The sequence below is a fragment of the Chenopodium album genome, chromosome 12 (assembly GCF_948465745.1).
Source record: "Chenopodium album chromosome 12, dcCheAlbu1.1, whole genome shotgun sequence".
Lineage (NCBI taxonomy): Eukaryota > Viridiplantae > Streptophyta > Magnoliopsida > Caryophyllales > Amaranthaceae > Chenopodium > Chenopodium album.
In genome coordinates, this window is record NC_137845.1 from 12,738,450 (window position 1) to 12,882,628 (window position 144,179).

Here is a 144,179-nt window from a genome sequence, read left to right on the forward strand (position 1 = left end):
GAAGAGAGGAGAAACAAGGATGCAAGATCTATTCAAGAGGAGAGAGAAAAAGAATTAGAGGAGAGAGAATGAGAGTGGGGGGCGTTGTTCAAGGAGGAAGAGAGGAGAGAGAAAAACTTAGTTGATGAAGATGAACATTCAAGAACTAGGGTATCAATTCATCATATCTGATGAATTGTTGATTTAATCAAACTCATTTAATTTGGTAGGTGGGGCAATGATTTAATTTTTGGTGGGAGTGGTTATATTAGTGGAATCAGATTAGCATTCTAATGTGATTTAACTATTTCTCTAAGTGAATGTTTAATTTTTAAAGTAAGGGTAATATTGACATTTTACCATAAAACACTTACTATAAGTGGAAATATTTGAAAAGGTTGCAACTAATAGGAAGCAACCAAAAATAGTAAAAGTTGCAAGTAATAATAAACGGAGGTAGTATATTGCTTGAGAGGGTGTGTTATATTTTACAAAATGCTTGGATGGTTTGTAAATAAGGGGGGTTCCTATTTACACATTTTAGAGAGTTCTTAACCTTTTCAAATGGAGGGGCCTACAAGCTAACCTCTTGGAAACTTCTTTACAATTCTCATGTACAAGACTCATATACTCCCTCCGTTTCTTATTTCTTGCAACATTTACTATTTTTGACTGCTTTACATTACTTGCAACAAGTTTGTTTTTCTTTCCTTTTATAGTAAGTTTTTTAAGTCGAATATACCATATTACCCTTATTATAACTTGATTAATGGCTAGATTCACACTAACCTAAAATTGATTAATCTCCTAATATCTTATAATCAATTAATCCTTTCCACCCAAATAATCAGATTTGGGAACAAATTATCTCTCCATTATCTTTCTCTCTCCTCCTCCCTCTCCCATTTCATCTTCTTCATCTCTAATATCTCATAATCAAATTCCATATCACCCTTTTAGTGGGTTCCAGATCTGGTTGTTGGTAGCTCGTTCATTGGTGGTAGTGGCTGTTGGTGGTGGTGGCTTTTGGTGGTTCGTTCGTCGGTGGTGGTGGCTTTTAGTGGTTTCGTGAGTGGTGGTTTCGTTCGTCAACCCACATCTGGCATGGTGGTTTTTGGTTGTTTCGTGGGTGGTGGTTCTGGGTGGTGAGAGTTCCAAAAGGTGGTGGTTTCGCTCGGTGGGTGGTGGTGGTTTCGTTCTAGGAAGAAGTGGTTCGTTGGTGGTGGTTCCAGGTTCTAGATTTGGGTTCGTTGGTGGTTTAGGCTGGTAGTGGTTCGTTTATGGGTCATGGGTGGTGGTTCTGGGTCGTAGTGATTTGTTGGTGGTGGTGGTTTGGGTTGTTTAATTGATTTGTTTTATTTTAATTAATTATTTACCCTCTCTTCTTTAATTACATCATTTACATACCCTTACTTTTCAATAATTATGCTTAATAAGTTTTGACTTGGGAACCGTGCTCCCCCCTTTGTTGCAAGAAATTAGAAAAGGAGGGAGTATAAAATATTTCGGAAAGTTCTACACAATCTAGCATTTCGGATGTGTACAAGAGTTTCTTTGAAAGCCTAGAACTTTTAGGAAGTTTCCTGATCTTTGATATACAATTTGGGCATTTTCGGGCTCCTTATTGAAAATTCGAATTCACCTTGATGTTCATTGACCGAAAACGATGGACCTCAAGCTTGGACTCATTTGGACTTTGTTCGAGCCCAAACAACCCATCTATTATTATGTTATTGTCAATGGAGTTTTCACTGGTTCACTACATATAGAATAAAGCTTTATAGGGGGAAGAACTCCACTAGCGATCTCCCTAGCCACAAATGTTACTTAGTGCCCAGTCGACTACATGACACTAGACTTGGACACCTGATTATTAGGTAGGGTAGCCCAATGATAATAGAGATGGGCCAAGCTTAAAGGGCCCTTAATGGAGATAGCTTTTAATGGAGAAGGCCTGGGTAGGGTTGATATAAGGCCAAAGTGTTTATCCAATTTAATACATAAAGAAAATAGATAATATGAAAAAAGTAAAAACTACTTAGATATTTTCGTATTCATGTATATCAATCAATAACATAATACTAAAACAGACACCAGGAATGACACGTGTCGTTTCCTGGTGCTGTATTTTCCCTCTAAAATGTTTTTTCTTCTTTATTATTTTTTTTTTTAAATTTTTTTGTCAAATCTTCTTAAACAATCTTCTAATATACCAACAAAGATATTTTTTTCAATATTTAGTTAACATATATATATATATATGTATATATATATATATATATATATATATATATATATATATATATATATATATATATATATATATATGTATATATATTCCATATTATTAATTTAATATCTTTTATACCTTGAGTATAAGGTAATTCATTATTATTGCCCAAATTATGTGTCAATCAAATTTTGTCAACTAATTAAATTGGAGGGGGGGGGGGGGGGGAGTGTTGTATCAGTAACCTGAATGTCTTTGTTCTAAGGTATAACTTTGGTAAAAAAAAAATCATGTTATTTTACGCGTATTATAAATGTTATGATTCTCTCTAATTTATTTATTTATTGTAAATTATTTTAGCTAACTAAAATTTGTAATTAAGAGAGTATTGCATGGTACAAAGACTACCAACCTTAGTGTCTTTGTTAAATTAAGAACCGGTATAAAACTAAGTAATTTTGTTTATATTGAAAGAAACTATAACTCTCTCTTTTGTGTAAATTATTTTATAATTTTTGAACTTTTCAAAGATTGTAAAATTCATAGTAAAATTTTGTTAAATCCGTGCATTGCACGTGATCTAATCTAGTTTAACAATGATTTTGTCTAACATATATGTTAATTAATAATTTGTTGGGCCTCCCATTATCAACCCGCATTAGCATAACCCGCTATTGACCCTATAAAATGTGACTCTTTTTGATCCGACCTATCCAATAACCAGGTTTACATGACGTTAGTGCCGCGTGGGACATGAGTCGTAACTAGAGATGACAATGGATCGAATTCGGATCGGACAAAGTTTTTGTAACTTTTGTATCCACTTTTAATACGTAGTATATATTTATTGTCTTAAAAGTACCATTCCTTTCTTAATTTCCATTGCTATCGTATATAAAAGATTATACAAATATATACAAGACAATGGCAGAAAATTACATTTATTTGAAAAAATTTACACACATTACAATTACATTGATAGAGAGTGAGGGATACATCAAGTGGTTAGAGCTTTCCTCCCGATTTCAGGAGATCCTGGGATCGATTCTCACCCCTATCACGTGGCTCTCTAAACACCAAAATAAAAAAAAAAACATCGATAGAACACTACGAGTAGTATGTAACAAGAACGTTTTAATGTTTTATGCTATAAGATGTCAAATTTTTTTAACTGTACCTATATTAAACATTTAAACATGATTTCCAATTTACGTCCACACTCCACACAGTATACTGTTGTCTGTTAGCAATTATGACAAAGATTGAATTCTATTTACCGGTTTAGTTTAAAGCGGACCAAATTGCTAATTTGCTAGCTCATCACTTGGCAGTTTTATCCTAAATAAAACGAACAATAATAAAGGACTTGTTTGACATTGTTATTTTATAAAAAAAATCAAAAATCAAAAATAAAAAAAAAAAAAGTTTTTCCACTTTTCTGTCGTCAGTTTTCAAAATTATCGTTATTTTAATAAATTTGACTAATTTTTATTTTATTATATGACATATATCATATGAGTTTTGTATAAAAAAAAAAAAAAAAAGGGAAACCACAGTGATGTCAAACAGACCCTAAGTTAGTGGTTTTGTCCGAGATAAAACCAACAATTCAACCAAAAACGATCATTGTACTTTTTACTAAGCCGCTAATTGAATTAGCAGTTACCTTAATTAGAAACCGCTAAAGGCTTGTTTGGCATTGATTTTGGTTTTCTGTTTTTTTAGAAAACAAAAAACCAAAAACAGGAAACAAGAAAAAGGTGTTACCACTTTTCTGTTGTCAGTTTTCAAAATTATCATGTTTTTAATAAGTTTGAATAATTTTTGATTCATTTTATGACATGTATCATATGATTTTGAAAAACAAAAAACCAAAAAACTAAAAACCACAATAATGCCAAACGAAAATTAGTTATTTTGTGTTGATGAACTAAATATAATATGTTAATATATCTTAATATATCTGGATGATGTGGATAATAAATTTGAAAGGGGCATAATTATTGAAATTAGAGTGAGCAAGCATTAAAATCAAACATTTTAACCATAGTACTCCGTAGTCCGTAATAGACAATTTAAGGAAATCAAGTATGAATTGACAATGGATTCTCATTATCAGCACGTTTATGTGCTTATATATATAACAATTGGTCTAACCTTTAAAGGATACAATATAACTAATTCTAAGAACAAATTAAATGACTAATTAAGAAGAATCAAATTTGTAATATTTATCAACAGAAAGAAGTACATCCCAAGTGCAACTAAGTCCTTTAGGAATAGTAACAAGATCTCCTGCTCCAAATTCAACATAATCTTCTGTTGTTGACCCTTTTTTGTAAACTCTAACTTTGCCTTTCACCATATAACATGTCTCTTCTGCATCAAATTTCAGCTGATACTTCCCAGGTGAACATGCCCATCTTGTATAAACAATGAACAAAAATAATTAGATGTGCCGAAGTTAGGACAATTTTCTCTCGAGACTGAAACCTAACTTATGTAAATAAATAAAATAAGAAAATTTAATACATTAAAACAAAACAATATCTTAGTGCGTTTAGATGTGGTGACTAGTAACTACAAGCAGAATGACGTGTGATTTTGTCATAAATTTCCGAAAATATATACAAGTACAAAACTTATTAAAAAGAGATGAGGTCAAAGGATCAAAGAGACATAAACTTACTTGGGCCAAGATTTAATGCCTAGCTCAGATAATTTTGATTCAGAGGGATTTTTTTCAACAATAATTCCAAAGCTTTCTAGGGAATCATCTGATTTGGACTGATTAGATGCCATAATAAATCCAACTTAGATTAAAGTTTTGATTTTTGTTTGAGAAGAAAGCTTATTTGGTTGATAAGATGAAGAAGAAAGAAGAGGAGTGATGGTGTAAGTGGGTGTAAAAGAGGTGTAATAGTCACACCATTAATATATGCTTGACTTTGGTAGTAGTTACATCCTACTTTTGTCCTTTTTCACATGGAGGATTATTAATTTTTGACCATGAATAATAATTTGCACCTAGTTTTTGAACATTGATGAATGATATAGACACGTAAATGAAATTCTAGAATATATTATTGCCCATTTTATAAATATCTATGGCATTTATATTGGGTCAAATGTTGACTATTTAGTGTGTTGATAAATAAAAATAAAAATTATATAGAAAAAGGTTTATTATTTCATTGAATATCAAATCAAATCAGATATCACGTGATTCTGACTCATAATTAAGGATACGACATTATTTCACAATTACTATATATAATTAATGATAAAGCGTTATAATTTGTCCTTTGACCATTCTTATGGTTGTATTGATATCCTACCAAATTTACAAAGTGGAATAATTTTACATGATAAACAAATTTTAGGCTATGAATCCATTTACAAAAAAAATATATCTTTTTTTTTCTTTAGCTTTAAAGACATGAAGGAAAAGAATGTAAATGAGATTCAATCTTATGTCTTGAAGACCAACACTTTAAGCAATTAAGCTTGATGATATCCATATATGTCCTCAATTACAATTATGTAGGGCATTTATTCATGTAAAATTTGACTTTTACTACCATTAAAAAGCATAACTTTGAACCTTTTTTTTTTTTTTTTTTTTTTTTTTTTTTTGAGAATTCCACTTTGACTTTTTGCTACCTATTTAAAATTTTATTTTATTTTACTACTACCAAAAAAAAAAAAGATTTTGCTATCACTTAACGGTTTCAATTAAGGTTTCGTTAGTGAGTGGTCATCCATTAATTTTTTTACCTCGTTTTGCATGCCGAAAATATTCTGTTAAGGTTTTAGGGGTCATTTTAGCCTAAGTTTCCATATTGAGCTCGAAATTGGCAAAACGTAAGTGTCTCGTTTTGCGTATCAGAAAATATATCGATTTGCGTACAAATATTCTTTTTGCCGCGAGATTTGCTCAGGTAAGGTTTTATGAGTCATTTTAATTATTATGAGTCCAAATTAAGCTTGGAATTGACAAAAAAATAACGCAAATGTCTCATTTTGCGTGTTCATTTAGATCAATCCCGAAATTCAATAATGTTGATTTAAACACACATAATGAGGTATTTACATAGAATATTTTTATTTAAACACGCAAATGCCTCGTTGCTTTAATCAATTAAAGCTAGTACTGACATAGTTTTCAATTTTATTTCTCAAAATTAATATACATAGTATGCTCCTCAAAATGAAATGTTTGGGGCCTTCAAAATTCATTTTATGAGTTTCACGGTATGTCAATGGTCTCCTTCCCATAGAAGAGATCAATGGTACCAACCGTTAAGGGTACCGAATCATTTAAATGTGTGATTCAATTTGTATTGTTATGCCCTAACCACTTTATTTCCCTTCCCTATCTACTTTATGTTATTGAGTAGTGATACACCACTACCAAGTATGGGCCCGTTGGGCCCATAATGGGGGCCAAAAATGTAATTTCGCGTATTACTTACCCATGTTGTAAAAATGTAGTCTCTCTCCTCTCAATAATAGTATTCAACACTATAATAACAGTATATAAATCAAGAATAATAGTATACAAACCAATAATAACAATATAGAAATTGATAATAAGTGAGCACCGACAAACAATTACCATCGTCAATTTCGACCAAACTCGGACAATTTCCGGCATAGAACTCTCCATTTTTAATGGCTAGAGCCATAAGTTTGTGTCTCTCGTTTTTGGGTTATGTTTTTTAGGTGGTTTTCGGTGATTTTTAACGGAGGTAGTTGCGTATTTTTGGATTTCGACCAAGATAGTAGCTGGTGGGGTAGGTCTCTTGCTGTCGAAGGTGGAGGTGTGGTGGGTTGAGGTTTAGCCGGCAATGGGAGCTATCCATGGAGGTGGGGAAAGGGTTTAAGGGAGGAAGAAGATGAAGAGGAAATGAAAGAGAAAAAAAATTTATATTGTGGTATTGGGTAGAAGGACCCATACCTAGGAGTGGGCTAGAGTTCCTCTTATGTAATTGGCTATTGGCGGTGCCTTTTTCAGCTCGTGAATATTCATGCCAAAGTTTGTTTGTTCAACATCCTCTTATATAGGGCTGTCAAACGTGTCGTGTCGTGTCGGGTTCGTGTTCGTGTCGATGTTAAACAAGTTGAAAAACCCTTGGCCCAAACCTAACCCGTTTATTAAATGGGTTGAAAACCCTTGACCCAAACCTAACCCGCTTATTAAACGGGTTACATGGGTAATCTTTTACCCATATAGTGTGTAGTAAACTAATTAATATTCAATTCAAAAATAAAAAAGACAAATATCATTAATTCAATAAAGATACTACAAGAATTTAAAGTTAAAAGTCTTAGCAAAAGATACCACGAGGGTTTAAAGCTAGTAGTTTTACCAACACAACTATACATCATAATTGTCTCAAATTAACCGTCAAATTAAATTTTAATTTATAAAAGATAAAAATTATAATTTTTCCACCTGAAAATTACTAAAATGTATAAATAATGTCAAGGTTATTTACAAAATTACAAGTTTTGAATAAAAAAATTCAAGATTTTTTACTACTTAATTAATAGATTAAGCGTGTCGAGTTCGGGTTAACAGGTTGTCGTTCAACCCACTTATATAATCGGCTTATGCGTGTTGGTTTCGGGTTGAAAATTTCAACCCAAACCTAACCCGTTTAATTTCGTGTCGGGTTCGTGTCGACCCAATTATGGGTCAAGAATTCTTGACCTAAACCGGCTTATTTTGTGTCGGGTTCGTGTCGAGTTGTCGTGTCGTGTCAGGTTTTGACAGCTCTACTCTTATGCATTCTCCAAGTTCAATGGAAAGTAGGATTCAATAATAGAATGTTGTATTCTATGTCGTATGTTCAAAGGCAATTGGTAAATTTTTCAACCCGACAAGATCAAGCATGGAAGAAGTCCCTTAATTTAATATATTCTCGTTGTAACAAAGGAGCTAGTAAGGCTCGTAGTTTGTAATACGGTTATATTTATTAAAAAAAAAAGAAAGGAATTTAGAAGGAAAAAAAATGTATTTGAAGTGACCTGCAATGCACACACTTCATAAAGAAATTCGTAACACCATATAATTATAAGTAGGCAAATTTGTCAAAAAAACCTTTTAAAAGGGTCATTTTGCGAAAAAAAACCTTTTAAAACCTTTCTGATTAAAAAAAACCACCACATTCATTTTTTTTTTTTTTGCGAGAGGAAACCTATTCCCCTAATTAACCTCTAATTAACTTAATTAAACTCTAAATTCTTCTAATTAACCTCTAACCCACCAAATTACTAAATAATTAGATTTAATTAATATATATATATTAATTAAATCTAATTATTTAGTAATATATATATATATATATATATATATAAACCACCACCCCCTCCTCCCTTCTCCCTTCCTCCCTCCCCTTACTCCTCCTTCCTCCTCCCATGGAATCAACCCCTCCCCTACCGGACCCGCTGTCCGGATCCCCCCACCTCCAGAGACCTCCTCCACCACTAGACGACCCTCCCTTTCCCCCTAATCACATCCCAACAACCATCTCCTTGATTTTGAAAAAACCTAGAAAAATGATTTAGGGGTTTTTAATTTTGTGCATCTTTCTTGCAATTGATACTTGTTTTGGCTTTGTTTAATTATGTATGCATGTGATGCTAGGGTGATTTAATTTAGAAACAAATTGGAATTGATTTGGACTTAATTTGAGCATGTTCGAGTATATAAGATCCAAAAATTCGAAGGAGGTGGTGGTTGCCAGCGGGGATAAGGGTGAAAGGGATGGTCCACCGACAGTGGAGGTAGGTCGTCTGAGGTGGGGGGATTTGGGCGGCGGGTCCGGTGGGTGAGGGGGTTGCTTCAAAGGGAGGGGAAAAGGGAGGAAGAAGGGGAAAGGTGATTTGTTGGTGGGTTTTTTTTTTTAATTTTTTTTATGTTAAATTAAATATAATTATTAAGTAATTGGGTGTGTTAGTGGTAATTAAGTTAATTAGAGGATAATTGAGAAAATAGGTTTTCTCTGGCAAAAAACAAAAATGAACGTGGTGATTTTTTTTAACCAAAAATCTTTTAAAAGGTTTTTCCTTTTTTTGCCAAATGGTGCTTTTAAAATGTTTTATTTTTATTTATTTATTTATTTTTTATTACAAATTTGCCTTATAAGTAAGCTGATCCCAGTGTCTGCTCTATAATTTCCCGCCTACCTTAAGATTATCACTTCCATTTTTCCCGCTATTCCCCCAAAAACCTCAGAAACCCTAAAAATGGGGCAAAAACACCAACAATCCACCGATTCAACTTCCGATTCCAAGAAGAAACGCCGAGTTGCAATCGCTCCAATCGGTAAGCTTAATCGCAGTTCTGTCTCCTTAATTTCCCCTCTTTTATCCGATACCATTTTTTGTAATTTTCACTAATTTTTTCTCTATTTTTTTTTTTAAATTCAAGATACTGGCGTTGAAGGAAATGAGTGCATTCAAATCTTCATGGGTATTTTTTTTTTTGTCTCCTTTTTGATAAATTTAGCTCCTTTTTTAATTTTTTTGAACTGGGTTTTCAGTCACTTTTATGAAATAAATTGTGTGAGGAGTTGAGTGGAAATGTAATACGGCTGCTACAGTGGCTTGAAATCGAGCTTTTTTGACGATATTCTAAGGAATTAGTTGTGTTATTTACCTAGTTAGGGCTTGGAATTGTGTTTTTGCTTATGAGAAATTTAGGCTTTGGAGGTTTTTTTAGGGTTTTAGAGAACAGTGTCTGTTAGTTACGGGTAATCTTCCTGATATCTTTACGCCATTGTGATGTGTTAGTCACTTTTGAGGAGTGTTGGAGTAAAATGAGAAGTTATCGTCTATTTTGTGGGCGTACCCCTTAGGTTGGAACTTTTGACTGAGAAAGACCCTAGAGGGTTGGATATGCACTCTGATCTTCTTTGTTGAGCTTTCGTATCAACAGTTGATGATAAGAGAGACTCTATAATGCGTGCTCTACAATTGCCTATTATTTTGGACTAGTGAGTGGATCTAAGCCTCGTGGTTATAGCCTCCAAAAACTTGAACTATTTACTTTGCTTTTAGGCTAGGTATTTTAAATCTCCGTCTCCGTATATGTACTTGGTTTCAAATTGAGATAAGTCTTAGTTAAAACACTTAATGAGTCTGAGGACACAATTTTTACCAATAGTGGGAGTGAAATCAGCACTTTTATGGCCTATAGCTATCGTACCAAAATAATTGTAGTGACAATTGCATGATCATGCTACTAATAAGAACTTATTTAAATAACTCAAAAAGATATTTCAGCCTCGAGAAACCAAAAGCACATTTGATTGTGTAGGTTGCTACCAAAATGACATGAGGCTAAAAAAAAAAAAAAAAAGAATGCCAACTCTATTTAGAAGAATGTTGAGTGTTTTTAGATGTGAATTAGCTTGTATTGTATGGTTATCTCTGTTTTTTTTTATTTTTTTCTTCTTTGTATTTGTATGGGCTGAAATGTTGTCTGGAGAATGCGTATTTTAAAACTTCCTGAATGGATTTTGGCTCATATGCATACTTAATAAAGAAGTCAAAAAGTTGACCAAATCTTTCTTTCTAAATTTTACAAACTATTCTGTCACTCTGTGTATTGATGATATGAACAGATTGATTGTGTCTTCTTGTTCCATTACGCCCTTTGCTCTAGATTCCCTATTTTTGCTCTCAAGATTACAAAATTTTAAAACATGGGTGCTGGTTTCCTATGCCTTTCACCTAGATGGGTAAAATGGTAAATTGTAATTGTCTTCCTCCTTTTTTGAGTAGGGAACATCCACATATCTTAAATCTAACTAGATCCAAACTCCTTTAGTAAGAAGAGCTTGCCATATCTCTTTATTTATGCTGATTAACTTATTTAAAAATTAGATTTGGAAGGCATGACTTTTAGAAGATGCTACTTTTGATTTATAGTGATTTTCCTCTTCTCTTGTATATGCCCTTAATCTATTGAAGTTTTTATCTGCAAATCAAATACATTGGAATCAATCTGTAAACTGCTATCACCCTGATGAAAAGGGTTTGGAAAAGGAGTTCATCCTTCTTCCTTTCCCCTTCTACTTAGGCTCTCTGTGCCTCTTTTGTCCTTTTAAACAAGTGATTTTTTCACCTACTGTTTGCTAGTATGCTTTAATAACTGTTGTATAATTGGTTGACCTTTCTTATGCTTCTTCATTTAGGTGCCAATCTCTCTTATGCCCTTTAGTTAGCTTCACATACTATGTCTTCCTAAGTGAATTAGATTCTTTTGATACTTTTGTCTGACATATAGGCATATAACACAACTAGAAGGTGTAATGTAGTCAACTTGAGGCCTCATTTTCTGGTTTTGCAGAAAGGGTCACATGTAATATAGTCGTAGAGTGTGTAAAGAGGAGTGTAGAAAGAATGATTGGAAGACTTTTGTTAATGATATTCACTGGAGTTTTGTACAGAGTTTTACTTGGTCTCTTTCTTTCTGTAAGAAAGAAGAATCTATTGATAAATTTCAGAAGCACTTTAGCTTATTTTTTATTAGGAAGAATGCCTTAGTTACATTACATGTTTAACCCTAAATTTAAAACCAGATTCACTGGATATGTATGTACTGACTATTATCTTCTAAAGATTGGAGATTTGGAGCATGATAGGTCATTATTCAAAAAGCAAATCATATACCCTTTATATTTTTGACTATAGCTGTATCTTAGTTTTGATTAGGAAATGGAAGCAATTAGAGAACAAACTTCTGGAATGTTAGGCCAGAAATAAGTCTGCAAATGAGGAATCCTCAGACGTAAAAATTGCCAAGTACTTCAATTGTCTAACTTAAAAAATATTGTCAACAACCGTCTTTGCCTGCAGTTTCTTTGGAAAACTTTGATGAAATCACAGCTGCGATTACTTACATTTATTGTATCTTCATTATCACTCACTGAAAGAATGAGATTTTTAAAAACTAATGAGAAGCTGGGTTACTGTAATTTAACAAAGCTTTGGAACTTTTCATCATATTTATGATAACATCTTTAACTGAATATTTTGATGTACTGTGTTGGACTATAAAAAGTTTAAAACACCAATTAGTTATTAATGGTGAGATTGGTGACATTTTTAGAATTTGAGACTTTTTATTATGAATACATACACTCTCTTATTCAGGATTTGTGAGTCTATGACATGCTTTGATTGAACTGGCTGTTTCCTTTGTTTTGTGAAATCTAGTTGGCAGCAAAGATGAGGCAGAAGCTGGGACTGGCTATCAGATTGATCCGCTTGATCTGAATCACTTTTTTGATGATGATGGGAAAATTTATGGTTACCAAGGTTTAAAGGTGAGAACTTTTAACCTTCACTTGGTTTAGCATTATTTGCAATGTTTTGCATTTTTTCTGATAAATTTTTGTACAACCTTTTATTGTAGATTACAATTTGGGTTAGCAGTGTGTCATTTCATGTGTATACTGATATCACTTTTGAGAGCTCATCTGATGTAAGTCCTGTAAAATCTTTTTAGTTAAACTAGGCTTTGAAATTCTTGTTGTAGCACATTTGAAATTTTATACTCTCTTATGTATCTTGGTTTGCTGTTGCTTTGCTTTGCTCATAGAGAGGGAAAGGCATCACAGACCTAAAAGCTGCTCTTCAGGTATTATTCACTGTATTTGTTGAGAAGCAATGGCACTTGTGTAACTATTTGGTTTAATAAGTTGATTCTTTTTCACAGGATATGTTTGCTGAAAATATTGTTGAGAAAAAGGATGACTTTTTTCAAACTTTCACAACAGAAAAGCATTACATCAGGTATCTATTAAGCAGCACTATTCATTTGCGTTGAATTATGGAAATCTTCTCCAAGACTGTTTTCTATTATTTGATTGGCAAATACAGTTCTATAATGGTCTATCATCTCATGTTGTTATGATCTCAGTTCAGTTGTCTCCAAGGGAGAAGTACTGGTTCAAAATACCGCTGATGGCAATGGTCATTCCCATGCAGATACTACTGATACACAGGTCCTTGTTCAAATTTCCCTATGTTTGCATAAAGGATTGGTTTGGTACACTTTTTGCATTTAGCGACTTTTAGCAGAATGTTTTGAACATATAACCATAAATAAGGACTAGAGTAGTCTCAATGCTGTTCACAATGTATGTGACTAATAAATGGTAAAAGCACAGGGGAGTTGGTAATGTGTACCGAGTTTTCAAACCAGGCCTTGGTAGGCAGGACTTGATTTGTACAATGTAACTAGGGTAATTAATGTTAGTATCTTCTTAAAGTTTTTTGGTTTTTTCGTGTAGCTCTCAGTCAATCCCATGTTTTTTTTAACACCTTTTGGATTCCCCCACTTGTCTCCAGTCAGATCCTATGTCTCATTGTAGTTGACGTGCATTTCCTTTATGCTGCCCTAACAGCCTTCTCAATGTTATATTAATATAATAATTTACCTTCTCTTAGGTTATTCGCTTTGTCATGGGTGACATGTCTGCTGGGCTTCTTTATAGCCGATTAGTGCCTCTTGTTCTTCTACTTGTCGATGGTAATTTCATATTTCGTCTTGTTCTGCTGTCTTTGTGAATTTTATTGATTCGATTTCTTATGTTGGAGTATAATCTGTTATGTTTGTATGGGCAACAGGTAGCAATCCTATTGATGTTACGGATTCTTGTTGGGAGATGTATGTCATTGTTCAGAAGATAGCTGACCCAGAGGGAGACCAGAGTAGATTGCTTGGTTTTGCAGCTGCTTATCGTTTTTACCATTACCCTGATACTTTACGGCTTCGACTTAGTCAGGTTTCCCTTTAATTTTGTACATCATTGACTGGCTAGACTAACTCAAATCTGCCAATACTGACTCAACATGTTATATTATTATCCCAGATACTTGTATTGCCTCCTTATCAACAGAAAGGGTATGGACGTCGCCTCTTGGAGATACTCAACAATGCTGCTATGTCTGAGGGTGTCTATGACTTGACAGTTGAAGAACCAGTGGATTCCTTACAACGTATTCGGTACTACATCGATGTACCACGCCTGCTCACTTGCAGTGCTGTGCAGTCTGCAGTTGATACTGCTGCTACACATCTTAAAGAAGCCAATTTGTCAAAGAGAACGCAGTCTTCTCAGCTCTTTCCACCATTAACAGCTGTTAATGAAGTGAGGAAGAGCTTAAAAATCAATAAGAAGCAATTTTTGAAATGCTGGGAGATTCTTCTGTATATTGCCCTTAATCCAGTTGACAAATACATGGAGAACTACAGGATCTTCGTCACAGATCAAGTGAAAGCTAGTGTGATTGGTAAGGATACAGGGACTAAAGGGAAGCAGGTAATCGATACCCCAAATGACTTTGGAGAAGATGCATTTGTTATGTACAAGCCTCAAGATTGTGAAGATGGTCATGTTGACGTTGATGTCCTTGATGAGGATCAAAAGAAACAGCAAGAGCAGCAGCTGCTTCAAATAGTTGATGAGAGGGTAAAAGAGATCCAATTGGTTGCTCAAAAGGTATCAACTCCTCAAGCATGAAGGTCTTATGTTCCTAGGTACTAAGTGAGTTTAAGGTGTTTGCTTTCCTCTGATTTAGCGAGACTGTGGCAGAGACATTTCTTCTTTTGTTCTCTCCTTTTAGTCAGCTGTATGATTGTACTAGATAGTCATTTTCAGTGATGTAGGATAATCTAGTTGTTTTACTTGTTTATACTAACATGAGAAGGGAGCATTTGTTTTCCTGCTGAGTCCATTGAGGGAAATCCTGACTTCTAGTGCATGAAAATTACATTTGAAGTTGAGTATTTTAGAAATTGAGTAAATTTTTGAGCTCACACTTTGTTCACTTCATTTAACTGGTTCAAATGTTATGCTCTATACACTTTGAGGGGGTTATTTGCCCATCAGTGAGATAAGTTTTGGGAAGTAGCATACATTTTGCAGCCCTTGTTATTATTACAGGTAGACCAACTCGTGTAGTAGTTAAGATAATTTTAAATATGATGGTAAGTCAATAGTCCAATTTGATACAGGGATGCAAAATAATGCAGTGTTTGTAGAAGGCATTGGTACATTACTCGCTAGATGTCAGCAAGAGTTTCCAGACGGATTCAAGCCACGGCAGAAAACTAACTAACTCAATTAACCGGAGTAGTAATAAATTGAGGGATTTATACCATCAAGTAAAAATTTGCTCCATAGATCATATAAGATGCTAAGTCTCATCCACAGGAAAGTGGTGCAATTACTTTTACCAATTCAGAAGTGAATTTTTTGAGGCATATTCAGAAGTGAATTTTCCCATCCAAAGTAATGATAATCGAAGTATGAAAACAGATTAACAGATGTTGAGCGATGATTCAGATATAGAAGTTTGCAAGAATATGGAAGCCTCCTAGCAAAAGTATTGGATTAGTGATGGATTCAACACCATTTGCAGATTGAGAACTAGAAGCTTTGCCACAATTGATTTTTACAGAATACAACACTACAAGAGCGAGCAGGTTCAGCTTGAACACACTAATTCGTACTTACGTCGTACTATACAAGGCGTTGCTTCTTTGTTATGCAGACTACAAGGCTTTTACAGTGCAAAGTAAAAACCTAAACTTCCTACAAGCATAGCTTCTTGGCAATAACATCAGTCTTAAACTCTTAATACAAGTACTGTGCTCTTTATTGATTAGATTTAATAACCATCTCAAAATTCCACTATGTTTGTGTTCATAAACTTTTGCATGAATATAATTATCATCAAACAGAAGGCAATGCCGAAAATCATGTTTTAAACATCCGGCAAGCAAGTATGTACAAACAAACGCAAAAATTCAAGGTATCATATCATCGAAATGATCAATGATAGTCAATCACAAGTTTGATTAGACCAATATAACCATTCTTTCCAATTTCAGTTCAATATCATAGCAAGGACTTTCATCAAACACTTGATATGCACATCACAAGCACATCAATTACCAATTTACTACCATCAAATTCTCATCAGATTGAACAATACATAGCATTAGAATACTCAATTAACAATCCTAACAACACCAAATTTTAAAAATTGATGACAAATTCACGGTACCCAGAAACCCTAACCCTAAAATCCAAACAACCCAGAAACCAAACTCACTCAAACTTCTTAACCATAGCAAGATCAGTAAGCATCTTCTCAATAGCTTCATCATCAAGATCCCTTCCTTTATCTTTAAGCGAAGGTACCATAGCAATGGCTTCTTCAACAGTTTCTGGGCAAAGATTACCAAGAACAGCGAGCTCGAATTCGGCTAATTGATGACGACTAAGAATCTCTCTAACCTGTCGAACAGCATCTGGGTTTTTGTAACGGCTAAATCGTTTAACATATTGCAGAGATTTCTCGAAAACTTGGGGCATCTGATTTAAGGGATCATCTGAAACTTGCTGTAATTGTTCTAATCTGTGTTCTAGAATCATGGCTACTTCTCCATTCATCAAACACTTAGCTTTGACGAAATCTTCGCCCAATTTAAGCTCTGATGCATTCTCTTCTTCTTCTCCTGACATTGTAGATTTGTGGAAAAAGAGGGAGATTTTCTGGGGTATGAGAGAGGGAAGAAGATGTTAGATGGGTTTTACATTATCTTTCTCTCAACCTTTGTATTTATAAGGGTAGTGGAGGCTTTTTATTTTATTTTATTTTATTTTATTTTTTTTTTTATTTTGTAAAGAGTGGAGTTTTTAACTTTATTAGGAGAGCCAACGCGCGCGATACGTGCAATATGGCTAGCCAATGTCTAAAAATTATATTGGCTTGTCTTTACACCTTTGGTATGTGGTTAATTTAGTTACATGTATAAATCATTTTAGTAGTTTGTAGTCTTGTACATTGTACATAATTACGAACATGAAATGATATATATATGAAATCTTAAGTACCTTTAAACTATTAAACTTAAGTGTAGTGAACCTTTAGAAAATATAGCAGGTTTGATGTTCGTCTGCTAGAGTATGAGAAACAACAAAGTATCTATAAAAATGTCTCGCCTCAATAGATCAAAATGTATGAAAACTGATATGCTACAATTTACATATAGTGTAGTAAGAACAACACATAGTGTGCATGTATAATATGAAACATTTAACACTGATCACATGTTCTTTCTTTGTGGTAAATTATACGAAGTATAAGAGTGAAGCGCATAAACCAAAAGTATCGTTTCACACTTGTAAATGAATTGAAGTAACAAATTTTTATTTATTGTAAACAAATAAAACAAATGGGTTATAAAATGAAATATGTAACTTCCAAATGCGCTTTGATTAAAATAATAAAATGACTTTTGGTTTCTTATCCCAAGCTTAGATCCAACATCATCGGCGTTGGCCACTAAGCTGTTGGATTTGGTAGTAAGAAAATTATAGTAGTTTTTGTCAAGAAACCACCTGCTTGTGAATTTGAACCTTCTAGAGGAGTGAGATCATATACTACCATATTTCGAAGAGATTATAGGCAGAATAAGATTCTCACTCATTGGCTTCCATATTCCTACAATACAATGAGCAGTTTCTATAATCACTATAATCTTACAGAATAAACAATTTCCATCAAATTTAGTAACCCACAACAAGGACCAAAATTAAAAATAATGTAGAATCGAAATGTCGCATTCATAATACTTCGTAATATTTATTAAGGTTAGCAAATCCTAGAATAATTAGTACTGTTGGAGTTCAGAAACAAATGTAATTTTTTTTTCTCCTGATTTTCTTTGTTATACGTAATAGTAGTTGCAATAGAGTTTATACTATCACTTAGAAAGTGAAGAGGTTGCTAACCTGGCCTTGAGCAACACTACTTTTTCCTTTACCGTCCTTTCCCTTTATTGGACTCAAAGCAGACACTTCTAAGCTTTTGAATTTGTAATCCTTGTCGGGTACTCCAACGTAAACAATCTGCTTCACATTGCCGTGCAACCTACTAAGCTCACGGCCAATTGAATTTGACGCATTTTGGTCCTCTTGTTTCGTGCAGCTTTCCAGCCAACCCCAACACTTCAATGATTGACAGGATAGTAAAAAAAAAGTAAGCAAAAATACACAGAGGCAGTATGCAATTGAAAGAATTTAGAATCATAATCATAAATTTTCGGAAATCGGTCACAATTTTAAAGTTCAATTTAATACGAAATTTTGGGAAAATTTTATAGGTTACAAAAGAAAACAAAATTACAACCTAAAAGTCGAATTAAACAAATTAATCAAGGTGGAAAGGAAAAAGCAAAATGCAATTTAATCACATACTTTCAGTTATAAGGTGAGGATGAATTCCGATGAGAAGCAAGCACCATTACGAAGGTGGAAAGACAAAATCAAAAGCAATCCTAAATTGATTGTACTAACAAGTGAAAATTGATTAACTATAAACCCAGATTGTAAAAATTGATGATAAAAAAAATTACCTGATCTCATAAACTTCTTCTTTGGAGGAGAGAAAGCTTGACAGGCGCTTTAATGAGAAACTAATAGTTTGGTTCAATAAGAGGACAGAGTGAGAGAGGAGAAGAAGAGAAAGACTGAAAGAGGCGTTTAGAAGGAAGAAAGAGGAAATCATAGCAGGAAAACGCATAGAGACAAACATAAGTGACAAGGTAAAGTCGTATCCCCTAATCAAAAATAATTACCTAATTCACTAACTAAAGTAGATAGGGAAGTAGGGTCGAATCCACAGGGAAACTAGTCTTTCTATTCCTAATTAATTAATAGCAATCTAAATTATTAGTAACAATTTGTTGTGATTTAAAGATTATACTACGAAGAATATAAGTAGGGAGAATAAAATAAGAGGAATCAATGAATTAAAGACCTAGGGCATAGGTTCACCAATAAATAATATTCCAGGGTAAAACATAATAACCAATCATTAATGCATCAATTAACCAGATAATAAAGGGCTTTCGCTACGTATTACAATGACAGAATTAATCTACCGGTATTAAATCTCATCTCTCGAATCTCGACTTAACCATTTATAGATTAACCTGCCTATTGAAACTAGACCTAAACATCAATTCTCATCTCTCGAATCTCGAATCAATATTGTCAAACTCATGCATAAAAGATCAGGCCTAATCTAGTCACAGAGCATTAAATCAATCAATAGGAAATTAATATAACATTGATAATTAACAACAATAAATTACCCCTTCATATTATTTATGGATCCCCCATAAACCCTAGAAAGAGAACTACTCACACATAATTAAATCTAAACTAATCAAAGCAATAAAATAAAACATGATAGAAGGAATAAAATAAATAACTGAGATTAAGAGAAAAGAAATCGTTACCAAAGTAATCAGAATAAAGAGTTGAGTAAACAACAAAGTATATAGTGTAGAGAGAGAAAATAAGCTTAAGTAGAGAGAGAAAATCTAAGAGAAAGAATTACAAAAGTAAAGAAAGAATAAGGAAGTGTAAAAAAGAATCCTAAACTTGCTTAACAAAAACATATTTATAATAAGCAAGAATCCTAAACTAAAACAAACTAAACGATGCTTAAAAGATCTATCAGAGACACGCGCCCGACCGGGCGCCACACCGCCCGACCAGGCGCGCCTTTTTGATCGGGCGAAGGGCTGCTGCGATATAAGTCTTCTTTGCCCGATCGGGCGCGCCATCGGGCGGACCATCGGGCGGACCTCCTTGGGCCGCTTGGACTCCTCGTTTAGGCTCGTAACTTGGCCCAAACCAAATATCCTCTTTGGGGCTTTAATCATTCGGTCCAAATGCCTCGTCTTCACACAAGTCGAGCCCTTATTCACCGGTTTGATTACTCTAACCGATCTTGGGCTACGAAAGATGGCCGTGCTCCTCCAATGCTCGTAGTTGCTCCATAAAATCCCGGGAAAGTACTCCAAAGGTGCAATTCCCTACAAAACTCAACCAAAACTACGAAAACACTAGAAAACACATATTAGTAATAAAAGTGGCTCCAAAGAGCCAAAAACACTACTAATAATGACCAAGGGACGGGGGTAAAATACTACATAAACTAGACATATCAGTAAGTAATTAACACTAATGGGGGTATATAGGTAAAATAACATTTTAAGGAGCATATATGTCCTAACACTGTTCATAAGAGTATTCTTCCACTTTTTATAACGTAGGGATGGAATTGATTTTGGTAATTTTTTTGTAGAATTACCCAATTGGTAGTACGGAGTATTTTTTTTTTTTTTGAGGGCGCCTAATTGGCAATTTGGTTTTAAGATATTCTTAACTTTCCGAACAAAAAAAAAAAAAGGATTATTAAGCTAAATTGATTTAGAATTTGAGATGGAAAGTTATTATATTCCCTCCGTGTGTTTTTTAAGTGTTCCACTTTAATTTTTGCACTATTCACGTATTACATTTCACATGCTTGGATAATATACAAAGTCAGATATTTTGGTTGTATTAATAAAACGATTCTACTCCTTAAATCCTTAATATGCAGTTTAGGGAGTGTATAAGTTGGGGTTTTATCATGGGGATGGCGCGCCGATAACTCCTTGTCATTTGTATTGGAGGGCGTGAATCGTTTTAAGATCAGTTGAAGGTTATCTGCGACTCACCCATCTAAGTTTCCAAATTATTTTTCCACTTTATTTCCAACAAACCCTTCCTCTTGGGTTTCACCATGCTCCTATTTTGTCATTTTTTTATATAAAAAGAGGAGCAAAGTAAAAGTGTAAAACCCTTGAATACTAAAACAATAGAACACAAATAACTAAACAAATATTTACAAAGCTGTCATATGATAAACAAATCTTGTTTATCAAAAAGAATAATCGAGGCTTTTCTTAACCAAAAAAATAAAAAAAAAACATGGCAGCCTCAAAAAGGCTTTGAGACTCGAATTTTGACTAATTGGATACCAATTTAGGGCAAGACAGCCCTAAATTTATCATCTACTCATATGTGTCTATGTGAATAATGTGATCAACGTAATATGTGTGTCAAATGACATGAGTTAAGTATAATAGTGGGTACTCAACTTTGCCAAAAGTTGCAAATAAGGGACTCAACTTTCAAAAGTGGCAATTTGGGTACTTAACTTTGGGAGAGTACTAATCGGAGGGAATATTCCGGCAAGTGACCTGTTGTAACCGGTTTCAACCGGTTTAAGCAATATTTTTTTTTTTTATTTTTGCTTATACTTCACTCTTATACTTCACTGAGTTCACTCCTTTTATCATTCATAACTTCCCCACACAATTAATCACTAAATCCTTATCAAAATTCTCCAAAACTTCACTTAAATCACCTCGCAAATACCAAATATACCCAGCAAAATTACTCCTAATAGTCCTAATTACAGTATGAGCATTTCGCCCGAGGTGAAAACTATGTGATTTTGACGAAAATATAGACTCAAATACAAGTTCAAAGAATCAACAACAAATCCTCCATAACAACACGGTCTTGAAATGGTAGGTAACTAGAACTCAACAACTTCTTCAACATTGATTTAGAGGTAATTTCAGTAAAGGGTTTTTCAATTGGAAGATGATGCAATGTCTACGAGTGAGTAGCGCTGGAGTTAGTGATGCTTAACAGAACACTGGTATGCTAAAACCCAGATATCAAATTTGTAAAGAAAGCATGTAAGATTAGATAAAGGCTGGAGTTGAGAAGGATTTTACCCAGATTTCTGAGCAAATTTGGTAAATTTGGCAAAAAAGAATAACCCACAATTAATTTGAACTAATCCTTGAATACAACATAACTTGTGGTATTTTATTTTATTTTATTTTATTTTATTTTATTATTTTATTTTATTTTTTTTAAATAAATGTGGTAAATTTTGCATTCAAGAATTAGTTATTTTGTAAAGCTAAAAAAAATTAATCTGAACTAATCCTTGTCATTATAATCTGAACTAATTCATGACATTGTAATTTATCATAGTTTGTTTTGATAGTATACCGAATTTTTTGAATCACATAAGTCAACTATTCATTAAAATCCTTTGTATAAAATAAATCTGATCTACCACAACTTCATCTTAGACTTCAAGGTATTTGAAAAAAAAAAAGAATTAGTTTTTTTTATATATATTTTTATTACAGCTAATAAAAAAATTAGTTTTTAAATTGCTTGTATAACCTGCTACAATAGGTAAAACAAGTTGAGTACAAAGTTTAGTACTCAATCTGCAACAAGTGAAAGATGAATACTCAATCTGCAACAAATAGCAAAGTTTAGTACCTAGTATTATACTTCACTCCAAATGACATTATGACAATGGAGTATCAACCCAATTTTATTATTGTTTTTTTTTGGAAAGAAGTACCAACACAATTTTGATAATCTGAAATTACAATTTTACCCCAATTTATAGAATAAAAAGACAAGTATAACCTCTCCTTAAGCATCAACAGTTTTTGGAGAAAGAAAGGTCATTTCAGTGAGAAGAACTGAAAACTGGCAACCAACCATGGATGCTCTTTTAGCATCTTACGGCGATTCAGACTCAGACTCAGACACAAACTCGTCAACACCAGTCTCAATTCCGCCCCAGAATCCGCCGCCGTCGCCATCGCCGTTGCCGCTTCCTCCGCCTCCACTATCTCTCCTCACCCCACCAAATTCTCTCCTTGGTAAGCAAACCCCTCCTTTTCTCTCACCCTCCAAACCATTCTACTCTTCCATGTATGCTGCTAATTCAAATTGGGTCGAATATAAAGTATGCCCACCAACTGTTTGATGTTTTGTTTGCTGTTCTTTTTTTTTAAGGTACAATTGATAACTTGCAAACGGGTCAACCCGCAAGGGCTCGGAGCTTTCCCCATGTAGAAGGCAACTATGCTGTACATGTTTACATCCCAGGTACACTCGATAACTTGCATATGATTCGCATTCGTAAATTTTGTGTATTATGTGTATTGATTGAATTGGTTGTGAATTGGGATGGTAAATGTTTGATACTGCATTGAAAGTTGAAACCTCTGTTTAGGATTACATGTATTTATAATAGAGTTGTTTTTTTTTTTTTTTTTTTTTTTTTTTTTTTTTTTTTTTTATGTGGGGTTGCCAATTTGCTGCATAATCGCCACAGAAGAATGCAAATTTTTCCCATACAATTCACCCTTTTTTCCCTGATAATCAGTGATGAGGGGTTGGAAGGGAGTGATAGATTCTTACTGGAGTATATTGGCTAAACATTTACAAGTTATGTGATACTTATATCTAATTGTGAATTGGTTGGAGATATGATTTATTCTTCATGAAATTGGTGAATTGTATGATAAAGTATGCTTGTTAATTTGATATATATGCACGAATTATAACACAGATGATGAGTATCTTGGACCATGTAAGGCTAACTTATTATAGCCACGAAATGCAAAAGGGACTTAAATATGTGAACGAATTTATTGTTGACATTGAAAGCTATGCTGAACATCTGTGTAATAAACTTGGTCACAACTCACAACTACATGAAAAGGAAAGTTCTCCTAGCCTTTGTTCATTTGCCACCTTTACCTAGGTTTGCTGAATTGCTTATCAAGTATGAGGATGTCTTAAATGATAATAAAACTTCGTTATAAAACTAAGTAAGAAAACTTTGTATTTAGAACTTAATAAAACTTTGTAATGAAGGAAAGTGGTTAGGAACTATCACTAACCTTAAGGTTGACCTTCTCTATATCAAAAGAGGATTTATGATTACTATTCTAAAAGAGAGCAATTTTGGGTGTTACATATCATATGTATGCTACCTTACCTTTGCTATTTTTGAAAGGTCATTTTAGTCCTAATCTTGTCATCATACAATTGCAAAGATGTGATTTATTTTAGATCTTTCACATTAAGCAAGAAGTGTGGATTGATGAAACAATTAATTTAGTCTTGTAATCCAAAGTTATAAAATTTTCAATGAGAGATTGTTTGAACTTTGTTGAAAAAGTTTGGGAATGTTTATTTGATAGTGGTGCGTTTTCTTTTTTCATCTGCTAAAATTAAGCATGTGAATTTGAGATGAATTATCTCTTGACATTAGTATAACTTTAAGCGGTTAACATAATTACATCGCCTTGTCATAATTTTGTTGGACACATATGCCACATCTTCTAATGGATAGTTGGACACATGTAGTTGGTTACTGATATGACCATGAAAAGAAAAGCAACCTAATCATGAAGTGTTAACAAATCCAATACTTCTGAACTCTGAGGGAAACTAAGTTCTTGAAATTAATTGAACTCAATTAGAAAATACTCATACATAATGCAAACTTTATGGTTACTTAAAAAAAAAGGGTTTGTGTTATTGTTTTGTTTGTATTTAAAATAACCTTCAAAGTCATGTCTTGGTTTCGTACTTATATGTTTGTCTTTGTAGTGTGCTAAACTTTCAGTCTCTTCTTCCCTTTCTCTTTAGGTCATTAATTTATTATGTTTACTCAGACTCATAATCTATTTCTGGACAGTTGACTACTTGACTTCATGTAGGGAATTTTGGTTCTGTAGCCTTGATGGGTTAAATGCAACACACCTTATTTTGCAGTAGCTGCCTTGGGGTTGGGCTGTAAACTAAGATTTCTGCATGTCTACGTGCTTGTGATTGTGATATTGTGGTTGGTTGCAGATGTAAAGGCATTTGATTAATCCAGGTTTAGTATTGTATAAAAGTTGGTGGAATTGAAAATCATAGAGCATAAAAAGGAGCCAGTTTGAAAGAATAGAAACCATAAGGAAGGAGATAATGGTACTTTTGGTTTCAAGATGGTTGTATAGAACAATTTGAGTGAGAGATAATATTAGCTCTATAATGTGAAGTAAAAATATTAGGCAGGAGGTAAACAATACTCACTCTGTTTTTTTTTTAGTGTTACACTTTGGCCGGCACATATATTTAGGTGATTAAATTGACTTTAAATAAGTTGTAAGTGGGGTAATTGGGGCATTAAAAAATTATAGGAAAAAATAGCGGAGCTAATATTTTATTGAAAAAGTAAGGGATGTGAGAGGGAAAGAAATAATAAAAAGTAGTAGTGGGTTTGAGTAGGGATTATGAGAAGAGAGAGATATAATATTAAAATGTAGTTGTTTGCCAACAATAAAAGGTGTAACACTTTTTTTTCTTTTTTAAAAAAAAAAAACCGTGTCTGGTAAGTGTAACCACTACAGCTCAAGTACACCCTAAATCTTGTTCTCAAAGGGGCTAAGTAAACCACATGATGTATGATTTTCAGCTTTCTCCTTTTGAAAGGCTGGGGCAGGTTGAACTAGTGTTTGTTTTGCTCCCTGTGTTTCCACCATAGACATATGTGGATGGTTCTTAACTGGGTGTATTAAATGGAAAGTATGCTTATGTTGCCTGCTTAGCCAGTGGTAGATTTTGTAAATTAGTAGTTAGGTATAAAATGAGAGTCATTGCTGTCTGAGGTCCTACATGCGAGTTATCTCATTGTTTTTTATAACTCTATATCTGCTTTTCTTTTTTGATAGTAACTACTGACACTCAATATAGAATAATTTCCTTGTAGTTTTTATACCACAACAAGCAAGGAAAGAGGCTTCCCAGTTTGTGAAAAAAATTTCATCAAATATTCCTGGTCTACATGTCATTGATGCTGACATCCCACTTGAAAAAATTTTAAATGATGATCAGAAGCTTGAGCACATTGCTTTAGGGAGAGAATTTCATATTAGTTTAGGAAGAACTGTCCCTATCAGGGTGCATCAAATAGATTCAATGGTCACCATGCTTCGACAAAAGTTGCAAATTCAGAAACGGTTAGCCTTTTGTTTCTTGTTTAGTGTTTTTTCATGCACAATAAGCATACATTGTTGTAATTGTCCTCTTGAGTTTGTGCATCTGATTTTTTTTGGGTCAGGTATTGGATTGATTTCAATAAATGGGAGGTCTTTGTCAATGACGATCATACGCGGGCCTTTCTTTCATTAGAAGTCACTACAGGAGGTTTGCCAGAGGTAACTTTTAACTGCTGTTTTGTAGTTTTTTTTTAAAAGGATGCTTATATCCTGTAACCCATTCCACCCTAAAGAATAATGTACACACAAAATTAGAGAAAGACAGCCAAAAAATTAAAAAATAAAACAGCAGTTAAAAGTTACCTCTGGCATAACTTTGGTATTCTATTCAGTAATTTAATATTATTCTTGGACAGAGGACTGAAAGGAGACAAGGAGTACTCGTTTAGATTACTCTTCCTAGTCTGTGGATTGTTTACTTTCCATCCTATCTTCCTTTTTGTTGTGGAGCCGTAGACTATATCTTTGTGGAACATATATTTTAGAAAGAATTTTCTTGATTGGTAATTTAGGGACTCATTATTTATTGTCTATCCTTCAGACTGTCTCCTTGACTGAGGCCCAGGACAGGAAGACTTGGACAATTGATACTTTGCGTTCTTCCACTGTCATTGTATCTGTTACCACGCTTAGAGGCTATTAAACTGCAGTATTTTTCATTTTCTTCTTTTGGTTGGATGGCCTAGGTAACGCATGAAAGTGTTTATGTGACTATCTAATTTTGTTCACTACCTTTGACAAGTTGTAGGTTCAGAGGTCTTACTAGCCTTTTTCTTTTCAGTTGTGTATTTAGTGGGGAGCAAATTCTTTTGTTTTTCCGTTTTAATATTAGGAGTTACCTTTGGCTGACTTGTTACTTTGTTAGTGTTATTTATTGCACTTTATCATTTGCTGCTTCATTGGATAAGTTTTGGTGTCTAGTTTGGGGAAGCTCAATGCTTGTGAGACTATATGGGTCTGGAAGCTTTGCAAGGCGTTTTATCATGTTTATCTTTAATTTGGATGGTGAAATCAATTGGTTTGCGTGGTGATATGATGACTTATCTATTAGTGGTGTCTAGTTTGGGGAAGCTCAATGCTTGTACAGGTCTGGAGAAAGCGTTTTCTCGTGTGTACCCTTTTTATCGTGGTGAAGTCAATTGGTTTTGTGTAGTGATGTGATGACTTATCTATGGAAGAGACGTATGCATTTGTTGGGATAAGGTGGGCTGGTCCACCTATTACTTAAATAATTTGCAGGGTCATTAATGTGAGTTTTGGGAGGTGTGTAGGGCTAGAATTTTGAGGCAGTATGCTTTCTTTGCCGATCTATTAGTGGTTTGGTTGGAATGAAATGGAAAGGTTCTAAAATCGTTTGTCCAGTCTAGCTGCTTTGTGGGATAGGTATTGATTTTCTTAGATTCATTTTGGTTCTTGTTCATGGGGTTGTCCCTAATCTAACTTGTTATTTAAAGGCTGTTTTGTTCTTTTTGCATGATGTCAATGGGCTTCTGGCTCCCCTCGTTAGGCCATTTTCATCTATCATTCAAAATTTTCTTACCTAAAACAAATAATGATTCAAGGACACATTTAGTGGATTTTGGAAAAGCCAGAATCCTTTAGCTGATGATAGGAATGAGGATTAATTCATCTAGTTCAAGTGATGGATTCTAGGATTTGGACAAGTGCCTGCTATGAACTGTGCAGAGTATGTAGCTTTTAGCTTTGATAATCAATTGATATAAAAGCCTGGTCTGGGATGCTATATGCCTATCTTCTTCTCTAGACAAAGAAATAGGATGCCAGGAAATTTATGAGCTGTGGTTAGAAGTTTGATGGAGATACGTATGATGCTTTGGATAAGTGGCCATAAAAGAAAGGATCGGCTGAGGAATGGTTTATTAGAAAGAAAAGGGTGAAATCTATAGAAACCAAGATGAGGGAGAATTGCCCAAGGTGGTTTGGCTATGTAAGATGGAGATTTTGGTAAGGACGCTTGAAGAGTGGTAAAAAGATGGGGATCGTGAGGGGTAGAGGAAGACCTAAGTAAACTTGGAGGAGGGTGATTGGAAGTGATATGAGCCTTTTGGGGATTGAGAAAATATTGTTGTTGGATAGAGCAGAGTGAAGGGAGAAAATCTATGCGGAGGACATGTCATGACTATAGATACGGAGTACATTTTTCTTTTACCTAAACTCATTGTGTTTTGCAAACTATACTTTCTTTTGTTAAGGTTTTCTCAAACTTTTTCCCCTGTTTTTACTGGCATGTTTTTCCTCTCATTATATCTCTCCCCTTGGCCCTCTTTATAAAAACTGTCAAATTTTATTTTTCTATCCTTTTTGTGGGTTTTCACTTTACATTACCCTCGTTTTTCACCCACTATGGGTTTTCTCGTTTTTTTCATCTAGTTGCTGTTGTGTTTGGCAGTTTAGAGGACATATGTCATCCTTTTAACAGTTTCTACGCGCTATTTAATCCTTTGAAAGATGCCCTAAGTTTGTCTATATGTCTATATACTTATGATTGAAAGTCAAATTCTTCTGTGCATTGTTTGAGCCATAGAAAACAAATATGGGGTGGCTTCAACTCCTCTCATTCTTCGGTTTGTAAACGATGAATTAATTATCTTAATCAACTTAGGATATGTACTACATTTCAAAAGACACAACATTGTTGTTTGTTGAAACTAAAATATATATTGATGTAATTCAATCGAGGATTTGATCTGTATTTTCCATTAGCTAGGTGCCTTTTCACATGATAGAGGCAGCGTTGACCTTGTCTTCATTGTTACAGATAACAAAGCAGATTCAAGCTGTTAACGAAGCCTACAGGCTCCACAATCTTCCTGAATTTTACAAGGTTTTTGACTCAATCAATGTTCATATTAAGTTTACAAGGCCTGATATGTGCAGTCTGAGGCTTTTTCTTAATTCATTTTCTTTTGATGGGCTACTGAGGCTGGATACGTATTTTGCAGGATCCTCGCCCTCATATATCATTAACATGGGCGTCTGGTGATACAAGTGATTTACTGCGAAGAGTAGTAGAAGAGGCAAAGAAACATTCTGATGGCAGGAGTTCATTACAGAAACGGGTTTTCACTGTTAAATTCAGTGGTATAGAGTGCAAAATAGGCAGTAAAACCTATAAAATCTGTAAATTGCCCGATGAATGAGAATTTTCAGCCTATTGGATGATCATGGGGCTCAGCATAGAGAGCACATGATCATGTTTTAAAGTTTAAATTGAAGCACATGATGTAGATCTTGTTTAGAAGTGCAGTTTCTCCAAGCCCTTTGTTATTATTGCATATTAGGTACTCAGTTACAAGAAATGATGGAAATGTGGCCTGATTGAGAGATTTGATTGCCAATGTTTAACATTAGAATATTTGATTAATTAATTATCTGTAAAAACGAATAGGAAATGCCAACTATTGGATGTTCAGATTGTCCATGAATTATTGAATACAATATTATGACTCCTCATACTTTAATATTTGATTTTATTTTTAAAAGAAAGAGATGTGTAAGATTCTAATATACTAGATGACAGATAATGAAGAGATTTTTAAATGCACGACAAGTTTAATGAGGGATAATTGAGTTCATTATGCAGGAAATATGACAGATGATTAAGAAATTTCTGAATACACGATGAGGTTGATGCTTGATGGCGCAGGATTCTTGCCGATAGATAAGGGCTTGTTTTTTTATTTTATTTTTATGTTATGGGAAAACATTAAAGCAACCTCTAATTTGCAATTATGTTACTTTCTTAGTAATTCAGACCCAAAAAAACCATCTATTTTGAACTGTAGCCATCTTGATTTGACCCGAAATCCTATCTGAAGTCAATTTGAAAAATATCCAACCTGACTTCATCAAATCCGATTCGAACATTCGAATTGACACCCCTCTCACCTAACATTTTTGTAATTTCCACAAAATTTGAAAATGACCATAACCATAAAAACACAGCTTTATAATGCTCACTACTCACTAGTCACTACTCCCACATTATTTATATACTACACATTTCTCAGTTCTCACGACTCTCAATTTTATTTTCACCACACAAACACAACACAAAAACTCAAAGCTCAATCAACTCTTCATCAATGGCGGATACTCAAGGCAAAGTCATCACATGCAAAGGTATTTTCTCTCTCTTCTCCTCCTTGCAATCCTGCAGAATTCATGCATTTCAATGGCTGAAAACGGTGTTGATCTCTGTAAATCAATTCTTCAGCGGCGGTGGCCTGGGAACCCAACAAACCTCTCACAATCGAAGATGTCGAGGTTGCGCCACCGCAAGCCGGCGAAGTTCGAATCAAAATTCTCTTCACTGCTCTTTGTCACACCGATGCTTACACTTGGAGTGGCAAGGTCTATTTTTTCTCTTTTTTGTTAATTTTGATTATCCATCAATTTAGGGTTTTTTTTGTTGATATATTGTAATTAGGAGTTTATTGATTATGCTGACGGATTTGGATTTTTCTCCAATTGAATATTGCATGGTTGGTGATTAATTTTTTAGGGTATTTTTTAATTATTTCAAAATTGGCGATGTTGGTTTTTAAAGTCTTGGCTTCTGATTAGAATATTCGAAACCTTTGTCCAATATGCTGCCTTCCCTGAATTGTAATGTATCACGATTCACGATGTATATTTTGACCTCTGTAAACCTTATTATTGTGGTTGCCAAATTTGCTTTGCAGTGGAAAAGTAGATCAAATTATAGTAGGAACTATGTTACTCACTCTAGGGATCAAAAATTAATTGTAAGGTGGATTAATAGAATAACTCATGGCTGCTTTAATGGAGTTTTCCCCTCTTTTTCTACCCCCTTTGTGCTAATACTTCTCGCTGGAATGTACTTGAAACCCAAGTAGTAGGGGATATCAATTGATGTTTTGCATGGAATTAGATGTCAATATATTTTGGAGTCTACTTGTAAGAAAACTTTGATTATATGGAATTGGTGGTTCAATGCAACCAAATGTTTTGAAAGTATAAGATGTATGGGCATCAATTTGTTGATATTTCATGATTTAGGACATTTAGTAACTTATGAGGGTCTTATATGAAATGTCTGATAGTTAAAAACTTAAAATACATTTATGGACTTTTGAGGGTTGGACTCCTGTAATTTGGGCTGCATAGTTATGGTTCTCACTATTGAAGAGTCATGTTTTGTTTGCAGAGTGCATAAAACTTAATTTGTAATAACATGGTGTTTGGTAATTCTAAATAAATTTATGGTGTCACAGGACCCTGAAGGTCTCTTCCCATGTATCCTTGGTCATGAAGCTGCAGGGTATGTGCTTTTACAAATTTGTGGATTTTTCTCAATCTTTCTTAAGTGGTTGTAACCCAATTTTGGCTGAATTTTTATCAATGCAGGATTGTGGAGAGTGTTGGTGAAGGTGTAACAGAAGTGAAGCCTGGAGACCATGTTATTCCATGCTATCAAGCTGAGTGCAGAGAGTGTAAATTCTGCAAGTCAGGGAAGACAAACCTCTGTGGAAAAATTCGGACAGCTACTGGAGCTGGAGTTATGATGAATGACCGCCAGAGTCGTTTTTCTGTCAAGGGGAAACCTATTTACCACTTCATGGGAACCTCGACATTTTCTCAATACACTGTTGTACATGATGTTAGTGTTGCAAAAATTGATCCACAAGCTCCTTTGGACAAAGTCTGCCTTCTTGGTTGTGGTGTATCTACTGGTAAAATGCTTTTATTATTTGCTAGTTACTATTAACTAGCATTACATGCTCTTTCTTGTTACATTTTAAATTTGATCTGTTGGTTGATGAGAGTTAGTCTTTTGTGTATCCCTTGACTTCATTTACATATATCTCTGTCACTATACAAATAACATTTTAAATTACTGTCTCATATTAGGTCAGAATTTAGAAGACAATTCTTGTTAATTGTAATTGTGATTATAATGTACACGTATTCCATAAGCTCCTGACTGAATTTAGAAGACATAAAAAGAATGTCTGAGTTTCACTTCTTAGCTATTTTAACAAAATTGTTTAGATATAAAAAGTTGCCAACAGTAGCAATTAGCAAGTTTAGCCAAATCCTAGCCTTCATTTGACTGAACATCATTAGATACAATTCTTTTCTTAAGGGGTTCTGTTATTTGTTATGATTTAGGATAGCTTTACCATTTGGCTATTTAATCCATTAGTTTTTCTGTTCACTAGGGATTGTTGCATTTAGGAATAAGGACCCAACAATGTGCTTTTGATGCTTATCTATATGGATTTTTCAGGACTTTATGCTGAAAATACTTGGTTATATGGCTTATACCTTGTTTTTTTGCCCCTCTCTCTTCTTGTGATGCTTGCTGCTATCTTTGTAATTGATGCTCTCTCTCTCTCTCTCTCTTCCCCAGACTTTTCCATATTAGAGGGGAAACATCGTTCTTAATATTATTGACATTTCTACAGGTCTTGGAGCTGTCTGGAACACTGCAAAGGTAGAGCCAGGGTCCAATGTTGCCATTTTTGGACTTGGAACTGTAGGCCTTGCTGTAAGTTTCCAGTGAACCTCTTTATGTTAATTCAAGTGAGTTTTGCTCTTTTCTAACTGATGAAGTGATGATCGGACTGGATACTGCATCAACAGGTTGCAGAGGGTGCTAAGGCTGCAGGTGCTTCACGGATCATTGGTGTTGATATTGATCCCAAGAAGTTTGATGTAGGTATTGTCTTCATTCTTTAGTCCAGAAGATTGTCATGTCTCATCCGTTATATTTGCGTGGCATTATCAACTCCGTTGCATATCTATTATCTAGTGGTGCTTTTACTCTGTGGGATTCCTTTCTGGTATAGGGGTAAATGATTACATTCTTAAATGAAATGATCTAAAATCATTTGATTGCTGCCATTGTGTCGTGACATTCCTATGTTTTCTTCTACACAAATTCGATGGACGTGTCAGTCCTCCCGTTATAGCCTTCTTTATTCCATTCGATAGAGGAAGGTCAAATGTTATATAATTTCATTCAATAGCTTCATTCTTTCAATAATTTTATGATGCGATTGCATGTCACTGAAAACAACTGATCTGAGTTCTATCTGTCTATCGGCTGGTAGCCTGGTACTTGATGTCTGAAACATGAAGAAATATCCTCTATTTTTCAGAAAATTTTGTCGGTTCTGTCTTTTAAAGACCTTTTCTCCACTACACTTGGAAGCAAAGCTAGGTATGGTAATTAAATTTTTGGATGATGTTGTAAATAGCTAATGGACAAAATAATTTTGCTTCTCTCCTGGAATTTGTTGTTCTGATGCTAATTTGGCGTTCTATTGTTTGGTCATGAGTGTGGGCTTTACTCTTTAGCCTTAACTCTTAAGGTATACTTAGCGGGTGTCAGCCTTGTTTCCCACTTCTAATCTAAAGGAAAGTTTGGAAGAGAGTACACAAGGTTGAATTGATTTTTGTATGGAGTGTATGCATTTCTCCCAGTAATTTGCTTTATTTCTAATTTTAGTCTGTTAATGACACTGTGCTGATTTATATTTCCAGAAAGATGTTTAGCAGTATCTGTGATCTTCTTAGACTTAAATTAAATTTTACTTGTGATGGATAGCTTTTTGAACATTCGTTTATTGTATATTGACCTTTTAATACAACCTGTGGTACCAAACTTAAAATTTTTTACATGGCTTTTTAAAATATACCTTGTGCAGATTTGTATTGCAACCTTTGTACAGTGTTAAGAATTATTAAGCTCATCTTTTAGATAACACTAATTCAAAATCTTCATCTTTTTCCCCCCAAATTCAACGTTGCAGCTAAGAATTTTGGAGTTACAGAGTTTGTGAATCCAAAGGATTATGACAAACCCATACAACAAGTGATCGTGGATCAAACTGATGGAGGAGTTGACTACAGCTTTGAATGCATTGGAAATGTTTCAGTGATGAGGGCTGCCTTGGAGTGTTGCCATAAAGTAAGTTTGCAGCTCGATTGTGTCTTATCTTTGCATGCCATCTACTCACAGGTATATAGATTGAAGATCTCTCTCATTTGCTTGGGAAAAAATTGTGCAGGGATGGGGAACATCTGTTATCGTGGGTGTTGCAGCCTCTGGTCAGGAGATTTCTACTCGTCCTTTCCAACTGGTCACTGGTCGTGTTTGGAAGGGAACAGCTTTTGGTGGTTTTAAGAGCCGATCTCAAGTACCGTGGCTTGTAGAGAAGTACCTAAAGAAGGTGAGTAAATAAATTTAACCAAGTACTTTATATTTTCACAAACCTATCAAAAGACAGAGCATTATTCCGATGTGAGACTTCTCAATACCTGTTCACATTTGCTTTTTTGTAGGAGATCAAGGTTGATGAGTACATAACTCATAGCTTGACCCTCACAGACATCAACAAGGCTTTTGATCTCATGCATGAAGGTGGTTGTCTCCGATGTGTGTTGGCAGCTCATGAATAAATTCAACGTTTTTATGTGGCATGGCTATGATTGTCTATGATTTCTACCCTAGATGTCGTATGTTTTTCTCGGTGATGTAAGAGATGAAACAGGGGGAATACAGTACATGTTGAACCCTTTTGAGGTATCTTTGCATCCTTTTTAAACGAATTTTCAGCACTTGATCATCAAAGCCTAAATATCAAGCAAGTTTGCATTGTTCAGCGCAATATATGCCAATTTATGCAATTGAATGTTTGAGCTTTTGGCAGCAGCTGCTGTAATGTATTTAACCCTTGATTAATGTGTTGATATCCTCGATCCAGAATTAGTTGTTACACCGTTGCATCAAAAGGTTCACTCCGTAAAATGATTTTATGAATTATTACAAAAGATTATGGACCCAATGTTTTGCTAGCTGAACAATCGAACATGCTGATGTCCTGTAACTTGTACTGTGTAATACGCATTACGTGATTGACTTCGTTGACTTGACTAATCAAACAAGTTAAAGTGCATCTGCCAAAAATTTGTTAACAGTTTGAACAAGTTTTTCCACTTGTTTATCTGTTTGTGACCAACTTTTTCTAAAATATGGCCAATCACATACCGGGTAGGCCAGATTAGTACCGATACGGGCATCAAATGATGGGGAAGTTTGATCCTATCCAAATTGGCTTTAGTAGCATAAGAAATTGATGGGTAATTGACATCAAACTTTACTTAAAATTAATTATGTAAAAATTCAATTTATAATTAAACGAATCTTGATAGGTTTAAGAAAATTCAAGTAAAATTCAATTGATAATTCAACTATTAATTATCAATTAAAGATAAAAATGTTATTCCACATAAAATCCATACTATCTACTGCATAACGCCATAGCGGGTAGCAAAACTTTTCTCTTCATGATGTTTAATAAAAGCATTTTATTTATTTATTTATTTATTTATTATTATTATTATTATTATTATTTTTTTTTTTTTTTTTTTTTGGGGTTGTATGTAATTGCACATTTGCGATAAGTTAATACAGAAAATATTGACATAATCTTACATTAGATTAAACTTTTATGATCAAATAATATTCCTTCAATATGAAATTTTAAAGAATTTACAAACTCAATGACTCGTGTGAATAACTAACTTTGTGACATCAACCAATTGTGAAAATGTCCTTTATGTGATTAGTTATTAATCTTAGAGTTTCTTCTAATTCAAATTGGAGTCGAATCACGTTAGTTCAAATCTTGTCCAATCATTATTGACAATATTAAAGGAAAAAAAAAAAAGTAAATAAATATCTTTACTTATGACGGTTGCATATGCCCATATTACCGTCTGAGTGCATTACATATTTCTGTTATAATCACGGATCATAATCGTAACAAACAACATCTATCTATATATATATAAACATTGCCCTCATTGAAACCTTTTTTCCAACACCCCCTATTTCTTGTTTTTTTGTGACCTCGCATTTATTGTCACCTCAATTTTTTACATATAAATACAAATTCAATTCAATTCTACTCAACATAATAACCAAAGAACCTTACCTTTTTTGAAAAAATAAAAAGATGGGAGAGTGGCGCTCTTTGCAACTTAAAGTTTTGTACGAAGTTTTAGGATGGGTTGCATTTGTTGCTTGGTCTATTAGTTTTTATCCTCAAGTTAACTTGAATTTTCGACGAAAAAGGTTTGTTTTTTATTGTTAAGATCTTTATTTGTATGTTACATTCGAGGTTTAACTAACAATACTCTCTCGTCTCTAAAATTTTTTATATGAATGTTAATTTGGCAGTGTGGTGGGACTAAATTTCGACTTTGTGATATTGAATTTGACGAAACACTCATCGTATTTGATATACAATGCGGTGCTCTTCTTTAGCGCGGCTGTTCAGGCTCAATATCGTCACAAGTATGGGTCTAACGAGGTTTGCATTCGTGTTCCCTCTTTTTATTCCTTTCTCCTGTAATTTTTTTAGTTCTTGGGGTTTATTGTATGATCTTGAACCAATACTCGTAACTCTAGCTACACAATAAACATAAAGACTCCTAGATCTATGTAGTTATGTCTCCATTAGTATGTCATATTAATGCAACTTATTGTAAATAAATTTATCTAACCTTCTAAAATATATCCTATTATAATTACATATACCGTAAATATAAATTCTAATATCAATATTCTATGATAACCATAGTTCTACAAAAGATTCTTGTTAGTCCGAGGAAACATTAAACATTTTTTTTTTTTGATTTTTTTTTTTGTCGTCACTATCTTTAATTTCACTGTCTTCCAAGTCATCTTAGGCCACTCACTTTGTCCCTGTTTTAGAATTCTTCTTACAAGTGGAGAGTAAATTTAGTCATAGACTTGTAATTTAAGATATGCCATTTTTATAGGTTCTAGCCTTAGGTGGTTGCATTCTTGTGTAAGACGGGTGTACAAGTGACATTCTGTAAGTTGTAACGAATTATATTAACATGGATTATTAATGACCTTGACGAGTTGGGTCATGACACTCATGAGGGGACCTAATGTGGATTTGATAAGAGTTGACTTTTGTCGCGGTCTTATTGTATACACCCATCTTATGTAATAATGTTAACCTTTGTTAATATTGTATACAGATGATACCAGTTGCTGCAAATGATGTTGCATTCTCTTCACATGCAGTCCTCTTGACTGCATTTACCCTCTTTCAGATTTTCATCTATGAGGTAAATGGCCGAAAAATTTAACTGTGATTTTTTTATCTACCCTTAAATCAAATTACTGATAGTATAACATCATTTGGTTTACATGCAGAGGAAAAATCAGAGATTTTCTAAAATTGCAATTGGGATTGTCTGCATCATATGGTTTTCTGCCGCGGTTTGTGTATTTGTAGGCATTCACAGACATTCATGGCTCTGGTTGATCAATGTTTTCAAGTAAGATGACAAGCTACTATGTTTTCATTTGTTTATAACTTTATTTTTTCAACATGCATATTTGTTTATTTTCCTTTAATGGTGTTATAACATGTACACATTCTATTATTTTGCAGCACTATTCAGGTTACTATGACAGTCATCAAATATGTGCCACAGGTCAGTATTTATGTACTTCTTTTGCAATTAATTATGATGTCGCGTTAATCCTTTGTTGGTTTATCAACTTACTAATGACTTGTGATATTGTTAAACTCTGTCTTGTACAATATCAATATAATTGTATTCAAATTTGAGTTTTTTTGAATATTAATGTTAATTGTAATCAATTATATGCAGGCTGTCATGAACTTTCGACTAAAAAGCACTGATGGTTTCAGCATTGGAAATATTTTACTTGATTTGCTGGGAGGTGTGACAAATTATGGTCAAATGGCTATGCAATCTATTGATCAGAGTAAGTCATTGAGTGTTTTGGTTTCGCGCCATGTACTGTCATTAGTCCTGATTGTTAAAATCTCTGTGGATTCGTATTAACTTTTAGTATGATCTTTTCTTGCAGAATCATGGGTTAATTTCTATGGAAATATAGGAAAAACTCTACTATCTTTGGTATGATCACTTCTTTTATTTTACTTTCTCAATTTCAGTACACCCTGATTAACATCCCACATAAGTATTCTGTTTTATAAAACTCGAATGGAGCATACAATCATTATTATCAACAATTGGAAAATATAAGCAGCTAAGTTAGTTAGAATTTGTGTGCATTTTATCTTAACTCTTTGTACCTAACTGATTTGTGACTGCACAGGTTTCGATCTTCTTCGACATTCTATTCATCATTCAACATTATGTACTCTACCCAGCAAGTAAAAAGAAGGAGAAGCTCCCTATTCAAGCCCCAAGTTCAGAAACAAGCTAAGCTAATTGTCATTATTTATCAAGTATACTTTAGCATTCAAACAAACTAAAGCAGACCTTTGTTTTAAGAGATTAGAGAAACAGTGCAGCTTTTGTATATATATATTTATATATCTCAATATATACTGTGAAATTTGCATAATTAGATGAATGATTTATTCATGATTAGCGATATAAATTCAAGTGTTATGAGTGTTAAGACAAACACATTAGCTGCTGGATCGGAGGTCTAATTGTAATCCATATAAACGGTTGTAATTGAATAAATAATGAGATTGTATGTTGTGCTATAAATAATGAGATTCATCCTATACACATGTCATTAACAATTAAAACCCTATTAAAAAAAAAAAAACCAATGTAACACCAGCTAAAATCACAAATATTAACGAATCCAATAATATGCTTCAATCCAGCCCCTAATCGAATATTTTTTTCATGGAGGATTCGAACCCCCACCACTGAGAGAGGTGGGGGGGGGGGGGGGGGGGGGGGGACTTATTATTATTAGTATTACATATAACCGTGTATATATATGTAATTTAGATTATTATCGGCCATTTTTAGGGTCCAAAAATCTGAGTTGAATGATTAAATTAAGATTTTGGAAAGACAATTAATTTTTACGACAAATAAAATTAAGGAAATTTTGGAATTTGGTACCTCTAAAATGGGGGGTGTTGAGTTTTGGTACCCATTTAAAACTTTTTTTTTATTTTGATACCCATCAAAGCGTAAAATTATAGGTTTTGGTACCTCCGTCCATATTCCGTTAGTGGGGCCCATTATCTAATTATTTAATAATTTAATTTATTAAAAAAAAAGAATTTTTTTTTAAAAAAAAAAAAAAAAACAGCCACTGCCACCCTTCCCCTGTGCCGGCTTCCGGCTGTTGGTGGCCGAATTCCCCGGGCACCGGCGCCGGCCACCCCACCCCCTTTCCCTCCTTCAATCTCAGCCATAAGGGCACATAACCCGTGTTTTCCCCTTCCCCGAAACCCTAGCGCAACCACCGCCTTCCCTCCCCCCCCTCATTCCTGGCCGTGGCGGCAGCTGCTGTGGTCGGGCTTCGTTCCTGGCCGCGGCGGCAGCTGCTTTGGCTAGGCTTCGTGCCTGGCCGCGGCGGCAGGCTGCTGTGGCTGGGCTTCGTTCCTGGTCGCCGCGGCAGGCTGCTGTGGCTGGGCTTCGTTCCTGGTCGCCGCGGCAGGCTGCTGTGGCTGGGTTTCGGCCTGGCCGCAGCGGCAGGCTGTTGTGATGGTTGCCGGCAGCCGCACAAGGAGGGAAAGAGAGGTGGCAGAGCCTCACTAACGGAAAACTTAATGGATCATGGACGGAGGTACCAAAACCTACAATTTTACACTTTGATGGGTATCAAAATAAAAAAAAAAATTTAAACGGGTACTAAAATTCAACACCCCCCATTTTCAAGGTACAAAATTCCAAAATTTCCTAAAATTAAATGGAAAGAAGCATACTGAAACTATTTCATTTTTTAAAACAAGTTGGTAACTCTTTTCCTCTATGAAAAGTAAGGCGAAGTTAAGGAAAGTATGATATTATTATCAATGAAGATCAAGGAGTGGAGGGAATGAGGATTGATCAATCTCTACATCTTCTCCGAGTGATCGGGTCTAATCCTCACCCCTAAACTAAAATAGGAGATTAGGAGGGCACCCATTGACCTTACCGTGTAAAACAAAAGCCCCTATTATCAATTACATACTTTTATAAACAATTTATTTTATTTTATTTTATTTTATTTTTTTATTTTATTTATTATTATTTTTTTACAACAGCAGATTACAAAAAAGAAAACAAACAAAAGTAAAACCTAAACTATAGTAACCTAGACGAGTAAAAGACATATGAAGCAACCTGCATTGGTTAGCAATTTGGTGAGCTTGGCTCACCTCGTCTCTATGAACTTTTAAGATAGCACATTGGTGAAAGGAGCCACCAATTTTACGGATTTCCTGAGCCGTCCAATTAGTCTCCATGGGGGTTAACTTTTCATTAGCCAAGGAATTTACTAACGACGTTGAGTCTGTAAAAATAGAGACCGAATGAAGACCCCGATTGGAGCTCCACTTTAGGGCTGAAAGGCAGGCAACAACTTCTGCATGATAGGCTGATTTTGCTAATCCAGAATTCCCCCCTACCCCTAATTCATCTTGGTCAAGAGTAGAGAAAGTCCACCATGTGCCATAGGATCCAGATTGCTTGTGCCAAGAAGCATCCACTCGGACCATAAGTATAGTAGGTTTGGCCCTGTAAGACTGGGAAAGGAATTTTTTACCCATCGAAACCTGTAGGAATCCAGGAGGTACTTGAAAATCTGTGTCATAGACCCTTAGGGTCCCAAGCTTACGAACATCTGGCTTCAAATAATTCTTAGGGAAATCACGTGCCAAATTAAAAAGGTCCTTGAGTAGCCATTATCCCCTTCGAAGACCCTTTTGTTTCACGTTGTCCAGAGAGACCAAAGAGTTGCAACCAAATTTTGAGCTCGATTTCTACGAACTCCATCCTGACTATAAAACAACATGATATAGGTTTGAATCCATTCCTGTAACGAAGTAGCTCCAGTTGGTTTTTTTACAGTCCGGAATGCAACAGTTATCCCAAGCATACCGCACTATAGAACAGTTCTGAAACAGGTGGTTAACATCTTCTAGGGTGTCACCACAATAGCCACACATTCCATCAACATGCATCCCTCTAACCAGAAGTTTTCCATTCATCGGAAGACCATTAATAGCCATTTTCCATAAGAAAATGTGCCATTTGGGAGGGATATCAAGGTGTCAGATAATTTTTAAAAAATCAAAAGTTTCCTTCCGATGAGAGGGCTCATAGCTCTCGTTAAGGCATGCAAGAAAGGCATAGCCAGACTTAACTGTATATTTACTCGAAGGGTGGGGATGCCAATAAAGAAAGTCTTTTTCTTCTTGCACAGGTAGGTCCATAGTGAAAATTAACTGAGCACTCTGCCAATCAAAGCGCTCCCTAACCAGACTGACATTCCAGGATCTAGAGGCCTGGTTAATAAGATAAAAAAACCGTCCATTTTGAACTTTGACGCAGATTCTTATTAGAGTTGACCAACGGAATAGAGCCATGCACCCAATTAGAGCTACTGGCCAAGACATTCCTTCTAGAACCAATCTTCCAAGCAAAGCCTTTCCTGACTTTAAGAGTGAGCTTATGCATATTCCGTCGGCCCTAAGAGACCGCAAAAGGGAGAGTTGATTGAGAGTTTCCTGAGCACAGTAGACAAGCAATGTCTTGTCTTAGCTTCCATGACATATTATGACATGGAACATTTCATATGAAGTGAAATTTTGAGCTAGTTTTTTTTTTCGGATTTTTCACCAAATGCTCCTGAGTTATTTTTTTCTTCATCATATATCCATGAATTTTTTCAAATTCACCATATACTCATGGCTTTCACAAAAATGTCATCAAATACCCAAATGACTAACGAACGTCAACTCCGTTAGTCATTAAGGCTAATTATGGCACATGACATATTCTAATTGGTTCATTTTTATTATTATTTTATTTGACAAAAAAAAAAAATTAAAAAAAAAAACCAAACCCCCATCCACTCTCCCCACCGCACCACCACCCCCATGCCAGCCCAAACCTTTGCCCCCACCCTCACTGGCGACCAACGTCTTCTCGGCACCGGCGGCCACCCTCCCTCTCCCTTTATCCCATGTCGTCGCCGCCTCTCTCCTTCCTAGAACAACCTTACCTCCACCTTAAAATCCCTCCCTCCACTCGAAAAATACCTCTTTCCCCTCCCGTCGCCGCCCAGCCGGCCCCCAAACCCCATCCCCTGCGCCGGCAAAGCTATCTCGTCCCTCCCATTACTATCTCCACTCAATTACCCCCCTTAAACCACCATCCCAAAACCCTAAAACCCCAAAATCGAAAATTCTAGGGTTCAAATTTATGATTTTGGGTTTTTGGGGTTTCGAGATGGTGGTTTAAGGGAAAGGGGGAGAGCGGTCCGAGGGATGACGTGCGACGCCAATTTTAGGGTAGGGAGCAGGCAGGGACAACGTCTGGCGTCGGCGCCGCCGCGCCGGAGTAGAGGAAGCGGAGATGCTCGTGTTAAAGGAGTGAGAAAGTATGTATGGGTTTTGGTAGTGTCGGAATTTGGTAGGGACGTTAGGTTGGGGTAGCCGATGGGGGAAGGACTGACGCCAGCGACGGGAGGGCGCTCACCGATCGCCGGCGAGGGGTTGGCCGTTGGTGGCAGAAGAAAAGGGAGGCTGATTGGTGGTTTTTTTTTAAAATTTTTTTTAATTATTATTTTAATGTTTTTTTAATTAATTTACTAATTTAATAAACACCAATCATATGCTGCCACGTGGAATAATTAGCTTTAATGACTAACGGAATTAATTGCCGTTAGTCATTAAGAGCATTTGGTGACAATTTTGTGAAACTCAAGTGTATATGGTGAATTTGAAGATTTTCATGGGTATATGATGAATAAAAAAAAAAAAAAAAAACTCATGGGCATTTGGTAAAAAATCCGGTTTTTTTTTTTTTTTTTTTTTTTTTTTTTTTTTTTTTTTTATAATTTTTTTTGAAAGTATTTTGAGCTAGTTTTAGTTAAAGTATAATTTTATTTATTTATTTAGGTAAAATTGGTATAAACCACCTTTTTTGTCCAACTTTTTTGAAAAAACCACCTTTTATGTTTTTTATTTACTAATCCACCTTTTAAGTACTTAAATTTTTGATTGCACCACCCCTATTTCAAATCTAACAGATTGTATCTCAACCATCCACTTCCAAATCATCAACCATAGCAAAACCTTCCCTTCCATCTCAACCATCACTTCAATTATCTCAATTTAGGGTTTGAGAATAAACAAATACTACAATTTAATTTTTGTAGCAAAATTAAGTTTGGTTTTTTAGAGCTTTACTCAATTTAGTCATGCATTTATATAGAGGGAAGGGTCAAATGTTTTTGGGGGTGAAAAAATACATGATTTAGGAGCAAAAAACACAAGTTGTGGGCCCCTTTGACGTCTTTGTTAAATTTTTCGTCAAAATTTGAAATAGGGGTGGTGCAATCAAGAATTTTGGTACTTAAAAGGTAGTTTAGTAAATAAAAAAACATAAAAGGTGGTTTTTTCAAAAAAGTTGGACAAAAAAGGTGGTTTTTTCAAAAAAGTTGGACAAAAAAGGTGGTATATACCAATTTTGCCATTTATTTATTTATTTTTATGTGTGATTGTAACTACTACATTCTGAAATGGTTAACAACAATGTGATTGTGTGATTAGCATTTTTTTTAAAGCATTATTTCTTTCTTTGTTCAAATAAAAAAAAAAAGCATTATTTCTTGCTTTTTGATTATTTAGTGATTTAATTTTGTCATTTGATATGGGAGCATTAAATTCATTAATTTTGGAAAACTTTGATAAGCAAGAAGTTAATTAATTCTTTCATAGATTGAAAATGGATGTTTTGGGAAAGTATCATGACAATATTTGCAAACTTTTTTCTTTTTATTTATTTATTATTTATTTATTTATTTTTTGTGGAAAACCCTATTTGCAACTTTATCAGGAGATGATGTATACTTTACTTTATGGAGTTATGGCATAATATTTAAGAAATTTTGATTTTTAATGCCACGAAAAAAAAAACACGGAAATAGTTTTTAATATTAAAAAAAAAAAGTTTATTCAACACCACCAAAAATTTTAAAAATTTAATTCTACCACCACTTAACGAATTCTTGGATGAAATCTGTTACACAATGTCTATGTATACTTTTGGAGCAATTACTTAATAATGTCAAACATTTTTTGAATTATACAAAAGTTAATTTTGGAGAAAGAAAAATCTACTTCAAAAGTCAATTAAGTTTTTTTTTTTTTTTTTTTTTTTTTTTTTTTTTTTTTTGTGTGTGTGTGTGGAAACCAAGTGATTAAGGTTATTAAAGTAATTTATCTGGTTCTTATAAAAGAATTTTTATGAAATTATTATTTTTTATTATAATTAAAGTTCATCATCAACGTATTCTTACAAAAATATCCCTCATCAAATAAAAGATTAATCATTGCCAATTGGGTACTTAGTCACTTACTAGCTCATTTGATATAAACTCATTTTCTTCCTTTTAGAAAACATAAAACTATCTTTTTCTTTACAAAATTACAACGTTTTTTTTTCAAAATTTTAAAAATTGTGCTGAAAGTTAATGATGGCATTAGAAGAATAATTCAAGACTTATGTTGAGAAGTTTCAAATTTTAATGAGAGTGATTAACAATAAGGAGCCATTGAATTAGATTCTAGAAGGTGAAATAAATGTGGGTTTTCAACGCTTGATGAAATAGCGATGGCCTTGGTATTCAAAATCATCTCATTCTCTCATTAATTTGTGTTTAAAGATAGGACGAATCTAAGTTCAAAACAATGGGTTAATTGACTCCACTTGTCTTTAACTAAAAATTATTTTTAAAAATATTTATAAAATGAAGAAATAATGATTTATTTAGCATTGAATTATTTAATATAAAAATAATAATACAAATAAAGAGTTGTAGCTCTATTGTTTTTTGTTTTTGTTTGTTTTTTTATTTCCGTTGCATTTTCTTTCTTAGTTTGTAATTTCTCTTTTTTTTTGAGGGTTGCCCCTCGGGTTCGACAAAAAAAAAATGCAAATTTTAAGTAAGGTATCAATACACATAATTATAAATGCTAATTATGTGCAATATAATATTTACGTAGTTACACATAATTTGTTATTTATAAATAATTTAACGTAATTTATTAATGCATAAATTTAAATCTTATTTGTTTTAATTTATTTTTATATCTTAATAACTAATTTTATTTCAACAATAATACCAGTGGATTACACAAGCTTAAGTTTATATATATTTAATATAAATATATTAGAGTTACTGGTTAATCATATAAACATAAAAAAAAAACATATATAAATTTAAGTAATGATTTACCAAACAAAATTGTACTCATAATTATTTTCTTAGCAAAATACATTGTTGTTTCTCAATAAATTATATTTGTTTTGTAAATAATTAGAAAAATGTATTTAAATGTTTTTTTTAAAATGATTTATATAAATAAATTTATTTTATTTGATTCAAAGTTAATTGTTTCTTTGGAAGGCATTCCGGATTTGATTCGCCGAATGTATGCGAACAATTATGTCATTTGAGACAGTTGGATTTTAATAAGTTTAATTAAGCTTTTTCTCATAAAATTTCCTCAAGAAATCTGTATTAGAGACTTCTGTAGTATCCAAGAACAAGACTTTTTGGCTGCATTTGAGTTGATTGATACAGAAAATTTAAAGGTAATTTCTTTATTTTCTTGTTTGATTTTTTTATTTTTATTTTTATTTTGTTTGATTATATTTTAATTTTGAATTAATGGTATTGTTTTTGTTTCGGTTTAGGTACTGAAGTTGGATAGTTGTCCAATGTTCAACGACAATGTTGGAGAGATTCTTTGTAAAAGGTCCTTTGAAATTCTTACTCTGCTATCATTGAAGAGGTCTACTCTGTCCTATATGGGCCGGAAGAATTTACTCTCAAGGATGAAAGGTCTTACATTTCTGAATTTGGGTAAGGGTGATTGTTTTTGACTTCCAGTAGCACCAACCTGCAAATTCTTAAGTTGAATGATTGTTAGTGAGTTTTTTTTTTCTTTTTTCTTTTTGTAGTAAGTTACTGTATTAGTGGTGCTAACTTACAGGGCAATTACTGATGAGGGTATTAAGCTAGTTTCAATAAAGTGTAGCAACTCAATCGAGTTTCAAGTTTCTGCAACTCGTCTTACATTCCGGGTCTATGTTGCATATTTTTGGGATGCAGAAATATTGTGAACTTTGATTTCAGCTTTCAGTCTGCTACCTGGTAGATAATCTTAGATTAATACGTAGTATTTTTTTGTTATAACAGCTCTGAGGCCATCGTGGCCGACGTTCACTGTGCTGGCGAGAGGTTGATTAAACTTAATCTCAATACTACTTTAACGGTAGGTTATCATACTACGAACGAATTGCAACGAACTGTGGGAATCTAAGATTCTTGGACTTGTCGTTTTGCGACAATTTGATTGACCAAGATTTGGGTATAATTGCTGACAAATGCCCTTCACTTGAAATGTTTATCATTCTAGGATGTAACCAGGTATGTTGATGCTTTGTTATTGTCGGATACTCCCTCCGTTACATATTACTCGCAACAAAAGAATATTTTATGTTTCATAAATAATATCCTTTTGTTGCGAGTAATTCGTAACGGAGGAATTATCTTGAGGCTAAAAGATTTTCATTATCATACAAATTTTGGGCAAAAGAAAATTTTAAATTAGTTGTATCACTTTTTTATTTCAGCAAATAATTTCTCGCTATATCTCTCCTACACGGACCCCATTTATTTTTTTCTCCCAACCTCTACTCCAAAAGTGGTGTACTTAATTACAAAACTAACAGAAGGATTGTTGTATTTGCAAGATTGCGCTAGCTGGTTTAGAGGCCATGCATCTGTCTTGTTTCCGGATTCGCAAATATGGATCCATACACGTATATTGCCCCAGCACGATCCAACTCTTTTAAGCTCGTTTTGTGCTCCGCATATTTCAAGCACAACTCCTTAACACTATCATCAAACATCCCCTTTTTAGCTATTGCATCCTCGAACATCTCCCTCGTCTTCGCAACTCCAAATATCTCAGCAGCTTTATAGGATCATCGTACACCTTTGCATCATCAAAATTACAAAATTTCGATTAATTACTAAATCAATTGCAAATTATATATTGAATTATACCATATTTACATCAACAAAGTTTAATCTCGATTATTTAATTCCAAAATCACAGCACTTACAACTAGAAACATAGGCGAAAGTTTTTAAAAAGAGTTGATTAAGCTCGTTGTTTTTATTATTTTAGGGCCTGTTCATATTTACTGAACTAAGCTGAACTGAACTGAACTGATTGGAGCTGAACTGAACTGAACTGAATTGAGCTGAAATGAATATTTTATGTGAGAGGGAAATTAAGAGCTGAACTGAACTGAACTGATTGGAACTGAACTGAACTGAACTGATTGAAACTGAACTGAACTGAAATTAAGTAAATATGAACAGGCCCTAAATTAAGTAAATACAACAAAGGAAATTAACGAAATTTTACTCTTTTACCACCTCCAAATAACCACTTATTGGTTTTTATCACCTTCATAATTTTTTTTTTATTTTACCACCACATAAAAATAAAAAAATAAAAAAAAAATTAAAGTTGGCTTTTACCACCAATCACCCCCAAATAATGGATTTCGTCCATAAATCAGTTAATGAGGTATACCATGTACATGTGTCACTATATTATTGGGTGTAAAAAAAGAAAAATAAAAAAAAAATAATAAAATCAAAACCATCCAAACCAAACACTATCGCCGACAACCCTTCTGCAGCCTCCATCACCGACCGGCTCCCAAGTGCCCACACAGCCGGTCCGTTTCCGGCAACCCCCTTCCCTTACCTTTCCGGCAGCCCCTCTTCCCCTCTGTTTCTGGCGGCCTCTCCTCCTCCCCTTCCCCTTCCTTTTTGTGACCACCGACCTCGCCTCCCCCTTCTCCTCCCTTTTCAGACCTCAAACTTCGATCCCCTTCCCCTTCCCCTTCCGACCCCCACCGAATTCCGACCCCAGCTCGCCCTAGCCCCTACACTGGATTCCGACCCCTTTTCTACCTATCGAATACTCCTAAAACCCTAGCTAGCCACCACCAAATTTCGATCTCCTCCCTAGCCACCACCTGATTCCGACACCCTCCCTAGCCACCACCAAATTCCGACCCCTCCTAGCCTCACAAGGTTAATTTCGTTCCCGATTGATTGGCATGGAAGATTGGGGGAGATGAAGAGGAAATGTCAAAAAGGTGGGCCTTGCTAACGGATTCCTAGACGAAATCCGTTAGTTGGTGGTAAAACCCAATTTTTGGAAATTTTGTTGGTGGTAAAATACAACTTTTTTTTTTTATGGAGTTGGTAAAAGTCAATAAGTGGTTTTTCATGGTGGTAAAAGTCAAAATTTCCTACAACAAATCATATTGAAATATATATAAATGATTGCAATTATAATGAATCGAAGGTAGTATGTTGTCCTATAAAAAATGAGCTTCATCCTATACATGTCATTTAACACCAACTAAAATCAAATACTAGTAATTCCATTGTAATATGCTTCAATCCAACCCCTAATTAAATAAATTTTCATGATCACCGAACAAAATTAAAACTATAAAAACATTGGACATGATAAATCAAATCAAAGTTTTTCTTCCAAGATCATAATTCATCAAGCTTGGAATTGTACACCAGGAGGATCATCTCCACCCATATAAGAAGACCATTTTTTGGTCGTCTCATCAAAATCTTCATTATAAGCAAATCCACCATGACTCGTAAGATCCATTCCATTCATCTCATCTTCCGAGGTAATCCTCAATAATCTCAATTTATGCAACACAAAAAACAAACTTCCCATTGTTACACTAACCCATGCACATATGGTCAAGATTTGTACTACATGGGCCGCCAAGAGCCGCCCCCCACCGCCCATTAGGAGGCCGTAGGAGGTGGCAGGGCGTGCCGGATACACTTCTTGGAGGTACTCTTTCTTGGCAAACAAGGCAGTGAAGATTATGCCCCATGTACCACACCCTCCGTGGAGTTGTAGGGCTTCTAAGGGATCGTCGTAGTTGAATTTTTCTGCTAGGATGTTGCATGTTATTAGGACTATGGCTGCAACCATTCCACATATGCAGGCTGCCCATGGGTCTACCACTGCACAACCACCTGTTATGGCGGCGAATCCTCCTAGTAGGCCGTTGCATACGTCGGTTACGTTCCAATGTCCTACTAGTATCCTGTGTAATAATAAGTCAATAATTAGGCAATGCGGAGGCTTGTACAAACTATAGCAGCTTGTTTCAAAAAAAAAAAAAAAAAAAAAAAAAAATATTATAGCAGCTTAATTTGTAATTAATACAAGGACATACTAACATATACTCCGTATTAATGATTAAAATAGTGTATTGAAAAATGTATATAAAGCAACCGAATAAAAATTAGGAAATCGACGGAGAAAACCAACACTAATTTATATGAAGAGATATGGTCCCAAAAACAAAGTGACTACTTGTATTTGTTACAAAGTTATCAAATACACCATATTACATTTGTGTTGAAATGTTCTAAACATATTCCGTTTTTGTCCATCCCTTTTATAATTCTCTTAACATAGCAATTTTATTCTATTTTTGACAAACTCCTTTTACTATTGTACTCTTCTCATCTCACAAGCAATATTTATCTCTTTCACTCACCTTCTTTTACTTAAATATCTTTTTCTTATATTCACCCACCTTTTTACCAATTTTCTTCTTGGACTTTATGAAATAGAAGTACAATGTTATAACTTATAAATGTTGATGACTAAACTACATTTTTTTTCATATACTTTGTACATTAGAAACAATTTAGACAATTCCCTCAAATTGTGAATAGTTATAACATTTAAACCTATACAAGTTAGTTGTCCAGCCTAATTGAAATATGCAAAATGCATCGATTTCATGCCTCAAATTAGGATATATAAGTGCTATACGCATGATATGTTACCTTATATAGGTTGATTGCCTAATCGTATTGAATATTCGGTATGATAATTCAAAAATATGCTCATATCATAATAATTTGGCATGAAATTCCCTTATTCTTGTAAATTTTATTTATGCACGAAACACAAGTCCAAAATAAAAACACCTCAAAATTTCAGAAAATTACCTTTTTCCAAACAAAGTAGTAAGGGCAGCCGTTGCACCCGCAAGAGTAGTAGTAACAGCAGTCCTCCCTACGGCACTCCACTGTCCATACACCGCCCCGCTTTCGCCGTACGCCTTGGCAATGGTCAAAAACGAACCCGGGTTAAACCCGTACCACCCGAACCACAACAAAAAAGTCCCTAATACAACCAATGAAGCATTATGTCCTTTAAGGGGCACCCCTTTACCTTTATGATCAAACCTTCCAATCCTCGGACCTTCAATAAACGCCCCCCAAAACCCGGCCACGGCTCCAACCAAGTGCACCACCCCTGACCCGGCAAAGTCGATAACCCCCGTCCCAAACAAGAGCTTCTCCGACGTTACGAAGGCGCTCCCCCACCCGTCATTAGACCAAAACCAATGCGCCACAAGGGGGTACACGAACCCCGTTAGTAGGCTCGAGTAGGCTAAGTAGGATACGAACTGAGTACGCTCCGCTATCGAGCCGGAAGTAATCCCTGCTGCAGCGATAGCGAAGCAGTACTGAAAAAGAAAGTAGTTATAATCATAAGATTGGTGAAAATCTGGCATTGACGCTAGCGCAAAGAAGCGGCTTCCTATGAAAGGGTTTGATGGGGAGCCGAAAGCGAAGGCGAAACCGAAGAGGTAGAAGAAAAGAGCACCGGTAGCGGCGTCGAGGACGTTGGTGAGGAGGATGTTCATGGTATTTTTAGCACGGACTGAGCCAGCGCAAAGCATGGCGAAGCCGAGTTGCATGGAGAAGACTAGGTAGGCTGAGAAAAGGAGGTAAACGGCGTTGATTGCGGTGGTTGCATCGGTTGTTAAGGCGGTGTTGGTGGTGAGTTGTTGGCAGATGTAGTCTGCTGCGGCGGAGGAGTTGAGGAGTGGGGTTAGGATGGTGGTGGAGCACCCGAGCGGCGTCGCCATTGCAAAAGCCGAGGTGGAGGAGGAGGAAGAGGAGGCGCAAGGATCTGGGAGTTGTTGGAGGGACTATAAATAGGTCAGATTATGTGGAATCATATATGAAGTGAATGTGTGGATTCTTGCCAACTCAAGATCAAGTGTTTTGGTTGAGAAATCTTTATTAGGAGTATATTACTATTTTTAGATGTTACGGAGTATATAACTTGAACGCGAGTGTTGACTATTGGTATGTGGTGCAACCGTAGTGCAACTTGTATAGTCGAATACTCCTATCGTTGTAGTATGAATATATAATAGGCTAACCAGTATCGGTCACATTAATCTATCAATTATATGATTTTGGGTCTAAAAAAGATATCATGGTTAATTGATATAAAGGTAATCTGATCTTATGTTGTGAATATTGATTTTTAAACATTATAAATAAAATAATTAATGACATTTAATCAAAAAGAAAAAAAAAAAAAAAAAAAAAGTAAATCCTAAGTTAACTTTGGCTAATATGGTTCCTTACATTGAAAATTATGTTAGTATTTTATTAAAATTTATAATTACAGTATATCTTAGATCATATAAAAATTGAAACTCAACAAACCAAGACAAGGAATAAAGTAATCGAGTTCAATGTAATATTTCTAAATTCTTATTAACTAAATCTACATTATACATCTACCACAACTTTAATATCCGCCTTTTTTTTTTGGTTCATAGAAATTTTATATAATTGCTTATTTAAATGTCTCAAATTCATATTATGAACAGGTGGCTCTCTTCTCTCTCCTCCTTCTTCTCTCCAAAACCCTAACCTCCATTGTTGAATTTTGAAGGGGCTTCCATCGGTTTTAATCGGTGGAAAGCCCCAATTCTTGTTTCTTTAAAGTTTTTTTAGGTTTATAATAATGCTTCTTCCTTTTAGGAGGAACTTTTCTCCCTCGAAAGAAAGGGTTTGCGATCTCCTCGAAAGAAAAGGGTTTTTCGACCTCCTTCGAAAGATCAGGTTTATCTCCTCTTTTCAGGGGAGAAATTTCTAGTTTTGAATCCATGATATTAGATCTAATGGATTGTTGTGAAATTATTTCATTAGTGAAAAAGTTATGAATATAGACAGATGAATCAGAAGGAAAACATCCCGACGACTACAAAGGATCGTTAGATTGTCTCTCCAATAAGGCTGTATTTTCCAGTAATATAAGCGGGAGATGTTTCACAGTGCAAGATCTACTCGACGATTGTAGTTTTATGAAGGAAAATTTTATTTAATTCAATATCTTATATATTTGTTAACGTCGAATCTATATTGTAGATGTCGTATGACTTTTAATTAATGAAATATTTTTGCTATTAAAAAAATAATAATTCATATTATGAATGATTTAAAAGTTGGGTGATAGACATAGTTACCGAAATTTGATTGTTAACAAAAATTGAAATAGACCAGGAGGCAAGGATGGCTTGTGATTCAATTGTACTTCCTCCGCTAAATATTAACTAGTATTTAGCCCGTGATATGCACGGGTTAAATGTTTTGCTAAAATGTTTATTAGTACGTATTCAATTGTACATTGAGAATGCTTTTCAGTTGGAAGTAAACTAAAATGTTGATGAATACAAAAATGGTATATAGTAGTAAAATAATGAAAGATTAGTAGTAAAAATAATGATGTTATTTCATATTTTCAATTTCTCATTTTTTCACGTAAAAAAGATACATGAAGTGATACTTAATGTAGACACCCAAATGTGTCTCCCCAAAACCAAACCCAGTGATAAATATCTTTCACGTCATTTGATTATCGAACAAAGTGAAAGTGTGAAAAGTCTAGTGATGTGGATGTTTTTTTATTAAAATATTTCTCTTTCTGTTTTCAAAAATATTTCTTCTCTTACTCTATTTATGAAAAATAGTCAGTCCAATTTGGTTTAGTCCATGGTAAGGGTCCAATAATAGTGTAGTTGGATTGGGCTTGAAAAGAGCTTTCCAATGATATATTATAAGCCCAATTCCGATAAATAATGAGGAAGTTATGGATTAAATTAAATTGGGCCTGAAATGATTTTTATTTGTGGCCCAATGATCTAGAGGAGGGCCTATTAATTATTATTCCTAAAGTTATTAGGATTGATTTTAATCTTCTAGAATATTTAGAAGGTTCCTTTTTAATTCTAATGGGATTAGGAGTGATAATTATATTTTAAAGAGTTTTATTTTGAATAAAATACGTGATTTGGCACAAATATGATTTTAATTTGATAAACACGGAATTCGCTGCTTAATCGTATCAAGAAGAGGATTCCGTACAAAAGCGCGTTTTATCTTTTAATTAACGCCAAACGACAAAGCCAGTCGCCTGGCGCTAACATCTGTCGCCTGGCGTTGGTCTTGTCGCCTGGCGCTGATGTCTGTCGCCTGGCGACAGATTCCAGTTTTATTTCGTATAGAACTTGAAGTATTTTCTTCGATCCCGTGCTATTTTTCTTATAAATAGGGGTCGTATTTCTCTGTTTTCAATCATTCATAATCAATCATCTCTCTTTCTTTGTAAAAAGCTAGAAGCTTTCTCTCTCTCTATTCTTTTTCTAAACCTTCCCTCTCTCAAAATTCCACATTCACAAGTTCTAGACACACCTAGCCAAGTTCGAAGTTGTTTTCGCCCTAGACGTGAAAGGTTTAATATTTTTGAGGGTTTGGTCCCAAATTCCTATTTCAATTATTTAAATTAATTGTTTGATTTTATTATTTTCCTTGAAGTTACTAACGTGTGTATTTTGTTATTAGAAAGAGGTACGAGACATCGAAGTAAGTACTTTAATTGCTTTATTGCTCTTTTAACATAGAAATAATGCTTAGAGTATTTTGTTGATTCCTAGTATCATGTTAGGATGTTTTATTGCTTCCTAGTATCATGTTTAGGGTTAACTAAAATTTCTAATATCATGCATGTTTTTATGATGCTTCCTATTTCTTTCCTAATATCATGTTAGTATCATGTTAGGGCTAAAGATTTGATTTTTAATGTTTAGTGACATGCTAGGGTTTGTTATTAATCTTGTTAGTATCATGCCTAGCATCTTGCTAATATTATTATGCTTTGAGATTGAGAATATTATTATTATGATGATGATTGTTTTTATGTTGCTTGATATATATTATTGTTATTGTTTGATCACGCCCTCTCTTACAGGACTAAAGGGAATTTGTACTTGTAATCACGCTTAATAAGATAATTAATAATCTTGTTTAGGTTAATATGATTATAATTCAAGTGATCGTCAATAATAGATTTGTTTGTGCATTATATTCAACCAACATAGATTAAACAGGTTTAGGATTAATCTATTGATTGTATGTTAGTCAGAAAGTACACATGAATATGAGAAGAATAAAGTACAGGCCTATTTAGGGCAGGTTCAATCTCTTTTAGGTTGGATTTGTACCTTCATCCCCGAACTTCCAGTCATGGTTCCAGACCTATTGGAGTTAACGATCTTCTGGATCGTTAAGGGGTGTAACCTTCACCCTGTGAACGGTTACCAAGTTCCTAAAACTTGTTGGTGACTCTTTTGCTCTAGCTTCCTTCCCTTTAGACGCCACCATACTTAAGTGTATGATCACAGTGGGGCTCAAGTGTGGGATGCTTGAAATATTCCCTACACTTAATAAGAAATAACTATCACCTACTCTATATAAGAAGTTGATAAAACTAACCAAGAGACGTGAGTGAACAATTATTTTTAAAAGAAACTAACTTCATTAGTTGTAGAAGATAATGACAAAATAAAAGTGATTCTTTAGTGAAATGACATACAATAAATGAAGGAATAAAAGATTATTGGAAAAAAATACAAATAAAAGTGTACCAATAAGAATAGGACACGTGGCAGCATATATTGTTTGCAAAAGTTCATATTATTAAATATTAGTATAGATTACAACAATTATTGTATTTGGATGCTAAGTATTAATTGCAACAAAAAAAAATAAAAAAAATAAAAATAAAAATTCCTTATTTAATAAGTTTTTTTATATCAAAATGACCAACATATCCTCACTTAAAAATTATTAACACATAATTAATATACACATAATTGCAAATCATTATAATCCTAATCTAACTTAATAAAATCATGATTATTTTGATAATTGACAACTAAAAAGTGAAAATATCTTTTTTGTTTCCTTTTTTTATTTTTAAAAAAATAATTGAAAACAAAAAACAATGTCAAACAAGCCATAAAATAGTGTATTTGAAAAGAAAAAAAAACCCCAATTTTAATTAGCGTTTTTACCAATAATTTTACAACATTGCTCCATAAAGATAAAATGTTTCATACGTTTACCAAGAAAATATGGCCATGTTTGGTAATTAGAGTTTTGACCATAAATGAGCTTATTTGACCTAGTTAGAGATTTGACTACATAAATCATCTAATTTGGTTATTTGGTAAAAGATTTTTTTTTAAATGAGCTGATTAAGGCGAATAAGCTAATTTGTAAAAAGCTAAAATATAGAGCTTTTTAGATTAACTTATTGAGTAATGGATGTCAAATAACAATTTTATCTTAAAATGTTACTCTAATTCACATTCTTGCCTACCTACCCACTTTCTTACCCTAGTAAGGGCCTATTCAGATTTAGTGAGCTGAACTGAACTGTTTATGAGAAAAGGAAATTAAGAACTAAATTGAACTGAACTGAAATTAAGCCGAAGAGAACATACCCTAAGTAAAAATAAATTGTCAGTGTCCTAAATTGTCATTTTATGTGTTCAGCTAACAAATAGTTACAATTAATATGCTAATTTTACTAAACAACTCTACATAATAAGCTCTTACCAATAAGCTAGTCAAACAAGCTAAACAGTTAATTAAAGTAGCTAATGTAACATGCAAGCATGCAACCAGCTCTTACCAATCAGCTAACCAATAATTACGAAACAAGGTTATAGTGTAGCTCTCGTTAATGTTTGCAAGGTTTTTTTAAAGGAAAAAGATATAAGAAGCTAAAAATAGAAAGAATTGACAATAAATAAATATTTATCACACCGATTTACTCGTGAATTGTCGATAAATTCTCAACTTAATACTAAAAAGGAAAAATTGATTCTAATAATCCCACATTTGGCCGGTTCACTGTTAATAATCCCACCTTTATAGGGCGTCTTCTTTTATTGGTCCTTTATGACCGGTAACCTGTACATTGGGTAATTTTTTTTTTTTTAATTTGAGTGACACATGTCACTATATAATTGGTAAAAAAAAAATCTAGTCAAAATTTTTTTTAAAAAAAAAAGATTTTTTTTAAAAACACCCAGCCAACCCCCAACAACCACCTCCCCAACCTCTGACAACCCTTCCCCCATCCCACCATCAAAACCCCCAATCCTACCGCCGGAACCCCTATTCCCACCCTCACGCGGCAAAAACTAGCCCTTGATTTCAATGAATTAGAAAAAAAAAAAAGTAAAATGAGAAAAACCTTCAAGAGCAAAAGAGATGGTTTGATATTGAATTGGGTAGGATTTATGGGGCTTTTCGGTAGTTAGAAGAACTTTTCGGCGGTGATAGAGGGTTTTTGGCGATTTTCGGGGTTTTCAAGGTGGTGGGTATGGTGGTTTCGGGGTTGGGATATATGGGTTAGGGGGTGATTTAGAAGATGGCTTTTGGTCGGTGAGGTTGTTTTTGATAATGGGGGGTTGCGGCCGGCCGTTTTAGGGGGATAAGAGTGGCGGCCGGCCGGTTATTAGTGGGGCTAGGTTGAGGCTAAGGGTTTCACGGTGGGTGGGGGTGGTTGGTGGGTTTTATTTTTATTATTTTTTTTTAGTTTTTAATTTTTTTTGTTTTTTCTTTTTCAACCAATTATAAAATGACACGTGGCATCGTAAATTATCAAAACCGGTTACTAACAGGTTAGGGACCAATATAAGAACATCCCTTATAAAAGGTGGGGGTTAAATAATAATCCAAAGGTGGAATTATTAATAGCGAATCGGTCAAAGATAGGATTATTAGGATCAATTTTTCCTACTAAAAAATGAATTACTCCATCCGTTCCTTTTTTACATTGCTGCTTTTTTGGGTATTTTAAAATTACAGTCCTACTATTATCCCTATTTTTCTGTTTTGTAATTTATGCTTTCTCGTTTTGTAATTAATGCTTTTTCTATTTTCTCACTCTTATTTTCAAAATCTATGTGCATCAATTTAGATGAATATGATTGTCCTTTTTTTTCCACCAAAAAATATTATTGGTCCTTTTTCTTTTTAAATGATTGATGACATGTGAAGCATTAAATATTATTCTATCTTTGTTTTATTCAAAGACATCAATTAATGTCTTGTAATTTATTTTATTGTTCTTTATTTTATTTTAAATTCCTTAATTCTCGTGTAATTTTACAAATAGAAATGTAAAAAAGGGACAGAGGGACTATATTAAATGCTTATATGCAGCCTATTTTACCCATTTTTACAACAGTAGAAAGTAAATAACCAAGAAAAAGAAAAAGACCATTTCTCAGATTCTCTCTCCTCATTTCTTCTCCGGCATTGCTGCTCCTTCGTCAATCTTTCATCAACTCTTCGGTATGCCTTTCTCTCAATTCTTCTCTACTTTTTTCTCATCAATCCCTTTCATCTTCGCAATCTTTTTCTTGAATTTTGTTGAATTTCCTATCCTTTTCTAAAATGTAATAAATATAATTTTATTGATACTTAATTTGTGTATGATCATAAATTGCTGTTATATTTTGATGCTTGATGCACATATTTATCATATTTTGTGGGAATTGACTTATATTCTTGAAATTTAACCATTTCTTGCTTCTTTGCTGTTTCTATCTCACTATAAAGGGGTGAAATTATTCTAAATTTTACTATTTTATTGTTTGAAAATCCATTGATTTCAATGGAAATTGTTGGTATGTATGAATTAGCATACTCTGATTATTGAACCTGATTAATATTATACTTCTGTCCAAACAAAATTGTGGGGTATTTTTAACTATTATATTGTTTGACAATTTTCATTCTTGAAATATTTCCATTTTGATGGAGATATGATTCTATTGGGGTTAGATGGTTTTTGGGTCCAATTTAGTACAAGAAGCTGAAATTTGGGGTGTAATTAGGCTATTATTAAGCTGTAAAATCTCCAATTTAGTACAAGAAGCTGACGTTTTGGGTGTAATTAGGCTATTATTAAGCTATGAAATCACTGAGTTTGATTAATTGAATATGTGTTGAACTCAGAATTGGAGTGTTTGACATCCGGACTAAAACTGTGTGTAGTCTGTGCACCTTATTGCCAGTATCCGAGTTTATGATTATAGGAAGGTGTGATGTAATTGAATTAATACATAGAACTGTTGATTTTTCCGATTTGATTTTTGTTTTTCCGGGTTTTCGGTCAATGCTGGATATGTTATTTGAAATCCGTTTGTAGCTTGAAGGAAGTGGAAAGGAATACTTGATGTAGGAAAAGCATTAAAGAGGGCGTCTGATGGATAATTTGTAGGTAGTGAAACTAGATTCTCCTACATGTTTTCGATCTTGTAGGCAGTTATTCTTGATTAAGTGTGGCACTTTAGACTTGCTTATTAAGAGAAGTAACTCTTTGATGTAAATACATCTTACTAATTCTGGGAGTACTTGGTACAGGTGACTCATGGCTTCTACATTCCGTGCATTTTTGAACAGCCCTGTTGGTCCTAAAACAACTCATTTCTGGGGGCCTGTTGCAAATTGGGGATTTGTTGTCGCTGTATGCTTCTAAACTTTTGTTTTGGACTTGTTGACATTTCTCTTCAGATGTAAGGATAATTTTATACGCATTTCTTATCTGAAGTTTACCAATGAAATTATTTGTATGATTGCTGGAGTATATAGGGGCTTGTGGACATGAATAAACCCCCTGAAAAGATATCAGGCAACATGACTTCAGGTTGACATTTCTGGCTTTGTTGCATTGTTGATTCTAAGTTTTAAGCGCATTTCATTTAATTTGATTTTTATGTTGTCATTTTCCGGTCTGCAGCAATGTGTGTTTACTCTGCATTATTCATGAGGTTTGCATGGATGGTACAGCCTCGCAACTATCTACTCCTGGCATGCCATGCTTCAAATGAAACTGTGCAGCTATACCAACTTTCCAGATGGGCAAGGGCTAATGGGTAAGGTTTCTGAATTTCCACAGCTTCTAAAATTCCATGTATACTCTATTCTGCCCTTCATTGTCAAATAATTTTAGGTCATTCTTTGTTTATTGATTTCACGTTCACTCTTATAAGGGCTTGAGAGAGGGTGAGATTATTTAACTTACATCCGCACACTTATTTTTATTGGATCTTTAATTTCTTATTGTGAAGTAAAGGCGACCTTGTGCTGGATTTGAATTTATTTCTAGTTTGCTTGCAATTTCATGAAACTTGATCCAAGGACCAGAGACCTCCCCTCCCCTGGATCTCTGTTGTCACATATTCAATGGTTCTGTGTATTCACTATTTTGAGATTTTTTACCTTGTGCACTATGAGATCAGTTAGTGGTTGCCTGGTTGGAAGGGGGGTGGTGTTATGCATATCTTTTGTAAACTTGAGTTTCACAGTTACTAGGAGTTTACAGAAAATCTCATGTTCAACCATTAATGCCACTGTCTAAACTCTATAAGGCTTTTAGCCTATCCACTTCAGCTGGATTCTGGGGCTAGCCAAGTCTCGGAATATTTTGGGGTCAAGATGCAAGTAGAACACAATTACCAACTGGTATCTGGCTCTACTTGTTGAATTGATCAGTCCGGACAAATGGCCCTTACCTTTGTAAAGCTTAGTGATGTAACTTGATGTTCACCAACTAGTAGGTACTGTTGCTTGATCTATCCTGTACTTCCTGCTTGTCTATGTTAAGAGTTAGTCTGTATGTGTCTAATCTTATACATATAAGAGGGGAACAGTGGATTGCTTGTATGAATTGACTAACACATATTTGTCTTTCTCCCATTTCTTCAATGAACGAGTCTTCTCTCTGTGTCACGATGTTCATATATATAATCTGGGATTAAAAAGTTATGACGATATCATCTACTTCCTCCGTTTTTTTATTATTGCACCATAAGGGGTTGGGTAGAAATATTTTGGTTGTGGAAAAAAGTAAGAGAGAGATAGGTAAAAATACAAAATTGCCCATGTGACATATTGATAAACTAAAAAGTAAGTGTGAAAAAGCAAGGGTATGTTGGGTATTTGTAGTGTGAACACAAATAATTTTTTTCCTAATGAGGAAATGGTGCAATATTTGTGAAACTTCCTAAAAAGGCAAGTGGTGCAATAATAAAAGAACGGAGGAAGTATATTTTTTCGTCATCATGCTTAAGCTTAGAACTTTTGGAAGAATTTCAAGGTCACAACTTTTTGTCATTTGTATATTCAGCTTTCCACAAGCTTAAGTAATGCCACAAAAGCACCCAATTTTTTTTCCTTTGCTATTAGCTTCCATTATTTCTCTGGTAGTTACTCGACATTGGCAGTTTTCTGCTAGGGATGAGGATGAATTGTTAGTTGATTTACACATCTTCGTTGTTTGGACACTGGGCTAACTTCTGATTCATCTCTTCTTTTGTGTTTTATGCTGAATTAAAGACCAGGAAACAACTTCAATCTAACAATTTCCATTCATTTCTTATGATAGGTACTTGTCATCAAAAAAAGAGGAAAGCACTGAACTGTGATTTCGCCTTTTCACTAGGGTGCTGATCTTCATATTTCTTTAATGGCATCTTGTTTGAGCGATATAAACATTTGATTGTATACTACCTAAACACAAATTGTTGGTGATTGCTCCAGAAATGTATCAATTTTTCCAAAATTATTATGTTAAATCTTTCACATGGTTTGCTACTCTTTCTGGATGGAAACATGATGTTACAATATAACTCTTGCAACAATACAATCAGTGTATCACCTTTAATAAAAAGGTCATGAACTAGTTTATTACTCCGTATGTTATAAGATTACAGATACGGGTAACACAAATTTATCTCTTCATGGATTTTGCTTAACAATGTTACGATGGTTTGCTACAGCTTTAAACCAAGAAATTCTGATGAATTTTGAGGAACACACCATCCAAATTAGTAGTTTTTGTATAATGTCTGGATATCTGTCCTGCTATGTTGATGGTCTGATGCCATTATCCAAATTTTTTTGGATATGCTCAATTAACAGAAATAAAATATTGCCACTAATAAAATAGCTCAACTATCATCGTCTTTCAGTCCATGAAATCATACAAAGTTTTTATACAAGTAGCTAAATTGTGAGGGGTTGGGACAATGTGTCTAATTCCGGATAGAGGGATTAGGATTGAAATTTATTGATATAAGTCCATTTGTGCTTTAAATAATGATTGTTACTGATGCAATTTCCAAGCTATATACTCTGAAATTTATAGATATATATATATAGCATATTGATGCGCTGAAGAATGTCCAGTTATAGATCATAAATACTATCAGCAGATTTACTCAGTTAGCCAGTCACTTTTCTCACTAAATTCCATTTATAGATATACAAAAACATGCATTTAATCGGGTATTGCATCTCATTCATTCCTTAGTACATGTAGAGAAGCCTTCATGGAGACTGGAGAGGGTTTTACACAACTTCCAAAACTTGACAACATACTACCATATGCAGTCACTTAATGAAAGTACATAAGGCTAGAACCTGAAACCTCCAACTTACCAAGGCATTGAGTACCTACACTAACAAAATCAAAAATTGATAACATATCTCTAAAATTTAAAAAGAAAATTGTGTTTTCATGTTACATACAATGATCCATGGCACCACCAAAGTAATAACTAGTTAAGAATCATCACTCCATTTGCACTGGTACATGGTTGGCCTTTGGTCATCTTCATACAGGATTCCTTGAGCATTGCTACTTAAATAGTTAAATGTAATGATCCATCTAAAAGAAATGCAGCCACTGTCTCCTCAGACCTCAAGTGCATCGACTGAAAATAGTCTAATTCAGGCAGTATCTTCACCAGGCACCTGAGGGAGTGCCCATTTACCAGATTTAAATTTGTTGTAGAAGGCGGAGCTTTTGGACACTGTGTAAAAAACTGCATGTATCAACAATGAATTAGCCAAGGTAAGGAAAAGAAAATGCAAAGTTTTGATTTTTAAGACAACTAGCATGCTAGCAGCAACCCTGCCTTCTCACCCTCTTTGCCATTCAAATACAGATTTTTACGCACTGCCACCTGACCCTTTTTACTCACATGTTTGAAATATATTTAGCAACTAGAAGAATGGTACGGAATGTACCTGGTATGCCAGGAATAACAAGATTTGGCTCCTTCAGAACATCATGAAGTGTCCTTTTTTCGTTGACTTTTACCCATCTGGACGGGCCTTTACCTGGCAAGTAATCACATAATTGAAGATGGCTGGCATAAGCTTTATGTATCTTACAAAACCCCAACAATTACGAAAGCTAAAAGGACAGCATTTCTAAAATGACTAAAAAGACTGTTGAGGAAGTGTGACATTAGAATATTAGATCTATCAGATAGAAACACAAATTGAATGTTTAAAGGAAAAGAAAGCACTCAGCTGAAGTGACATTCTGAAGCCTCCAAAAAAACTGAATTACCAATTTAAAAAGGAAATGCATGAAATTCAAAGAAAGTAACTCAAAACAGTCAACCTACATCTCCATTGCATAATCTTAGAGGCAATTTCAATCCCTAGTTAGCAAAGTACCAATGATAAACTACGCACAAATGTCGAGGATTTAGCTGATGTATTCTAGCACTAATTGAATACACAAAGCACGGACATATTTGCTGATCTAGTGTGTAAAATTTTATTTTATTCCGATAATTAAATGATAAGCTGTAAATTATACAATACCTATAGGGCTCCCATAATTTGAAGAATCTTTTTCTTCATCAATGCTCACTGCACCAGCACCTGGAGTACCTTCCAAAAGATAATGCAAAATGCGTGTCTTTGACAAGCAAACTGATGAGCCAACCTAAGGTTTACAGCATCAGTCATTGGTATCCATAATTCACCATTGGAAAATGCACAGACCAAAGAACCATAAGACAGACAGTCAGATGCTACTATACTAGGACATGTATGCAAGACCAACCATTTTAGATCTATGTAAAGTTAGTCCACTGGTTGTCACATTGCTATGTAGCAGTCCTGCATAGGTTCAATTCTTCTACAAACATTCTGTAGAGCATCTTAAGTACATGGTGCCAAGTCAAAAACCTTAGCTAGAAAATACCCACATAGTACCACATACCAAATGCAGTGACATTCTGCTAGGTCCAGGAAGATACTTTAGAGTACCTTGTTGGAAAACAAAAAATTTCTCTAGAAAAATTGTACGATACGGTGGAAATTAACTCTGTCAAAATGTCAAAACATTTCAATAAGTATTGTGAAGTTTGCTGAGTAACCAGAGCCCAGAGATACAGTTCATATTTTCCATAAACAGCCAAAACAAAAGACACCAATAATTAGATAAGTAACTGTTGTAATGTCCTTCGGAAAGCAATAAGGGAAAGGAAGATAGATTACCTCATAGTATAATTCAATATTTTCACGAGTGTACACATTTTCCTTATCCCAAGGCAGCGGAGGACAATCTTCTGAAAACATGTTTCTATGCTAAGGAAATTACAAACACATAAAAAGAAGAAAAAGATTCGCAAATTAAAAAAAAAATATTGATGGCAGCATCTGTAGAAATATCAGGTATATTACTGGAGCGATCCCCAATTAGACATCAAGGAAAAAGACCATGGTATCCGTAAATGATCCTATCCTCCAAAACCTCTGTTATGAATTTGAATGTGATGAACTTACCATGAAAATATCAAGCAAATTGACAAAGTCGCAATATCATGGATCTATATTATGCATTCCATATGTGCAAAAGAAAGCTAGAAACAAAACAAACATATATAAGAAAGCAACAAAGGATATTATATCTAGGTGGGATGAAAACATGTCTGTCTCACAAAAGTCTTCAATTATGTCACTGGACATAACCTCTGGATAGAGAAGAACCACTGGCCAATGAAGAATCTTGCTCTTGTCTAGAACTGGTTTCTTTAGTCCAGTAAGTTCACAAAACATTGCTTTGCCAATTTTCAATCCTCTATCTTCAAAGGCAGAAAGAAGGTCCTGCACATTCGATATTTAGAATCTGCCAACTCAGAAAACACACCCCTTCATTAAAAACAACAGGTATAACTGTATACCTCAGCGCCTCTCAAAGCTTTGGCAACTTCAGCCTCGTGCTTCTCACGTTCTGCCAATTTCCCACTAGCTAGCTTTACAAGTTTTTTTAGGTCTTCGTTATCAGGGGACAGTTCAAATCCTTGCTCACAATATGTTATAGCCTCTTTCAACATATCTAAAGCAAACGAAGCTTTAGCAGCACGATATATTGCCTAAAGTCCAATACATTAAATAATATGTCATCAGCTTCAGCAAGCAAAACCCATTTTTCATACATTACTACAAACAAGGGGGTGGCAAACCTTGACATTCGTCGGAGAAAGCTTAACGGCCTGCTCAGCATCCTCGAGGGCACGCCTGTTATTTCCTAATAAAAGATTTACATGGGCTCTATTCGCAAATAAAATCGATGTCTCTGATTCACCTAGACCCTTCTGATTTATAGCTCTAGTGTAACAATCAATAGCATCCTTGTAATGATTCTTCCCCTTCTTAACATACTCATTGCCCTCATCCTAAAACACAACCAACAGAAAATATAGCATAAAAATAATGATCCTTCCGACTTTTATTTATCGTTTTTAGCCAATTTTCACATTTTTCAATGCAGAAGAAGTACAACAGGATAAAAAATGAGCATAAATAGAATGAGTTTAGTTTTTTTTAAAAAAAAAAATTCTATTTTTGAGACAATTACAGAAGAACAAAGGGAGTAGCAATTATAATTAGAAATCTAAGGTTCCAAACAAACAAATAAGATTAATTAGAGAAATAGTTGAAGCTGAATTAATACTAACTGGGTATTTAATTTCAGAATATAAATCAACAAAATATATATATACAGCATCAATCATTCAAGCATAATAACAATCTGCAACATAAAAGTTTGAAATTACATAAATTAATACTCGTAGTAAAGAAGAAAAGGGTAGAAAGAGGGAAAGAGAAAGAACCTTAAGTTCAAGAGCAGTAGAAACTTTGAGGGCAGCAATGGCGGCTAAATCAGCCTTTTCATTCTCTGTTTGGGGTTCAGAATTTGAGTCTAGCCACAACGCCATTGTTGAGCAAAAAGTTGCTTAACAAAATGTTAGAGGTCCAACAAACATACATATCGATACATTTGGTTAAGCCCTTGGAGACTCGGACTAGTTTGGGAATTGGGAGTTTGGCAATTGCCAATTGCCAATTGGCAATTTGGCATTCACTTGCCGGCCTAGTCCGCTGGCTAGACCCGACCCAATCTGTTTATTTAGGCTCAAATTTTGAGTTTGGTCTATTTTTGGCTTAAAATAGCGGGTTTGGGCATAGGTTTTTGGAAAATTTGTAAAAAAAAAAAAAAAAAATCTTTTAAAAGCACCATTCTGCAGAAAAGAACCTTTTAAAAGTTTTTTGGTTAAAAAAAACCACCACGTTTATTTTATTGCGAGAGGAAACCTATTTCCCTAATTAATCTCTAATTAGCTTAATAAAAAACTAATTTCATTCTGCGGAAAAAACCTTTTGAAAGTTTTTTGGTTAAAAAAAACCACCACGTTTATTTTATTGCGAGAGGAAACCTATTTTTCTAATTAAACTCTAATTAGCTTAATAAAAAACTAATTTCATTCTGCGAAAAAAACCTTTTGAAAGTTTTTTGGTTAAAAAAAACCACCATGTTTATTTTATTGCGAGAGGAAACCTATTTTCCTAATTAACCTCTAATTAGCTTAATAAAAAACTAATTTCTTCTAATTAACCTCTAACCCACCGAATTATTAAATAATTAGATTTAATTAATATATGGTTTTAAAAAAAAAATATTTAATTAATATATATATTAAATAAATAAATAAATAACCACCACCCCCTCCCCTTCCTCCTCCCATGGAATCAACCCCCTCCCCCACCGCTGCCCAGATCCCCCCCCCCCCACGTCCGGCAACCTCCTCCACTGCCAGACGACCCTCTCTTTCCCTCTAATCGCCGCCCAACAACCACCTCCTTGATTTTGAAAAACCGTAGAAAATCGATTTGGGGGTTTTCTATTTGGTGCATCTTGCTTGCAATTGATACTTATTTTGGCTTTGATTATGTATGTATGTGATGCTAAGGTGATTTTGAAGCAAATTGCAATTGATTTGGACTTGATTTGAGCATGGTTGAGTAAATAAGATCCAAAAATTCGAAGAAAGGTGGCGGTCGCCAACGGGGATTAGGGGGAAAGGGACGGTTCACCGGAGGTGGAGGTAGGTCGCTGGGGGTGGGGGGATCTGGGCAGCGGGTCCTGTGGGTGAGGGGGTTGCTTCCAAGGGAGGGGGAAAGGGAGGAAGAAGGGGAAGGGGTGGTTGGGGTGGTGGGTTTTTGTTTTTTTGTTTTTTTGTTTTTTTTTTTAAAATTAAATTTAATTATTAAGTAATAGGGTGGGTTAGAGATTAATTAGAAAACATGGGAGGAAATTAGAGTCTAATTAAGTTAATTAGAGGATAATTAAGGAAAGAGGTTTCCAATCGCAAAAAATGAACGTGGTGGTTTTTTTTAACCAAAAACCTTCTAAAATTAAGTTTTTTTTTTCGCAAAATGGCCTGGTGCTTTTAAAAGGTTTTTTTCTGACAAATTTTCCTAATTTTTTAAATCTAAAGTTGCGCAAATTCTTAGCTACACACTATATATATGAGCATATAACACTTTAAAAAGAAACATATGCATTTTTTTCCCTTTCTTTTATCTTAACCCTCTCTCTTCTTCTTTCTTACCTCTATTACGTAGTATTTTTTTTAGAGGAAAACCTCTATTGATTTCATCGCTCCTCTATTTTTTTTTCTCCATTCGAAATTTCTCTCCTCTTTTTTTCCTTCATTTATAAGTTTATTTTCTCCATCTTTACACTTTTTCATCCTTCTACTTCGAATATTCTCCAATTTGTCACTTTTGTAACATTCTCCATCATTTTCATCTTCATCACGATTGTGAATTTTCAAGTAAATTGTTTTTATTTTATTTTTTTATTACTATGTGAATGTAATGAAATTGTTGGTTTCCACCAGTTTTGCATTTGCGATTCTTAATCTACCATGTATAGATCGATAATTATTGTCATTATGATGAATCAAGATTAGATTTAAGGTGGATATTCAAATTTTTAGAGTTAAAATATTTACAATCAAACTTGTGTTTAATTTCTAATACAAAAATGAACACACAGTACTTTAAATTTGAATATTTTATACAAAATGAATATTTTAGTAAACTAAAAATGAACATACAGTACATAAAAATAACATATTTTACCTATTTTTTTGTCTTTATTTTTTGTCAATAATTATATATAATTATTTAAACCTATAAGAAAATCGTGCTCATTAACATATATAATTTATTTAAATCTATATGAATATATACGATAAAGTTGGATGGAAACTGTTAAGAGGAAGTGCATGCTAGACAAAGTTTTTACATTTTACGGGTAGTTGTTCACAAATCAAACCATTTATGAGGTACTTCCTGACAGATTTTCCCTATTTTTTATATGTATTTTTTTTTATATATATATACTTGTAGACACCCATTTGTGTCTCCCCAAAACCAAACCCAGTGATGAACGCCTTTCACGTTGTGTTATTATCGAATGAGGTAAAAGTGGTTTGAAAGTCAAGTGTTGCGGTTTAGTTTTAATTAAATTCTTTTCTCTCTGTTTTTGAAAATGACTTTATTTATTTGAAAATAGCCGAACCAGTTTAGTTTGGTCCATAATTAAGGTCCAATAATAGTGTAGATGGATGGGGCTTGAAGAGACCTTTCCAATGATATATTATAAGATCAATTCCGATGAATATTGAGGAAGTTATGGCCAAAATACTAAACTGGGCCTGGTTAATTATTTAAATACGGCCCAATGATCTAGAGGAGGGCCCAATATTAATTATTATTCCTAAAATTATTAGGATTAATTATAGTTTTCTAGAAGTTTCTAGAAAGTTCTTTTTAATTCTAATATTATTAGGTTTAATAATTAATTATCTTTAATAGATTTTTATTTGGAATAAAATATCGTTTTGTTATCTTAAAAATATATATTTTATCTTCTGTACGGATTCCGTAGATCAAGTTGATTAAAGATCGGATTCCGCGTGAAGAAAAACGCGCTAATACAGGTTGTCGCCAAACGACAAATCTGTCGCCGCGCGACAGACTCTGTCGCCGCGCGACAGACCCTGTCGCCTCGGGACAGACATTGTCGCGTCGCGACATAGTTGATTCCTGGCGACAGCGTGGAGTTTTATTCCTTATCAAATTCTATGATTTTTCTGGACTATTTTCATTATAAATAGCGTCTGAATCCCTGTTTTCAGAATCATCAATTCACATTCAATTCTTCCTTAATTCTCTCTTTTCTCTCTTGAGCAATATATGCTTTCTTTCTTTCTCTTTCTCTAAACTAGCTTTTTACATACAATATTCCGCATTCACAAGACTTAGAGTCACCTAGCCAAGTTCGAAGTTGCCTTCGCCCTAGACGTGCAAGGTTGATAATTTCTGAGGGTTTGGTCCAAACTAGTCAAAACTTTATTTAATTTGATTTTAATTTAATTCTTTAATTATTCTTTATTGATTTTCATTGAAGTTTACTAACTTGTGTATTTTGTTATTAGAAAGAGGTACGAGGCTTCAAAGTATGTAATCTTATTACTCTCTTTCAATGTAGAAAACATGTTTAGATTAGCATGTTAATTATTGTTTGATTCCTAGTATCATGTTAGGATACTTTTAATGCTTTCTAGTATAATGTTAGGATGTTTTTTATGCTTTCTAGTATCATGTTAGGATGTTATTATTGCTTTCTAGTATCATGTTTAGGATGCCTTTATCCTTTCTAATATCATGTTAGTACCATGTTAGGTTTGAAGCTTTGATCTTTATTGTTTAGTGACATGCTAGGATTTGTTATTAACCTTGTTAGTATCATGCCTAGGATCTTGCTATTATTATTAAGCTTTATTATGCCTTATCATGTTATTATCATCGTTATTATTATTTGTTGCTTTATTATTATGTTGCTTGTTTTATTTTATTGTTATTGCTTGGTCACACCTTTTATGATTGTTAAAGGGAATTGGTACTTGAAATCACGCTTAATAAGATAATTATTAATTTGGTTTAGGTTAATGTGATTTTAACTCAAGTGATCGCCAATAATAGTCTTATTTGTGCATTAATCTCAACCAACATAGATAAACAGGGTAGGTTTAATTTAATGTTTGTATGTTATTCGAAAAGCGCACATGAATACGAGCAGAACAAAGTAGAGGCCTATTTTATAGGGCGGGTCCTTTCTTTTGTAGATTGGATTCGTACCCTCATCCCCGGACCCTGTTTGGTTAAAGACCTTATGGAGTAGTTGATGGTCCTTTTGGATTGTCTTTTGGGTTTACAAGTTCCTAAAACTTGTTGGCGACTCTTTTTGCTCTTTGGTCTTTCCCTTTGGAACGCCACCGTACTTTAGTGTATGATCACAGTGGGGTTCAAGTTTGGGGTTATCGTAATGCTTGAAATATTCCCTACAATACTACACTAGACTCGTGCGTTGCACGATTTAAATAATTTTGTTATTATGCATAAAAAAAATAAAATAGTTTTATCATTTGGGTAACATTAAGTGGCAATTATTTTTTATTCAAAAATGTATAGTGTAGATTAAAATAATAATAATTAATGACATCACCCATAGAAATGAAGAAAAACTTTTTAATATGAGAATGACACGTAAGATAATTTAGGGGTTGATGATGTCAGCAATGTTTTGTTTTAATAATAGTAATAAATTTCCATCAAACAATAAAAAACGTTATTTTACAATAGCCCGTCATTAGATTGACAATTATGTTTGTTGTTCTGTGTTAAGTAAGTCTTTATTATTTTCGGCTTAAACTTCTTTTATTTGTATTAAAATTGCTATTATAATTGATATCACACTCATTGTTTTAAAGTAACCTTTCTGTTTTATTTTTAAATGTATCAGTTTGACCGGCACATTGGCCAAGACGTAACTTTGACCATTAATATCTTTAATTCTCTATCAATAAAAAATTATAACAAAATTATATTATGTAAGTACATTGTGATGAATCTAATGATATATTATATAATGATATTTATTAGTTTTATCATAGGAAAAAAATTAAGTCAAACATAGTTTGTGAATAGTGCAAAAGTCAAACTCATGCATTTAAAAAAAAAACGGAGGGAGTAATAATTTGCAGACTAGTCAACATCAACTTGACATTTCTAGCATTGCAATATACTTCAGCCCTTATAGTTAGCATTTTCATATGACCTGTTGGCTATCTCATTTATTTTAAGTGTTATATTCAAATACCTATATAAAAATATTATTGAGTTTTTTTGAAAATAACATTAACTAGATTAGGCCCGTGCGTTGCACGGAATGAAAAATTTAATAGAATGAAATAAATTATTTCTATTTATTATTTTCCCGTACATACTTATAAATTAGATCATAAAAACATATCTTTCATCATAAATTACTTTGAACAAAATATAAAAATGAAAGCAATCTGATCTAATCAAACCATATGCATACGAATTATTTATCTAAGAGTTCGATATACAAATTAATAATACATGTAATTTAAATAAATTGAAGCGATATAATAAAAAATTAATTAATTAATTAATTAAAGCACTTTGGAAATACTGCGAAACAATGGTAACATTAAAAGACAACATTAGTTCATTTTTGTATAACAAACATCTATATTATTATTACATGACCTCATAGGTGGGTTGCTTGCACAACGCTACGTTTACACATACAAATAACAGTAAAACCTTTTTTTTTTTAAAAAAAAAGAACGTCGTAGTTACCTAAAATGTTTTAGCTCAATATCAATTTTATTTATTCCAACCAAAAAAATTATTTATTTATTTATTGGCATAGTCAAAGATTGAAATAAAATGATTAAAAATAACCAATTCCTAAAAAAATAAAATAAAATAAATAAATAAGTAAATAACCCAAAAATATGAATGTCATCATAAGTGCATTAGGCGGGAAATTTTTTTTATGAGAGAGCGACACGTATACAATTTGAGGAAAGGATGATGTCATCAGTTTTTTGTTTTAGTAATAGTTAATAGATTACATGACCTCATAGGTGGGTTGCTTGCACAACCCTACGTTTACACATACAAATAACAGTAAAACCTTAAAAAAATAAATAAAAAAGAATGTCGTAGTTACCTAAAATGTTTTAGCTCAATATCAATTTTATTTATTCCAACCAAAAAAATTATTTATTTATTTATTGACATAGTCAAAGATTGAAATAAAAATGATTAAAAATAACCAATTCCTAATAAAATAAATAAAAAACCCAAAAATATGAATGTCATCATAAGTGCATTAGGCGGGAAATTTTTTATGAGAGAGCGACACGTATACAATTTGAGGAAAGGATGATGTCATCAGTTTTTTGTTTTAGTAATAGTTAATAGATATGTAATATGAAATACCTTACTAGTTAATATTTAAGTTTTTTAACTTGAGGTTGTGGGTCGCTACAAATTTAGAAAATCATTTGCCAAAAAAAAAAAAAAAAAAAACCTAAAAAACTTACATAACATTCTCAAACATTAAGGTATTTGACAAAATTACTTACATAACTCTCTCAATTACTTACTTAATACAAGGAATATATAATTAGTTTTTTTTTTCTTTAAAAAATGATTTCTTATATTGGATATGTTTTAAGGATAAATTGTTGGAAAAGTACATACCCTAGCTTAGCTACCTAAGAGCTAGTGTCGGTTTCAGCTTTTTCTATACAGCTTTACGCAACCAACCTAAGAATTCGAATTTATACTCCAACATTCAGTGATGGAGCTAACTTTTCATTAAGTATATCTAAATCAATTTAATCTACTTTATTTTATTTTTAATCAATTGTAAATAAATTTATTAATCTAAATTATTAAAAAAAAAACATTAATTCACTCTAACTATGACTTAAATATATTATTATATTTCACATATATTGCATGCATATATTATGTGAATACATATTTGGCACATATAAGTTTGTGTACTTTAAATTGTTAGATTTATCAGGATTTATATATTGTCTTTTTCATATTAAATAATTTAAATTTAAATTAGTATTTTTTTTAATCTTTTTAATATGTGTAACAAATTATTTAAACTTAGCCCACCACGGTCAACATTTCTGGAACGATAACTTTTTGTCAATAAGATTTTAGGTTAAAAGTAACTTTTTAAATTTCAATTTAAGAAAATATATTAAAGATCTAATCAATTAATTTATACTTATATTTATATTTATAAAGAATTACTTATGGCTAAGTAATTACTTTGAACCTGTAATAGGGCGAAAAATACGGATCTTTTCTTGTATCCATATTTATCCCAATTAGTCGAGTTGTTGTGGATGTCACTACTCCCTTCGTTCTTGAGAAAACTCTTTTCTTGGGAATGTATGTATAAATTCTACAAGTATGTAACAAAAAAATATAATTTTACTTAGTATTTTTAACAAAAGAAGAATTTATAGGTTTTTCGTTATATAAATTCATGTATTTACAATGTAATTGGATCTGTTATATTAATAGTTGGAGTTTACTTATTATGGAAATCTTGTTAAGTCAGTCCTTATTATTGTCGTCTTAAACTTCTTTTATTTTTATTAAATTGCTATTATAATTGATATCACGTACATTCATTCTCTCATACGGAGTAATAATTTGCAGAATTAGTCAGCATTAGCTTGACATTTCTAGCCTTGCAACAAACTTCAGCCTTTTTCATACGAATTGTTAGCTATCTGTTCAAAAATAACTATCATATAGTTTTTTGAAATAATAACATAACATGTAATATGTAATACCTTAGTAATTAATATTTAAGTCTTTGAACTTGAACTTGAAATTGTGGGTTGCTACATATTTAGAAAATCATTTGAAATCTTACAAAAGGAAAAAAAAAAAACACTAACATACCATGATGCTCAAAACACAAGAAATTTGACTCAATTACTTACTTAACTCTCTCAATTCCTCACTTAATACAAGGAAAATATAATTAGTTTTTTTTCCTTCAAATATGGTTTCTTGTTTTGTATATGTTTTAAGGATAAATTGCTGGAAAAGAACCCTACCTACCTAAGAGCTAATGGACTTATTACAACAATAAGTGTCGGCTTCAGATTTTTCTATATAGCTTTATGCAACCGGCCTAAGAATTGGAATTTATACTCCAACATTCAGGGGGGGGGGGGGGGGAGATAGCTTTTGCAATAAGTAGAACTAAATTCATTTAATCTAATTTATTTTATTCTTTTCTTAATCAATTGTAAATAAATTTATTAATCTAAATTATTAAAATAAAAAACATTAGTGTACACTTTCATAATGACTTAAATATATAAAAACTAATCCATATTATTATATTATGCATATATCGTACATGTATTGCATGTATATATTACGTGAATACATATTTTCCACATATAAGTTTGTATACTTTAAATTGATAGATTTTTTTGGATGTATATATTGTCTTTCTCATATTAAATAATTCAAAAAAAAAAAACACTTAAATTAGTATATTTTTAAAAAAAAAAATCATTTTATGTGTGTAAAAAGTTGTTTAAACTTAGCTCCATCACTTACAACATTACTAGAATGATAACTTTTTGTCAGTAAGATTTTAGGTTAAAAATAAGTTTTTTTATTTTTATTTAAGAAAATAGATTGAATATCTAATTGATTAATTTATTCTTATTAAGGAATTACTTTGAATATGTGGTAGGGTAAAAAATACAATTGTTTTTTTTGCATTTGTATTTACCCCAATTAGTCTAGTTGTTGTGGATGTCAAAACTCCCTTCATTCTCGAAAAAACTCTTCACTTGGAAATGTACGACGTACATAAATTTTCTACAAGTAATGAAACAAAATATATATATATATATATTTACTTATTATTTTTAGTAAAACGAATAATTTATAAGTTTCTCATTATATAAATTCATGTATATATTTACAATAATGTATTTGGAGCTGTTATATTAATAGTTAGAGTTTACTGAAAAATTCGAGAACTAGAGAAGTAGCAAACCATCAACCCAAACCATTGTGATATTCTCTTAGATTTTCCTCCTCCACTTGACTTACTTGGCTTCTATTTGGACCATTCTACTATTAGATGTCTGTTATGTATTTCATGTTACCTTCATTATGTAGTACAATTGGGTTTAGCTTAGATCAGAGTTTATGCATGTGTTAACTATCTTGACTCTTTTAGCTTACATCGAATTTATGTATCCATAGGGACGTAAGTTGTATGTTAGGTTTGATTATTAAACTCGGTTTAATTTGTGTTGAAAAAAATCACAAAAATATTAATTGTAATTCTCTCTCAAATCTTCTTCCTCTACATTTTAACTTAATTTATTGTGCATCATTTATTCTTAACTTCTTTTAGTATGCCAAATAATTATACTCCAAAAATTTATAATGTTATATGCGTCATATTAATTTATACATCAAAGTCAATAAACAATTTTACATTAATTAATTCTAATTTAAGTATTTAACATCCAATAACTCTATACAAAACCCTCCAAATTAAAACTTCACTTTAGCAACTTTATTAAAACATTCTTTTTTTTTTTTTTTGAACAAAACATTTAGCATTATTGATGTTACATTGGAATGGTGGTTACATCTTCATTTTCATTTTAAAGGTCACATGTTCGAAAATCTTTTAATTTAAGTTGAGAGGCCAACATGAATTTTATTTACTTGGAAAAATACACTTTAATAATCCCAACTTTGGCCAAGTTATTTTAAATAATCCCAATTATCAATTATTTTACAATAATCCCAACTTTCACCTTCATTTTCTTTCTTCAATACCAAACCGGTCAATAAAAGTCAACAAACCTATGTCATCCATCAAACCACCAGCAGCCCCAAAATCGCACCAAAATAACCGAGATAAATGCTTGAAAAAATCCCCCAAATTCGTCTGAAATCGGAGCCTTTTGCATGAAATACTTACGTGACTAGAAGCTTGAACGCACCTATGTCATCACTTGAAAACTGCAACCTGAACCCTAGAAAATCGCCCAAAAATTGCAACTTTAAAACCGAGAAAATTGGACTTGAAAATCGCAACCTTAAAACGTGTGAAACCGCCGGAGAAGGTGGCTATTGGGGTCGGTTTTGGAGGTGGAGAAGAGCGCGGTGGTTTCCGGTGGGGCTAGCGATGCGTTTGGGGAAGAGGCAGTGAACTCCGGCTGCTGGAGTTTGGATTAGAGGTGGCGGGGCTGGGTTTTTTTAAAACTTATTTGTTTTTTTTGTTTTTATTGGACCAATTAATGTGTGACACGTGGCATATTAAGAATTTTTTTTTAAAAAAACCTTCTTAACAGGTAACCGGTTTTTGGGATTGGAGAAAGAAAACTGAGGTGAAAGTTGGGATTATTGTAGAATAATCGATAGTTGGATTATTCAAAGTAAATTGGCCAAAATTGGGATTATTAAAGTGTATTTTTCCTATTAACTTTCAAAATTATTCATCCATCAAAGAAACACAACCTATAATTATTTAATTGAATTATTATTATCTATCATTATTGGTATCATAATTGTTAGTGTTATTATTGTAGCATTAACTATCTCCAAATTTGGTAAAATATCAAGATTTTTTTGGATTTTGATATATATTGATTATTTCCACTTTAATATTTTTACACTTTGATATGCTACCAAAATAAGAATACTTAGAGAGATACTCCCATGAGTCCCATCCCTCCATTTCATAATAATAAGACTATAATACAAAGTAGAAATTTATCACACTTGACAATGCACTATTTTGACCATTAATATAAATATTTAAATATTAGTAATAAAAAAATATTGATGTCATAAAAATTTATATTAATACCTACATTAATAACATTTTACATTTTTTTTTTGTGATACATCAGTAAGTAAAAATAAAAGATAGAAAAAGCTTATTTAAAAGTCGATTAAATTATGTCCATAATTCAGAAACAAATTTTATATATATATATATATATATATATATATATATATATATATATATATATATATATATATATATATATATATATATATATATATAACATCTTGAAGGCTTTGTCAATGAGCCTCAACCCCTAAACTAAAAGCTTCTAAACAAAAAATTATTTAGAATTATTTTGTGAGAGTGTTGGATTATAATTATTTTAGGTACTTATGAATCAATACCATCTTCAAGTAGCAGCCTTTCATAACTCATTTTAATAAAATTGCTTTACATCAATGCAGGTTTGCAAGTTATACAATGGTTCAAGCACAAAAGATGTTGGTGTATGCATTTCTCTCATTATTCCTTGTATCATTTTTTCCTACTAATGGCCTGTGTAGAGGGCTTCTCGAAAAAGATAGACCGGATCATGTTGCCAAGACAATTGAGGTACTTTTCAAGGTCTTTAACAAATTTGAAACTATTTTGAAATGTACAAATAAAAAATACCACCTTTTATATACATTTGGATGCACATAGAAATAGGTGCACGTAAGGGTAGGTTTTTGCTCATTTCATATATTCGTAGTATTTGGATTTCGCTCATTTCACATAATTTTTTTTTGCTCATTTTAAAATAAACAAAAATATTAAATGAGCAAAAAAAACAAAAAAAAAACTTTGGTGTATTTTACACCCGGGTTTATATAAAATTTACAGAAAAGTATTCATACTTCTTAAATAATAAAATTGATTATGGTTTTCTATCTCTCAAATTAAAAAAAAAAAAAGAAAAAAAAGCATTCTCATATGCTTGAAGTAATTAAAATTGATCAACTAATTATAATTTATCTTTTACTAGTAAAAAAATTAAATGTCTTACACTAGATAAATAAATCTTAACTTGATATATTCACTGTGTCCCAAAATAATTGACAGGTTAGAGTTCTTTTCACTAATCATATACTACGTATTAACTTTGACTATAATTTTTTAATTAATGCAATAAAACATATTTTATAATGAAATACATTGTTAGACAGGTATTAATATAAAGTTTGATAATATAACTTTTTTTTTATTGTAATTAATATATATTTTTTTTGAAAGAGTTGTAATTAATATTTAATTAGATAAAATAAGGTCAAATTAGTGCATTTATTCACATGTGTGCAAAGTTTGACTATGCCAATTATTTTACTTATTATTTACAAAGTGCAAATATATTTTCTAGACAGAATATGGAGACATATATGATTGCATAGACTTTTACAAGCAACCAACATTTAATCACCCTCTCTTAAAAAATCACAATTTTCATCCAGAGGTATGCTATGCTAACTTTTAATCCTTAATTAGTACTTTCTCATCTGTTCCTATTTATTTGTCCCATTTGCTTTTTTAACGTATATTTTAATAATATGAGTAGACAAGATCGAGTTCTACTCCTAAGGTGGTTGACAACAATGCTAACTCTTGGAGCAAGAATGAAATGTCACTACTTGATATGTTCCGTTTTAAGGATGGAGGGTGCCCTTCAGGAACTGTTCCTATAAGAACAGTCAATAGTTATCACACTAATTGGAAATACCCAGAGCAAGACGTTTCGGGAATTGTTGTAAGTTTTTAATTTCCTCTTAATTTTAGTGAGATCTTTATTTTTTGGGTTTTTTTGTCAAAAACTATCTAATAAAACTCATGTTTTGAAGAAACTATCTAATAAAAAAAATGTTATAATAAACTACCTAATAAAGATAAAATGTTGTAAGAAACTACCTAAGAAAAGGTAAAATATTGTAAAATACTACCTATACCGAATTTTCACTGTTGATCGACTGCAAGACTCTCCCAAAACCACCGCTTTTATTCCCAAAACTAACACAACTTGCTTGAAATCGGCTCAACCACATCTAAACCACCTTTCAACCCCAAAACGACCACCTCTATCCCTAAAAACCACCATCCCGGCTGAAGCACTAATCTACCTTCACCAACTCGGAATATCCTCTAACCATCCCGAAAAAAACCTTACCACCTTGAAAATCAACCCACACGGTGGTACGGTGGTTTTGGGGGTGTTCTAAGGTGGACCAACATCCTAAAATTATGTCAATGGTGGAATTTCGGTCAAAGGTAGTATATTAGAACATTATATCTTTTATTAGGTAGTTTCTTACAACATTTTTTTGAATTGGTAGTTTCTCATAAAATGTCCTTATTTTTTTTAATTTTTTTGAGGAAAATTTAGCAAAGTAATATTGATACTATGTATTTATTCTAATTTTTAATTTTTTTTTTTTTTTTTGAAGTAGTACGTACTTATATTTTCATTTAATTAATCTACTCCCTATGTCCCCTAAATGCATAATACATGTCATTTGATTAAGTTATTAAGAAATTTAAATATTATTAGATACTCCATATTATTTATCTTTCGTTATTCTTAATTCATGTTAATTATGGTAATCTCTATTAAAATATGTGACGAGTAATAAATGATACATTGCATCATGTGTAGTTTGCGTTGGGTCAAACCAAAAACGATACTTCAAAGAAATATTATGGAGCTCGAGGAGAAATCAGCGTTTGGAATCCACAACTTAAACCAAACCAGTATACTTCTGCTGAAATCATACTTAGAGGCGGTAATGACGCTATTATTGCTGGTTGGACAGTAAGTTTTTTTTTTTTTTTTTTTTTAAATGTTAATTTACTAATTTAATTTCAAATTTAATTATTCTTGAATTAAAATGATCATTATTGGTAGTAATTTAAGATGGAAAATCAAGTTACCATTTTCTTTACTTTTTTCAAATGCAAGGTTAATCCAATGAAATACGGCGACAATCAAACAAGGTTCTTCATTTACGCAAATGTAAGATATATAGCAACATGTTACTTCGTATTACTTAACCTAGGAATAGTTTGTTATCAATTTAAAATTTATAACTTCCTCTGTTCATATTTGTTACCAATATTTGTCAATATAAAGTCCAAATTACTTAGTAATTAACTAATCAATAAGTTTATCATGATCAATTTACAGGCAGGCGATAAACATTGTTTCGATTCAGAATGTGGATTTGTAGTAACAAGACCAGATATTCCCCTCAACTTAGTAATGTCTCCATTATCCAAAATTACAGGACCAATTTATGCAAACTCTTTCTTTGCAGTGGCGTATCCAGGAATTTTGAACCGTGGGTTCGAAATCTAAAAAAAAAACCGATGATAATATATTAGTTAAATATTCAATACATAAGTTCAAATTTTGCGACTCAATATCCGCATCATCAATAGGAGACAAAATTTCTTCTTCTATCGGAGGATTCCTTGAACTAGGTGAAGAACTAGTAGTGGACTTTTGCAAATCCTCGGCACGTTTCCAAAAAGACTTTTTTTTTTTTTTTTTTTTTGAAAACAACCAAAAAGACTCTAAACTCATGCTAAGTTGGTAACAAAAGCTCTACAATCTATAATAATACACAAAATAAACAATATAATAATTGTTATTTTCAATTTTAAAGTCTATACTAGTTACAACATTACTACTTTTATAAATCTACTACTTTTAAAGTATAATTCTATTACAAAAAATTATACTTCACATGAAACAAAAAGTCCCCAATAAACATTTTTTTTAATGTTATTTTGTGTGAAATCTGGAAAAAAAAAATAAAAAAAAAATAAAAAAAAAAACTAAAAATGGGGATAGTAAGAATCGAACCTAGGACTTATAAGCATCTCACTGCTCTAACTTTCAGCTCTAACCAATGCGCCAAACTTACTCAAGAGATTATTTACCTCACAAAAACTGTTTTAACCCTGTTTTTTTTTTTTTTTGTTTTTTTTTTTAGAAAAAAAAATTAAAACTTATAATTTTTTTACAAAAAATCTGTGGGTTCAATGAACCCCCTTGAACCCCCCCTAAATCCGCCCATGTTTCTTTGTCTATCAGGTAACGTGTATATATATTCTTCATACGGAGTACAACACATACACATACACATACACATACACATACACATACGACATGTTTTATTGTTTCACTAAAATGGTTACACATTACTTTTTACGTACGTGCATTAGGATGAGAAGAATGGGAATTATTATCTCCAAGGAGGAAAGGACAACATTGAACTCGGGTTTTGGCCGAAGGATATATTCGTAGGGCTAGCAAATGGTGCAACATATGCAGGATGTGGAGGAGAAGTATATACTGAAGGCACGGTAAAACCTATAGATGCACCAGTTATGGGAGCAGGGACATATCCTGATGAACTTCCAGAAAAGACGAATTTCGCGTATTGCAAATTCCAAGTGGTAGATGATGCTCATAATATTGTGACTACTCCATATCTTGAAGAGTTTACAAACAATAAAGAGTATAATGCTGTTGTTACAAATCAGGAAAATGCTAAATTTATCTACTTTGGTGGACCTTTTCCTGTTAATGGTTAGTTTGATGTACTTTCGATGAAAACTAATAAAATTTACTTAGCTTTGGATATTATCATTATGTGCCTTGAATAGTTCAATTATGAGCAATATAATATGCTTGGATGAGTCTGCAATTATTTATCTAATTGTTAAAATTCATTTATTAATTTTGAAATATTTTTTTTTAAATAATTTTCCTAATTAATTTACAAATCTTATTTTTTTATTATTAGTGAAATTAAAAAATAATTCATTAATTAATTATGAAAATATTAAATGGTAAAAAATAAATTTTAAAAATAAGAAAAAACATTTATAAATAATAAATCAGCCCATAAAAAAAATTAGTATAATAATGACACTCCTTTTACCATAGAATTTTCACACAAAAAAAAGTTTATGATCATTCTTGCTATGGTCCATCTATCACATTTAATTTCTCGAAGTTGAGATAGTGTAATGACTGTAATCATATCGCTTCCCAACTCATATCCCTATCTTATGGTCTAGAGATCAAATCTCAAGGTACTTGTTGTGCCTAAAATTTCATCCTAAGTTCTTATGTTCTACAGGAAGTTAGGTTGCAGGTTACAGGTTGGTGCGGCACAGGTCAAAGGTAGCTGCACAACTAACCTCCAGGTACCAAGCAGGCCGAAGATATTTTTAAGGAATATTCCTAAGATTCTCCGAATAGAAAAGGGTCAAAGATTCCTCCCAAAGAAATAGGAACCACTCCAAGCAGCCTTACTGTTGAAGAAGACCAGTTCAAATATAAGGAAAGGAGACCTGAAGACGTGGAGAAAAAGTAGGAACTACCTTGGCCCTCAACCCCGGATTCCATGGGATTGATGGAGAGAGCCGTTGAGGGCTCCTTGGATACTCTGTAGGCTATAAATAGGAGCATACTCATTGTAAAAGGCATCATAAAATATTCTTGCCTAAGAACTAAATACATTCGTAGCCCTCTAGTTGTAAGATTATCTTTCTAAGTATCAATCTGTAACCTACATTGTAACCAATTGAATCAAAACATTTAGTAGATTGGTGGACTCATAGCCACCCGCAGTTTTTACCCTTGTTCTTGGGGTTTTCTATGTCACCATTTCTTGTGTCTTCTTCCCTCTCCCTTTGCTCTATCTCTGAATCCTCCTTTGTTCGTTTCCTAGAACCTACTTCAGCAATTCCTGCCAGATTAATCTAGCTGTTATTATTGCGGACCAGGTCAAACTTGGTAATTAGTTTTTTGACCAAAACAGTTTGGCACCGTCTGTGGGGATACAGTTAGATCAATTTGTCCACCCTTCATCATGGTTGGAAGTCCCGATCCCAATCCAAATATGAGTGAACTAGTCGAGCAATTGCGGGAAGAATTGAGAGCCTCCAGGGAGCAGATTCAGAAGCTCCAGGCTGAGTCTCAAGCAACCTTGGAGAGGCTCTAGGCCGAATCTTAAGCATCCTTGGAGAAGTTATCTAAGGAGCTCGAATCCGTCAAGAGCAACAAAAAGAAGAGGGTAAGGATTAGTGATATACCCCAATTTACCCTGGTCTCCTACGACGAATCTGAAGGAGAAGACGAAGAGCCTTAGGATAAAGAAGATCAATCTGGTGGAAGCCTTAACCCCATGGCCAAGGAAGTCGCCGCTATTAAGGCCTAGAATCGGAAGATGATGAAGCTCTTGACCCGGCTACCAGGTGCTCCTAAACCTGTAGCCTATGAAACTCGCGATGGATTCGCTGAATCCCCTTTCGTGGAGGAAATTGCTAAAGTGCGTATTCCCACGAAGTTGAGTATCCCCTCCTTCCCGAAGTTGTACGATGGAACCACCGATCCCCAAGATCATGTGGCCCAGTACAAGCAGAAAATGTGGCAATTATCAATCCCGTGGGAATCATTGAACCCACCATGTGCAAGTCCTTCGGCGCTACTCTATCGGGACCTGCACTCCAGTGGCTGATCAACTTGAAGTCAGGTACCATCGCCAGCTTCTCAAGCTTGGTGAACAAATTCTATCAGCAGTTTGCTACCAGCAGAGAGCTGGATAAGCAAAGCAGTGACCTGTACCGAATCGTCCAGAAGCAGAACGAGACAACCCGACAATATTGGGACAGGTTCAATCGAGAAATGGTCAGCATCAAGAATTGTGATCATTCAACTACTATTGAGGCCTTCCGTAAAGGTCTTAATTATAGGTCTAGATTATATTATGAGCTGACAAGATATCCATGCGCCTCATTTGAAGAAGTTAGAACCAAAGCAATGACCGAAGTCCGGGTCGAAGAGGATGAGCATGCTAGAAGCTGGGTCGAAAGAAGGCCGACTGGGTATTCAGGAAATCAATCTTTCAGAAATCAAAACTCCGGACCCTGGCAAAGCAGTTGGAAACCAAGGCGCAGCAGTGTCAACAGTGTATATGATCCAGGAGCAGGTGAAGGCTCTAGCAAGCCAGCAATAGAATACCACCTAGATATCAGTTCGTATGGTTTTGATACGGATATAGTGGGAGTTGTGAACGCTATAAAGGATATTGGGCAAACTGTGAGGTGGCTTAGGAAGAGCGACAAGCTTGAGCATCAGAAAGATAAGTCTAGGTGGTGCGAGTACCATGGAGATCACGGGCATAGGATTGATGAATGCAACAGTCTTAAGAGAGAGGTAGCCTGGCTACTAAAAAGGGGCTACCTGAAAGATCTCCTTGGAAAGAAGGGAAAACGATCTGAAGTTAAACGGGAAGCCCTGCCAGGTCCACCAGCTTCCCCTACTCCAGGTGTCGTGATCAGTGCAATATCAGGAGGATCTAGCATCAGCGGTCTGACTTATTCCAATGCAAAAAGGATAGCAAGAGTCGGCACCTCAGCCTCTAACATCCCCAAAACCTATCCTAGCAGAGAAGAAAAATTGCTGGACGAAATGAAGGTCGTGTTTGATGAAAGCAGGTTCAGTGAGCCCGAGCACCATGATTGCTTGGTTATCTCCCTCCATGTTGGTCATTACAAATTGAAGAGAGTACTAGTGGATAATGGAAGCTCGGCTAACATAATTTTCAAAGATGCCCTAGATCAAGCCGGCTTCAAAGAATCAGATATCATCAAGAGATCCACAGTTCTTGTCGGGTTCAATGGAGAGCCCATGAATTCTCTAGGAGAAATCCAGCTGCTAACCCTGCTCAAAGGTGTCAATATGATGCACAAGTTCTATGTGATAGACTGCAAGACCGCCTATAATGTAATAGTGGGAACACCTTGGATCCATAAAATGAAGGCTATCCCATCTACCTATCATCAGCTGCTCAAATTTTCGAGTCCATGGGGGTAGCAGTAATTGAAGGAGACCGAAAGCAAGCACGAGAATGCTATCAGCTCGCCCTGAAACCTCATGGGCCTTCCATCTAGCAATTACAGCAAAATCCAGCACCCAAGCGCCCAAATGAGTTGCAATTAGATGAAGTAGTGCTGGATGAATCGAAACTAGAACAGAAGATCAAAATCGGAGCTGCTTTACCTTCAAAACAGAAAGAAGCCATCATCAAGTGCCTCAGAGAAACTTCAGATTGTTTCACCTGGTCACATTAAGACATGAAGGGTATCAGTCCAGAGGTCATTACTCATATGCTGAACGTGGACCCTAGCATAAGACCGGTGAAGCAGAAAAGGAGGAAATTTGCACTAGAGCGTAATCAAATCATCAATGAAGAAGTGTAGAAACTGCTAGATACTGGGAAAATGAGGGAAGTCAAGTATCCTGATTGGCTAGCTAACATGGTTGTCGACAGCAAAAAGAATAGTTCCTGGAGAGTCTACATCGATTTCACAGATTTAAATAAAGCGTGCCCCAAGGATCCGTTTCCTCTCCCTCATATAGATTCAATGGTAGACGTGACGGCTAGCCATGAACTACTCACCTTCATGGATGCATATTCCGGTTACAACCAGATCCTGATGCACCCGGATGATAAAAAAAAAAGACAGCTTTCATGACGGACAAGGGAATCTATTGTTACAAATTGATGCCGTTTGGTCTGAAGAATGCAGGTTCAACCTATCAGAGGCTAGTCAACAAAATGTTCGAAAACCAGCTAGGGGACACCATGGAAGTTTACATCGATGATATGTTGGTGAAATCAAAGAAAGCAGCTGATCATGTTTGTAGGGAATATTTCAAGCCATTAACCCCAAGCTTGATCCCACTGTGATCATACACTTAAGAATGGTGGCGTCCAAAGGGAAGGAAGCTAGAGCAAAAGAGTCGCCAACAAGTTTTAGGAACTTGTAAACCGTTCACAGGGTGAAGGTTACACCCCTTAACGATCCATGAGATCGTCAACTCCAAAAGGTCTTGAACCAAATAGGGTTTGAGGATGAAGGTACAAATCCAACCTAAAAGAGATTGAACCTACTCTAAAAATAGGCCTCTACTTCATTCTTCTCGTATTCATGTGCGCTTTCTGACTAACATGCAATCAATAGGTTAACCCTAAACCTGTTTATCTATGTTGGTTGAATTTAATGCACAAGCAAAACTATTATTGGCGATCACTTGAATTATAATCAAATTAACCCTAAACAAGATTATTAATTATCTTATTAAGCGTAATTACAAGTACCAATTCCCTTTAAACATGCATAAAAGGCGTGATCAAGCAATAACAATATAATAATATATATCAAGCAACATAATAACAATCATCATAATTATAATCATAATACTAATAAAGCTTAAATATAATAGCAAGATCCTAGGCATGATACTAACAAGATTAATAACAAACCCTACCATGTCACTAAACAATAAAAATCAAAGCTTTAGCCCTAACATGATACTAACATGATATTAGAAAAGAGTAAAAGGCACCCTAAACATGATACTAGAAAGCAATAAAAACATCCTAACATGATACTAGGAATTAAACAAATTTAACATGCTTTCTACAAGAATAGAGAAATAAGATTACATACTTTGATGCCTCGTGGCTCTTTCTAATAACAAAATACACACGTTAGTAACTTCAAGGAAAAGTATAAAATCAAACAATTAAATTAAATAATTGAAATAGAGATTAGGGACCAAACCCTCAGAAATTATAACCTTTCACGTCTAGGGAGAAGGCAACTTTGAACTTGGCTAGGTGTTTCTAGATCTCGTGTATGCGGAATTTTGTTTATGAAAAACTAGAGGGATGAGAGAATTGATGATTGTAGAGAGTGGATGAGAGTTGTAGATGATTGTGAATTGATTGCTTGATTGTGGATTGTTGATTGATGAATAAAAACGGAGGTTCAGGACCCTATTTATAAGAAAACAGTCCGAAAATAGGTAGAATTTGATAAGGAATAAAACTCCACTCTGTCGCTGCAAAACCGACCTTGTCGCGTGGTGACAAGGTCTGTCGCGTGGTAACAAGGCTTGTCGCGTGGCGACAGGCTTGTCGTTTGGCGACAACCTAGATTCCTACGCTCTTTCAAACACGGAGTCCACATATGAACCAAAATTGATTTGTAAAGTCCGTATGAAAATCGAAATCGTATTTTTCATAAAATAATATTTTATTCCAAATAAAACTTATCAAAATATAATTATTAATTCTAATTCTATTAGGATTTAATAGAACCTTCTAGAGAGTTCTAGAAGACTATAATCAATTCTAATAACCTTAGGAATAATAATTATCATTGGGCCCTCCCCTAGATCATTGGGCCGCATGTAAAGATCAAACCGGGCCTAGTTTAGTATTTTGGCCATAACTTCCTCATTATTCATCGGAATTGGGCTTATAATATATTGTTGGAATGCTCTTTGCAAGCCCCATCCAACTAAACTATTATTGGACCCTTGTTGTGGACCAAACTAAACTGGATTGGATGTTTTCATAAAATAGAGTTGTTTTCGAAAACAGAAAGAAAGAATTTTTAATAAAACCAACCGCAACACGTGACCTTTCACACTTTCACCTCATTTGATTATCATTCAACGCAAAAGGTATTCATCACTGGGTTTGATTTTGGGGAGACATATTTGGGTGTCTACAGAAGCCCCCACTTTGACTGAGTTTGGAGAAACGCAAGTTTCGAAAACGAAAGTCAAAGTAGCGATAGGGACGGAGAATGATTCAGAACGTTCTGCGATCCCAAATCATTCTTGTAACGCCGATACCTGCAAAATAGCATTAGTTAAAACAAATAAAAGAGTTAAGAAACGCGTATCTTGCACCGTCGAGCACACGTCTCTGAAGGTAATCGATTTTTGTATATGTTGAAGACCGCTCTGCTTGTAGCTGCCTCCTATTTCATCGAAGATGACTCTGCTTGTAGTCATTCTCCGCCGCTTGTGACCATCTTCCACATCCTAGGGAACATGATCGAAGATAACTCTTCTTGTAGTCATCTTTAGTTGTTTGTGACCATCTCCCACATCCTAGGGAACACGATCGAAGATAACTCTGCTTGTAGCCATCTTCAGTTGTTTGTGACAACCCTCCACAAACTAGGGAACGCTGCCGAAGATAACTCTGCTTGTAGTCATCCTAGTTGTTGCGAAAATACTCCGAAGAATATCACCGAAGACCAATGCCTGTTGATCCTTTAAAGTTCGCTTGAACTCTGCTTCCGCTATGCCAGTACGTCGGCGCTTTTGCTTGCTTGTGAACCATTACGTTGGTGCCTTTGCTGTTTATGAACCATTATGTCGGTGCCTTTGAGCCATTGTTTAGGCGCTTTAAGCTAAGTGAGACGATCTTTTTACCAGGTCGATCACTTGATTTAATCGTGATCGAGCCGATCATTAAATCATGTCAAGTTGTTTAGAGGGGCTAACTGGCGTACCAAGGAACCCAAACCGCTGCACGAGGTTCACATAACCATATTATGGAGCCCTGTACTCTGGCGCCGCTCCAGCGCTAGCCGGAACTGCTTGTCGCCGCTGTTTCCGCTTGTCGCCACGCGACAATCTTGTCTTTTGGCGACAGGGTCGGGTTTTTTAAATACCCTCCCTATCATTTTCCGCTGCTGCTATTCTGTTTTTCGCATTCGCTTAAAACTTCGATTTTCTTGTTCTCGCTCAATTCTTAACCGAATTCGCTCAAACTTGTTGCAATCAAAGCTTATTTCATCTATTTTCCTGATCCATGTAAGTTTTATTCAAACTCAACTCGATTTTTGCTGAATTATGCATTCTTTGTTCACGAATTTTTCGAAAATTCGAATATGTTCTTACTTAATTTGCTCCGTTTGTTGAATTTTATGCCTTGACCTTGCTTGATTATGCTTATGCATTGCCTCGGGAGTGTTTTGAGACTTGTTTGACCCAATTTGGTGAAGAAATGAACGATTCACCATTGTTGGACCTTTTGAGGTCGTGAAGAACAATGTGATTTGTTCTTTGCGTTTTTACTAGTTCTTCTTGTACAATTTGTCACAATATTTGTCATAGCATTGCAAGAAATTGTTTGGTTGCTCAAAAATGCTAATTATGCTTATATTGAAATTGTGCTCTGTTTTAGTACTACGTACTCCATTTTTTGCGAACATAGTATCATGCGGCTAGGCGAACCTTAGATATTATAGAGCCTTAATCTATATTATTTGCATAATATAGCATGGTTAGGAAACGCGGCTCTAGCTCTTAGTCGAGGGACACACGCCAGGAGGACGAGCCCGTCAGCGAGGGTGAGAACCCCTCTACTAGACTTGGACCTCTTTCAGAGTGGATGAGCACACTATTTTCTTTTCTCCCGAGCACCATATTTCTGAGCGGGTGCGACACGGGCTCATCAGTAGGAGGACTCGCAGTCATGGTTCTGGCAACAACGTCATCGGCACGCTATATAAAGCGTATTTTAGCAAAGACGAGGCGTTGCGACAGCTGTGGGAGTCCTGTGGGTTGACTCCCCTCTTTCGGGCTACTCAGGCCATGTACTCCTATGATGGGGGTAACCTCGTCGTCTGAGCTTTGGTGGAGTTCTTTTGGGACACCACCAACACCTTTCACTTTCCCTGGGGTGAGATGACGGTCACTCCTGCCGACTTCAATCTCATCACAGGTTTGGAGTTTCGTTCTTCTCATCTGCCATTTGACAGTGATATTACTGTCTACTCACCGATGGTTTTGGAGTTATTGGGTCCGATTGCTATTCGGGCCAATGCTGAGGCTCAGCTGGGACAGCTTAGTTCCTGGTGTATCCGCCGTTCCACTTTGGTAGCGGCTTTTGAGGATGAAGGGACCACTCGCGAGCATCGGGTGCGCATCTTTGTTCTTATTTTGTTGTCAGGGACGTTTTCTCTTGACAAGGGTAGTCGAGTGCTCCTCTACTATTTGAGAGCTGTCCGCGACCTTCACCTGGTCGGGACGTATGACTGGGCCAGCTTGGCCTATGCTGACTTTCTTCTGGGCCTTCGACGTTCCTGCCGTCACAGGGCCTTGTCTGGAGAGGTTGCACTTTCCATTTTCTGGAGGGTTGTAGAGGTATATTTCTATCCTTTTGAAATTAGCTCTAGACTTGTGCAAGCATTCGCTGACTTTCTATTATCTATGTAGATTTAGTTCTACGAGTACTTCCCCTCGCTTGCGTTGATGAGGCCTTCACCTCGCGAGCTTCCCGTTGGCGCTGGTTGGGGAGGTCGCACTGGTCAGGTTGAGACTGCACGTATTCAGGATCTGATCCTCTCAGTAGATTCTCGTGAACACTTATTTTTTTGATATTACTCTTTTGAGTGCATTTATCTTACATAACTATTTTGTAGGAGCCTGATGTGGTATACCGACCATGGGCTGATTTGGCTATACCCGTGCTGGCCACACGGTATACTACCGAGCGTCGTTATTTTCAGGGGACGTATGACGCTTCAATGTATCTTAGCGAGAGAGTAGCGATTCAGCACTCCTCGGATGTTTTCGTCGTCCCCACTTGCCCGCCTCAGCATATGTTTCATGATGCGTGACTTCGCGAGTCGGTCGTCTCTTGGCACTCCCTGGCGGTCTCATGTCCATTTGGAGCAGAGTTACGAGGATGACTTGCTGCCTTTGCTAGCGGCGGCCCCTGTTTTGTCCGAGGAGGCAGCGGTATGCTTTACTTTTTATTTTTCTTTAGGTAACCCCCAAGTGAATTCTAATCATTTGAATTTTATTTTATCAGGCTGGGCCTAGGGAGTTCGTCCCTCCGAGGATGTCTATCTATTACCAGGGTACGTTCGGACCGATCGAGGAGATGATTCCTCCAACCCCCGAGGATTAGCGTTTTGTGGAGCGCTCCATTCCTCGTCACCAGACTCGGGTGAGCTTATCTATTTTCTTTCCTTTATATTTGTTCTGTATTGTTACTGACTCTATTCCTTTGACAGTTTTCTCGCGAGGTGGTGACAGCTATGGCGAGGTGTATAGACGCCTTTCGCAGCCAGCTCGTGAGGTTACGGAACCGAGCTACCTGTCGGAGGAATGACGTTAAGGAGGTATCTCTCTTGTCTTTCTTTTATGTCACCTTTTATTATATCCTTTACTTGGTATCTAACTTGATTTACCTTTGCAGGGACAACCTATTCCTTCACCCCACACTCGGTCGAGACCCGAGGCTAGGAGAGAGCCGAGTAGATCTGGCTCAAGGCGTCGCCGTACTTATGATGGCGGCCGAGGTGGCCGGTCTGAGGCTGCTCCAACCGAGGACTCGGTTTCTTCGCCTGAGGATGTCTTTGCTGGGCCGGCGGGCCAAGGAGGCGTGACATCGGCTCCTTCGATGGGTGGTGGGACGTACGAGGTTGGCTCGTCGTCGCAGCAGCCCTTGCAGCCTCAGCCGTTGTCGATTGGTGAGCCTGGGTGGACTGGCCCTGAGCTGAGGTTTCCGCCGACTTGTGGGTTAGGGGATGGTGAGGGGCATACACCCCGGACTACAGCGTTCTTTGATATGATGGGCGTACCTGATCATCTACGGCCTCTAGCACCATAGTTTGTACCTGTGCTTATTTATTTATTTGACTTCATAGGACTTTGTCCGTTGTATTATATGACTCACATATTAGACATATTGTATATACAAACTTTTTATATTAAGCCTATTTTTTTTTCATTTTATGTGCATGTGAGTGTGTGCAATTGTGACTTAATTTTTGCGCAAAAATTTCTGTCATTTTTATTATCAGTGGAGGGTATCCGACTTTCTCCCCCAAAAGAAAAAAATGAAAAATAAAATGATTTTGACTAAAAGAAGCCTAAGCTCAATTTAATCAAAAAAGAAAAAAGCAATATGGATTGGATTTGAATATGAGGGTATTGAATAACGGGGTGTAATGTGCAAAACCAAAGTCGAATCAAAGTCAGAAAAACGCGGTTTGTATGGTGCGTAATTGTCGCTGGCCAGACGCGTTTTCGCCAGGCGACAAGATTGTCGTTTGGCGACAGACTTATTTTTCCAAATCCTTGCAGAATTCGAAATCTGCCAAAAAATTGTTTATAAATAGCCCCTAAATCTGACGATTTCTGTATAATTCGAACAGATCAACTCAAAAATTAGTCATGGCTTTAATCCAGAAGCACCCTTTCGAGGCTCTCCAATTTTATTACAGGTAGAAAAATAATATTCTTAATTACAGAAATTAAAAACATATTTTTGTATAGCAATATTGATTATGTGCATTGATTTTTGCAGATGTGGCTCATGGAGAGACTAGAATTGATTAGTCCTCCTGATAATATTGATAAATATACTCCCAATTGCTTTGTTCGACGGAAGAAACGTTTTTCCTTGAAGATGGGTGCCGTGAGTGGAGCAAGGTTTTTGCCTGTGGTGACTTCTTCATTAAATGGGTCGTTCCTTGGTGGAAGCTTGAAAAGATGATTGGTTGTAATAGCCAACCCTTTTGCCGTCTTCCTAGTTTGTCAAAATTGACCTTTTATGATCCCTGCAGAGTAAAGAGGCAATACGGGATTGCGCAAACTATTCCTACGGGAGATCTTTGCCGCCCTTATGAATTTATTGTTTCACAAGAAGTTGAACGATTTGACAAGTATTGGTGTACTAGGCCTTTATGGGAAGTGATTGCCCAAAATGTTCCACCTTCTTTGTCAAATGATGTGAAGCAATGGTTGACTGGTGGATCTCAAAAGGACCGAACCAAAGTAGAGAAGATCAATGTGAAAACTCGCCTTGGTGACAAGAAATTTCCCGCTAAGGAACGCCTAGGTGAAAGAGTTGAGTTGAACACTCCTGTGATGCCTAAGAAGAAGAGTGCTAATAAAGACAAAGGGAAAAGAAAGGTCGACTCTACAGAAAAGAAGGTTTGGGTAGAGAAGAAGCATGGAGTTTTAGCTGTGGGAGAGACTATTCATACTAAAATTGAATGTAGATCCTCTAATGGATGTCTCTTAGCAAAAGTGATGGATGAAGAGGAAGCTTCTAACAAGAATTGGAAAAGGATTAAGAAAGAGAAGAAAGATTAGAGTATTGCTTTTCTTTTAAGTTAACTTTAATTTTTTAAGCTTTAGTTAAATTCCATCAATAATGTAATTCTTTATTTATTAATGCAATTTTAGCTTTTTAATTAAATTAACTTTACATTTGATTATTTAAAGCAATGAAAACATCTTAAAATATTTATCCGAAAAAATTTCTTCAAGTACGGAAGTCGAAAAAATTTCCAGAATGTACCAAAGTTGTCCGGATGTCTGCAGAAAATTGGCGCTGCTCATATGAGTCTGTCGCCAGACTTTTATACTTGTCGCCTGGCGACACACTTGTTGTTTGGCGACAATTTTTTTTTTGTCGATGCTGGGACCCGAAATGCTTGATAATTAAAGTGGCCGCACCCTTTTAGGGGTTGCCTACGTATCCTTTCTTAAGGAATCAGGCCAAACGTAGCTCTCTTGAGTGTCCTACTCAAGTAATTATGGGTAGTAATTCTTAAGTTGGTCAAGATTGGTCATGTTTGAGAATTCATTGCCGTCCATGTTAGTTAATTGAGCCGCACCTCCTGACAAGATTGTTTTGACAATGAATGGTCCGGACCAATTGGACCTGAATTTGCCTCTTGGATCCAAAATATTTTTCCTTAGTGCTTTTAGTACCAAGTCTCCAACCTTGATGTTTCTTGTCTTGACCTTCTTGTTGAAGTGTCTAGCCATACGAGTTTGGTAGCATTGGGTATGATGTAGAGCTTCTAGTCGTTTTTCATCAAGTAGAATTAACTCTTCATACCGTGCTCTAGTCCATTCGACTTCATCGAGTTTACTTTCTAATGCAATGCGTAGAGAAGGTATTTCTAGTTCTACATGGTGTACGACATCCATTCCATAGACTAGGGCGAATGGCGTGTTTCCTGATGACGTTCGAATTGACGTGCGATAACCCCAAAGTGCAAAATGGAGTTTGTCAGGCCAATCCTTGTAATTTTCTGTCATTTTCTCGATGATAGTCTTTAAATTTTTATTAGCTGCCTCAACTGCTCCATTTGCCTGAGGTCTATAAGGGGAAGAATGGTGATGTTGAATACCATACTTTTGTAACAATTCTTCACATTTGGCTTGAAAGTGAGTTCCATTGTCAGTTATCATCTCATGTGGGACTCCGTATCGACAAATTATGTTTCTTTCGATAAAGAGTGCTACATGTTTTGCAGTGAGTTTAACATACAATTGTGCTTCGACCCACTTCGTGAAGTAATCGATTGCTACCAAGATGTACTCGTGACCTCTTATCAAAGGAGGCGTGATTTTTCCGATTATATCGATTCCCCATGTTGTGAATGGCCATGGTGAGGTGTAGGTGTAGAGAAGAGATGGAGGAATATGTTGTAAATTTGCATAAATTTGGCACTTAGGGCATCTTTTTACATACTGATGACAATCCCTATTCATGGTAGTCTAATAATATCCTTCTCGCATTATCTTTTGGACTAGCATTTTGCCATTAACATGTGTTCCACATACTCCTTCGTGGACTATTCTCATAGTTCTTTGAGCGTCCTTCTTGCCTACACATAATAGGGCTCGACCTTTAGGTACCCTTTTGTGTAACTCATCATTTATGAGTACGTATTGAGAAGCCAAAAGTCTTAAAGCTCGTTTTGCTCTCTTGTCAGCATGAGAAGGGTATTCTCCTTTGGTGACATAATTGAGTATATCGGTATACCATGGTTCTTTACACCCAATGCTAAAGCTGTTTCGAGGCCTACCACGCATGCTTCATATTCTGCAGCGTTGTTGGTAACGTCGAAATCCAACTTTATTGAGATTGGAACATGCTCCTCTTTAGGTGATACTAATAGGACTCCTAAGCCACATCCCTTTTGGTTCGAGGCTCCATCGAAGTATAAATTCCAAGTGTCATCTTCCGTGACCATCAAGTTTTCATCTGGAAATTCATTGTCGTGTATTGGTGTCGAATCTTCTATTGGAAAGTCCGCTAAGAAGTCCGAGACTACAGATCCTTTAATAGCCTTTTGAGGCATGAATCTTACATCAAATTGGGCTAGGTTGACTATCCACCTTGAGATGCGTCCGTTAAGCTTGGATTTCTCGAATAAGTACTTGAGAGGATCCATTCATGACACTACAAAGACTGTGTGAACAAGCATGTAGTGTCTTAACTTGGTTGTGGCCTACACCAATGCGAGGCACAATTTCTCAAGTGGTGTATAGCGTGCTTCATATTCGAGCATCTTTTTGCTTAGGTAGTAGATGGCGTTTTCTTTTCCTTTTACCTCTTGTGCGAGCATATCTCCCATTGTTTCTTTGGTGACTGTTAAGTACAACCTTATAGGGATTCCTGGAAGTGCTGGGGCTAATATGGGAGGATTGGCGAGATAGGCTTTGATCTTCTCAAAGGCTTTTTGACAGTCGTCGTCCCATATTACTGGCACGTTTTTCTTAAGCTTCTTGAATATCGGTTCACATATTGTTGTTAGCTTAGATATGAACCTACTTATATATTGCAACCGGCCAATAAATCCTCAAATTTGCTTCTCGATTTTGGGCAGTGGCATTGACATGATTGCTTTGATCTTGGTTGGGTCTATCTCTATTCCTCTAGAGCTTATGACATATCCCAAGAGTTTGCCTGAGGTTACTCCAAAAGCACATTTGGATGGATTCAACCTCATGTTGTATTTTCTTAGCCTCTCGAAGAATTTTCTTAAGGCCACTTGATGTCCTGGACGGTCTTTAGATTTCACAATTATGTCGTCCACATATACTTCGACTTCTTTATGCATCATGTCATGGAGTAGGGCAGTTGCTGCTCGTTGGTAAGTGGTACCCGCGTTTTTCAACCCGAATGGCATTACCGTGTAACAGTAAGTACCCCAAGGTGTTATGAATGTTGTTTTCTCCATGTCTTCTTCGGCCATGAGAATCTGGTTGTACCCTGCGTATCCATCCATAAATGAGAGAAGTGCGTGATTTGCTGTATTATCTACCAAAATATCGATGTGTGGTAAAGGGAAGTTGTCCTTTGGACTTGCCTTATTTAGATCTCGATAGTCGACACACATTCGAACCCTACCATCCTTTTTTGGAACTGGGACTACATTTGCGACCCATTCGGGGTATTTGGATACCCTGATAAAACCTGCAGTTATTTGTTTTTGTACTTCTTCTTTTATTTTAAGAGCTACGTCGGGTTTCATTCGACGCAACTTTTGTTTTACATGTTTCATTCCTGGGATTAGTGGTATAGTGTGCTGAGCTATTTCTCTATTAATGCCTGACATATCTTCATATGACCATGCGAATACATCGATGAATTCTTTAAGTAGATTAATTAAATCGGTTCTTTCATCTTTGTTTAGTGTGAGTCCGATTTTAACTTCTCTTTTAATGGTTAGATCTTTTGAGATATCAACCGTTTCAGTGTCCTCAATTATTGGTGTCTTATTTTCAAGTGTTTCCATTGCTTTAATGATTTCTTTGTTATTTTCATTGTTAGCTAAGCAATACTCATCATCTTGAGTTAAAGAAAGACACGAGGAATAAGGGGAAGAAGACATATTATTGAACTCAGAAATCATTACATCGAATAAAGAAATGTCCGTTGGGACTTGATTGCTAACTATCCTAGGAGTAGATGCTGAAATAGAAGAGCTAGAGGGAGGTGCTACAACTAGAGACTTAGAGGACTCGATAGGGGAAGACTCTGACTCGGACTCTAACTCAGACGACTCTTCGAACATTGGCCCTCATCCTGTAGTTATTGAGATCTTCTTTCCGCTTGCATTAGTTACCTTCATTGTCTTGCGCCATCCTCGCCCTAAATCCTCTGATGGAGTGATGAGCTTGGAGGGATCAAAGTTCTCGCTTTGTAGGACTGTTTGAATGAGTGAAGAGTTATCTTCTATATATCTTGGCTCATTCTTTTCTTGCCCAAAGAGAAGTCCCATGCCATTAAAGTCAAAGCATGGGGGTGCTTTTTCTTTATAGATAGGAGTTGGGATCTCATCTAAAAAGCAGCAATCCAGAAATATTTCAAACCCAGTTTGTCTTATGCCTTTTACAACAAAGGGTTCTGGAAATTCGTAACATGGATAATCTTCTCCCTCTCTTATGAACTGTCCATTTAAAGTAAGGGGGTATTGATCCATTGGGATCGCTTTCTTTTGTGCGCGAGCATTTCTACGTGCTTTTGATTTTTCCTGGGCTCGCTTTAGATCTTCGAGAGTCGGTTCGAAACCAAGTCCGAAAGTATCTAATTTAGGGAGGCCAGGTAGTCCTATCGGTGTCGCTATCTCTTTCTTCTTTCCTAGAGTCATTCCAGGGAAGTATCCTTGTTTTCTCAGGATAGCACTGGTTGTCATGTTGGAGTGGAGGTCATAGCGAAGAGGGGTCCTTTCATCTTCCTCGATTAAGGAGACCTCTTCATTAAAGCCCCACAGATCTTCGTCATTCTCATCGTGCTCCACATTGATTAGTGGATTTTCTACTGTTTTGATCCTCATGGGTGAAGCATCGATTGTAATTGGTACTCCTCCAACTATGGCTTTCACTTGTTGGTGAAGAGGTGAAGGGATGGCCTTGAGGTCATGAAGCCAAGGGCGTCCCAACAATAAGTTGAACGAGGCTTTAATATCTACCACTTGAAATGTGGTGGCATGTTCGATTACTCCCGTTGTTATGTTCATAGTAATTGTGCCTAATGCTTTGTAATCCCCCGTATTTTTAAATATTTTATAAATGAAAAATTTATTTTATTTATAATATTTATTTGTATTTTTCCGAATTTTATTTTAAAAAGTTTCAAATTATTAATTTGGGTCGAAAATTATTTTAGTACAAATTATTTTATGAGCTTTCATTCTACAATATATGCCATACAAACAAATCCTAGTCCATTTCATTTACCTAATTGGCCCATTAATTTTATGAGGCCCAATATTCCTACGTACCCTACAACTCTCTCCCCTATAAATACCCCATACATCCCCAAAATTTTCCCCACACAAAAGGTTAGTCTTATTTTCTCCTTTGTTTTATTAATTTGTGTAATTATAATTATTGATTTATGGGTTTTGATTTTATTGTTTGAAATTAATTTAATTAGTATCAAATTGTATTTTGATGATTTAACTTTATAATTTCAGATTTTATAAATGTCATAATTTTCAGATTTTGTAAGTTTTATAACCTAGGTTTTTAATTATTGAAAATCACGATTTTAGGGTTTTTACGAACAATTGATTTAGGGATTTTATAGTAATGATGTTTGAAATTTTGGTGATTATAACTACAGATTAGTTTAACTTAATCCTAGAATATTTTGAACACGTAAATTCGTGTTTTAATTCTTAGACTTCCATTCGTTAATATTAATCCCGTTTTAATCTCGATTAGGTTCTGAACTCATTCGATTTTGATAAAAAAAAAGTAGTGTTTTCCATGTGGAAACAATGTTTTAAGAAAGCCTCACTACCTTTGGTAGTGATCACCACAATCTCGTGGCGAAATTCAGCCTCTAAATATGATTTTCGGGCAGTTTTTGATTTTTAACGAAGTTTTTTTTATGCTTTAAATTTTATCCTTGAGTTTTAAAGGGTTTTTGATTAGTTTAAAATGCTGGAATTTTATTTAAAGTAGTATAATTGTGATTTTAATGAAAGGGTGTGATTACCCATTAAAAAGAAGTTTAATTAGGGGTTTTTAAATAATTTCGGATTTTTTTTAAGTAGTCTAAAGTAAATTTAAGTTGCTGGAAATTGTGTATACAAGGAGAATTAATATAGTATTATTGTCCCTTTATGTAGGAGACTTGATTCGGGAATTGTTGTAGTGTAATCGGCTATTTTAAGGGCTTATTTGAGGAAGTGATTATTCCTTAGGAGACTTTTGAGTGATTAAAAGTGGCACAAAGGATTGTTTATACGAGGTACGTACATGTCTACTTCGTTGTAAATAGTATCATGTTTAGGTACCAAAAAGAAGGAACTTAGTTTCATGTTTAGAGAACACTTGGATGGAAATTGTTTGGTTATACATTTAATTAATTCATGTGCTTATGTTTATGAGACATGTTTTGGTGAATTGATTATGTTTGTATGGAATTATGGATGCAAGCATGTTGAATTATATTCGATTAATTGTTTGTATAGAATATTGATACAAACATATTTTTATTGGATTGGTTTATTAACTACATTTGGATTATTGAAGGATTGGAATTGAATGGTTTAAGTGGAATAAATTTATTAATTATTTCACAAGGTTATTATTATTTTATTTATTACTTAAGCATGACTTGTTAGTATGTTGAGTAAAAGTGGATCAAGCCGAAATGGCTAGGTGGGTTGACTATGTTCAACAATTTTGGATAATTTGGAAGTTTAAAGGAATTAAAGGTCAATTTGTGATGTGATCACCATTGTCCTAAATAAGATTAAAAGTGAATTGATGTATGATTGTTATGTATGGTCTACTTGAATGAGTCGGCTATTAATTAAAATTGTAATCACGTAAAGTGAAACAAGGATGAGCAATAAAACTCTGGAAAGTGTGCACTTCTAGAGTATTGACAATTATGGGTTGGGGTACACGGTGGTAGCCCGTGGCTTTTCGAGGCTTGTTTGATCAACATGTCCTCTTCTCTTTTGGTATTTACATTTTTATTTTATAATGAAAGTTAGATGGGATCCTAGACTAACTTTGTGAGAATGGAGTCGCGCCCATTCTTGCATTGCGCTAAACTTTTATTTTAAATGGTCATTTGGGACCAAAATGATTTGGTGGGTTAGACAACCTCGTCTATTGCTTACTCCAAATTAAATTAATCAAACTAAATAATAAGAGTCAAGTGTTTGGAATTGGTTACTAAGTATGTTGAGTCAATTGAATTGTTTAAGTGTGGAGTCTTGATCAATGAATTCGTTTTGTATGTTTATTTACTTTAATTAATTGAGCATGTTAGATTTTGTACGTTGTAGCTTGTATGTACTCAGCTTTGCTGATTGGGTGCTTTTGTGTGTTTTCTTTTGGTCATGGCCTTCGCCTTTCAATGACCCTGTGATGATCCAATTATTACACTTGTATTATTGGGGAGCAGTATTGCATAGGTTAGCTTGATGATGTGAGGTTCGGGGATTTGACATACGCATTGTCAAGGGATTGGTGTGATTGAGAGTATTCATTCTTTGTGTTGAACTTATCTATGTTTTACTATTTCAATTATGTTTTGGGATTTTAAATATAAGTTTGGTTTAATAAGGGCCTTTATGGTTCCAATTTGTAAGCTTTGACTTATTGGTTTTCTAAATGATATTATTTTAAGATTTAAGTTGGATTTCCGCTGCAATACTTTGATAAAGCCTTAACGTTTTAACATGTGGCGGTAACATGCCAATGGTTCTCCACTATTTTATTATAATTAAGTGGTGTGGGAAAAGGGAGAATTATTGGGGTGTTAATGCTTGACGACGTGAGTTATGGTAGGCTCTTATTCCTTGTGTTGACGGAGATAAATCTTCATCTCTTATCCCCAACATCCTTGCAGTTCTAAGTGGGCAAACGTTAATTGCCGATCCATTATCTACAAGAGTCATGGGGACGTTCATTCTCTTGCAAATTACTGTGAGGTTGAGAGCTTTGTTGTGCTTGTCACCTTCCGGCGGTAGGTCTTTGTTAGAAAAAGTAATCAAATTAGTAGGACTTGGGAGATCACTCGTGAGGAAGTTAGCCAACCCCTCAGGAGTGGTGTCCTATTCTATCCCTACTTTAGCTAAGGCATCCATGACCGCAACTCCATGTTCTCGGGATGTAGCTAGAAGTTTCCATACGTTCATTTCGACCTTAGTCTTTTTTAATTGTTTGACAACATCGTTGTCTTCTATGATTGGTATGGGAACTTGCTGAGTAGTGGGAATAGGTTGTGTAGTAATGGGAGGTTGCATTCTCCTGGATCTTGTAAGGACATCTATAGGTGAATCCTCTTCATTCCAAATGTCACCTACTAGATATATTGTCGAAAGTGGAGTTTCTTCGACGTCCTTAAGGTAGACATCCTCGTCATCACTATTCCAAACCCCATTAATGGTAGAGTCTTGTTCTTGTGGGATTTGAACTAGTTTCTTGTTATCAATCAATCTTTGGACCAAGTCTTTGAACTTGAAACAATTTTCTATGGTATGTCCTCCTGATTGATGATATGGACAATAGTACCTATCTGTCCTTTTTAGTGATTCAAATGGTCTCGGTTCGAGAGGTTGAATTTTACCATTCTCGGAGAGCATTTTGAACATGTTTGCATAAGAAGTCCCAATTGGAGTGTATGGCCTTTTGCTCCTTTTGGGTGTGTCAATTACTTGGAGGGAGAACGATTTCTTCTCTTTAGGTAGAGGTTTACTTTTGAGTAGTTCGCTTCGTTCCTTTACAACCTCCATGGCCTCGCGTAATAATTCTCTCGCTTCCAATACAACCTGAATAAGGATACACACCTCTTGCTTAGTTGCAGGTTCTTGTCCACAAGGAAAATGATCCTCGGCATCCTCAAAGATTTCCCCCTCTTCCTCAATAGCTTCGACAGGTTTAATGAGGTTCGAGGGGTCAACCTGATTTTCCTCATTGGAAATAGCCAAGGAATCCGACAGTGGTGCATTATTGATACTTGGCTTCTTACTTGTAGGGGGCAATGGAAGTTTGTTGTTATTAATTAAATCTTGGATTGCTTCCTTTAACTTCCAACAATTTTCTGTGAGATGGCCCCTACCCTGATGATACTTGCAATGTGCATTGGGGTTCCAGCTAGCCGTCCTCTTTTCAACAGGTGGGTCCCCAAACGGTCCTATGGGAGTTATAAAACCTTTTGCATGTAGGCGATCGAATGCGGTGTCATAACTCATACCAATAGGAGTAAAGTCTGTCCTCAATGGTTTCTTTTGTCCTTGACTATTCATAGCGAGGATTTCATTCAAATTAAAGGTACTAACATTGTTTGAGTGGGTGGTTTTGGAAGAAGAAGGATTGTCGTTCTTCTTGCCTTTCCAGCCACTATTGGAGTTACTATTGTTAGCAGCTTTTCGTTTAGCTAGGTCGTCTTCAATATTGATACCGATGTCATAGACTGCCTTGAAAGTGTGCTATTTATTTTGGTATTTGAGATGCTTGGAATATTTTTCTTGGAGGTTCTTGATGAACATTCTCACAGATTCTTTCTCACTAGGCACCTCAACCATCTTTGCAGAAGTTTCCCTCCATGTATTAAAGAAAGAAGTAAATCCTTCATTCTCTTTTTGCTTAAGTATTTCAAGTTCCCTATGATCAGTTTCAACTTGAATATTGCATTTATATCTATCAATCAAAGCGTTTACAATTGACTCCCAACTAGAGGTTTTCTCTTTATCAAGAAAAAAGTACCATTGCTGACAAACGATTTCTAAAGATAGAGAAAACACAGAATGAAAAGCTTTCTTGTCTATTCCCTTAATATTCATTACAGTTTCAAAGTCTCTTAAATCAAAATAAGGGTTATCCATTGCCTTGAATTTCGGGATGTCGTTGGCATTGAACTTCTGCGGAAGAAGATCCTTGTCCACCGAGACCCCTTGTGAGCTGATGCCTTGCAATCTATAGTCATTGGATAATCTGCTCAAACTTTCCTGGATGAGCTCCATTTGTTGTTGTCTCGTAGGGTCATTGATTTGAAGAGTCAGATTCTTCAACATTTTAGCCATGTTAGCCACCTGTCCTTTGAGCTAGTTGACTTCTTCCTGACTTGCCATTATCTTCTTAGCTTTCCTTTTTCGACCGATTGGCTTATCAAAAAGTGAGACTTGGATGAAAGTGTTGTCCTTGATTAAACGCCCTTCCTTTCTTAACCACGCGCTGTAGTTTAAACCATATTTGTTTTAATGACTTGACTCAGGTTGACTTTGATTTTATGGTTTAAAAAAAGCAAAAATAGGGTGCACATTTTTGGGAATGGGTTCAAACAAGTGGTTTAATTGGAGGATTAATATCTGACTTACCCCCCTAAAAAAAATGACGAAAAACACGCATTCAAGACTCTCTAGACATGGTCAAGGTGTGACATACATGTTAAGTGTGTGCTTTATGAGTGAGTGCAAGTGACATGCTTTGACTCTTGTGTATGACCATAGGACTAAGTGCCTAGACTCAATTAAGGACTTAAACATGGCTAAAGCCATTAATAAATTGGTTAAACTGATTAGCAGACTGTTTAATTAGACTCGTCGTGATGACTCGAGTAAGAATCTGGACTGTCGCCGGAACAACAGAACTGTCGCCACAGATTAAAGCTTGTCGCCAAACGACAAATCTGTCGCCAGGCGACAAACATTAAAATGCGGCGCCATAGCCCAAACTCCTGCGCCATTGCCGGAACATTAATCTGGGACTGTTTCCAGTAAGCTTACTTTAAGGGGACATGCCTACAGTCGTACTAAGTCAGATTAATTACTTTATTAGTCTTTAATTAGTCAAATTAATTAATTAATTAATTAATTAGACAAAGTCCTTTTTAGTCATTAATTGGTTTATTTAGACTTAAACACAAGTCAAACAAACGGTTAGCGCATATAGGGTAGCATAAGCAAAGAATGCACAAATAGTTCAAATAGTCACAATATGATGCAATGAGTTTGCAACCTAACCATGGCTCTAGTTCTCTAAAGTTCAGGATATGGGTTAGTCAAAGAGGGTCCATGGTTATGAGTCCGGATACACCGCGCGGAAGCCTTACCTTTGGAAGGGTTGGCGGGAGTGGATGGGACCCCGCGAGTTAAACTCGCTTCCATGGTTTGGTGGATTCACAAACTCGGATGTACCCGTCGTTGCCAGGAGCGTTCGATTGGGTAGATGGAGCGTGAACCCCCAGAGGGTTATGTCCATATGTAGAACACATATGGGTTTTAGAAAAGTGAGAACTTGATCGAGCCAACAGTGCTAGAAATGGTCAAAACAAGAAGGCAGAGTTCTGGCTCGGTATTGGAAGAACTTGGCGCCAGACTACAGGGACTGTCGCCGCAAAAGTACCCCTGTCGCCAAGCGACAGAACTGTCGCCAGGCGACAGAAGCACTTTACAGGCGACAATCCTGTTTTCTAGGCGCTAGTTCCTACATGCCTCAGCAGGTATCTACGTTCTTAAAATTTTCCAGATTTCGCAACGTTATTTCAATTCTAGTTGTGAAAGTATTTCTCAAATTCCTTACGTGTAAAAATCCTATGTTTTTGACTCATTTCGGATGGTCTATCCAATGAGGACCTTTTTTATGCATATGACAATAATGCTAGTCAAAATTAAGCACATGAAATACTTAGAACTTTTCGAGTCTCATCCACTCATTCTAAATCATTGCCGAAATAAATTTCAGTAATTAAAATAGAAATCTTCCCCAGTGGAGTCGCCAAAAAACTGTAGGGAATATTTCAAGCCATTAACCCCAAGCTTGAACCCCACTGTGATCATACACTTAAGCATGGTGGCGTCCAAAGGGAAGGAAGCTAGAGCAAAAGAGTCGCCAACAAGTTTTAGGAACTTGTAAACCGTTCACAAGGTGAAGGTTACACCCTTAACGATCCATGAGATCGTCAACTCCAAAAGGTCTTGAACCAAATAGGGTTCGGGGATGAAGGTACAAATCCAACCTAAAAGAGATTGAACCTGCCCTAAAAATAGGCCTCTACTTCATTCTTCTCGTATTCATGTGCGCTTTCTGACTAACATGCAATCAATAGGTTAACCCTAAACCTGTTTATCTATGTTGGTTGAATTTAATGCACAAGCAAAACTATTATTGGCGATCACTTGAATTATAATCAAATTAACCCTAAACAAGATTATTAATTATCTTATTAAGCGTGATTACAAGTACCAATTCCCTTTAAACATGCATGCCGCTAAGAGTTTATTAACTTCTGCCTGTATTGCTTCAATTTTCTCTGTTGAGAAATTACGCTTCTTTTGTCTTATCGGCTTGAATTTTCTATCAACATTCAGTTTATGCTCCATTACCTCAGGATGTATCCCAAGCATCTCACTTGCCAAGAAGGCAAAAACATCTGCATTCTCCCATAACAAACTGATCAAATGACGTCTCATATTAACATCCATGTCTGCCCCAACCTTCACTGTCCGACTCGGATCTCCTGGCTGAAGCTCGACTTGCACTGTCTCTCCTCCTGGTGACGGCCTTGGTGCAGTTTTTGGCCTTGTATCAAAGTTTTCCATTAACATATCCTGTACCGTCGGTTCCTTTTCTCTTTTTGGGTTACTGGGTACCAGACCGTGTTGCATTGGATTTTTCAATGCCGTCACATAACATGACTTTGCCATTACTTGACCTCCATGTACCTTTTCAACAGTTCCCAAATTTGACACATAGGCTATCGTCAGATGATAAGTTGATACTACCGCTTGCACATTATGTATTATCAGTCTTTCGATAATGGCGTTATACGCCGATGGTACATAAACCACTAGGAACTCTACCATCACGTCCCTTGCTGCCAGTCCATCGCCCAACTGTACTGGTAAAACAATACTCCCTTCCAGCCTCACTGTTGACCCGTTGAACCCAATCACTAGGTAAGATACCTGCGTCAAATATTGTCTTCCAATCTTCATTTCATTAAAAGCTTTCATGAACAGAACATTTACCGAGCTGCCTCCATTTACCAAGACTCTCTTGATATCAGCCCCATTTATTTTTGTTATCAAGACCAACGGATCATCATGAGGGAAGACAATTCCCCTAGCATCTTCTTTTGTGAACATCACATCAGGAATACAAGTAGTTCGGGGATGGCTATCAGCATCCAAAGCATTAATTATATGTCGGTGTTCCGATAGATGTTTTCTAGCCCCACTTATAGTTCCTCCATGCACCGGCCCCCAAGTTATCACATCAACCCTTTTCCCAGTTGATAACGGTGGCAAGCCTCCATTCCCCTGTTGGACTATTCCACCTTATGGCCTTTTAGGCCTTGCTTCTAACTGCTGGCGCTCTATCTGCCGATGTGGTGGTGGTTGACTTCCCCCTGTATTCAACCGGTATTGAGTCAAGTGACCCTTCCTTATCAGTTCTTCTATGTTATCCTTCAATTGTGTGCACTCTTCAGTATAATGACCTACATCTCTGTGAAACATACAATACTTCTTAACATCTCTCGGCCTTGCTTTCATTGGTATCGGCCTTGTCCACCCTTCTCTATTCTGATTTACCGAATATATAGCAGCTCTCGGCATATTCAATGGTGTGTATGTACTGTATCGCATCGGTGCCTTAGCGCCCCTTACCTCCTGCCGACTTCCCCCTCCCCTCACTGGGGCCGAGGCTCTCGGCCTTCCACTTCTTGAGGATGCTCCTTCAGACTGGTATTGTACCTTATCGGCAGGAACATTCCTACTACTCGTTTTCATCAACTCTTCACTTTTTATATAATCATGTGCCTTGTTAAAGGTTGCTGCTAACGTTGGAAAATTCTTTCTTGTAAGGTAACTTTGAATTTAGAGTTATTCAAGCCATTCATCAACGCCATAACGGCTATTTCTTACTGTAATTTCAGAATCGTATTTGCTTCATTGTTGAACCTTCTGATGTAATCCCTCAAAGACTCATTTGGCCTTTGCTCTACTGCCATCAACTCTCTTGAAGTTCTCTGCCTTACACTAATACTAATATACTGCCCCACGAACATTTTTGTCAGCCTCTGAAAGCTATCTATTGTGCCATTTCCCAGATTATTAAACCAATCTGTTGCGACTCCAGTTAAAGTAGTCGGAAAGACTTTGCACCAAACAACATCCGAATTGGTGTATAAGATCATATGCCCCTTATAGGATGTTATGTACCTGCTTAGATCCCCTCTTCCATCATATCTACATGTCGGCATTTTAATTTTTTCCATCGGCTGATCCAAGATACTTTGTGCAAACGGTGATGCCCTTAAGTGGACCATAGTTCGCACTGCCTGCCCATCAACCTGTGAACTTCTCTACCGCTGAGTTCTTATGCTAACGGCATGGCTTGAGGATTGGGATTCTGTCTCACGCGGGGTTGCATATGTCCTTACCGGCGACTCCTCTTGACGGCGCCTTGGTGAATTTGCTGCCTGATTGAACTGTCCACCAAGATTGGCAACCAGCACCCCTCCTCCAGCCTGAGCTGCCTCAGCTTCCTCCCTTTTCTTACTCATTGCACTCATCACCCTAGCTGCTATCTCCAAATCCTCCGGTGTAAACTCAGCCATAGGGTCTGCAACTGTTCCCACTTGCCTTTCTGGGGTTAACGGCATATGGAACTAGTTATCTTCCAAAGTGTGAGTTTCATCTACTATCTCAATTTCAGGATGTGTTGTTTCATTCCTTGTCGTTATCCTTTGATTAACTACCCTACTAATCACAGGCGTTTCTTGATTTCCAGCCATTACTATGTACCTTTTTGTTACTATTTTGTGTGTGTGAGGTTCTTAGGCGATAGAAGTGATCGCGCCCCTCCTTCTAGCGCCAAATTGTTTTGGTTGGGATTCGACAACCCGAGAGCCCGAGTCCGAGATCCGTGATGCTCCTATCGTCCAGATGAGAACCTATAGAGAGAACAGAGGTTAGCTAACCCCGGGGTGGTCCGGGGAAAACCACTCCGATGATAAAGTCAGAAAGTGTTTAAGAAGAAGAAGAAGATTAGATGATATGAAGAGAGAGAAAGTAAAGAGAGAGAGAGAGAGAGATAGTGTAATAAATGCTAACCTTAATTATGAGGTTAAACTTGATATTTATAACATTTCCAAATGACAGGTGGCTACATGGCATGCAGAGTTCTTCTCGCCAAGTGTCAAGCTGCTGCTGCCACGTGCTAAACACTGACAAGCCGACATGTCTGCTTTATGTAAGGATACCGGCATATTTTTTAGCTGTTGTGGATCCATACCCATATTTATCAACATGTCGGCCCGTTTCCCATATCTCCCCATACACTTAGAATCCAAAATTGTTACCAAAATAAAAAAAATTTATAGAAACTTTTACATATAAATATAAAGAAATACAGGTAATTTCAATGAGCAGCAACCCCTTGATCAAAGTTATTATTGATTGTTGTAAGTTTTATTTATTTATTTTCTTCTTCCACTTGCTAGACACGAATTTTTGTACAATTTTTACACCCAAAAAAACAATTAATATGCATGAGATCGAGTTATGTGTTATAATTTTGATTAATAATAATAAGGAAATTTTTCATTAAACCACCTTTTATAACCATTTTTTTTCAAGAAACCACCTTATAAAATTTTTTCGCAAAAACACACCTAAATCTTAAATTTTTTTGCAACCCCACACCTTTTGCTGGTTAATACACTTTGACCTTGTTTTCAAGGGTTAACTCGACCACGTGCGAAGCACGTGTCCCCCTAAAACCACTAATCCTTGGAGAATTCGCTTGCAAAAAAATTTTAGATTAAGGTGTGTTTTTGCGAAAATTTTTTTATAAGGTGGTTTCTTGTAAAATAATGGTTATAAAAGGTGGTTTAATGCAAAATTTCCCGATAATAATCATCATAATATAGTTATATAGTATATATATGGGTCAATTAACAAAATGCTGGCTTTCACTAAATTGCTCATAATCAATAGGAAAATTTGTAAATTACCACCCAAATATGTATCCATTTTTGAACTAACCACCCAAAACTTTTTTTTATTTTAAATTGCCACCCCCTAATTTAATTAATTACTCAGATTACCACCCAATTTGAATTTCCGGTGGAATTCTGTCTTGTGGGCCCCACAGTAGTTACTTCCCTCCAATTTTTTTTTTCTTTTTTCTCGACTTCATTCTTTTTCTCATTCAATTTTCTCTACCAACTCCATTCTTCATTCAATTTTCTACTTTAATTCTCAGCAAATTCCCCTTTTCTTCATATTTCTCAACATCTCATCACATTAGAACCCTAATTTTCTTTTTTAAACCCCAATTGTTCTGCGAAGAATTTATTCGAGGGTTAGTTGGTTGTACTAGAGAAGCACCGCTGAAGAAAAGTCGCCATCTTGGGGCTGTTTTTTGGGGACCATTTGCTTAGGTCAGTAAGAGGTGAATAGGTTACTGCAATGGCGTCGAAAGAGGTAAGCAATTTTGTTTCTTGTGTTTAATTTTGCTAGCTATTGGTTATTGATGGTATAATTGCAATTTTGTCGAAAATTAGGGTTCATTGTGTAGTTGATTGAATTATTTAATTGAGGGCAATTATTCTTTAATTATTGTTGGTTTGTTGAATTGTTTATTTATGGATCTGGGTAGGACAGAGTCCTTTGGTTGATTTGTTTAAAATTAGTGTTGTGTTGCTTTTTAATATTGCTTTATTAAATGGACAGATTGCTGCTGATGTTGCATTTGTAGATGTTAAGGTTAGATTAGGAGGTGCATTTGTGAACAGGAAAATAAAGGGGAAGACTTTGTGTGGTTATGAGGGTGGGTGGGATATTGGAGGTACAAGTGTAAAGTGAGTGAGATGTCTGTCAACTTTATTAGGGAATCTTGCATTTGGGGTTTTGTGAAGCTTGATTTGCATGTGCCAAGCTTGTGGAACATTTAGTATAAGATAAAGGGAAAGACTTGGACTAGTGGCAAAAAGGAAATTTTGAATGATGATGATGTTAAGGGCTTATTGAGGACAAAGACTAAGGATAACTTTGTTGTTGTTTACTGTACTAGCATAGAACCCATAACTGTTCAACCCACCCAAAACAGTCAAGTCAAAGGTGTTAAGCCCACTAATCTAAGAAGAAGCCCTAGGTTTAAGCAGTAACTTCCAAATATAGACACTGGTGAGACAGAAAACAACAAAAAAGGGGGTGATAGGGTTGTAGAGCACACTAAGAACACCACAAAAAAAGAAACCGTTCTCAGACAGTGTGAAAAGGAAGAAGAAGCAAGATGAAGAGAAAGGTACATCTGGGACAAGTAGAGTCAAGGGAAAATGGAAGGGAAACAGGAAAGCAAAGGGGAAAATGAAGAAAAAGTCTAGTGAGGACGAGTTTGAATCAGATTCTGGATCTGGATCCTCCAGTTCTGACTTCAGTGACACTAACATAGACCGAGAACCGGGAAAAGAGGAGGGGGAAGATGAGGATGCTAATGTCTATGTTAAGAACATACTTGATGAAGTGAATGCAAGTTTAAAGGGTGTGTAGAAGGAGAATGACCATGAACAAAAGTGTATGCTTGAAAGTGAGATGCTGACCAATGAAGTTACTCTACAAAGAGAGTTCACATCTGATTCTGAGGAGTTATAAAGCCCTTGAGGTTCTGATGATGAGATAGACCATTACCCATGGTTTCATGCCTCAACAGACTTCAAGAAACCCATTCAATTGGTGATAGGACAGAAGTTCCTCAATGAAAAAGTGCTGAGGAAAGCAATAAGGCTCCATGCCATTGAAAATAGGTATGAGTTCAAGTATTTGCACAATGACAACAGAAAATTAACAGTGTAGTGTAGAAGGAGGTGCCAGTGCAAATGGAATTCAAAGAAATGTAAGTTGCCTATGTGTACTTGTGTTCGGGGGAGGAGGTGCCAGTGCAAATGGACTTTAGGGTGGTTGCAAGAAGGCCTGTGAATCAAGATTTCTGGCAGATTAAGGGTTTGAAATTGAAGCAAAAATGTTTAAGGGTCAAAAGCAATCTAAACCTAACTGCTGAGTATTTAGCTGATAAGTATATTGAAGACTGGAGGAGTGACCTAGGGTGGAACTGAAAAGCTTTAGAAGGAGGGTTTTAGGTGATCTTGGTATTAAAATTACATACAGAAAAGCCTGGATGGCAAGAGCAAGGGCTAAGCTTATGATATATGGATCTGTAGCAGAATAATATGCAAGAGTGTGGGACTATAGGAAGGCTTTGATGAAATACAACCCAGGTACTGAATGCAATGTTGTAGTTGATGGAATTGATAGGCCTGAGTCCCCATTATTCTTGAGAATGTTCATATACCTTGCACCTATGGCAAAGGGATTTCTGTCAGGATGTAGACCACTCATTGGGGTTGATGGATATCACCTAAAAGGTCCATACCCTGGTCAGATATTAGTTGCAGTTGGTAAAGATGGCAACAACAACATCTACCCTATTGCATGGGCTACAACTAAAATAGAGACTGAGACTTGGGTGTGGTTCCTTGATAGTCTCATGAGATCCCTTAAAGATGAAAATGAAGGATTGGGGTATACCTTTATGTCAGATAGGCAAAAGGTAACCACTTCTACAATTTTTGTTATATACTTTGCACAATTGATCTAACCTGACTGATGTGTATGCTATGTGAACAGGGGCTACTTGAAGCTTTGCAACAGGTTGTGCCAAATGCAAACACTAGGTATTGTGTCAGAAATATATGGGCAAACTTCAAGTTGCAATTCAGTGGAGCTACATTCAAGGAGTTGTTCTGGTCAACAGCAAGGGAAACAACACTGGTATGATTCTTGTCTATAATTTTGTTCTTTTTTATGTTTTAAATTGTGATATAAAGTTGTTATGATCTGCCATTTATGTTTGTGCATGACCAGAGTTCTGATATGCCTCTCTTTGTGTTTGTTTGTCAATTATTCTCTATTTAGTTTGACTTTGAAGTAGCAATGGAGTCTATAAAATTCTTGTCAGAGGAAGCTTATGATTACCTTATTGCTGATATCCCACCTGAACATTGGTCTAGACATGCTTTTAGTGCTTTCCCTAAGTCAAACATGTTGCTCAATAACATTTGTGAGACTTGTAATGCTGTTATCAAAGAAGCTAGGGATAAACCAATCTTGACTCAGATGGAGTGGCTTAGGAGGTATATGATGAAAAGAAATCTTGATAAGTGGGAAAGTTTTCAGAAAATGGAAGGGAAGATGACTTCCTATGTGAAGAAGACCTTTCAAAGGATAGAAGCTTCTGCAAAGTACTGCATTGTACAAGTGTCTAGGGGTGATAGTTATGAGGTTGAGCTGAACTCAGACTTAGTAACAGTTGACCTCGGCAACCATACATGCAGCTGCTACCATTGGGACCTAAATGGTATCCCTTGTGTCCATGCATATGCATGCATAATGGAAAAAAGGGCAGATCCAGAAGACTATGTGGACAGTGCCTACCTTGTGTCTACATACATGTTGGCATTTAGGTATGAAGTTGAAGCAATGCCTGGTCCACACCACTGGGACAAAGTCAAGCTCAGGTAACCACTTCCACAGTCATCAAAGTTCAACCTGGGAGACCTAAGTCTAAGAAGAGGAAGTTGAAGAAGGGAGAAGTGCCAAGCCAGAACCAGAACCAGGAACACCAGACTGTGAAAAGGAGGAGCACTTGCAAGAATTGCAGGCAACTAGGGCACTTTGCCAAGACCTGTAAAAATCCAACTGTCACACCAATGGCTGTGTCTTCCCCTAAGAAAGAAGGTGGAAGGCCACCTTTGAACACAAGTTGGGTGAATGGCCAGAGAAAGAAAAAGGAAGAAAGAGCTTTGAAAAAGGTAAAAATGCAACTATATACACATCATTTGATCATGTCTTATTCAGCACCCTAATGATTATTGATTTTGGTTTACAGAGTGCAGCTTTGGGTGGAACACCAGGACCTAATAGCATGGCCAATAAGAGGTTCCCCAAGAAGAGCATAGGAGAGAACAGCAACAGCAGAGTCAACAACAACAGAGTCAGCAGCAAGGTCAGAGTCAGCAGCAAAGTCAGAGTCAGCAGCACAATCAGAGTCAGCAGCACAATCAGAGTCAGCAACACACTCAGACTCAGCAGCAGACACAAGCTTCAACTGCAGTAGTTCCCTCTACCTCTACCAGACAGACAAGATCCAAGTTGAAGCCTATTAGACTTAGGGATTAGCTGAATTACCTAAGTCCAACTTCATATATGATGTGGTCTGTAATAATTTTGAGAAACTTGACAGTGTTAGTTAGCTTTTTTTTTTAGCTTGGATTGCTTGTATTTTGAGTTGTCAAAGTGAATAGTGATTAATCCTGTCCAATAATTTAAGACCCTATTCAATCACACCTTTAGACAGCAAAAACTGTACACAAATAAGGTTGGAACAAGTTAATTTTTTTCATTCATCAAGAAAGAGTACAATAGTCAAAGCCTTAACACCACCTCCCACTTATTACATTCTATTCATTACAACAAAACCTAGAACAACAAACAGAACAGAACACAAAACAACAAAATAAACAAGGAGCTTGTTGCCTGAATTGGCAGAGCTGGTGATCGTCATCTTCCTGTCCCCACTAAGAACCTTGCATTTTACTTTCAAAGTGTCCACCTCATTCAGCAGACACCTTCTTTGCCCAATTAAGTCTTCAACATCTCTTTTCAGAGAGTTCACTTCAGCCTTCATCAGCTTCTTATCAAGAAAGAGTTAATTGATCACATCTTTCTGCCAGTCAGTTCCATCATCACTGTCAACCCATTCAAAACACTTTCACCCCCTTGTTTCAGTGTTAGGGTCATAGAATTTTCATGCCAAGAATTTCCTACCAGGGTTCTCCCTACTCTAAGATGTCAACTTTGCAAAAGGCAATCCACAATTGCATTTCTTCTTGTTTATGGGAGATGAGTTATTCTAAGATGTTAGTTTATGCAACAACATCCATCAAACCACAAATTATACACATCTTACTCAAGCAGACCTATTCACCGTGGTGGTTGGCCACCAAAATCAGGATAACCATGGGGTGGCCAAGTTTCATGTTGCTTCATCCTGTACTCAATGATACAGTCAGCCAAGAAACCAGGGTCATCTGTGCTCCCCACATGTATGTTGTATATGTTCTGATTAGGTAACCTCCTAATCATCTTGAACATATCACCATCATCCTCTAAAGTCCTATACTTCCCTTTATAAATGTACTGGAATATGGGGTACAGGAGGTCAATTGATCCTTCTACTGGATCATCCATATCACGAAGTTGATCTTCAAATGCTATTGTTGTATCTTGCAAGTTATTTTTGCCAATCTTATATTCAATGTCAATTACAACACTCAAATGCTTAAATATGAGAATCACCTTATTCTCCTCCATTTCTGCCACAACAGTTCCAACAACAAATAAACAACAAAAGCTTAAAACAGGTTCCAATCAACTCTAACAATCCCAACAATTAGTATCTACAAATTCAACAAAATTATTTCAAAATCAACCACACACTGTAACAGAAACCCAATTCAACACTAGTAGATAACCTAATAACCTACATAAATCAATTAAATCGCCTGTAAAGCCCTAATTAATTAAGCACCCAAATTCCCCCAATTAAATTGAGACAAGAACCCTAATTTTTACAGAAAAAGAGGTTACCTGAAGCGAAATGATTTTTTGTCGCAGTTAGGGTTGCTTCTGCAGTTACAATTAAGCTCCAATTTGTGGAATTTGTGAAGAAATTGAAGATGGAATGGCAAATTGAGTTAGGGGAAATGATTTATAGGAAAAATCGGGGAGGAAAAACTATTAGAAAGCAAAAACTAGCCGTTTTTAGCCGTTGACTGGGGACCACATGACAGAATTCCAACGGAAAATCAAATTGGGTGGTAATCTGAGTACTTAATTAAATTAAGGGGTGGTAATTTAAAAAAAATTTTGGGTGGTTAGTTCGAAAATGGTTACATTTTTGGTGGTAATTTACAAATTTTCCTAATCAATAGTACTTGTATAGTTGTATTGCTTTACAATATTGCAGGTCGTTACATGATGGCACAACCACAAAGGAGGTTGATGTATATTTTCGTCTCATGTTTTCTTTTATCAAATTTGCCCACTAATGCTTGGGGAAGAGGGCTATTTGAAAGGATGGATCAGATCATGTCGTCAAGACAATAAAGGTACTCCTATAAATACTCCCTTCATTCGAAAATATTTTTATAATTTTCATAAGAGGTTATTCACACTTAATAGAAAATGGATTGATTGATCGAAAATAGGATGGGAATTAGACATTTGTGAATCTACAAAGGCACTAGCAAGTGCTAACACATTTGTCATTACTTCTCAGACAGAGTATGGAGATGTGTATGATTGTGTAGACTTTTACAAGCAACTTACAAGCAACCGGCTTTTAATCATCCTCTCTTAAAGAATCACAATTTCCATCCCGAGGTATGCTGTGCTAACTATTAGATTTTAAACCCTAATTAATGTTGTTCCCATGTACTTTTTTTACCAATATAACTTGTTAATTACATACATTGGTAATAAACTAATAACCTTATTATGGCATTATGTGTGGCCTAAAGGAACTAGGTTATGTTTAGCAAAAGCCTGATAATTTAGAAATAAACCATACTATAATAGCTTTTCTTGCTACACTATTAAATTTTAATTTGAATTATATTTATATTTTTTGTGTAGATGAGGTCTAGTTCTACACCTAAAAGGGCACCAAAAACAATAATAACTCTTGGACCAAGATTGAAAAATCACTATTGGATATAATCTGCTTTAAGGATGGAGGATGACCTTCAGGAACTGTCCCTATTAGAAGAGTGAACAAGTATGAGACTAAATCCTGTTATCGTGAACATAGCGTTTCAGGAACTGTTGTAAGTTATTACTCCCAAATTAATTACTCCCTTTGTCTCTAAATATGTAGTACCTCCATTAATTATTATGTGCAACAAAGGAATATTTTATGTCTCACAAATAATACCCCTTTGTTGCACATAATAATTAACGGAGGTAGTATTATACATAAACTCATATACGATGGTATTTTATGTATAGCATAATTCATTCCTAAATATATAATTAGGTAATTAGCCAAATTAACACAAATACTGATACATTCTCCAAATACATACCCCTCATTATATATAGCGTCAGAGCTCCCTAATCAAGGTGAGACAAATTCACCCAAATACTTGTATAATAATGTAGTTTTGGATAACACTAGTGTAAAAATGGCAATAAATTTTAAGTGGACATACTTATGAACATAGATGATTCAGGGTATTTTATTCCTACATGATTAATTGTAGCTTCAATATTACACCACCAAGTCGAACAAGTCGCAATAGTAATACTTACAATTACAAACGGTCTAAAATAGAATTATAGCCTATTATCAATCCTACAATAACATGTAATTTATTTTATGTGTAGTTTGCGTTGGGTCAAACAAAAAACGATCCTTCAAAGAAGTATTATGGTGCAAGTGGAGAAATGAGTATTTGGAACCCACAAGTCAAACCAAACCAGTATACTTCTGGTGAAATCATACTCAGAGGTGGTTCTAATTCTATTATAGCTGGTTGGATAGTAAGTTTTTTTCTTTTTTTCCCCCCTTTGATCACTATGTTTATTTAATTATTTGATTGATTTTTCAAGAAGGCAAATCAAGTTAATTTAATTTCGATTTACCTCTTCCTATGCTAGGTTAATCCATAAAAATACGGCGACAATCAAACAAGGTTCTTCATTTATGCAAATGTAAGAATGAAATTAAAAAAATGTTGATATTATAGTATTTAAAAGCTTAGATTCATAATTTAACTTTTAATTTACGCGTAAATTAATTATCTAATTAATCTTGATTTACAGGCAAGAAACAAACATTGTTTTGACTCAGAATGTGGGTTTGTAGTAACAAGACCAGACATTCCCCTTAACTTTGTACTTTCTCCAATATCCAAAATTACAGGACCAATTTTTACTAACCAATTCTTTGTTTATCAGGTAATGTAATGTCAACAAATTTATTACATAAATGCATACTCACAGTCTAAATTCCTAATGTTTTGAACCAAAATGTACCTACATTGTTGTACCAGGACAAGAGCAATGGGAATTATTTTCTTCAAATAGGATCAAAAGACATCGAGCTCGGGTTTTGGCCACAGGATATATTTGAAGGTATGAAAAGTGGTGCAACATTTGCAGGATGTGGAGGAGAAAAACAAACTAAAGATACAGTCAAGCCAATCGACGCTCCTTGTTAGTGCAGAATTTTCATGACGCGTCTTAGGCCCAGGCGTCGTATAGAAGCGTCATCCCGAGTTCATAACTGACGTCCCTACAATCCAGGGATTTATTTGACTAATTCCGCAGTTCAAGAAGCTCAGTGTTTATAGCAAGATAAAGCCGTTGATTATATTTAACAAATAAGAAGAATGGGTCAATCAACTGATTTCCTAAATTCACGGGAAGATAATTATCTTCGATCAACGACTACTTTGGAAACCTAGACTGCCGTTTTCTCCTTTATAAATAGATATGTATTTTAGATGTCAAGTACACTGTTCTCTCTCAAGTATTCTCTAAGCTCTCATTGTAACAACTGATTTTTTATAGTGCAATCGGTAGATCTCTCCCACCCGCAGTTTTTCCTACTTCATTGGGTTTTTTGCGTCACCAAAATATCGTTTGTTCATCCTTATTATTTCGCATTTGTTTATCCATAGCATAGTTTGTCTAGCCGTCGACGTCCCAGCCTAACGTCGTCCCTTGACGATTTTTGTCATTAACAGTTTGGCGCCCACCGTGGGGCCGACGACTAGATTCCGTTCACAAAATCCAAAAATACTATCTTCCTAAACAAAACCCTTTCTGCAACCATGGTTTCTTCAGGGGATATGACTTTGGAGCAACTTGTGCAAGAAGTTTGCAAAACCCAGGAGGAGCTCGCAAAGCAGAAGGCTGAAAACGAGCGTCTCGGAACTGAAAGTCAAAAGACTGTGGATTCCTTGCGGAAGGAATTGGAGTCCGTTCAAAGCAAGACTCCGGGCAAGTGCCGCAATACTCAAGATGTCTCCACCATGATGAACCTAGATTCAGAAGACGATTCAGGCAACAAGGATGATGAAGAAGAAGAAGAGGAAGAGGATGACGGCGCCTTCGATGATGAAGAAGTCGATCCAACGGCTCAAAAGCTGAAGCAGATCGAGGCCCAGAATGCCAAGCTACTCCGACTGCTGAAGAAGCTGCCAGGAGCGCCAGTCCCAACCGTGACAGAAGAGCCCGATGGTTACGCAGCGTCGCCGTTCGTGGACGAAATTGCAATGGCCGATATCCCTCGCAGACTCAACATCCCGCGGCCGAAAAAGCTATATAGTGGAAGCACCTGTCCGTTGGAGCATGTCAATCATTACAAGCAGCGGATGTGGCAGTATTCCATCCCACGCAACCTGCTCGAGCATGTCCTCTGCAAATCTTTCGGAGCAACTCTTACTGGCCCTGCTTTAGAATGGATGTGTGACATGAAAAGAGGATCCATTACTAACTTTCAAACTTTGTGTAACAGGTTTTATTCAAAATTCAACAACAGCTGTAAAGTGGAGAAGCAGACCAGTGACCTATATTGCGTCGTGCAACGCAGCGGGGAATCAATCAAATCTTACTTCGGACGCTTCAACAAAGAAATGATTGGAATCAAGAATTATGACCTCTGCACAGCCATAGAAGCTTTCAAAAGAGGATTGTTTCCAGAGTTAGAGCTTTACAAGGAATTGACTAAATACCCATGCACGTCATTTGAAGAAGTCAGAATAAGGGCATTGGCTCAGATGCGACTGGAAGATGATCTTGCAGCCAGAAAAGGCGTCAACGGCCTCAACTCATCCAATAATGAAAGAGTCGACAGGAGACCCTCCAATCCCAAGAAAAGTTAGCATTGGAGACCCTACGACAGACCTAATCAGGTAAACAACATCGATAACGTTGATGATACTAACCATATGTCGCCAGATGTGAATGACAGGTCAGACTTCGAGTCGTACCCCGACGTAAAAGAATATGGCTTCTGTGTCGACATTGGGGGAGTGGTGAACGCCCTTCACTCCTTAGGATCTGCAGCCAGGTGGCCTAGAAAGAGCGACAAGCCAGATGAAGAAAAAGACAAGTCTAGATGGTGTGACTATCATAACGACCATGGTCATCGGACTGAAGATTGCAATGGATTGAGGCGCGAAGTGGCGTTCCTGTTGAAGAAAGGATACCTGAAAGAGTTGTTGGGCAAAGGCAAGTCCGCCAAAAAAGACGCGTCTGACCAACAGCCCTCAAAAGGGACAACCATCACTAAGGTAATCAACGTAATCTCTGGTGGATCAGATATATGTGGGGTAACGTATTTTGCAGTAAAGAAAGCAGCCAGGAAAAGCGCACCAGAAGACGTCATTCCAGAAGACGTCAGATCCAATCAGGACAAAGCTTTGGAAGCCATGACAATCTCCTTCGACGACTGCGACCTCGGAGAGCATCGTGAAGAGCATCATGATGGATTGGTCATCTCTTTGACTATAGGCAACTGCTTGCTCAAAAGGGTCCTGGTAGATGGAGGGATCTTAGCAAACGTCCTCTTCAAAGATACCCTCGAAGACATGGGCATAGATGCAAGAGACGTGGTCAGAAGATTTACAATATTGGTAGGTTTCAGCGGTGAGGCACTAAATACTAGTAGAGAAATTGTTTTGCCTACTTTTCCAGGAGGAATCAATCTGCAGACCAAGTTCAACGTAGTAGATTGTCCGTCAGCATACAACGCCATCATAGGACGCCCCTGAATCTATAAGATGAAGGTTGTCCCGTCAACATATCATCAGAGCCTGAAGTTCCCAACAAGATGGGGAGTCCAAGAAATCAAAGGAGAACCCAAGGAAGCTAGGATCTGCTATAGCTCCACATTGAAGCCAAGCAAGAGGACGGCGTAGCAAATACAGCATGGACCAGCGTCAGATGAGCCCGATGAGTAATATATTGACGAAATAGCGCTGGATCCCAGCAAACCCGAGCAAACCGTCTGATTTGGGGCCTCCTTAGACCTAGGTATAAGAGAAGTACTCCTTACATTTCTTAAAGCTAACGCAGATTGTTTTGCTTGGACACACGAAGATATGACAGGTATAAGCCCCAACATCATCACACATAAGCTGAACGTCGACCCAAATCATCGACCAATAAAGCAGAAACGTAGGAAATTTGCACTAGAGAGAAACCAGATTATCAACGACGAGGTGCAGAAGCTGATTGAAATTGGGAAGATCAGGGAAGTAAGGTACCCTGACTGGTTGGCAAACGTCGTAGTGGAGAGCGTGTATCGACTTCACCGACCTCAATAAGGCATGCCCTAAAGACCCATTCCCTCTGCCTCATATAGACGCAATGGTCGACACTACAGCAGGTCACAAATTGCTGACATTCATGGACGCTTATTCTGGATACAACTAAATCTTGATGCACCCAGAAGACCAAGAAAAGACAGCGTTCATGATGGACAAAGGTATATATTGTTATAAAGTTATGCCCTTTGAACTAAAACATGCAGGTGCAACGTATCAACGGCTCGTGAACGAGATGTTCAAGGACCAGCTAGGAGACACGATGGAAGTATACATCGATGACATGCTCGTCAAATCAAAGAAGGCGTCAGATCACATCTCGCACCTTAAACAGTCCTTCGACGTCCTGCGTCAGTATGGTATGAAACTTAACCCTACTAAGTGTTCCTTTGAAGTATCCGCAGGGAAATTTTTAGGGTACATCGTGACGCAACGAGGAATCGAAGCTAGCCCCTATTAGATCAAAGCCATAATCAACATTCAATCCCCGAGGAACGTCAAAGAAACGCAAAAACTAACAGGACGCGTCGCAGCACTGGACCGCTTCATTTCCAAGTCGTCAGACAAATGTCACCTATTTTATGATGTCCTAAAAAAGAATAAGGGGTTCGAATGGACTGAGCAACATGAAAAAGCTTTACAAGATCTAAAAGCCTACTTAATGACTCCTCCACTACTATCTAAGCCAAAGCAACATGAAACGTTGGAGCTGTATTTGGCCGTCAGTCCAGTAGCAGTCAGTGCCGTCCTTGCAAGAAAAGACCAAGGACAACAACTGCCTGTATATTACATAAGTAAGTCTCTACTTGACGCAGAAACTAGGTATTCCTCACTTGAAAAACTCATACTCGCTTTATACACAGTTGTCAAAAAATTGCGTCACTATTTTGAAACTCACCCAATGGTAGTGAGGAGTAACTTCCCAATTAAGTCTGTGTTGCGTAGGCCCGAATTGACAGGTAGATTAGCTAAGTGGAGCATATCCCTCAGCACGTACAACATCACTTATCAGCCCAGGAAGGCAATCAAGTCCAAAGCACTTGCCGACTTTGTAGCAGACTTCAGCCCAGAACTAGAGACTTCTACAAATAAGGAGCTGGAAGACATCAACAACGTCAACCAGCAGTCAATTTGGACAATGTTCTGCGACGGTTCATCCAACCAACGCGGATCTGGACTAAGAGTTGTGCTAAAGTCGCACAGGGAGAGTTGATAGTACAGTCCATCAGTTATGACTTCAAAGCAAAAAATAATGAAGCGGAGTATGAGGCATTGATAACAGGAATGAAAGTAGCACAAGATCTGCAAGCTACCGTGCTCAACGTCTTCAGCGACTCACTGCTAATTTCCAGCTATCTAAATGGAGAATTTGCCGCCAAAGATTCCAAAATGATGGCATACCTTGAAAAAGCAAAAACCCTTGCAAAAACATTCAACCCATTCTCTATCAAACAAATACCCTGAGATAAAAATACTCAAGCCGACGCATTAGCCAACCTCGGCTCAGCCCTCAGAAAATCACTCTTCACCAGTGTAGGGAATATTTCAAGTATCCCACACTTGAGCCCCACTGTGATCATACACTTAAGCATGGTGGCGTCCAAAAGGAAGGAAGATAGAGTAAAAGAGTCGCCAACAAGTTTTAGGAACTTGTAAACCGTTCACAGGGTGAAGGTTACACCCCTTAACGTTCCAGGAGATCGTTAACTCCAATAGGTCTGGAACCATGACTGGAAGTTCGGGGATAAAGGTACAAATACAACCTAAAAGAGATTGAACCTGCCCTAAATAGGCCTCTACTTTATTCTTCTCGTATTCATGTGCGCTTTCTGACTAACATGCAATCAATAGGTTAACCCTAAACCTGTTTATCTATGTTGGTTGAATTTAATGCACAAGATAATCTATTATTGGCGATCACTTGAATTATAATCATATTAGCCTAAACAAGATTATTAATTATCTTATTAAGCGTGATTACAAGTACAAATTCCCTTTAAACCTGCAAGAGAGGGCGTGATCAAGCAATAACAACAATAAATATCAAGCAACATAATAATAACAACAATCATCATAATAATCTCAATAAAGCATAATAATAATAGCAAGATCCTAGGCATGATACTAACAAGATTAATAACAAACCCTAGCATGTCACTAAACATTAAAGATTAAATCTTTATACCTAACATGACACTAACATGCTATTAGGAAAGAAATAGGAAGCATCATAATAAAATATACATGATATTAGAAATTTTAGTTAACCCTAAACATGATACTAGGAAGCAATAAAACATCCTAACATGATACTAGGAATCAAAATAATCAAAGCATGCTTTCTATATCAAAAGAATAACAATTAAATTACTTACTTGGATGTCTCGTATCTCTTTCTAATAACAAAATACACGCGTTAGTAACTTCAAGGAAAATATTAAACAATTAAACTAAATAATTGAAATAGGGATTTGGAACCACACCCTCGGAAATTATAAACCTTTCACGTCTAGGTGAAGGCAATTTCGAACTTGGCTAGGTGTGTCTAGAACAAATGTATGAGGAATTTTGTAAGAGGGAAGGTTTAGAAAAAGAATAGAGAGAGAAGGAAAGCTTCTAGCTTTTTTGGAGAGAGAATAGAGAGAGATGATTGTTGTGAATAATTGATGATTACTGATTGTTGATGATTGTTGTCAATGAAAGCAGAGGAGACACGATCCCTATTTATAAGAAAAATAGCACGGAATCAAATCAAGTCCTATTCAGAATAAAACTAGCATCTGTCGCCGGACGACATACATCAGCGCCAGGCGACAAACTTAGCACCAGGCGACAGACTTTGTCGTTTGGCGCTAATTAAAAGATAAAACGCGCTTTTGTACGGAATCCTCTTCTTAATATGATTAAGCAGCAAATTCCGTGTTAAAATCAGGTTTATCATAAAACACTTATTTTATTCCAAAATAAAACTCTTTAAAATATAATTATTAATCCTAATCTCATCAGAATTAAAAAGGGACCTTCCAAATATTCTAGAAGATTAAAATCAATCCTAATAACCTTAGGAATAATAATTAATAGGCCCTCCTCTAGATCATTGGGCCGCATATAAAAATCATTTCGAGCCCAATTTAATATAATCCATAACTTCCTCATTATTCATCGAAATCGGGCTTATAATATATCATTGGAAAGCTCTTTTCGAGCCCAATCCAACTACACTATTATTGGACCCTTATCATGGACCAAACTAAATTGGACTGGCTATTTTTCATAAATAAAGTAAGAGAAGAAATATTTTTTAAAACAGAAAGAGAGATATTTTATAAAAACATCCTCATCAATAGACCTTTCACACTTTCACCTTGTTCGATAATTTAAATGACGTGAAAGGTATTCATCACTGGGTTTGGTTTTGGGGAGACACATTTGGGTGTCTACAATCAGCATACCCCTTGTCCACTTGACGACGCCATCAATCGACACCACAGCAACACCAGACGTCATGGAAATAACAACCGAAGATAATTTGACGACGCCTATCTTGAAGTATTTGAGAGACGGCGTTCTCCCAAGCGACCCCCTCGAAGCAAGGAAAATAAGGTATAAGGCGTCCCAATACACTATTTTACATAATGTGTTGTTTAAAGTGTCTTCAACGGGTCTTCTTCAAAGATGTCTTTTGGGCGACGAACGATGGGAAATGTTACAAGAGCACAACGACGGAGAATGCGGTAGCCACGCTGGAGCGAGAGGACTAGCAACCAAGCTGCTTAGAATAGGCTACTTCTGACCAACGTTGAGAAAAGACGCTGAAAAATATGTTGCAAAGTGCGACAGCTGTCAACGTCATGCAGGGGTATCACACCAACCACCAGAAGTGCTGCACCCTACGCTATGCCCCTAGCCATTCATGAAGTGGGGTATGGACATCGTAGGCAAGCTACCCCAAGCTTCAGGACAGAAAGTCTTCATGCTAGCTATGACCGACTACTTCTCTAAATGGATTGAAGCCGATTCATTTACACAGGTACGCGATAAAGAAGTTATATCTTTTATATGGCGTAACATTATATGCAGGTTTGGCATCCCATCCGAAATCATGTGCAACAATGGATCACAATTCATCAGCGACAAAACCAAGAGATTCTAGGATAAATGGAACATCAAACTCTGCACATCCACTCCAAGGTATCCACAAGAAAATGGGCAAGCAGAATCAAGTAACAAGACCATCATCGCGTCATTGAAGAAGAGATTGAAAGATGCCAAGGGAAAATGGGCAGAAGAATTACCTTCCGTCCTATGGGCAAATAGGACAACTCCGAGGACGTCAACAGGACAGACGCCCTTCTCCTTGGTGTACGGTTGTGAAGCAGTGCTCCCATCAGAGGTGCGCATCCCAACAGCAAGGTAGGGCCTCATGACAACAGAGCAAAATAACGAGGAAATGGTTACTAACTTAGATTCAAGTGAAGAGCTCCGAGAAGCAGCGCTTGTAAGGATGGCAGCGCAACAGCAAGTAGTAGCCAGATGCTTCGACAAAAAGTTAAGGCAAAAGTCTTCAGAATTGGCGATTGGGTATTAAGGAAAGTCTTCCAAAACACCAAGAATCCCGCAGATGGTAAGCTTGGGCCAACATGGGAAGGACCATACCAAATCATTGACGCCGCAGGTAAGGGGGCATATAGACTTATGTCTCAAGAAGGTAAAATCGTCCCACAAAGTTAGAACGTTACATATTTAAAGACGTACCATTTTTAAAGCTTTAATGTTATGCCTAAATTTCAAAAGTGTTCAAGTTTGTTTAGTTTTCAATTTAAAGTTGTTATTTTCTCTATTTCATTACGAGTACTGACTTTGGCATCGGAGGGCCGTTGGCAACAACGCCAACGGCCAAGTCTAACGTTTGTTTTGCAGAATAACTTACGCGTCAGTAGAGAATTTACTCAAATCACAAGGAATGTCCAACGCCAAACGCTCAAGAACCCTAAGATACTGGCGTTACCGTCAGACATTGGGGGGCAAACATAGGCTATAATGCCAAAATCAAATAAGGCCTTGACGCCAGTTTCACATGCGGCCTTGACACCAGTGGCCTTGACGCCAGACCAACAAAGGGAATTAACGCCAGTGGCCTTAACACCAATTTCACAAATGGCCTTGACGCCAGAAACCCCTTAGCAAAGATTATGAAAAACTTGTAAAAGACTTAAACGTCTTTTTCGTTAGATTTTTTCAAATATTTTTTGTAAATACGCCTGTTTTGGCTTTACCACATGAATAAAGACGAAAGTTAGAAACATTTGCATAAGTTAAAGATAAATGCATATTAACAAAATGCTGCAAGAAGCGAAGAAAGAAAGTTGTTCGAAATACAAAACGCCGCAAACAAGGCGTCCAAAACACAAAATACAAAAGTTCACAGATTTAAAAAACATAAGTCAAGTAGAACATCGAAAGAAAAAGACACCAGCAGTCAAGCGTCCTGAGCAACGTCCTCATCAGCATTCCGATCCTGCTCAACATTCTGAGTTGGGGTCTCAATCAAGGCAGAAGACATGTTCTAGGCATCGGTCGGCACCGAATCAGCTGTAGACTTGGCCTCTTTAGCTTCTTTCTCTGACTCAGACTCGATATCAGCTATGGTGCCCAAAGACTAAAGGAAGATGTCAATCTCCCTCTAAGCATCCTCCTTGGTCAAACGATCAACCAAGAAGCGCTTCAAAACCTTGGCACGCCCAGTCAGCTGTTCCAAACACTTGGAATCCTTAGCGTCCTCGTGGACGTCAATCAGCTCTTTCTCCAACTCAAAGACGTTCTTAGTCAGGTCAGCAATTCTCTGGTTCAACTCTTTAACATTTGTGTTCAAACCTACAATTTCATTATTTTTCTCTCCAAGTACTTTTTGAGCAGCGTCCAGTGAACGCTTTACTTTGTTTAACTCCTCATTGCTAGTACGAGTTTCCCCTCTGGCAGCATTAAGTGCATTCTTGACAGTGCACAGCTCCTTTTCATTTGAAATAAAGTGGCCTCAAATGGCCAGCAGATCCTGAAATGCCTGCAAAAGCAAAGTAACGTCAAAAGACGTGTATTACATATAAATAGAAGGCAGAAAAGATGAACAAGCCTTTTACACTCAGTTGCAGGTTGATAGCTTCGCCGACTATCTTTGGAGGTTTGAATTGACTCAAACGCTTAGCAGAACCAGGGAAAAATAATTTTTTCTGTGGTAGGCCATAGCGATGAAGCATTCGGTTCCCCAGATAGAAAACTGGCAGGGACCCTAACCTCATATTCTTCCTCTTTTATTTGCTTCTCTTTGGCAGAAGAAGCACGAACGTTGGAAACTTTCTTGTCCACATGCTTCTTCTCAGCAGGTTTTTTCTCACCAGGCTTCTTATCAGGAATCTGGAAATCAATGGGTTTCGCGTTAATGACCACCTCAAGGGCAGTAGAAGCACCAGTCGTTTGCTTCCTTTTCTTCGCAGCCCCCTCAATCATCTCACTCATGGTCATGGAACTAACTCGGATCTTGGACGAGTGAGCAGCGTCTGGAAGAAACCAAAGAGTTAGAAAAAATTAAAACCTTTAAAGAAAAGCGCAATAAAATGAAGCGTCATCTGAAGTCATAGTTGTGGCGTTGTCAAGAATTCTAACGTCCTCCTCCGTATCAGAGCTTGACCGTTCTGAAACCTCTGCACTGACTCAAGGGAACGTCCTGTCCTTCAGAGGAACACTCAAAAAAGCTTTCACCTTGTCGTCGCTCTTATCCCCATCAGCAACAGCGTTCACGTCGATCACTGCAAAATGAAGCATATAAGAGAAGTGTCAACCACAAATACCAGCAAACGACAAAGGAAAAGCGAAGTATACCTCCACTATGCCACCCAGTCCTTATCCATTGAGCGTCTTCCCCAAGAATCTCTTTGTCGAAAAACACATAACGTGTCTTCCATCCACGATCATTGGCGTTCACTTTCCCAACTAGGGCAGAACGACCACGTCGCACGTGGAGGGTACATCTGTTAGAAGCTTCCACATGGATTTTGTATATGTGAGCCAGGTCGGAAAGATTAAAGGGAACTTCCCAACCTTCAGTCACTTTTGCAATCACTTAAGCAACTCTCCAGACTAGGGGCATCACTTTCCCTAGGCTCAGATCGAGCACCTCCATGAAAGAACGAGTCAAGGTATCAAATTGAAAATTGAACCCCACTTTAAAGGGATATTCATAAAAGACAATGTGACCTTCAGGACAATCTTCAGTACGCTTATCCTTAGAAGGGACTACCATTAAAGAACTCTCAGGGAAGCCCGCCATGGAAGCAAAGGACGGAAGTTCCTCTTCAGTAATTGTGCTTGCAGGATTCTCATGCGTCGCCATAGTTCCAACAGGTAAATACCTAGATTTCTCGAAAATTCTAAGTGAAAACCTAGATCTAGTTTACCCCCTTTCATCTCAAAACAAGAAAATAAAGAAATTGAAAGTCAAAGTCGAAGAAATTACCTGAGTAAAAGTAAGAAGATCGCACCAGAAAAGCTTCAAGGAGCACCGGAATTCTTCGATTTTAAAAAGCTTGAAAAGTTTGAAATTTTTTGAAAGAGTTTAAAGTCAATTGGGGAAACTAATTTCTCAGCATTTATAAGGGACAGTTGGAAGTTATTTCATCAAAAGAAAATGGGGAATCGTGAAGCATCGTGGAAGTTGAAAAATTGGACAAGCTAAAGTAACGGTTAGAAAAGTTAGGGTAATGCGCTGAGTTGGCAGAGTAAGATTGTTACTTCGAATCTCGAGGAATCCAAAGCAACAATCAGGGGCAAATTGTTAGTGCAGAATTTTCATGACGCGTCTTAGGCCCAGGCGTCGTATAGAAGCGTCATCCCGAGTTCATAACTGACGTCCCTACAATCCAGGGATTTATTTGACTAATTCCACAGTTCAAGAAGCTCGGTGTTTACAGCAAGATAAAGTCGTTGCTTATATTTAACAAATCAGAAGAATGGGTCAATCAACTGATTTCCTAGATTCCCGAGAAGATAATTATCTTCGATCAACGACTACTTTGGAAACTTAGACTGCCGTTTTCTCCTTTATAAATAGATATGTATTTTAGATGTCAAGTACACTGTTCTCTCTCAAGTATTCTCTAATCTCTCATTGTAACAACTGATTATTCATAGTGCAATCGGTGGATCTCTCCCACCCGCGGTTTTTCCCACTTTATTGGGTTTTCTACGTCACCAAAATATCGTTTGTTCATCCTTATTATTTCGCATTTGTTTATCCATAGCATAGTTTGTCTAGTCGTCGACGTCCCAGCCTAACGTCGTCCCTTGACGATTTTTGGCATTAACACTCCTGTTATGGGAGTAAGGACTTTTCCTGATATATTTCCAGACATGAAGAATTTCGCGTATTGCAAATTTGTAGTGGTTGATGAGTCACATAATGTTGTGGTTCCTTCAGATACTGAAGTGTATACAAATAATGCAGAGTATAATGTTGTTATTAAAGATCAGGATCATGCTAAAGTTGTCTACTTTGGCGGTCCTTTTCCTGTTAATCGTTAGCTTGATATACTTTGTAACAACATAAATAAAATCGATTTATCATGTTGTTGCTAAGACTCTAAGAGGTCTCTCTCAAATCTCGGCTACCATTGGTGTTTTTGTAGAAATTTCATCAGTTGCTCATGGTAAATTCCATTATCTATATTTCGTCAGATTTGCTGTAACTTACCGGTAACATTATAACCAATATATTAGCATAAAACTCTCTTTAACAAACAGATGCTTAACGGCGGGTATTAGAAGCTTAGGAAAAATCTTAAAACGACACACTACACCAACGTATGCAGCAACTTTCTGAGAAAAATAAAGGAATAACATACATTAAAGCATTAGTACAAAAGCATAATATATACTTCCTCTGTTTTTTTAAACTAGCAACCTATGTATCAGAAATACTTGCGTGGACCTAATCCACAATAATATTATTGTGGACCCGAGGTTTATACACACGCAACTGACATTATATTGAACATAGTGACCCTTATTTTTAGCATAGTAACCTTTATTAAAAGTTGTATAACGTTTAATACTATTGTGAACTTGAAGTACGACGTTATGACCCTAATTTTAACATAGTGACCTTTATTATATATATTGACCTTATAAAATATTTCATTAAAAAAAATAACCTCTTATAGCATATATATTACCAAAATGACTTTTATTTTCAACATAGTGACCTTTTTATTATAGTGACTTTTTTTTTTATTAATAAAACATCCATAGTTTCTCTAATGTTAGTGGTCCACAATAAATTAGTGTAAACCAGGTCCATTTAAGAATTTGTACCTATGTTAATCGGACACGACTAATATCGCGAAGTGTCCTAGTCGACACGACACTTCACAGACACGGACACATGACACGTGTCCGATCCTTCACTGTGCACTCGGACACTTCCATGAAGAGAGGAGAGGAAAAAAGAGAAGAAACATGAAAGAAAAACATATCTTGTTCGAAACCACCATTAATATAGAGTAGATGCAGATAGGAAGATTGTCATTTATTAGGAGAATTTACCGAGAAATGAATTATAATTAAAAAAAAATAGGGGTAAACATAATGAAAAATTTAAAGCTTTTGTAATATATAATTTATTTATATAAATTTAAGTGACATATTAACGTGTCCCCGTACCCATGTCCAAATATCGGACAGAGTCCCCGTGTCCTAAAATTTTGGAACTTGCCGGATCGGACACAGAAACGAAATCTTATCTATAGCCCAGCCCTTCCGACTTGGACACGTGTCCGTGTCCGACACCCGTTCCCGAGTCCATGTAACATAGCTAGCAACACACCTTATTGGCACGCCATTTGAGGAAGTTATTAAACTAAGTAAACGGATGAATTAAGCTATAACATTTTAATCGCGTATCGACTTATCACTTTCTTCTTGTTGGTGGTAAAATTTTGGCAATTAATATGTCCGTTTACCTAGTGTAATATTCTTTAAATTGTGTGTCAAATGGTGTATTGCAAGTAAATAAAAACAAAGGAAGTACGTAGTATGAAAAAAAAAAGATGAACTCTAAGTCTTTAACAAAAGATAGGTGTAGGGAATATTTCAAGCATCCCAAACTTGAACCCCACTGTGATCATGCACTTAAGCATGGTGGCGTCCAAAGGGAAGAAAGCTAGAGTAAAAGAGTCGCCAACAAGTTTTAGGAACTTGTAAACCGTTCACAGGGTGAAGGTTACACCCCTTCACGATCCATGAGATCGTTAACTCCATAGTGGTCTGGAACCATGACTGGATATTCGGGGATGAAGGTACGAATCTAATCTAAAAGAGATTGAACCCGCCATAAAATAGGCCTCTGCTTTATTCTTTTCATATTCATATGCGCTTTCTGACTAACATACAATCATTAGGTTAACCCTAAACCTGTTTAATCTATGTTGGTTCAATATTAATGCACAAATAAAATTATTATTGGCGATCACTTGAATTAAAATCATATTAGCCTAAACCAAATTATTAATTATCTTATTAGGCGTGATTTCAAATACAAATTCCCTTTAAACCTGCATAAAAGGCGTGATCAAGCAATAACAATAAATATATATAAAGCAACATAATATCAACTATAAAACAAATCATCATCATCACAATTTCAATAAAGCATAATAATAATAGCAAGATCCTAGGCATGATACTAACAAGATTAATAACAAATCCTAGCATGTCACTAAATAATAAAGATCAAAGCTTTAGCCCTAACATGGTACTAACATGATATTAGAAAGAATAGGAACCAACCTAAGCATGATACTAGAAAGCAATAAAGAACATCATAACATGATACTAGGAATTAATAAAAACTAAGCATGCTTTCTAAAGAAATAGATTAATAAAATTACTCACTTTGATGCCTCGTACCTCTTTCTAATAACAAAATACACACGTTTGTAAACTTTAATAAAATATTAAATCAAACAATTAAATTAAAGAATTGAAATAGGGATTTGGGACCAAACCCTCAGAAAGTATCAACCTTTCACGTCGAGGGCAAAGGCAACTTTGAACTTGGATAGGTGTGTCTAGAACTAATGAATGCGGTATGATTTATTTTGAAAAGAGCTAGGCTTAGAAAAATAATAGAGAGAGAATACGCTTTTAGCTTAGAGAGAGAAGAAAGATGATTGTGATCAATCTTGTTCATGATTGAAAAAGGGAGATATGACCTCTATTTATAGGAAAAAAAGAGAGTCAAAGAATAAAGAAAAGAATCCAAATTCGAATCGAAATAAAACTCGATGGACAGCAGTTTTTGCGAATTTTGTTTTTATCATATATTTTGATTTAGAAGTCCAAATAAGGCATATAATATGTCGTTGGAAAGCTCTTGAAGTCTACTTTACAACCATATTAGAATCAAATTAAAATATTTTGTAGATAAAAAGATATGGCCGAAATAGTGGGACGGTGTCAGTTTTGGATAGAGTTTCGTATTTCTTTCATGTCTTTTTCATTATAGCTCGGAATTAATATTATAATATATCATTGGAAAGATAATTTCAAGAGCTATCCAACCATATAATATTTAGATAAATATTATGAGGCACGAAAATAATATCTGACTATCTTTGAACATCTTTAAATTCGAATAGAATTAGGACTTAAAAAAGGAAAGTTTTAGAAAAGGAAAGTTTTTATTCAATTTCAAATTCTTTGATGTTATCTTTTCAAAAAGGATAATTAAGATCTTTTAGAATCTTATAAAAGCTTCTAATTAATCCTAATTGGTTTAGAAATAGGATTAAACCTTTGGACCCTCCACATGATCATTGGGTCGTAGGTAAAATCCGATTTGGGCCCTGTTTAGTATTTTGGCCATAACTTCCTCATTATTCATCGGAATTGGGCTTATAATATATTGTTGGAAAGGTCTTTTCAAGCCCCATCCAACTACACTATTATTGGACCCTTATCATGGACCAAACTAAATTGGACTGGCTATTTTCATAAATAGAGTACATTTTCGAAAACAGAAAGAAAGATTTTAAATAAAAACAACCGCATCACTAGACTTTTCACACTTTCACTTCATTCGATAGTCAAAAGGCATGAAATGTATTCATCACTGGGTTTGGTTTTGGGGAGACACATTTGGGTGTCTACAATAGGCAACGATCTCATTATATGGTGTTATTCCTAATTTTTGAATCACAAACTATTACGTTAATCCTCAATTGGCTGGATGATATCCTCTAGGTGGATGATATCCTCTACTGGCTGGATGATATACTTTATTGGCTATATGATATTCCTTTATTGGTTGGATAATATCCTCTATTGGCTATATGATATCATGATTGGGTGATATCCTCAATTGACTATAAATATCATTTATAATTGTGTCTATGATATCCTTTATGAATTGGATGATATCCTTTATTAGCTATATGATATCATGCCTAGATGATATCCACTATTGGCTATATGAAATCATCGACATATCCAATAAAAGATATCATCGAGTTAAAAATCCGCTGGACTGACGAAATTGGAACAGACACAATACCTTCTCTTTTTAAATATTCTTTATTTCCATCTTCCTCACTTACCAGTTAATATTTTATTTAAGTTAACCAAATTGTCTCATTTACCATCAAATTTTTAATATATTTGCATAGCCTGAGTATCCTCATAATTATCTTTTTTATAATAACACGAAGTTTAGTACTAGTAAAAAGTACACGTACTACATTTTTTGACACAAGTAAATGCACTACTCGTACATGTCTACAATGTAAAAGATCAAAATCTATTAACTATTACTAAAACAAAACATTGCTGACATCATGAACCCTCAAATTATCCTACGTGTCATTTTAATATTAAAAATTTTCCCTCGGTTTTCTATGTGTGATGTCATAATTTATTTTATTTTTTTGAAAAAATTATTAGTTTTTTTAAACCTACACTTTACATTTTTCTTAAAAAAAAAAATTACCACTCTATTTTACACAAATGATAATTACTTTTTTTATGCATAATAATAAAAATTAATTAAATCGTGCAACTCACGAGTCTAATCTAGTAATACACTACCTTTTTTTTTTTTAGGGAAAGCGAAATAATACACTACTTTTTTTTTTTGAAAGAACGTTAGCTGGACAATATTATTAAAGCACATCAAGTTCCGCCAAAGTTGTGAAACTTTGAGGGAAATTATCATTCCATACAAAGCACGATTCACTAACATTATATCTAGCAACTAAGTGTGCTAGAGTATTACCCGCCCGACGCACATGACAACAAATGAAAGACTCAAACTCGCTAATCAAACTCTTAATATCCTCGTAAAACAGCATTATAGGGGAATAGCCCACTTTCCCACTGTTGATAGTCTGCACAACTGTGAGGGCATCACATTCAAGCTCGATCTTTGTGAATCCAAGCTGACGAGCAATCTGGACACCAAATCTTGCAGCAGCAACTTCAGATTGTTTCACTTCCCACCTGGCCTTCACTCTTTGTGTGGCAGCAGCCACCAACCTTCCCCCATCATCTCTCAACGTCATACCAAGTCCCACAAACCCACCAGTAGACAAGTGTGCATCTGAGTTCACCTTAATACAACCTATGGCAGGAAGTTTCCAGCCATTAAACATCCCCACAGACGTACCAGCAGGCTTGAAAACACGTTTAGCATACTCAATGTAGTCTGCCATCAACCTTGAGTAATTAGCAGCCACCTGAATCAGATCAGAAACAGGCCCCTGGTGCAATCTCTCAATCCTACAGAACCAAGATGCCCATGTCAGGAGACAAAACTTACCAATCTCTTTGCGCCCAATCTAATATGCCACCCACATTAATCGATCAGAGAAGCTAGAAGAAGGAGCATTAGCAAGTAGCCCCCTATACTCACTCTGAGCCCAGATAACAGCTGCAGCATGACACTCAAAGAGAGCATGAATTACAGTTTCACTAGCAGATCCACACCCCTGACACACGTTATCAGCAGCAATATGGCGATAATGTAGCCTCTCCTTCACTGGAATACTACCTTTGCACGCCCTCCATATAAAGTGTCGTAATTTAGGTAGACATTCCATACCCCAAACCAGATTCCAGAGACCTTCATCCAAGTTTCCGTGGAGAGTGTGCCATGCTTGCGTTTTACCCAACCTAGCCAACCAATATCCAGATTTTACCGTGTAGCATCCATCTTTAGTTGGCCACCAAAACTTCTTATTAGCAGGCCAACTAGACGAGATTGGGATATCCAATATTAAATCACTCACACTCTCTACAAAAGTACCTCTAACAAGCTCTTCATTCCAACCCCCATTTCTCAAAGTCAATTAAATCTGCTACTTTCATCTCACTGCAAGAATTCAGATTTGGTGTAGGCACAAGAGATGTACCATTACCCGGCAGCCATGCCTCATCCGAAACTCCAATGCTTAAACCATTACCCACCCTCCATTTTAAGCCTTCAATAAGAAGAGGTCTCGCTCCCTAAATACTTCTCCAAGTATAACTTGGGTCGTACCCCCTTTCCACACTCAAAAATACACCATTCTTATAATATTTTGCCTTCAAGATCGAGTGTAACAAGGAACTAGTATCATTGTGCAATCTTCATGCTTGTTTAGCAAGAAGGGCTTGATTGAAGCATTTAAGGTCACGAAAACCCATTCCTCCCATAGCTTTCGGCAAACACATGGAGTCCCAATTATGCCAATGCATCTTTCTAGATGTGTTCGTCGAGCCCCACCAAAAGCGAGCAATAAGAGCTTGAATGTCATCAAGAAAACCATCTGGGATACAAAAAACACTCATCATATATATGTAGGAATTGCTTGGGTCACGGCTTTTATCAGAATTTCCTTCCCTGCCTTAGACAATAATTTTTCCTTCCATCCATTCAATTTCTTCCATAATATCTCTTTCAGAATGGCAAAAATGGTCTTCTTGGATTTTCCAATTATTGTCGGCAAAAATAATATACTACTTAGGAGTATGTGATTTGTAAAACATAATATTTCTATGACCTTGTTTTTGTAGACTTATTTTCGTTTTTTTTTTCGTTTTTTTTTCGGTTTTTTCACCAAATGCCCTTGAACTTTTCAAAAATTCACCAAATACCCTCAAGTTTTTCAAAATTCACCAAATACCACTGACGTTTGTTAATATTCACACCGTGACCTTAAAATACTATTGACGTTAAAATTCCGTTAACAATAACATTTAATTCACCAAATGTCCTAACTTTGTTAAATAATTACACAAAATACCCTTATTTTTGGAAAATACAACGTCTAGTTTAAAATTTAAGGAAAATAGACTTTCTCACCCTTATTTTGCATAAATACTCGATACATAGCATCCCTCTCATTTGCTTAACCACAAATTTTTAACACCATGAGTTATCAATCTAAATCATCCTCCTCAATGTATGAGTACTTTTGTGTAAGAGTTGCAAACATCCTCTATTCATAAAAAGAAGTGCCGGAGACCTCGTAAACAGAGAAAAATAGGGCTAAATGAAATAGAGGTGATTACTTTTACGGGCTTGGGCAGAAAACAAATCGAGCTATAGTTCATATTTATCCAGCGAAATTTAAATAACAAACTCAAGCTCCTTTTATGCGGCTTGACAATTAGTCCATACCCACCCTAGTAAACAGTCTGGGCTTGTCTGCGGGATAACGGACGCAGAACTTCTGATTGCAAATTTTCTCCTACAAAAAGATTTGTTTGCAACTCTTACACAAAAGCTCTCATACATTGAGCAGGATGATTTAGATTGATAACTCATGGTGTTAAAAATTTGTGGTTAAGCAAATAAGAGGGATGCTATGTATCGAGTATTTATGCAAAAAAGGGGTGAAAATCAAAACTAACAGCTAGTTTTCTTAAATTTCAAACTAGATGTTGTACTTCCAAAAATAAGGGTATTTTGTGTAATTATTTAACAAAGTTAGGGCATTTGGTGAATTTAATTTTATTGCTTACGGAATTTTAACGTCAAGGGTTGTTTGAGGTCACGGTGTGAAAATTAGCAAACGTCAGTGGTATTTGGTGAATTTTGAAAAACTTGAGGGTATTTGGTGAATTTTTGAAAAGTTCAAGGGCATTTGGTAAAAAACCCGTTTTTTTTTTTAATATGGACTTATTTTCATTTTTTTTATTTTTTGAAAAAAAACGTTAGGGGTATTTATATTAAATCACCATCCGCCAAAGCAATAATGCTTTAGAGGAAAACATCCATACAAACAAGTTCCGCATTACCCCGAGTATCCCATCTAGCAATTCAAAAATAAAAAAAGAAAAATTCAAATTAAAGCACTAAAACAAAAAGAAAGTATTAAAAAGGAAATTTAAAGAAAAATAGTAGGTGGACTATCTTGACAATTTTCAAACAACCTAGCATAATAATTTAACCAAATAATACATCAATAATAATAATAATAATAATAATGCAAGGTGTATCCTACTATGTTGAGGCAATATGATGTTTGTCATTTTATGAATAGTACAATTTAACTTAATTTGTTAATTAATAGATGATTTTACGTAACTTGTTAATGAGTTCAAAAGGTTCGAATTGTATAAATGCATGCCCAATTGAAAACCATTATCGTAAAAGCCCTATAATATTGTTTGCAATTTTTTCTTAATACCAAATTGAGGAAACAATATTGTTACATTAATTAGAGATAATTATCAAAATACTTGTTTAGTAATTATTACTACTCAATAACTACGTAAATTATCCCTACAAATTAATTAACATTAACTTAATTAACATTAAGCTTTACTTGACTGCGTACTTGCAACTTCACGCTCTGTCCTCGTATAGTTACAATTTTCAATCCGTCATATCCTTCTACGTATCTCCCACCTATACATGCGTATAAAATTAAAATAAGTCAAGTAATTAATGATAATTAATAACAAATAATTGTAGTAGATGTTTTTCCTTCAATGATTTATTGGTACAACTTTTTACGCTATGATATATACCAAGATTGTCAAGCTGACGTAATAGGAAGATTGAGACTTTTGATTGCTTTTATTGTTGAAATGGGAGGAACATATCCATCAACATTTGCACTGTATAATTAAATTGAACATGGATCATAAGAATCAACCACGTGCATAAATTAACCATAAGTATCCTTATAAAGAATATGTTTATAATTAATTTAAGTTAGAAATATACCATGTTATTCACCGTATTAGGCTTATCACAAACAGAAGGTGCATATATGTTATGTCAATGACCCGATTTTCTTCCCAACTCTATCTATGGATTTAATTTGTTGCAATTTTCGTTTTTGGTCGAAATTAATAAATTCGAGAAATTGCAAGTTTTGAACATATTTGCATGCCCCTCGTACAAGCATTAATCACGATTCAATAGGTTGTCACACAAACCTACCCAATTCACTTCATTATTTAACCATCCATTTCCAATCTACAAAAATACATTTATATTAAAAGCCAATAATTAACCCTAGTAAACTATTAAACCTAGTTAACTAGGAAATTAGAAGAAAATTAAGGTTAAAAATTCGTAATGCTACACCCTTTAAATTGATGAACGGGCTTTCAAAATTCTTGTTATTAGTATAAAAAACTATAGCTAAGTTGAGGTACGTAGTGTTCAGCATAAAAATCTCTCGCTATGTATAATTCACGATTTTTGAATTTCGAAAATCTTATGAACCAATTAATAAAAAATAATTAGTTAAATATGATACCTCTGTTAACCCACAAAACTAAAAATTTTGTGGATGAATAATTCAGTGATTTGACAAATAATAAAATAACGCCTTTTGACCTACTACCATAGATCAACCGTTACATATCCACTGTAATGATTGATTTTTGGTTCGGTAGGCTGACTCATCGGAAGCTTGTTGATTTTGGCAGTGGCAAATATATTGTTTTTGGGTCAGGTCAGCTTTTGACAGCTCTAGTTGTGTTTAAGAACCGTTCTCTTTTCCTTTGATTTTTTAGCATGGAAAAGAGAATGGTTGTCTGACTTGTCTCTCATAAACGCTCTCTTTTATTTTGCATACAAATCGCCTCTCGTTCTAAGGCCCACTATAAGGCCTATTTCGACCTTTCTCTATTGTTTTTTTTTTTGTAGTAGTAGTAGTAGTGGAACTTGTTTGGTTAGTTTACAGGTTCGATTCTCATACGCTTTTACATTATTTGATTCGGTTCAATTTCGGGTTTACTAAAACATGGTTTGGGTCGGTTTTTGGTTTTCCAAAAATTGATTTTGATCGGTTCAGTTCTTATTTGAGTCGATCGATTTCGGGCAATGAAACGGTTTCGGTTTGAAATTTGATAGTGCTACACTTGAAAAACTTATTGTCGAAATAAATGAGCTTTAAGTTCACTCTATATTTTTTTTATTGAAAAATATATTCCTTTACATTAACTTACAATATTAGTCATAATGAACTAGCTAGGGCAATAATTATACAACCTCAATGATAACATGTTATTTCACTATTTATATTTTCTTCCTCAACTCCTCAATTTAATATTAGTCTTATACTAAGTATAAACTACTCTACATTATAGCATTAAATGACCTATGAACAATGTGTTAATGGGGTTTTTCACTTTGTCTATCAAAGGATAAGCCATATTTTCAGCCATATTAACTGTATAACGTAATTTGATTGAAGTAAATAAGATTCAACAAAAAAAACAGGATAAATTCATCAATCTCGAACTCAAAAATGACAAATCAAAAGAAAAATTACCGTAGTAGATGATATTTGTTGGACTTAATGATTTTGATGATGACACAACCTTACTTACTTACATACTAATAAAGGCTTGATTGTTTGAGTGTGTGATCAGTGCAAAGACTAGGAGAATTAAGTGTCGAGCAAAGATACCATGAGGAACAGGAAAGCCAGAAACAAAGCTATCCAAAAGAAGAGTTCCCTCACAGGAACTGGCGCTTCAGAAATGAAGACTTGAGAAGAGAAGGTTCCCTCAGGGAACAGAAGCTTCAGAGAAGAAGCATCACCAGAGAAGAGAAGTTCCTTCCAAGGAACAGAAGCCTCGGAGTAGAAGCTTCATCAGAGAAACATGAAGACTAAATATTTTATATATTTTAGGATTTATGTAAGTATAAGAAAGTTAGTTACATTCGAATTTACTGTGTGGAATTGGTCTAAGAAGATAAAATTGTGCATGCTAGTTTTTAGGAAAACGGTTGCAATCTAAAACGTTTATCTTTTGAAAGGGATTTTATTTCTTTCTGAATTTCGAAAGTATCTTGTGCAAAAAGATTTTATTTTATTTTCGAAAATATCTTCTGAAAAAATAAAATCGCCATGTTTTCCAAAACTTGCGGCCTACTCTCCCACGTTCTTGATCAAGTCGTGGTTCTGCAAAATTGAGGAGTTCATGGTTCCTTAAATTAAGGGACATGATCTTCTTAGTGGGCATGAGTAGTGGCGTAATGGGTTTGCAGCACAATGAAGTTTTTCCAAGGCGTTTTGTGATCTATAAATAGCTCTTGATTTCTGTTGGAAAAACTTGTCCTTGCTCACATAAGTTTTCAAGCTTTTAATTGAGTCAAGCGTCCAATTCCACATAAGTTGATTAGAGTGTTCTTAATGTTCTTATACTAGAGTTTGTTTTTCTTTCGAGTTGTAATTGGGGAATGGGGAAGTTCGAGTGAACATTTGTGTATGAGAAAGAGAAGAGAGAGAGAAAAGAGAAAGAGAAGAGAAAGAGAAGAGAGAACAGAGAAGTGAGAAGAGAGAACAGAGAAGTGAGAAGAGAGAAAGAGAAGAGAATAGTAACAAGTTGGGTGACTTGTTCCTCAGGGTTTCAGGTTCGTAGAGGAACTTGAGTTTGAGTCTTTAGCTTGTAATAGGATCATTTGCCCTATTATAGTGAAGATTCTTTTCCCAAAATCCCAAGTGGTCGTGGTTTTTCTCCTTGTTAGGGCCAAGGAGTTTTCCACGTAAAATCTCTCTTGCATTCTTTAGTTCCTTCAGTTAATCTCTCAGTTCCTTTAGCTAGCTTAATTTTAATTCCGCAAAAAGTTTGGCTAAACTCTTATACTACAATTCAACCCCCCCTTCTTGTAGTATTCATTGAAACAACAATTGGTATCAGAGCTTAACTTCTAAGAGAATCAGGAAACCCTGAAGAAGAAAGGTCTTGGAGAAAATGAATACTCACGAAAAGCTCGATGAAGGATACTCAACTCAGAGACCTCCTATGTTCAACGGGAAGTTCTATACCTACTGGAAGAACCGTATGGAGATCTTTATCAAGGCGGAGAACTACCAAGTATGGAGGGTCATTGAAGTTGGTGATTTCGAAGTCACCAAGACAAACGCTCAGAATGAGGTAATCCCTAAGCCCATGTCTGAATATGAGAAAGAGGATTTTGACAAGATGGAAATCAATGCTATGGCTGTCAAATTGCTCCATTGCGGGCTTGGACCTCATGAGCACAATCGTGTTATGGGGTGCAAGAACGCTAAGGAAATCTGGGATTTGCTGCAGATTACTCATGAAGGAACTAATGAGGTTAAACGCTCAAAAATCGATCTACTTATGTCTAAGTATGAAAGATTTGAGATGCAACCTAAGGAAACCATTCAGAAGATGCTAACTCGTTTTACTAACATCATAAATGAGCTGGTTTCCCTTGGTGGACAGATTCCTACAGATGAGCAGGTTAGGAAGGTTCTCAGAAGTCTTCCACAGGACGAGAGATGGAGAGCTAAGGTGACAGCCCTACAGGAAACTAAGGACTTCACCAAGTTCAACAAAGAGCAACTTGCTGGCTCTCTCATGACCCATGAGCTACACCTTGGAGTCAACACTGAAACCATGAGGAACAAGGGGTTGGCTCTGAAAGCAGAGGAGGAGGAATACTCATAAGTGGACGAGGATGAAGTTGCCATGATCGTTCGAAGGTTCAAAAGGATATTCAAGAAAGGCCGCACCTCAAGGAACTTCGGGAAAAAGAACTCCAATGCCAAACCTGACTACAGCTGCCACAAGTGTGGATCCCCAGATCACTTTATCAGGGATTGTTCCCTCTGGGAAAATGATAAAGGAAAAGGAAAGGGCAAGGAGCAAGGAAAGGAAACATTCAGCAAAGCAAACTTTCAAAAGTCGGACATGAGAAAGGCCATGATAGCAGCTTGGGGTGATTCTGACAGTGAAGAAGATGAGGATGACCAACCAGAAGAGGAGACAACCAATTTGTGTCTGATGGCCAAATCAGATGATGAAAAGGCCTACCTTGAGGAACTCCACAAAGAGGTATTTCTTGATCCTAAACAGCTTAAAACTCTCTCTAAAGATGTCTTAATAGATTTGTGTCTAGAAGAAGAAGAATTCTTTAGAGAAACTTGTGTGAAACTGAATAAGTGTGAGAAGGCTCTTAAGGTTTGCAAGGAACATGGCACTTGGTTGGAAACAGCTTATGCCAAGTCCCAAAGCAAATTGCAAGAGCTGAACATTAAGTATAAACACATAAAAGAGATAGCTGATAGAATCAAGAATGAAAGTATTCTTCTGAATGTTGAATTAACTCAGTATAAGCTCATGAATTCTGATATCAGTTCTAGCAGTTCCTCGAGTGATCAGTTGCTTAAATTCAATGTTGATTTTGAAAATCTGAAAAATGAACTTTCGACTTTAAGGAATAAAAAAGATCAACTTGAAAATGAACTGAATGCTAGAAAGGATAGGAATATTGACCCAAAAGTTATACCCAAATGGATTGCTGAAGCTCAAGGAAAAAGAACAGAAGGACTTGGTTATATGACCAAGAGAAAAGGTAAACAAAAGAAATATGTTGAGCTTCCTAGCATGAAGATGTGTACCTTTTGTGGTAAGACTGGACATCTCTATAGTCAATGTTGGAATAGAGAAGAAGCTAATAAAAGGAATATGAAACAAATGTGGGTCAAGAAAAATGATATTGCATCCACGTCAAAGGAACCCAAGGAAACCTGGGTTCCTGATTCTAATGCTTAGTTTTTTTGCAGGTTCTAGTGAGGGGGAACAACTCGTGGTATCTCGACAGCGGGTGTTCAAAGCATATGACAGGTGATAAATCAAAATTCCTCTCACTAGAAGACTACCCTCGAGGAACAGTAACCTTTGGGGATAACAAGAAGGGCGAGATCATTGGAAAAGGAAAAATTGGAAGATCAAAATCTCATTCCATTGATAATGTGTTCCTGGTCGAGGGCTTAATGCACAATCTGCTCAGTATATCACAATTTTGTGATAAGGGAAACTCTGTAAGTTTTACTTCTGATTCTTGCAACATAATCAACAACAAATCAGGAAAGGTTGTTCTAGAAGGAACAAGAAGAGGGAATACATATACTGTAGACCTCAACTTAATCCCAAGGAACAACCTTACATGTCTGAGTGTTGTTGAAGATGATCCCCTGCTATGGCATAAACGTTTTGGACATGCTAGCTTTTCATTACTGGACAAACTAAGGACAAGGAACTTGGTTGTTGGACTTCCTATTATCAAGTTCCTACAGAATAAAGTTTGTGATGCATGTGTGAAAGGCAAGCATGTTCGTTCATCTTTTAAATTGAAGAAAATGGTGAGCACTACAAAGCCTTTGGAACTAATCCATATGGACTTGTGTGGTCCCATGAGAATTCAAAGCAGGAGTGGCAAGAAATATGTTTTGGTTATTGTTGATGATTATTCCAGATTCACTTGGGTTATTTTTCTTGCAAGTAAAGATGAAACTTTTGACGAGTTTGTTGCTTTTGCTAAGAAAATACAAAAAATCAGTGGTTACTCACTAGTCCATCTCAGATCAGATCACGGAACTGAATTTGAGAACTCAAGATTCGATGAGTTTTGCAGGGAAAATGGCATGAACCATAACTTCTCAGCTCCAAGAACCCCCCAACAGAATGGGGTTGTGGAAAGGAAGAATCGAACCCTTGAGGAAATGGCTAGAACCATGCTGATTGCAAGTGGATTGCCAAGGAACTTCTGGGCTGAAGCCGTGAATACAGCATGTTACATTCTTAACAGAGTAACAATCAGAAGCATCATCAACAAGACTCCCTATGAACTTTTCAGGGGAAGGAAACCAAACATATCTCATCTTAGGGCCTTTGGTTGTAAGTGCTTTGTGCATAATAATGGTAAGAAAAATCTAGGCAAATTTGATGAGAGAAGTGAAGAGGCCATATTTCTTGGATATGCCTCTGGCAGCAAAGCTTATAGAGTTTACAATAAGAACTCAATGTGTGTTGAGGAAAGCATTCACATAATATTTGATGAAGTTAACCAGTTTGTGAGTGTACAGGAACAGGAAGAAGATAATGATTTTGAAATAGGATTGATCAGAGACAAAGATGAAGAAGAAGATCAAAAGCAAGCCAAAGAAAAGCATCCTGCAGCAGAAGAAGAACCTCAAGAGAATGAAGACGTTCCTCACCAAGATGAACAGGTGAATGAGGAACAAGCTGAAGAGGAACAAGCAGAGGGAACAGGACAAGAAGCTCCTCAAATTGGAGTTCCGGCAAGGGAATTTCATCCCAAGCCATTCAGGTATAAAGGTTCCCATCCTACTGATCTCATAATCAGTGACATTGGGAAAGGAACTCAAACCAGATCACAAATGAGGAACTTCTGTGCGTTCCAAGCATTTCTATCCATTCTAGAGCCTCGAAATCATCAAGAAGCCTTGGGAGATGCTGACTGGATAGTAGCCATGCAAGAGGAACTAAATGAGTTCGAAAAGAACAAATTCTGGCACCTTGAGCCAAAGCCTAAGGAAAAGAAGATCATTGGGCTCAAGTGGGTGTTCAGGAACAAGCTGGATGAGCATGGTACCATTGTAAGAAACAAGGCAAGGTTGGTTATGAAAGGCTATAACCAACAGAAAGGTATTGATTTCGATGAAACCTTTGCTCCAGTAGCTAGATTAAAAGCTATTAGAATTCTAGTAGCTTTTGCCTCTTTTATGGGTTTCAAACTCTATCAAATGGATGTGAAATGTGCTTTTCTAAATGGTTTCTTAAATGAGGAGGTGTTTGTAGAACAACCTCCAGGTTTCGAAAATCCTAAATTTCCAAATCATGTCTTCAAGCTTGATAAAGCTCTTTATGGGCTTAAGCAAGCACCAAGAGCCTGGTATGAAAGGCTCTCAAAGTTCCTCCTGAAAAATGATTTCAAAAGGGGAAAGGTTGATAAAACTCTTTTTCTTAAATCTAGAGGAACTGATTTGTTGGTAGTACAGATTTATGTTGATGATATTATATTTGGTGCTACTAACAATGGTTTGTGCAAGTACTTTGCTGAGCTAATGGGTGGTGAATTTGAGATGAGCATGATGGGTGAACTAAATTTCTTCCTTGGACTCCAAATAAAGCAAACAGCAGAAGGAATAATGATTCACCAGCAGAAGTACATCAAGGAACTTCTGAAGAAGTACAACATGGAGAATGTCAAGACAAATCACACACCTATGGGAACAGCAACGAGACTTGATGATGATCTACAGGGAACAAGTGTGGATCAAACTACTTATAGAGGTATGATTGGTTCATTGCTATATCTAACAGCCAGTAGGCCTGACATCTCTTTTAGTGTTGGATTGTGTGCTAGATTTCAGTCTAACCCTAAGGAATCTCATCTAACGGCTGTTAAAAGAATTTTGAGATACCTCAAAGGAACAGATAACCTGTGTCTGTTCTATCCTAGAAGTGATGACTTTATGCTTAGAGGATTTACTGATGCTGAC

At 35.7% G+C, this 144,179-nt stretch overlaps 12 protein-coding genes across 12 annotated transcripts; 8 read left to right on the forward strand and 4 right to left on the reverse strand.

Annotated features, from left to right (window-relative positions):
* The first annotated feature begins 9,382 nt into the window (after nt 1-9,382).
* On the forward strand, nt 9,383-15,047 carry LOC145572030 (histone acetyltransferase type B catalytic subunit-like). The gene is made up of 10 exons (XM_081631051.1): nt 9,383-9,542; nt 9,648-9,689; nt 12,440-12,549; nt 12,639-12,707; nt 12,825-12,863; nt 12,942-13,018; nt 13,146-13,230; nt 13,676-13,757; nt 13,856-14,013; nt 14,101-15,047. The coding sequence occupies exons 1-10, from the start codon at nt 9,464-9,466 to the stop codon at nt 14,749-14,751; spliced, it is 1,392 nt and encodes a 463-aa protein (XP_081487177.1). The 5' UTR covers nt 9,383-9,463; the 3' UTR covers nt 14,752-15,047.
* Nucleotides 15,048-16,099: 1,052 nt separating this feature from the next.
* LOC145572031 (DNA-directed RNA polymerase II subunit 4-like) lies at nt 16,100-16,816 on the reverse strand. The gene has a single exon (XM_081631052.1). The coding sequence runs from the start codon at nt 16,759-16,761 to the stop codon at nt 16,345-16,347; it is 417 nt and encodes a 138-aa protein (XP_081487178.1). The 5' UTR covers nt 16,762-16,816; the 3' UTR covers nt 16,100-16,344.
* A 5,684-nt stretch (nt 16,817-22,500) lies between these two features.
* On the forward strand, nt 22,501-29,491 carry LOC145572032 (uncharacterized). The gene is made up of 6 exons (XM_081631053.1): nt 22,501-22,841; nt 22,978-23,070; nt 25,733-25,982; nt 26,084-26,180; nt 28,801-28,866; nt 28,985-29,491. Exons 1-6 carry the CDS (start codon nt 22,679-22,681, stop codon nt 29,180-29,182), a joined length of 867 nt encoding a protein of 288 aa, XP_081487179.1. The 5' UTR covers nt 22,501-22,678; the 3' UTR covers nt 29,183-29,491.
* Nucleotides 29,492-30,026: 535 nt separating this feature from the next.
* LOC145570359 (alcohol dehydrogenase class-3) lies at nt 30,027-34,789 on the forward strand. The gene is made up of 9 exons (XM_081629409.1): nt 30,027-30,164; nt 30,259-30,395; nt 31,280-31,326; nt 31,413-31,738; nt 32,474-32,556; nt 32,652-32,727; nt 33,824-33,981; nt 34,082-34,243; nt 34,356-34,789. The coding sequence occupies exons 1-9, from the start codon at nt 30,128-30,130 to the stop codon at nt 34,470-34,472; spliced, it is 1,143 nt and encodes a 380-aa protein (XP_081485535.1). The 5' UTR covers nt 30,027-30,127; the 3' UTR covers nt 34,473-34,789.
* A 1,202-nt stretch (nt 34,790-35,991) lies between these two features.
* Nucleotides 35,992-38,626, forward strand: LOC145572033 (cystinosin homolog). The gene is made up of 8 exons (XM_081631054.1): nt 35,992-36,150; nt 36,256-36,388; nt 37,089-37,178; nt 37,267-37,391; nt 37,508-37,550; nt 37,731-37,848; nt 37,954-38,003; nt 38,206-38,626. The coding sequence occupies exons 1-8, from the start codon at nt 36,032-36,034 to the stop codon at nt 38,314-38,316; spliced, it is 789 nt and encodes a 262-aa protein (XP_081487180.1). The 5' UTR covers nt 35,992-36,031; the 3' UTR covers nt 38,317-38,626.
* A 10,056-nt stretch (nt 38,627-48,682) lies between these two features.
* Nucleotides 48,683-51,101, reverse strand: LOC145572034 (ammonium transporter 1 member 1-like). Its single transcript, XM_081631055.1, has 2 exons — nt 50,173-51,101; nt 48,683-49,253 (listed from the first exon to the last, which is right to left on the reverse strand). The coding sequence occupies exons 1-2, from the start codon at nt 51,099-51,101 to the stop codon at nt 48,683-48,685; spliced, it is 1,500 nt and encodes a 499-aa protein (XP_081487181.1).
* A 6,472-nt stretch (nt 51,102-57,573) lies between these two features.
* Nucleotides 57,574-61,039, forward strand: LOC145572035 (mitochondrial pyruvate carrier 1). Its single transcript, XM_081631056.1, has 5 exons — nt 57,574-57,681; nt 58,756-58,858; nt 58,984-59,038; nt 59,132-59,267; nt 60,779-61,039. The coding sequence occupies exons 2-5, from the start codon at nt 58,763-58,765 to the stop codon at nt 60,816-60,818; spliced, it is 327 nt and encodes a 108-aa protein (XP_081487182.1). The 5' UTR covers nt 57,574-57,681; nt 58,756-58,762; the 3' UTR covers nt 60,819-61,039.
* Nucleotides 61,040-61,869: 830 nt separating this feature from the next.
* Nucleotides 61,870-65,504, reverse strand: LOC145572036 (uncharacterized). Its single transcript, XM_081631057.1, has 8 exons — nt 65,313-65,504; nt 64,662-64,874; nt 64,380-64,571; nt 64,100-64,302; nt 63,694-63,772; nt 63,013-63,136; nt 62,425-62,517; nt 61,870-62,219 (listed from the first exon to the last, which is right to left on the reverse strand). The coding sequence occupies exons 1-8, from the start codon at nt 65,415-65,417 to the stop codon at nt 62,125-62,127; spliced, it is 1,104 nt and encodes a 367-aa protein (XP_081487183.1). The 5' UTR covers nt 65,418-65,504; the 3' UTR covers nt 61,870-62,124.
* Nucleotides 65,505-76,726: 11,222 nt separating this feature from the next.
* On the forward strand, nt 76,727-80,869 carry LOC145570888 (protein neprosin-like). Its single transcript, XM_081630011.1, has 4 exons — nt 76,727-76,858; nt 77,838-78,026; nt 78,927-79,082; nt 80,498-80,869. Exons 1-4 carry the CDS (start codon nt 76,727-76,729, stop codon nt 80,867-80,869), a joined length of 849 nt encoding a protein of 282 aa, XP_081486137.1.
* Nucleotides 80,870-82,751: 1,882 nt separating this feature from the next.
* Nucleotides 82,752-84,161, forward strand: LOC145570889 (uncharacterized). The gene has a single exon (XM_081630012.1). It carries the CDS (start codon nt 82,752-82,754, stop codon nt 84,159-84,161), a length of 1,410 nt encoding a protein of 469 aa, XP_081486138.1.
* Nucleotides 84,162-105,226: 21,065 nt separating this feature from the next.
* Nucleotides 105,227-106,152, reverse strand: LOC145570890 (uncharacterized). The gene is made up of 2 exons (XM_081630014.1): nt 105,851-106,152; nt 105,227-105,758 (listed from the first exon to the last, which is right to left on the reverse strand). The coding sequence occupies exons 1-2, from the start codon at nt 106,150-106,152 to the stop codon at nt 105,227-105,229; spliced, it is 834 nt and encodes a 277-aa protein (XP_081486140.1).
* Nucleotides 106,153-117,969: 11,817 nt separating this feature from the next.
* LOC145570891 (uncharacterized) lies at nt 117,970-118,794 on the forward strand. Its single transcript, XM_081630015.1, has one exon. It carries the CDS (start codon nt 117,970-117,972, stop codon nt 118,792-118,794), a length of 825 nt encoding a protein of 274 aa, XP_081486141.1.
* The last annotated feature ends 25,385 nt before the right edge of the window (nt 118,795-144,179 follow it).

Excerpts from the sequence above, each read along its gene's own strand:
- LOC145572030 (XM_081631051.1), top strand. The coding sequence starts at position 9,464 with ATGGGGCAAAAACACCAACAATCCACCGATTCAACTTCCGATTCCAAG. Across the intron at positions 12,708-12,824 it reads CTTTTGAGAGCTCATCTGAT|AGAGGGAAAGGCATCACAGA; the intron begins GTAAGTCCTGTA and ends CTTTGCTCATAG. Across the intron at positions 13,231-13,675 it reads CAGATACTACTGATACACAG|GTTATTCGCTTTGTCATGGG; the intron begins GTCCTTGTTCAA and ends ACCTTCTCTTAG.
- LOC145572031 (XM_081631052.1), bottom strand. The coding sequence starts at position 16,761 with ATGTCAGGAGAAGAAGAAGAGAATGCATCAGAGCTTAAATTGGGCGAA.
- LOC145572032 (XM_081631053.1), top strand. The coding sequence starts at position 22,679 with ATGGATGCTCTTTTAGCATCTTACGGCGATTCAGACTCAGACTCAGAC. Across the intron at positions 22,842-22,977 it reads CCCACCAAATTCTCTCCTTG|GTACAATTGATAACTTGCAA; the intron begins GTAAGCAAACCC and ends TTTTTTTTTAAG. Across the intron at positions 23,071-25,732 it reads TGTACATGTTTACATCCCAG|TTTTTATACCACAACAAGCA; the intron begins GTACACTCGATA and ends ATTTCCTTGTAG.
- LOC145570359 (XM_081629409.1), top strand. The coding sequence starts at position 30,128 with ATGGCGGATACTCAAGGCAAAGTCATCACATGCAAAG. Across the intron at positions 30,165-30,258 it reads CAAAGTCATCACATGCAAAG|CGGCGGTGGCCTGGGAACCC; the intron begins GTATTTTCTCTC and ends TCAATTCTTCAG. Across the intron at positions 31,327-31,412 it reads CTTGGTCATGAAGCTGCAGG|GATTGTGGAGAGTGTTGGTG; the intron begins GTATGTGCTTTT and ends TTATCAATGCAG.
- LOC145572033 (XM_081631054.1), top strand. The coding sequence starts at position 36,032 with ATGGGAGAGTGGCGCTCTTTGCAACTTAAAGTTTTGTACGAAGTTTTA. Across the intron at positions 36,389-37,088 it reads ACAAGTATGGGTCTAACGAG|ATGATACCAGTTGCTGCAAA; the intron begins GTTTGCATTCGT and ends TATTGTATACAG. Across the intron at positions 37,179-37,266 it reads TTCAGATTTTCATCTATGAG|AGGAAAAATCAGAGATTTTC; the intron begins GTAAATGGCCGA and ends GTTTACATGCAG.
- LOC145572034 (XM_081631055.1), bottom strand. The coding sequence starts at position 51,101 with ATGGCGACGCCGCTCGGGTGCTCCACCACCATCCTAACCCCACTCCTC. Across the intron at positions 49,254-50,172 it reads ACTACTTTGTTTGGAAAAAG|GATACTAGTAGGACATTGGA; the intron begins GTAATTTTCTGA and ends ATTATTACACAG.
- LOC145572035 (XM_081631056.1), top strand. The coding sequence starts at position 58,763 with ATGGCTTCTACATTCCGTGCATTTTTGAACAGCCCTGTTGGTCCTAAA. Across the intron at positions 59,039-59,131 it reads ATCAGGCAACATGACTTCAG|CAATGTGTGTTTACTCTGCA; the intron begins GTTGACATTTCT and ends TCCGGTCTGCAG. Across the intron at positions 59,268-60,778 it reads AGATGGGCAAGGGCTAATGG|GTACTTGTCATCAAAAAAAG; the intron begins GTAAGGTTTCTG and ends TTCTTATGATAG.
- LOC145572036 (XM_081631057.1), bottom strand. The coding sequence starts at position 65,417 with ATGGCGTTGTGGCTAGACTCAAATTCTGAACCCCAAACAGAGAATGAA. Across the intron at positions 64,572-64,661 it reads TTTCTCCGACGAATGTCAAG|GCAATATATCGTGCTGCTAA; the intron begins GTTTGCCACCCC and ends ATTGGACTTTAG. Across the intron at positions 62,518-63,012 it reads AAATTATGGGAGCCCTATAG|GTAAAGGCCCGTCCAGATGG; the intron begins GTATTGTATAAT and ends ATTACTTGCCAG.
- LOC145570888 (XM_081630011.1), top strand. The coding sequence starts at position 76,727 with ATGGTTCAAGCACAAAAGATGTTGGTGTATGCATTTCTCTCATTATTC. Across the intron at positions 76,859-77,837 it reads ATGTTGCCAAGACAATTGAG|ACAAGATCGAGTTCTACTCC; the intron begins GTACTTTTCAAG and ends TAATATGAGTAG. Across the intron at positions 78,027-78,926 it reads AAGACGTTTCGGGAATTGTT|TTTGCGTTGGGTCAAACCAA; the intron begins GTAAGTTTTTAA and ends CATCATGTGTAG.
- LOC145570889 (XM_081630012.1), top strand. The coding sequence starts at position 82,752 with ATGTGCAAGTCCTTCGGCGCTACTCTATCGGGACCTGCACTCCAGTGG.
- LOC145570890 (XM_081630014.1), bottom strand. The coding sequence starts at position 106,152 with ATGCCGACATGTAGATATGATGGAAGAGGGGATCTAAGCAGGTACATA. Across the intron at positions 105,759-105,850 it reads TTGAGGGATTACATCAGAAG|TTACCTTACAAGAAAGAATT; the intron begins GTTCAACAATGA and ends CTAAATTCAAAG.
- LOC145570891 (XM_081630015.1), top strand. The coding sequence starts at position 117,970 with ATGTCGCCAGATGTGAATGACAGGTCAGACTTCGAGTCGTACCCCGAC.